The sequence below is a fragment of the Hirundo rustica genome, chromosome 5, assembly GCF_015227805.2.
Source record: "Hirundo rustica isolate bHirRus1 chromosome 5, bHirRus1.pri.v3, whole genome shotgun sequence".
Lineage (NCBI taxonomy): Eukaryota > Metazoa > Chordata > Aves > Passeriformes > Hirundinidae > Hirundo > Hirundo rustica.
This window is the reverse complement of record NC_053454.1, coordinates 23,115,141-23,244,563: the sequence shown is the minus strand read 5'-3', so window position 1 is coordinate 23,244,563 and position 129,423 is coordinate 23,115,141. Positions and strand designations below refer to the sequence as shown.

The window sequence follows — 129,423 nt, the reverse complement described above, 5'->3', positions numbered from 1 at the left end:
AAAAATGTTGTTTGGGTAGACACCCTACTAGCTAACCAAGAAAAGTAGTTTCATGCTGTCGCTTCATAGTTTTTCTTTGCACTTGCACTTTTGCTCTCATGTCATGAGCAGTGCAATGCTAGCATAATCAAAAGTATAGTCATGTCCTTGAAAGCTATTAAAATCACTTATGCATTCCTTAAATCATGACAGACATACATGCATGCACATATGCACACATTCAAGAGGACTTCGCTAGTTTGTAGGAGTCACTGCAATTATGGTTGTTATTAACTAACTATGGTTGTTATTAACTAAAACCTTAAAATAACAGTAATTATCACTACTGGACTTTCAGCTACATTTCTTTGTCCATCATTTGTATTGACGTACCTCTCTTCTTTTTTTTTTTTTTTTTTTTTTTTTTTTTTTTTTTTTTTTTTCCCCACAAAACTAGCAAACCACTCCTTTCTAATGTGAAGAGGAGGTGGAGCATTAATTGTTTGAAAGGAACATGGGCATAACAATTACAGTGATTCCCAGGCCACATTTAGTGATTCTGAAAGCAGAGCATTAAAGCATTTCCCTTGTGTTTCACATTCTCACAAAGCAAATCTATAGAGGTATTGATGAATATAATTCCACCCCCCCCACCCCCCCCACCCCCCCCCCCTTTTCTGCTGCAATGACTGTTCTGGCTGCCTGCTGTTGTCCCTCTTCTCCATTTCTGTCCCCATGCCTGGTGCATGTCTGTGCCATGTCTGTGCCATGTCTGTGCCATGTCTGTGCCACTGATTCCTTTCGTTAGCAGGTCAGGTGTGCTGCATGTTGCCACACAGCTCCTCACCACACAACTCCTCCCCTGCAAAAAAACCCTTTAACTCCACTTTCTCCTCTGATAGCATGACAGCATGCCAGCAGCTCCTTATTTTTCATACTTAAACCACCTATGTTGTGTAAGAGGCACAATATTCGTCGCCACTGCTTTGCAGGGTTCTTTGTGATGACTTTTAATACAGGAGAGCACAGCCTGCATGTGGCAGAAAAAGCAGGAATGAGAGCTGTTTACCAAAGTCATCATTACTAGTCTGACCAGATGCACCAGGTCAATGAGTAAACAGCCCTTTTGTCTCTGTGCCTGTCATGGCAAAAATATACTGTGTGTGCATTTTTGTGTGCTGCTGATCCAACTAGCATTGCTAATTTCACCCAAATTCACGTAGCTTGGGTTTTCACCGTGCATTAATTTTGGAGGTCCCCACTAGTTGTGGCATTACAGGGAGAGACTTCTATAGATGTAAATCCTACCCCAAATTCCTCAGAGGCAGAGAATGCCCAGCTTCCAAATCTCTTCCTGTCCATCTCAAGAGAAGGTGGTTAGAAATGACCCAGAATTTATGAAACTACACCAACTATGACTTCCATCTGCTGAAGAGCAGAGGATTCAGAAAACTGGTGTCAATGGCCAGTGCCACTTAGTGGGAAAAGGTTTGCGAGGGAAGGAAAAAAAAAAAAAAGAAAATAAAAAGAGAGTGATCCCTATTTATCTCCTCCAGAACTGACCAAGCAGCTGTATATCCTCTTTAGGGGTCATGCACAATCAGGATGGCAGGAGCAAGCTCAGCAGTTTCAGAGCTGAAAGCCTCTTGGGCAAGCAGAGTCTTTGCTGGTAGGAGATGTAATGTTTGTGCTTCCTTAGCCTGCTTCAGTGAATCTGTTCTTCACTGCTTGTAACCTTCAAGTATTCTAGATCTTGCTGTTCTGTTCCACCGACCTTTATTCCATGACAAATAAATGAAAGTTGCAGTTCGTGATCTTTTTCTGCCTCTATGCATGCTGAAATTGAAATTACCACTACAGCAGACCCAGGAGCATCCATGTTAGCTCATCCCAAATAGATAATAAATATATCTGCTGGTTCCTGTGCTTGCAGTGGAATATTAGAAAACTGAAGTGTTTTCCTGTGTTTATCCATGGCTGTTTATATTTGGGTATGCTTCCCCTGCATGTCACTATGGTCTTGCTTTGAAGTCTTGGACTAAAACTAGTACTGCACTGATTTCCAAAGCCTTTGTGTACATAAAAAAGTTTCTAATGATGCCAAATACCACTAGTAAATGCTGGATTTCACAATGTAGAAGAGAAGGGCTGGAAGAGGTTTCCAGATTTCCATTCAGATGCATCATTCAGATATCTTCTTAGGAAGCAGGAGAAGCTTTTAATTTGAAAAAAAAAAACACAAGGCAAACCCTTTCCATGAACTTTTACAAGTCAGAGACCAAATGTCTGCACTTCACTTAGCTCTTAGGAATCTTCAGGTTCTGGTGCTTGAGAGGCTGAAGACCTATATTATGTAGCTCTCATGACATTTTTCAACAGATTTCTCTTAATATATGAGCTTCCTTAAATCTCCTAATATCAGACAAAAGAGCCATTGTTCAATAATGTCAGAGAATGAGATGGGGATTAGTATTATTCCACCAGTCGAGTATATGCCTGCATAAGAATTTTATTTCCAGTAAAATTTTGACATTCATTTGCAAGGCAGAATTAACTGAGACAGAGAAAGTTGAACTGTACATTTTCCTACATACTAACTCAACCCTGTGCAGCTCCAGTGTAATAGAAATTTTGAACTGGACCTGTTTTTAATTTCACCTCTTCTTTCTTCATAGATATGCTTAGGTACTCATTCCCACAGCTGTACAGTCCCACCAGTTATGCCTGCAAACCTGAAATTTTTCTATGAGGGTTGGAAATGAGCGCCAAAAATTTAAAAAATGGGACAAAATGCTTATGTTTGCAGTGTTACTGAAAAAATACCCTTGGAACCACAGGTTTACAATGGTACCTGGACAGCTGTGAGACCTTTGTGTGTTTTTTATTGCAAACCCCATGCACCATGGAAGGTGGACAGACAGTGAGGGTTTATCTCTTACAAGGCAAACATTTGGCTACCTCTTCTGTAGGGATTTTTGACTACTTTATATCATCTCAGGAACACAAATATGGAAATTTGAAGCCAAAACAACAACCAGAATTGCTCTATTTCTTGGTACTTTACAGCTCATCAAAATCTGGCCAGTTATTGAAAATAATTAAGCCAATCTAGGTCAAAATTCAGAAATATTCAGTCAGATCTATAGTATGATAAAATTTCACCACACTGGATCACATATCAGCTCTGTGATCAAGGAAAGGCTGTTATGCTGCTATTGAATGTACTGTTATACCAGATGAGGAAACCAGAAGTGTTTCCACACATCAGTCATTTAGCAAAGCTCCCACTAACTGCATGTGACCAGGAGAGATATCTTGAGGTAGGGAAGGATTCTCATGTCTCTGTGCACTTGATTCTCACCTCTCTATGTACATGTGGCATGTCTTCTACAGGTTCTATTTTCTAAAATGGCCTCACCTTCATGTGATCATCTTTTGTGGCTTAGCAAGAGAATCCATGCAGCCTTTGTGATGGGCTGAAATATACAACAGGGGCAATGCTGAGGTTCTGTGTTATTGTGGAAATCCCCCCAGAGCTCAGCTTCATTTAACTTCTGGATGGTGTTCCCTTCTCTGCCAAGACATCTCCCCTAGTAGGCAGCGGTGGCTGAACTGCCAAAGCTGAATGACAACTGCTACCCAAACTAGAATCAAAGCAACAATTTGTTTGATGCAGGAAAAGCATCCTGTTCTGAGCAATCAGATGCCAAATTTTAGGAATTTGGAATTATCTGTGACACCTTCACACTAACACATACGCCAATTTCTGAGTAAAGAACATGGTTTTCTGCCATTCAAGACTTCCAAAACCCTCCATTTTATGGATAACCTAATTTACTAAATATGGGGAGGGAAGGCACAGAATTTCTGAACCTGTGTTTCCTGATGGTGGTAGACTTGACGTGTATTCTTTTTCCATTAAATTATATTGTTAGCTTTATTTATCTTCTCAACTTTTGTATAGGATGTTGTAGGATTTGTTAAAAGGCCTTTGCTACTCACTACAGCTGACTTTGAATAGCTTGCTTGTCTGCATTCACAATCTATCTTTCAAAAAGCAGCACAAAAGAAAAAAAAATCCAAGTAATGCTGCTGTTTAGAAGTTTCCACTGTTATTCATCAAAAATAAGCACACGTTAGCTTAAAGACAGCTGGGAGTTTTGAGGAGAGTGGATAGAGGCTGCAAAGCCCTGGTTAAAAATAAAGGAAAAAAAAGGTTAATAAAAGGTGAAAATATAGTTTTTATAGATGTCAGAAGGAATTTATGAAAGGTGCACTAGGTCTTGTATACTTTGTGTTTTTCTTCCACTGAAGTTTCCCAACATACTTTACAAATTCTTGCTTAAGCTGATGAATTTAAGACTATTATTCAATACCATTATGTGTTTGCAAACACTGGAAGGGAATGTTTTTCTCCAATGAAAAGGGTTCTTTTACATAGCTGTGTTCTGTGTTTCCATTCTTTGATGTGGGTGAGGTAATCTGTACCTAGTTAGTGCTTTGGAGTGTTTGAAAAGTGTTTTCAAAAAAAAAAACAAAAAAAAACAAAAACAAACAAACAAACAAACAAACAAATCACTTTTAGATTTTCTATATATTAGATCCTTTTTATTCCCTTGCAAGATGCCGAGAACCTAAACAAAAACCTATCTATCTATAAAGAGAGCTATCAGACCAAAGAGGGGCTCGCTGAGCTTTTGTTCACCTTTTTGGTTTGTCTAAAGCCTTTCATGTGAGTCGTGTTTCTGAATTCTGTTGTTCATGTTTTATGGGAATGACTAGCTGGTTGTATTGGGTTTGTGAAATGCCTGCAGATAAAAAAACAGGTGATCATTTTAAAGGCTTTTGTAAAGGAGCTACTTTGAAATCTAGCCCCAGTTGACAGCTTCTTTGCATTTGGGGCTTGAGGCTCAGTGTGTCCTGTGCTGTTCCTGCGGTGTTTGGGAAGGCACAAAGGCTGGAGTTCCCTCTGTTCCACCCTTGCTCCCAGGGATTAGCACTTAGCAGCAGTAACTAACCACAGAGGTCTTGCAGAGAAGCCAAACCCTATAAGCACAATTTGCATTCACAGCACAACCCCTGTTATGGCAAAGGAGCGCAACCCTCTTTGTTTCGATTGCCATGTCACTCAAATGAGTTATGTCACTATTATATGATACAACTCATTATAAGGAAGATAAGGTTATTCCCCTGTAACCTGAAGTCTGTGAATTATATTGTTTCTGCAAGCCACTATTAAGTCCAGCTTGATAAACTTGCCTTAAATAGCCATAGGGAGCAGATAGGGATTTTGAACAGTTTTCTGTTGAATACAAAGGGTTCAAATTTGAAGGGTGTTCTCTGGCCTCAGCAATACATTGTCAGAATTCATATTCCTCTAATGAGCTCATATTCAAAGGCAGCTGCTTCTTCTGAGCAGCTCTGCATTGCCATCAAAGTAATACACCAGTGCTGACAATCTCAAAATCATTGACAGGAAAAGAGAGCTTTTAGCTCTGCATCCACTTCTTCCAGTTCTTCCCAGACAGCTTTGTCCAGCTCAGAGCAGGAAAACAGGAGGTCTGTCCTACCGTTTCATACAGACACATGATAGACTTCATGGGATGACACCATGGGGGTTCATCTGGGATAACCCCAGGGCCAAAAGACTGCTGTGTGGCCTGCCAGAGGGTTTGAAGGGGTATCTACACCCTAAATAACAAAAGACCTTCCTTGTCCTAGTGTGAGGAGGCAGAGGGAGACAGCATTATCCTCTAAGGGGTTCCTCATCAGCCTCCTCCTCGCCCTGGTCAGACTAATCTAACATACCAGCAGAAAGCTGTGTAGGCACCTTGGTGGCCTGTATTTACACCAAGTCCTCTTGAATCTCTGTGCAGAGCAACCCAGCGGTGGCCACTGCCTCTCTGGACAGCTTCAAGGAGTGGTGTGCTCTCATGGATGCTCTGCTTGCTGTCTCCCTCCAGTCCTCTACAGATCAATTTTTGAGCTTGTAAACTTTACACCCTTTCCCTTTTTTCCCATTTGCTGTCTCCTGAAAACAGTTTGGTTTGGGGTTTTGTGGGTTTGGGTTTTGGTTTGGGTTTTTCTTTGTATTGGGGTGGGGGGCGGTGGGGGGTGGTTTTAAGGCCTTTTCCCTCTGGGAAGGGCTTGAAGATTTTGTTAGAGCCTGGAGCAGATGAAATGATATGCTGTCCTGGGTGCAGCCAATGGTTACTTGGAGAACCTGGGAGCTTGGCTGTGACCCAAAAGGCCTAACCTGCCTGGAGATAAGGTGCTGGGCTCCTGAGGCTGGCAAGAGACCAGAGCGTGGTAAAAGCTGGATTGCCCAATCAGGCTGAAGGGGTAGGAGCTCTGCTTGCTGCGGTAGAGATGGGAGGAAATGTATTGCTCTTTTGAAACTCAGTAGTTGTGTCAGAAATTTTACATCCCAAGAGAAGTGTGATTTGTGTTTCCTCATAATTGTTTGGTGAACAGTGTGGGAAAGAACATAGGAATTTTCACACAGGCAGCTGTTCTATGGGTTTTCCTGAGGTTGGTAATGGCTGAGATTTGGCAAATGGTTTTGAAACCCCAGGCCAGGACACACGGAAGAAAATCTTAGCAGGTTTTATCAAGAATGATTTTTTCTTTAGTTAACACAAGTAAGGTCAGCTCCCAGACATGAGATTTCCATAAGCAGAAGATAACCATCCCAGCTGAGAGGTTTGCACTGGAGACGTCAAGTTCAGCTGGAAGAGATTTATATCTGGACATTTTCAGTCTTCTGAAACTCAGGAAGACAATTTCCCATGAGAAGCATTTGAGACTTTTCATTTCAGACTATACTGCTGGATCTTGATTTTCTTTGGGACATTTGAAACTATTTGGGTTTGGAAAATATACCTGCAAATCATGCAGGTCATGTTTGACTGTGTGGGAATTTAAGCTCTAGTAGCAGCCACACATATAAGTGGAGTATAACTTGTACCAGTGGTGCGTGCTGGAGTTTGACAGGTGCATGTCTTCTGCCAGACCTCACAGTTAAATGTATCCCTAACTGTTTAAAACACTATGACTGTTTTTAAATATAGGGTGGCATTATAACAACTTTACTCAGCAGTTTTCTGCAAATAATAGCCACTTGATTAAAAAAATTCCAGATCAGCTTACAGCTTAACCCCAGTCATTGACAACCATTTATAATAACAAACCCCTACTTTTCAGGGAATGGGACTAATTCAAATTATTAAAAGATCAAGCTTGTGGCTGACATACTTCTTAAAGATTTTTAAAATAAGATACCTCAGATATCATTGCAGAGTGAATTCAAATAGTAATGGTCTTTTAATGCTTCTGCAGGAGCTGCATTGGCAGGATGACCATGGCTTGGCCAGTCTTGGGAGACTTGTGTCCCCTCTATGCTTCCAAGCCTTGGCTGACTGCCTCTGTGCAGAAGGGTGCAAAGCAGAGGTCCCACAGCCACCACTGGTACAGGTGTTTCTCAGTCACAATGGCAGATGAAGAAAAACCTGAAGATTGCTCTTTGTCCACCTCCCAAGAATTTTTTTGTCAGGCCTGGTTATTTTATCTAGATATTAATAGCTTCGTTTTAACCACTGTCAAAAGTTCTTGTGTATCAAAAAACAGATTTGCTTTAGACCTCTAATTTTAGGTAATCAAAATAAAATAGGAATCATTAAAACTTTTTTTAAAAAGCTTAAAACCTGTGAGCTGAAATAAGCAGGAAATTTATTCATTTTAAAGAAATTACTTCTCCAGTTGATAGGAGTTTAGAAATCTTCTTCAGATAACTACAATCTGTCCATATCTTAATTTCTTCACCAAGAAATGATGTTAATAAATGGAGAAGACATTCATTTCTTCACACACAAAGACTCATGCTGCCATATGGTCTCAACATCAACCGGGGCAAATTTTTCTGGCTCCACAATGCAAAGCCAAACATCCACATTAGCTTAGAAACCTGCCTGCACTCAATGCTCTTTCTTCTCTCCAGCAAAGGCTCATCCCTGAAAACATCTGGTTCTTTGAATAATGGCTGGTTTTGGAAGTTTTTCTTTGATGGTCTTAGGCTCAGCAGGTTGCTACAGCTACTGTGTACCAGGCCTTCCCCAGAAGGACTCGGCAGTAGGTGTATTGCTGGTAACTGCAGCAGTTTGGGTCCATCATTTTCTTCTGAAATTTTCAGAAGCAAAATATATTACTCTTCCCACAATTTTTCCTATTGGAGTCTATGGAAAATTAGAAGTAAATTCACAAATGTAGCTCTTCCATTGTAGACAAAAAAAACCCCAAACTTTTTGAGGAGAACTTGGAACCACATTGACATTGCTGTATTTAATCCCACAAATGACTTTTGCTAACTAATAAGTAATTTAAAGAAAGTTTACATCAAAACTTAGGTACTAGGGTATTACTGTGCCTGCATACTGCAGTTTTATATGCAACAGCGTAAATATATTTTTGATCATGCTCTTTAGCAAGCGTATCAGGCTGGTCATTTAGCATTAAATCTCATGTAACATAAGTCTCCTAAACCTTAGGGACATAATCTTCCATTTTGCTTATAGATCAACAATAATGGTGAGTCTGACTTTTAATTTTCTATAATCTTCTGTTTCAGAAGTAGGACAGCAGATAAATGTACAAGTACCTAAAGGAATCCCAGTTCCATCTCAGACTGTCTCTTTTCATAAAAGATTGCATATGCTGACAAAATACATATCATGACCTTCCTTCTGCATTTCTCATTTATAAGGTTTCTGGAGATGTACTCCAAAGATACATTTCTTATTTAGAAAGAACAATTTTATTCGAAGAGCAAATAATGACTCTGAATGTTTGCTTATTGCAAAAATGTACTTTTTCACATGAGATCACAGGACCAGTCTGCTCCTCTGTAGCAGCAGCAAAGCAACCTTTCTTGCTGTTAAATTATTACATCTTCTCTCTGCACAGTTTGCCATCAGAGAACTGAACAGGGAGTGAAGAGACAGCGACGCAGGCAGGGTGTACCACAGGTAATACACACTCCTTCCCATATAAACAATGCAAAGCATTGCCCAGGAGCAATTCTGATAGTCAGGGACTTAATGGTGCCCTGCACTCCCAGTGCACCCCCCAGATCCCGGCTCTGCTACTCGCAGCCAGCAGTGGCTGCCCCTCTGGTCTGGGCAGCATGGTCTGGGAGACAGGGGTTTCTGATCATGCCAAGGAAGCTAAAACAGAAACGTTTCCAGAATAGCACAGTGGATTGATTCACAGACACACAGCTCCACTACATCATCAACTATCCCAAGTGATGTCTATGTCTCCTACATTTAGTATGGGATTCTGTGCATTTTCTCCCTCTCCAAACAAGGATTAAAAAAATGGCCAGTCCAAGACAAATTAAATCATCTCTCTAATTGCTTCTGGAAAGCCAAACTCCTCCTCTGACACTTTAAAGATTTATCTCCAGCTGTGTCTTGGCCTAGCTCCTCTGTCCTGGTTTGCCTACGCTCTCCTTGGGTATATTCTCACCATTAACTAAAGGTTGTCCCCCAAAACACGCTGGTGCAGCATCCTGTGTGGGAGCTGCAGGTCAACAGCTTCCTGTGTCCCCTCCATTTGCACTTCTGGTCTTTGCCGGGGTTTGCTCCAGTTCTGCTTATCCCGGGGATTCAACACTGTCTGCCGTCTAGTAGCTATGAGTTTCCCGAGATTCCTCCCAGCTGTGGGAATTGTCCCAAAACATCTCTGCTGTTGCGAGTGCCTTAGCCAGCATCTCTTTGAAATGCAGGCTCCAGGTGACTGACTTCCAAGTAAGAAGAGCTGAATGGGTTTAGACAGATTAACATTCTAGCAGTAAGTGGCAGTCATTCCAAGGAGTTAAATCAAATTCTCAAGTGCTCATTAGCAACAGGGGAGAAAGAAAGGAAGAAAAGAAAAGAAAAGGAAAAAAAAAAAAAAAAAAAAGTAAGGGGAAAAAAAAAACCTAGTTTGAGAACGCAAAAAAAAAAAAAAAAAAAAAAAAGAGTACATAATGGAGAGACTTGGTGGAAGCTGTTTTTTCATCAGAGTTTTTCATTGATGGCCATCTCCCTAAAACACCAGGTCATGGGGTGCTGCTGCATGGCATTTCCTTTAACACAAACTGCGAAGGTGCAGTTGACCCAGGGTAGCTCCAAGTTCAGGATCAGCCCGGTAGGTTTGGCTGGCAGGACGTGTTGTTATCCACGCTTCTTCAGGGGCAGGGGGAAAACTACCGCAGCTGCCATTTGCTGTCCAGCCTTGGAAGGACCGCTCTGCACCCTGAAAAACAAAATACAAGTCTGCTGTGATGAGTTCACTCGGGTCATACAGGGCACTTCGTAACAATTTGTCTGTTTGGAGTGTCCTAATCGGACAGAATTGCAGCAGTCGCTGTGAGGGGGAGGTAAGGAGGACGCTCACCCCTTCGCAATCCGGACAAGAGATACCGCTCTGTCTCGGGGCGTGCAGGGACGCCGGCTTCACCGCGGGTCTGAAAGGTGCGCTGGCGCTGGCCATCGCCCGGCCACCCGCTGAGGAGGCCGGCACAAGCGGCCCTGCGGCGCCCGGCCCGGCCCGGCCCGGCCCGGCCCTGCGGCCTGCGCTCGCCCCCTGCGGCAGCGCGGCGCCGCTGCCCTCCGCTGCTCCCCTCCCGGGCACCCACCGCTCCTTCCCTCCTGGCGCTGGCCTCGTCAGCCCCAGGAGCAGCGTGAATCGTGGGTCCGAATCGTACTAGTGAGCGGAGTAGTTTACATTTGTACAAAATATTTACGGTTATTTCTCAAGCTTGTTTTCCTAGAGTTTTGCAAATCATGCAAACAGCTTTTTGCAGTTTAGGCAGTTGCGCTGCAGAACTTCACCTGTTGTCACTAAAAGCGCATGAAAAGGAGTAAATAGGAAAGATCTGGAATTATTTACAACTTGTTCTACAAAACGTAAAGTACCTGAGTGCAGACGGAAGACCCCCTTTAGCTTTTTACATTTCAGAAAAAGCAGAGGCAAATCCTGCCCCAGGTTCTCTTTGCTGCTTGATTTACTCAGAGAAATATTTTCGCTGCTGTTTCACAACAGCACTAATGAGTTTAAAACTCAGTGGGTTCACAGCAGCTGAACGGCAGCGAGAGCGCAACCCTGAACTGTACCCAGCTACAGACTGGCCTGCAGGAAAGGAGGAAAACCCAAAAGCACTGCAGGCTGGCATGCTTGAAGAAAAGCTGTCTAAGGGTTTGGTTTAAATCAGGCACCCACACCTGGCTTTGTACACATCAGAGTTCCTGATGCCAGCCCTCCCAGGTTCTGCTTGGCTGCTGGCTCATGCTGCTCCATTCCCTAGACATTCCACCTGCTCTGCACAATGTGCTTTGCCTAAGTGAGGCTCACCCTTGGCACAGGAGCATGCTGGAAAGTGCCTGGGTGTTCTGGCAACAGAGTCAGCATTAAGACTGGAGACAGCTGAATACATTCCTTTGACCGGCACCCACATTTTTCAATGCCTTTTAGAAAGCGGCTTTCACTGAAAAAAAGAAACAGCAGCGAAGAGATCAAGATGTCAGGAAATGCTTTTGCTGACTTGGTGTGAAGAAAATATTTTTCTTATCCAAAGCAGCAGAAGAAGCTGAATAAGTCACTTGACCTTCCTTCCTTTCCTCTCCTTTTACCCTCTAGGCCTTCTGCCTCTGCAAAGGACATTTCTTCAGCCATTTGCCATCCTGTCTAGCACATTTCTTCATTATTTTTCCCTTAAATAGTCAGGTCCTTGGACTATTCAAAACACTTCTTGACTTGCTCCTACCTTGCACTGATGGGCATGGCAAAGTCTTCTGCTTGGGTCCATCACACATACAGTGGTTATGGAATTTTGCATAAACAGTAGCTGAAATGGTAGCAAGTGAGTTTTCTTTCTGGGAGTCTCTCTGCTATGGTATCAATAGTTTACAAGCTGCAAATTTGTGGATCTAAGCCCATTATGCTTGAAAGTACTGCATACTGCAAAAATTCGTGGAGGAATTTGAGTCATTTTGCTAGGAAGTGTCATGCATAGCTCTCATGATCACTATTACAAAGTATGATCCTAATTAAAAGAAACCCAAACCACAAAAAGCACCTTTGTGTTCAGAATTCTGGTAGTTTGCTAGTGTAAATTATTGTTTCTTTTCCTTCTCCTCTGGATTTCTTTGATTCTCTAAGCCAACACAGGTAAGGAGCAGAAGGTTAGATCTTTTTTCTACTGTACCATGCATTTTACACTGCAAGTACAGCCCCCACTGCAAGAACTGTAGGCACAACATAGTCTCCAGGCTCATAACTAACAGTGATGATTAATGGCAAAGTATCTGTCAGAAACTGTGGGAATAACTGCTCATCCCTTAAAGAAGGAGGATGCACAGGATGACCTCTCAAAATCTCTTCCAGCACCGTGACTCTGTGACAACACAAAGACAAAAGGCCCCTGGCTTGTTTTCCAAGTAGTCAGCTCTTTGCAGGGCTGCAGCTAACAGCTAGGAAAAAAACATCCTTCCTCTGCAAGCAGAGCTCATGGATAGGTATGCAACATTCTCCTGCCACATAAATTTTTTATAAATATTTGTTTATTTTCTTCTAATTATTACCACAATTGTACTATGATGCTAGCTTCTAATGGCAGTCTCTCTGTTCAAAATTATGCTTTTTGTGACAGCTGTAATGTATGGATCTGGAAATGGACCCCCAATTGCAGTAGATGTTCTGCCGTCTTGTTAGTTTAGAGATTTCAACCCAATGAACTATTTTAGAATTCAGTCCAATGATGTGTAGTAAAATTACTGTTTTCTTACCTGTTTCAGTGGTTTATATTAGAGAAGAATGGAAACACCATATCTCAGATATTTAGATTTTTTTAAAGCCATTTTCATCATTACTCTTTTACCTTCTGCAAGAAAACTATGAACAAGAGCACGCAAGTCAATGAAAATTTCAATTTTTAGTAAAGACTCTCCCCTTGAAAGGGGAAAATTATTTCACTTGGTGAAACTTTTCATGATGCTGATGTGAACAGAAGTGTGATGGCATAAAACTGGTGCCACTGCAGTAGCTTGAGGGTGTGAACAGGTTTGTTCCCAGATGGTGGCCGTTCCTTGATAAGGGGATGTTTTCTCACCTGCCGCTGTCAGGAGCACCTCCCTGGTGGCTCAGGGGCTATTCATGCTGAGTAAGATGGCTCTGACCAGAACTACATTCTGGGGGTGCTTACATGATTCCTCTGTCAGCTCAGCTTCAGCTTGTAATAACAAAGTGGTAGCAGATGGGAGGGAATAGGGTCAGAGCACTCTAGGCTTTTGTGTGGTTTCTGTCTGAAATCTCTCTTGTGTCTTGGGTGCTCAAAGCCTCCTAGATTTCTCCACTTGCTCCTGTACACTGAGTGGAACGATTTTGATGAATATTCAAAATCTTTGATTTTTTTTTTTTTTTTTCCTACTTGCAGTTTAAACTGGTGAATTTTGGGAAAAGCTGCAGCTGGGAAAGGAAGGAAGGAAGAAAGAAAGGAAGAAAGATAGTTAAATACAGTAAAGGTTATGGAAGTAGAAGGAAAAAAAACAAAACACAATGCAAATGCTCAAAATCACCTTGGTCATTGTAGTAGAAAGTGCTGCTAAAAACCCAGTCATATCAGCATTGGTTAGAGGGAAGGTGCTTCTGACTCTGTGCACTCTGTTCCTTTCCATCTCTCTTGCTTAAAACAATACCAGTAGATGTTTTGGCTGTGTCAAGGTTATTATTAGCAAACCACTAATTACTAAGCTAATAAAATTAAAAGAACCACCCCACAATTAAGGCCTATAAAATTCATATAATCTCTCTACTTTTGTAGGAGCAGTCTGACAGGGATGGCAGAGCCCCATTACATGGCACAGAGGGTGGCTGGCTTCCAGGCAGTGTAAGTCATCCGCTCTGTGGCAACTTGTACTTCTTACTGCTGTTGTTAAGAGACTATTTTAGGGCACACATATTTATTTGACCTTCACTTACTAAGATCAGACTAAGCCATTAGTTTTTCTTCTGGTGAATCCCATTAATTAACCTGCCAAATATTTCATCAGAGTTCCTAATGGGAACATCTACAGAGGAGCTAATGTTTATTATGGTCACTAATGCCGCTTATCTCACGGTAGATCTGGAGGGACTTGGTCATGGATCAGGATCCTGTTATGCTCAATGCTGCCAAATATGGATCATATCCCATGGTTTTCCTCACAGAACTTATCATCTGAAGAGACTTTGTCAATAGATCTTCCAAAGGGTAGAGTACACCTGGACTGGAAAGGTGAAACAGCCTTTTTGTTGTGAGTAATACTCAAACAATATAAATAAAACTTTTAAATCATACTTATTTAAAAGTCAAACCAACTGTATCTGTGCCCCTGTTTGTGACTCTGTTCCAAATTCTTCCACTTGCCATGTTACGTGTAATCAGAAGTCATAGTTTTATTTTGATCTTGTTCTTATTCATGGATTTATATGTGCAATGTTAAACATTTGCTTCTAGATTAAGTTTTAAAGAATGATGAATTGCTTAAAATGTTGCAACTAAGACTAAAGTAAAGCATGAATTTTAATGTACCATGTCTTTCGTTCAAGTATATACAGTCCACATTTATCACATAGGCTGGGTGAATTTCACCTTTATACTGTACATTTGTAATTAATTTTCAGCTAGGGAGGACTTAATTGCTCTTTTGAACTGACTTGTTTGAACTTTTGGATTAAGCTGAAAAGACGCTGTGAAATATTGAAAAAGAGGAAGAAACAGAAACATACAAATGTTCATCATTAGCTAACTGCAGAACACTGCAAGGAAGGGAATTAAGCTGATAAATATGCCTTCTATATAACACCTCAAATCCATGTTGTACTGTTCATCTTGCAGCTATGAATGTGAAGGGACTGGTAAGAGTAGGGATCTTCTTCAAATATTGCAACAAGACACATTGTGCTTCTGTTATATGATGATCAGTTATAAAATGATAATCATAGAAATTTTCAAAACTGGACTTCAGTGCTACTCAGCATATTCCTGCCTGAGCTGTCATTCTCCCTAGTTTTCAAGTGGACCAAACAGGCAAGCAGAGTGTTTTTAGATTTCCTATATCCAATTTTGAGACTACTCAGTGCAAATCCAACTCTTATAAAGGCTTACAGTTCAATTAGTTTTTCAACATGACATGGGGGTTTTGCATGTTTTGTCTTTCTCCAAAAAAAAAAAAAAAAAAAAAGTGAACAGAGAAAATATTGTGGCCTCAACCATTTTCCTGTTACACAGCCTTGTGTTCCTATTTCCCAGATAGGTGTGTGGATCTTTTATCCTGTTTAATTACTCTTCCTGTCCCCTTTGCTAATGCTTATCTTTCCTAGTAGTCTGCATCCTCTCCTTTCCTTGTGCATCTTCAATTATTAGTTATTGTGTCCTTTTTGGAGGGTAAGACACATGGAGCTGGATGCTGGCACTTGTTGTTTGAGGTTAACTCAGCAGGGGGAAAGGGCGGCTGCTGCCCAAAGCCTGGGATGAGTAATGTTCAATCAAAGGTGGTCAAGGGCTCAATTTTATTTTTTGTTTTGCCCTATCATGGCACCATGGGAATATTTTAAGGAATTATTTCAAAGATTAATTTGATCTCATCAGGTTGGTTTCTGACATCTGTCACTCATTATTGAAGGAGCTCCTGTACCAGAGTGGGTATTAGAAACAAGAACAATCTCTAAATTTGAGTACTGACCCAGAACTTTGATGGAAGTCAAGGCAAATGTAAAGGTAACCATAATTTTCTGCTGAAATTTGTCTTTGGGTATATGTCCTTCCAGGGTTAGACAGTTAAGAGCATGAATACTGAACATTTTTACAAATGCTACTTAAAAGTGTTTAAAAGTTTCAGAAAGAGTTTTAAACTGAGAGAGGGTAGATTTCAACAAGATGTTAGGAAGAAATTCCTCACAATGAGGGTGTTGGGGCATTGGAGCAGGTTGCCCAGAGAAGTTCTGGATGACCCATTCCTGGACCAATCTGGTCTAGTGAAAGTTGTGGCAGGGGGTCGGAATTAGATGGTCTTTAAGGTTCTTTCCAACACAAAACATTCTGTAATGCCATCATTATTCATGGGTGGGTACACTGGAGGAAAATGAGGGCTCAGAAGCTGTGAGCCAATGCACAGAACAGAGGAGAAAAGCAACAGGTTACAGCAGTGTAGGTGAACGGTCCTACCGAAAGCCTGCAGAAGAGCCTTCTGGTTTAGCATCATCTGCTGCTGAAATAAACTATTTCATGATTATTTAATTTCTCCTGCATGCAGAAAACTCCTGGTTTTGTTGAAAATTGCTAATTTAAAAAACAATTAATTTTACCTGGCTATTTAAGTCAAGAAGAGTATTGGTGTTTATTAGCATAAGGCTTATGTGGTGCAGAGATCTTGTGTACCTGGGTGACCTTCCTGTTTGATGGCTTCCTTTTCTGCATTGTAGTCCCACAGCCTGTGTCCCGTGTCCTACTGGAGAATTTCTGTCCATTGGAGCATGGAAGAGGTTCAGCTCTCACCATTATTTTCAAGCCTCTGAGTCATCTGAGCCCTTTTTTTTCTGGTAACCACCCATGACTATTACGGGATGTGTGTGAACACCCCCTCCCTCCCTCCCACAGTCACAAATCTTCCTGGTTGTTCCCCTGACCTCCACTCAAGCTCACACCCAGCTGAGCACACATGTGTCTACATGCACCACAGAGATATCTGATGTTGTCTCGGTGGCCTCTCAGACCTTGCTGCTTATGTGGGCTGAGAAACAGAAGTGAATTGAGGCCATGTCTTTTCTCTCCTCCCTCCCTTTTTTACAAGGATTAATAAATAGCTGAATTCTACTTGACTTGACTTTTGTTCTGTTCTTAGCGCTTGCTTCAGTACATAACGATAATTTCCTGCTGAACTGCTTCTGCTGCACAGTGCCTGTTTCACTTCCCTTCCAAAAGAAGTGACTTCAGTGTAAATACCAGACCAGAACTGTGCGACTCCCAGCCAGGGTTCAATCTGACCACAGAGCCTTGTGATTTTACCCAGCTTCTGATTTCACCAGCAATGGCTTCCAGTTTTGAGCTAAAGTGTGTTTGCTGTGAGGAGAATGCCCAAGTTTTCAGTTGTGAATTCTCAACAACCTTCAAAGAAGAACAAAACTCCAAGATAACCTGTGCAAACTATCTGCTCTTCCAAGCTGCAAAACTGTGAGAGAAGGGTAATACTATGTTCAGAGTGGTTTGCCCTTGCTTTTTCAGGTCCTCATTTTATTACAAGGACTGGAAAACCACTTTGTATGTGTGAGAGAGCTCCACATAATAATAACAGAAATGGCATGTCTGTTATTATTTCTGTGCTGGAGGTGGTGCTGCCTGTGGCTCTCCACAAAAGTGTGGAGCTCTCTTCCCTCCAAAGCTTTAATAAAGTCAAGAGGGAAGAAGAAGAGCAACATCTTGTTGTGGTACTCTGTGAATTGTGGGTTTGGTTGGAGGGTTATGTAAGGGCATGTTTGCATACAGCCAAGGTGTATCATGCAGACAGCCCTGAACTAAAACGCCCCAATATGCGCCTCTGGCCAGAAATCCCCAAAGGCTATTTGCTAGCCAAAGGTGGCAGGAGCACGTGGTTTATATACCAACGTGCCAGCTGCCCTGAGTGAAGGGCTGACATCAAAGAGGAGCAGCCACTGCAATCACAGACGGCGTAGCTGTGACACCCCCAGCCCGGGGCTGGTGGGGACAGAGCCCCTGGCAGCTCACAGGCCCTGGGCAAGGGCAGCAGCTGTGGCTGCCCCTCTGCTGCTGGGGGCTCCTGCACACAGCAGATGCACACCCGGTACTGCTTTGTACCCGGCTCCCACAGGTGTAAACGGCTGCACGGCGTGCACGGCGACCTGGAGATGGGACCTGGAGGGGGGGAGAGTTACTGCAGTGAGATGAAGGGCAAAGAGAAGACAGCAGCTTCAGCACGGCCCGGCAGGCAACGGAACTGCTGCCAGGGCCAGGTGAGGGCACGCCTCCAGGCTTGTCATCCCATCCCAAAACACAGCACTGGGAATCTCACTGCTGTCACAACAGATAGCCTTTAGGGAGACTCAAGGAAAAGGCACCAGTGGTTTCATCTCCTTTTTGTTTGGGGATTGTATTTGGTGTGAGTACAGCATGGAAGAACGCATGAAGTTACTTGTAGAAAAGCAAACATTACCATGACCTCGGCTGGTGCTCCTGGGGCTGTGGAAAGGCAGAGGCAAAGTGCTGAGATGGATGCATGAATGAGAAGGGCTGAGAAATGAAAAGTTTAAATGAAAGCCTGAATCTGAGATGTGTGAGCAGTTGAGAGGCGTAGGATGGTCAAACCGCCAAGCAGGAAAGCAAAAGGTACAAACTGTGAGGAGATGTTGGGGGGGCCACAGTGACAGAGGTTGCAAGCAGACTGCATGGAAGTGTCACAAAGGAAACAAGACCTTTCTGAAGAAAGAAGCTGCTGTGTTACAGACTAAGCATATTGAGATCTTTTACATAGGGGACTACTACCAGAAATTCTTACTCTCCAAACTTCAACTTCAACTGGCAAAAAATCAAATGCTCTATGCTTACAGACTTATTTACAGTCTCTTTGATTACTGAACTATATTCAAATGTTTAACCTGTAGTAGGAAACATTCTGTGTTAGAACACTTAAACAAAATTTAGAGTTGAAGTTGAGGCTTTTTAATTTTTGACAAAAGTAGCACGTGTTCTACTTCTCCAATTACTTTTCTGATAATTAGAAATTCATTCTTGAGTAACATACTCTCACTTTTTCATAGTTTCCCAATTAGAGAGAGAGGGGGGAAAAAGTTTTACCATAATCTCCTTAATGAAATGCAGTCACCAAACCTTCAACATGCAGTTTTGTTGCTGCAGTAAAGTCGGCTATTGGGCAGGAGTGAGAAACTCTACAATAGGTATTTAACATAACTGATAATACAGTAAGCCTTTTTCAGAAGGAAAAATTACAGTCCAGGAGACACAACTCTCCAAAAAACACTCCAAACCCCCTGACATTTTTAATTGCAATTTTAAGATCACTTTTGGAGGACACCTTCCTTAATCAAATACTATTGCCCTTAAAGATTAGTGTTCACAGCCTAATCATGCTGCACTTAGCTTAATTTGCTTTGCTATGGACTCATTAAATTCTTTCTTCTGGTCAGAAACCCTGCCATGGCTTGGCAGAGAAACAAGAAATCTCCTTTCCATGTTGGAGGGTTTTGATTGCTCTTTCATTTTAACACACAGACTGGAGGGTGTTGTAGTAAATTACATGGGAGTCATTCATTCCTGTGTAAGGAGCTCACGACCGCTTAAAACACTTTGTCAGCTGGACGACTGGGACAAGAGGGAGAAAAATAATTATTGTGTCAAAAATGTCTCAGATTGCCATTATATCAGTTAGATCTAATGTTTAATTTTAGGTTACCTGAAACCTCAATGGCAGCAATTCCTACAACTGATTGTTGAGGCTGCTTTCATCCCATCTCAGCCTGTGATAGATTCAGCATTTGATGATCAAGAAGAGACTTTCCTGAATTGCTACTGTCATTTGTGATAAGAAAGTGCACTTAAGGAACAACCTGGCACCACTACCTGTTATTTGATCTGGAATCTGGGAGTCAGAGTAAAGCACAAGTAATAAATAGTAGAGGTTTGGCACTTTTGTTTTGCTGGCAGATGAGAAATGTAAAAATGGCTTTCCTCACCAAAGTGTAGAAGTCTATTAAAAAGTAATGAGCAGATGTGTCATGCTCACCACTACACCTGGACCATGCAGACAGATGTGGTACCTTGCAGTCTCACCTGGGTCCATGCAAAGTGTGTCCTCACACAAACAGTAAGCAATAAGGAGCATTTTAATTGCTGGATGAGCTACTGCCAGGCATTAGCTCTAACTAGACACCCCTAGTGCTGTCATGCACTTCACCTGCAGCTGAACCGAACTAAGAAGAAAGTCAAACTCTTCCCTATCTTTGGTATCTTCCAAGGAAACATGTTTACATCCTGCACCAGAAAGGCATGAACTGGCTTTCAGAGGTAAGCCCCACAAGCACATGTGAAGAGTCATTAGAACAGGCAGAGCTACACTTTTAGCAGCATACTTTAAAATACTTGACTTTACCACACTGGTGCAAATATGGCTTTTTGTGGCACACCTGTGCTCTGGACATGCAGGAGAATGCACTCATGTGTCCTTCTGTTTTCTGTACTATTCATTATATTACAGAGACACTCATCTGTATATGTTGGCAAGGAACTACTTCTGCCAGCAATGCCAATTCACTCCTCTAAATGGAGCAAATGGAGCATAGGCTCTCTCTGCTTGAGATGGATTCCCTGAGAACTTTATTGGCAAACTTATCAGATGAGGACACTATGGGAATGCCTCCCTTTGGGCAAACTGGTCATGATTTTAAAGAAGTGTACTACAGAACACTTAAGACACTAAACTCCTCATTATTTGCTACTCTGGACAATTTTTTTCTTAAAGAATTTAACTACATGAATGTTTGCTGCTAATGTTGAACTCCCACTCTAATTCAAATATTTTACAAAAATTTTCCCCATGATTATTTGCTCATTAATGCAGGTAAGTTCTGAAAGATTTTTTTTATTCTTGATGCATTTGCTAAATCTGGAATCACATGCTTTTATGAACTTTTGAATTGTGATAGTTTGGAGAGAACACACTGTTAACATGAACTTTGCAATATTTGACTGTGAGCTTTACATATTATGCCAACAGTAGTTTTGATTCATTGGTTTCTACCTGCAGCAAAACTCTCTTACAGAGTGAATGTGGGTTTTCTTTACTTGAAAAAGAAAACAATTAGAGAGATTATTGTTTAGAAGAACAAACTGCTTTCAAAAAGCATAAGTAATATCACAGTAAAAAGGCAGCATAGTGGGTACCCAGCTCTGAATAAATCTTTTAAAAATTAAGAAGAATTAAGAAGAATTCTTAATTAAGAATTGCTAAGAATTAGTGAAGAATAAAAATATTTATTTTTAAAATCAGGAAGAAATATGAAAATCAATGTATTTCACTATTTTTGAGCTCCAATATTATTTACTCTTTAAAGATTTAACTTGTGAGACTTCTAATCTACTGTTGGGGGCTTGAACTCTCCAGTTATCCTAGATGAAGATCCTCTGTCTACTCATCAATTACAGATGTTAATTGGGGTGAGGGTCATGATACTAATCAGTTGCACAAATGACCTACATGGGGAAACAAATAGATGAATAATATCTCCAGATCACCACTAGTGGTAAATATTGCTCTGTTAAATATTTGCATATACATGGTGGAACATTGCTTGTTTGTTTTGGGATTTTGTGTGTTTGGTTGGGATTTTGCTGGGGGGGGGGGGTGGGGGTGGTGTGGAAATAAACAAACAACAAAACAAACTCCTGCATTTGAACAAATGCTATTGAAGGGAGGAAAAAAAACTTGTTTTTTTCTTTTTCTTTTTTTTTTTTTTTTTTTTCCGTTTCATGACAATGCTAGCAGGAATTACTACTTTAAAAAAAATCTGCTGGTGTGTGCTTCCTGTTCCAGTTTGTTTAGTCACGAGTCTGAATTAGATTGTCTGTTGGTTGGTTTCATTTACTATAAACAGGTCTTATGCTTTGTTTCAATACATCAAAGCCCATAGCCAGGCACAGACAGGTAACCTAAAAGGGGCTAAGAAAGTTTAGTCTTGCTTCATTGTTTCTTTAAGCGTTCCAGACAACGGTCAGAGGGATCACAGGGAGTTTGAAAGAAGGCTTGGTTGTTGTTTTTTTGTCTATATGAACTGGTTTCTCTTTTGTTCCTTTTCTAGAAACCACATGTAACTTTAGGTCAGAAAACTGTAAAATGTGGCACTTCTTAAACCAGTGTTACAGCTGCCTTGGGGTAACTGGATCAGGCAAAGGTGCAGGCTCCTCTCCCTGCTATATGTTGATGCCTGCTGCTGTCCTTCAGGTGAGTACCAGAGGTTTATTTTCTTTTCAAATATCCATCCACCTGAAGGAGATAGATGGCTAAGAAGTGTATTTTTTCATGACTGACACTGCCAAAAAAAAAAAAAAAAAATCAGCTTCAGCCCTTTAGAGACAAATGCGAATCACTCCCTCCCACAGTATTTTTAGTAAATCTGGTCTAAAAGTTTGCTTCCTTCCAGCCCTTGCATCTCTATTTCTCCAGCTTTTCTTCTGGGTTTGTTCTTTTTTTTCCCCTATCTTTCCCCCCCCCCACCCTGTTGTTATTTTTTGAGGGGTTTTTTGTTGTTGTTTTGTTGGGGGTTTTTGTTGTTGTTTTTTGTTTTGCTTGTGGGTTTTTAAATTATTTTTTGTTGGTTTAGTTTTGGGGGTTATTGTTTTTTGTTTTTATTTTTGTTTCTGTTTTTCTTTTGGGGATTTGAGGTTGGGTTTTTTATTTGTTTGTTGGGGGGGTGGCTGGTGGTGGTTTTGGGGGGTTTTATTGGGTTTTTGTTTGTTTGGGTTTTTTTTTTTTTAATCTGCCCTCTTAAAACAACAGGAATGCTGTCTGGCCCTCAGCCAGCCAGAACTCAGCAAGCAGGGTAAAATTTCAGTTCAGATTTACGGGAAGGTGTTGGGAGTAAAAATCTGGTTTGGTGAGTTTAAGGCAGGGAGTAGTCCAGAGACAACCTTGCTACTGTGAGTGTGGAGAGAAAGAGAGGAGGGGGGGAGGAGGATAATAAAAACCACCCAGGCTGGAGATTAGAGACCAATTTTTCCCCTGTCCGAGTTTCAGTGCGCGTTCCTGAGCTCCGGCAGCCTTACCGAGTTTGTAGGCAGAAAGCCGGGTCTGGGGGTGGAAGAGCTGCGCGGTGCCGGCGAGGAGCTCAGCGCCCCGCTCAGCGCCCTGGAATGTGCGGCTTAGGGCAGGGGCGAGCAGGGGCTTTGGCTTAGCTGGTACTAATTGCAAGTTTTAGCGCTCAAAAACTCTCTCGCGCTCTCTCTCTCTCAAAAAAAAAAAAAAAAAAAAAAAAAGCGCAAAGAAGAGAAGAGCCAAGAGACGGGGTTAAGATTGGGAGAGCTGTTGCTTCAAGCAGCAGCAGTGCAAGGAGTTGCTCAACCCTCGTGTAGCAGCGCGGTGGGAAGGACAATGCACTAAGGTCGCTACCCCCAAACGCTGCCGTTGCTGCGAATGGTGCTGGGCGCTGAGGTGGGCTCCAGGTAGGTACCGCCGCTTTTCGGTTTGCTCTGCACTCCCTCCGTCCTTAGCTGCCGATTGGATTGTACTTACTCTTCTGTGATTGGGTTGGCAATGTAAGCGACCAGAGGTTCTCTCAGAAAATACTTTTTGAAGTGTTTGTACGGGGGAGAGGCAAATGGATCGGACTGCAGAGGTTTTCGGTGGAGTTTTGGTGACTCTTTCCAACTGACAGATTTCTGGTGATTCTGAAGAAAGATGACAGATGAGAGGCAGAGGCAGGTACTAAACAAGGACAGATTAAGAAGAGATTTGCAGATCTGAGAGTTTTAACTTAAAATATAAGTTTCTCCATGTCAAAGAAAAAGCACAGAGTGACCTGCCTAATCTCTTTGGAGTCAATTTCGGAAGGAGTGTTTTGTTTTATGGCTGTTTCTTCGTTTTGAACACTTGAAATGCTGTAGTTTGTACAGACCACAGAGCCGTGGCACGAGTGACAGGGAGGTGACAAGAGGGCTCCGAGTCTGCTGCCTGCTAATCTGTTAGAGACATTAGCATAAGAACGGGATCTTATCTGTGAAAAGTTTCTGAAGACCATTTAAAAGACATGTATCCATCAGGAGGCCAAGCATCTTCTTCATGCTGAGATATGCGTGATTAGATGAGAAATACTAGGGTCTCCTTATTCATGTTAAAAGAAATAGCAGATTTTAAAATTTTTCTAGAGGTAAGGTTACACAGCTCATTTCTTCTTAGGAATTTAAAATAAAACTTTGACCTAAAGCCAATCTATTACAATGGTTAAAGGTGGGCTGGGACCTTACAGGTCACAAAATCCCTGTCGCATTTCGTCCGCTCGGCCGGGCTGACCTGGCGGAAGGCAGGAGCATTAGACGGGGCTGAAACGAGCCGCCTGAGGCTGACGGGAGCCCAGTATCGGACCTTGCAAATGACAATTGGGATTCTCCGCCAGCCTGGCCGGGCCCACAGGCCGCGGAGCCTGGTACACAGCTGGAAAACTGGGAAGCGCCGGCACTCTCAGAGAGGAGGTGGCGATAACGCCGGGAATGGGCCGCTGCTTGGTGTCCGGCAGGCTCGCAGCTGGAGCTAGCAGACCGCTGTCTGCGAGATAAACGAAGAGACAAACGCTCCTTCCGACCACTCGTTCCCTCTGCCGCCACTCCCCTGCACACTGCCGTCCTGAGAGAGGGTGTTCTCCCGGCCTGTTTCAAAGCCGTGCATCCTGCCGGGAGCTGGGGGCAGCCGCTCCCACCTCGCCTCGCAGCCCGCGGAGAGCTCAGCTCCCTCTTCTGCTTTTGGGGTCTGACCTCTTTTGAGACACAGGCTCCGGGCCCCAAGCGTTGTTAGGGAAATATTTGGAACTGACTGGCATGCAAGTAAGGTTGCTAATAATTTCTGAGTGTCCCTGCTGCAGCTGAGGATGCAAAATCTTTGTTTGAAGTTTTAGAAAATAACAGATTGTGCTGCCTTCAATGAAATAGATTTTTTTTAAAGTTGAAAACATTGTAATAAAAATATTTAATATAAGCGGTGGAGATGGTAGAGCCTTCAGGGAACGCTGTTTCTATGTCTGTTTGGTCTGAACCCTTGATCTTGTGTGACCCTCACCTGGCTACCTTCAGCAGAGCTATCCCCAGCACCGGGGTCTGCTTTTGCAGCTTCCCACATCTTGGAGTCTTGGATTCCTCCACGTGGCAGAGCCCCCTCACTTTGCTACCACTCTGTGAAATGCTACACCCTCTTCTGTGAAAGCTGTGAGAACATCCGACAGCGGGAGAAGACCAGGGGTTACCCTGGGGTGGTGTGAAAGTCCCTGTTGGGTTAGCATAGGAGCCCACAGCACTGTCAGGGTCACAAATTCCAGCAGATGTTACACCACATTTATGGGTGAAACAAAAATGTAATCTTGCCTTTTCATTCACTATGTGCGGTTTCCTGAACAAATATTTCTCTGATTTACTGAGAAACTTAGTAGGGGCAATGTGCTCTTCGTGAAGAAACATTGCCAGATCCTGTTCCTGCTAAAAAAGAAATCAATGATAAACATAAAGGTGAACATAAAAATCAGGTTTGCTTTGTAGCAAGGAAGCAGATCTAACAGATTAATTATAAAGAGACTATCTCCGTGCCTGTATATGGCCGTATGGAATTGCCTCTTTTGTCATGAAGTTAAAATCTCCAAATTTGTGATTACTTAAATCCACAAATCCTTCCTTATATTGTAGCCACTTTGAAATTTGTTTCATAAGGGAATTTTTAGGTGCAATTTTCAAGTTTGTAAAATGGATCCCGTGAACATGATATTTTTGTCTGCTCCTTTAGCAGAGGGAAGGACTCTGACCTTTATCTTTCCAGTATGAGGCCTAAAATAATATTTCTTTCTGCTGTATAATTTTTTTTTCAATAAAATGCTTCTGGGTACACCTAGCTCTTGCCAAGATCAGGAACATCTCAGTAGCCCTGCTGAGACAATGCAGGCTTTGTGTAGCTATGGCTGGTAGGGCTTTGGTGACACAGTAAACTCAACAGAGGAAAGCAACTTTTTAGTAACTGCGAAGCTGACTACCTGATACTTGAGGGCATTTTTGTCCTTTCCAGGCTTTCATTTGCCCTGATCTCAAGAAAGAATTTATTTGAAAAGAAGAAAGAGGTTTCTGATATTTTAAAGTGTGTTTTATGAAATATGTTTAAAGTCTGCATGTTATCTTTTGCTTAGGTAGGTCATAATGCTGAGACTGAGTCAGCACAGATGGGCTTATCTGCCGTGAGATGGAACGAAACTACAAAGGCACGAGAATCCTCAACCAATAATAATGTGACAACAGTAACTTCCATGTATTTCCAAAGGGGGAACAGCTTAACCAGCCACTAACAGCTGAGAGGCTTTCTATCCTATTTGCCAATGTGAGAGCCATTGGGAGGTTTACTCTGGAGAAGCAACAACCCAAGTGATGTAGCTCAGAGTTTGCGTTCATGTTTTGGCCTTTTGACAACCCAACGGATGGGCTGGAGCTGTGCCTTAGAAATAATAAGCTGAGATATTGCTCCTGCCTTTTTGTCTTTTATCAGAGAAAGTCAGTAAGCTCCGCCACAAGAGAGGGTGTAAGCTGAGTTCCCAGTAACATTCAAGATGTCATTTATGACCGCTGTGTCACAGACCTGGGGCTCCTGACCTGGGTGTTTCTGCTGTGCAGACCTGCTTGTACAGACGCAGTGGAAGGGCTGTCACCGCCATGTGGGGCTTATGCACAAAATAGCTGGTGAGGGGCAAGAGATGGGATGTATGTGGGTGGAGCACAAGGGAATGGTGAGGGGTCAGCTGGGTACGTAACAAGAACAGCAGATGGGCTGCTGTTGTGCTATCCCAGTGGCATGGGAGAGATTTTAGAAGGAATTTAGGAGAGGTGAGAAAAATTCCTCTGCAGTTGTGACCAGCGAGGTAGTCCCAATGAGGAATTATGATGGAAAACAGAAGAGTATATGATGGGAAGCATAAAGGGGGTGTTCATAAACTGCAAGACACCTGTTTGTGCTGTTCAGCTCTGCCTGCCTGAACAAGTACTGTGTGTAAGGACAGCTTTTATTTTATTTGTTAGAAGATGGAAAGAGGATCAACAGGAGCACAGAAAATGAGTGGCACATTCAAAGCTATGAAAATGACTCTTGAAGAGATATTTGGAAGATGAAGCAGTGGATTAAGATTGTAGGTCAACTGTGGATCAAATTATGAAAGAGCAAAAAGGAATGTGACCATTAATGAGCTAATGTGAGAGTGAGACTCCAGGGAAGTATTTAAGTTTTGAGGGCAGATAGAATAGCCAATGTCTTTGACATACATGCAGAAAGTATCAATGGGTCTTAGCTGTACCTTGAAAGAAAGGCTGCCCAAATAAAAACTGTGCTGTGCCTGCAAACAGAGCAGTGATGGTCACTGTGGAAAGGAGAGAGAAGAGACTTTGGGTATTCCTTGAGAGAGGGGCAGAATTAGAGACTCTGCTTTATGCACATATCGCTGGAAGTTATGGCTGGACTTTCAGAAGACAGTCTTTTAACCTTTCCAGCAGAAGAAACAACTGAGAAGTGTTTGTTGGGCTGGATATTATGGGGAAGAAAATCGAAGGAAATTGAAATGTAGGGAGAATTTTGCTATTTAACTTGGTATAGAGATAAGGGCTAAAAGCAAAAGAGAAGTCATGAGAGTTGATGGAGTGGAAATTGCAGAAAGGCTGGAGGGTGGACATAATGGAAGAGGCTAATGGATGGTGATGAATGGGACCGCTTGTAGTTTAGGGCAGGAAAAGCTCTGCAATAGACAGCCTTTGGAGAGTGCATGCCAAATAAAGCCTTTTTTAATGAGGAAAAGAAAAGGATCGGGGCAGCAGAGGAACGGAATTGGTAAAACGGACCCAGTGTGACAAAGAGGGTGATATGGGTCATCAGCATAAAGCAGCAACAATGAGAAAAATGGGGAATCAAAACCCAAGGAGGAAGGCAATGGACTTGTGAAGCGGAGGCATTTGCAGGGCTGGGAGGAGAAGGGAAGGGAGAACATGAGAAATGAACAATCCTTGAAAAGAGGAGGAGGAGGAAGAGGAGGAGGAAGGAGACAGGGGAGGAAAAGGTCAGCTCACTGAGTCTGAACCCAGTCAGGGAAAAGCTGAGACAGAGATGCTTCATTATGATTTGAAAGCTGTGCTCAAGATTTCAGGACCTGTAAGGGAAATTCTGAAGAGACTGTGGCTAACAGGTCTTTAAAGCCAGAAGTTGTGCTAGGGAGACAGAGGGTATGAGGTCTGAGCAGTATGCAGGGTGCAACTTTGGGAGCTCTTATGGCTGAGGAGGCAGGAAGAGCCTGAGCAGGGAAAAAACATGAAAGGCAAGGAGGGAAGATAGAGTCAAACACGATCATGCACGCAGTGACATGTCCTCTAGATGTTTTTGAACAAAAGAGCACGTTCAACTCACCTCAATTAAATATTAACATTGTTACCATGACTTAAGGCCATGTTTCTGGCAGTAAAATTTCTGTTGACAGTGTATGCTGGAATTTCACCAGAGTTCATACACTACTATCCTCATCCTAATGTGAGTGTTAGTCCCCACAGGAAGCATTTCACTGTCATTAGCATTTTTATTAAAGGTAGCACTAATACGATACCCGAAGCTCACAGGTGAATAGTCACAGGTAAAGCTGCAAGCAGACCTAGACTTAATTGGTGAGTGTATTCAAGCTTCTGGGACTGCAGTATAGTCTGTGGCTCTTGAAGATGGATTCTGCCTTTGGTTTCTTGGCCTCATGAAGCAGGCAAGAAAAGGCACAACTTATCTGAACTTACTGAGTGCACACGTTCGATGAATGTGGAGATGCCTCTGGCTGGATCAAGGAGATCTGAATGTGCTTGCTGTTGCTGCCATTTGTGGTGTCTTAGTCAGTGTTTACAAAGTAAATGGGATGAGTAGATGCTACTGACAAAGTTGTCTGCTCACCCTGAGCACCCGGGCCAAGGGTGGCTGCAGATGTACCCAGCGGCATTGCACAACCCCAGGGCCCAAAAGCAAGCTTCAACCTGGGCAGGGCTCAAAGAGGCCACAATTGTCCCGCACGGAAGGAAAAAAGAGTGATTTTCACAGAGGATAATTGTATTGAGCAACAATAAACAAAAAGGCTTTTACGTGCTTCTTCCACATGTTGAAGTCCCAAGTCTCAACTTACCTATGTGAGTCACAGGTCAGACTGTATGTGTGCAGAATAAATCTTCCTAAGCACCACAGGGGTGGCAAGAGGTATCTGGGATGTCAGCACAGTGCTCTGCCTGCTGCGGTGCGTGATCAATGGGAACAGGGTCTGAGACAGGCAATAGCTCCTGAACACACCTGTGTCTGTGCTGCTCTGCTCCTTCCTGCTTTGCCAGCTGGGAGCCCTCCCTGTTCTCTGGCCTGTGTTTTACCATGGGTGTTTGCAGGTCCTTGCTGTAGGTGCTGGGAAGATATCTTCCCATGGTCCCTCTTATTTCTCTTGGAAAGCTCTGGTTTTCTGCAAGGAGTTGTCTGCAAGCTTACATTTTTGGTAAGCAGCAAGACCAACTGGCAAACACTTTTAGTCTTTAACGTTTGCTAACGTTATGAGTCTAAGAAAATTCCTATGCAAATTCTTGCACAAATTCCTGGCCATTCCCATGGCCACCTGCCTGGGGGAAAGTTTATCAGGTACACTGTCTGGTTGATATACAGGGCACTGTATTTTTATATACAACTACATCCCTACAACTCTGAGGAATGTGGAATGAACTGCCAGAAGCCCTGAGTAAATATATCAGGTATTGCTAAACTGAAGGCACTGGTGGCCTTGTCTGTTGGCTTTCAAATCAGAATGAGAAAAGCCCAGGGCAAGCATTTTGCTTACAGAAGAGTTTCAGGGCTTTTTTGCCCTCCTCTGTCTAGAGCATTATCTAGAGTTTCAACAGCGGCTCTTTGATTCCTGTCATCTCCCAAAGGTGGGTTTGTGGTGGTGTGCCAGTGAGGAGGCACCATTAAGAACATCAGGGATTTGAGAGGTGTTACCAGTGATCCTGCTGGTCCCTGGGCTGTGGGGTTGCTGAGAGCAGGCTGCGGTGTCCATCCCATTGGCCTTTACCAAGGAGGCTGAAATCTGAGTCAAGTCCTAGTATTTCCATCTGTAGATCACTGAGGTTTTGGGTTGGTTTTTTGTTTTTAAAAGGAAAATACATTATTTCTATTTGTGTATTTATACATATATATAAATGGCATGTGCACTATAGGTATCAACACAAATCAATCTCAGTGCTGGATTTTTAATTCCTGAAGCACCATCAGTTACCATCTTTATCTCTGTTTTAGGGAGACGATCTTATGGGATCATTTTACCCACTGTGCTGTTATTTTTTCTCTCCTCCTGTATACCAGAAATACATTCTTGAGGAAAGCCATCAGGAGATGAGCTGTTAAAGAATACAATACATATATAAAAGAGGTGAAGCATGAATTATCTCTGCCTCTGTATTTTCCAACAAATGCAACAGGGTTTTTTCCTAAATAAATAAATTGTGTAAAAAATGCATGTTCTCCACAGGAAATTTAAGCAAAATAGCTGACAATGAGGTCTACTTACCAATGGGCAGTGTAAGAAACTTAATTTTATGGAAAATGCCATGTATCTCTAAGCCTAGAAGGTTAAGTTCTCAATAAAGCTTCATACTGGTAAAAGTGAAAATCAGTTAAAGACCTCAACTCTCAGTGCATGCTGCCAGTACACAAGACATGGACTGAACAGGGGGGTTGTAAGCTGGAGTATAAGTTCATAGTACCTTTGGGCGTGCCTTCATGTTTCCAATACATAGGCAACTGTATGTTCTCTTTTTTGTTTTACTCCAAAGTGATCGAAAAGGATCCTGCTGCAGTTTGGGAGCTGTAATTTCATTACCACAGAGTGGATACTAGGTTATCTGTTCCCTGTGCCTTATGGAATACCCACAAACAAACCCTGGACAAACCCTTTGCAGAGCTGAGGCTTGTGAAAAGAGGATTAGATAAGCTTGCTAGTTGTTGTTGTTACGCAAGTTTCTTTCAGAGTTCTGTGTTCAAAGCTGGCTCATTGCTTCCCCATCTTCAGAGGTTCACCTTTGCCTTCTGTCACTGGTGCTGTGCTCTCCACGTGCTCTCTCTGTGTCAGTCAGTGAGTCTGGCACTGTGGCCAGGGATCCTGGCACAGGATACGTGCTCTGAACTGGCTTGTGTGTGCCCTGGTACTCCACAGACCACCTACTCTGCAACCTTGCAAACACTAGACAGCAGGATATAGGGATGTTGGAACCTTGGAAAAACAGAAGGGGTGAACTCCCTTCTGGCCAACATCAGGAGCTTTGAACGACAGGAAAAGTGGATGAACCAGACTTTCTTTTTCACTGCATTTCTACACTGTTTGAATGTTGGTTTCAGCCACAGTACCAAGACACAGAAGGGGCTTAGCTTCTGCCTGAGCTCTGATGAGGGGACACTGCTTTTGTGTCTTCTTAATCAAGCACTGTAACATAAAGAGTTTGAGATGAACATAATTTTGTTGGTCCTTCTGTAGATACAAACCACTTATATCACATTTCCTCTTCATCTAATCTTATCTGTTTTGTGTTGCAATCCTTGCTGTTCTTCCCTATTTCTAAACGAAAGCAAAATCTTTCTGAAAAAAATCTGAAAGCTGGTGCCATTTTGAAACGTGGCCTTTTGCAAACAAAGAACATCAGGTGGTGGTTAACACATTGGTTTGTTAATCCTTACCTGGAAAGTAACAGGTGCCAAAATCATTGCGTTCTTAAATCTCCTGCAAATGTCAATCACTATTAAATAAAGGTTTCTTCTGAGTTCACACGTACTATTGTATGCATATGTGCAACAGGGTGTAGAACAAGCCAGGCAAGAAGCAAAAAGTATACAAATGACTGGTTTTGCAGGAAAAGCACCAGTATAAAACTTAGGAAACCTGGGTTCATGCCCCTGCCTTGCCACAGAAAACGACATGCATGAGTTAACAATGATACAGTCAAGTGGTTTTTGTGGATATCTGTTTTGTTGTTACTGGTCTCTGCTGGTATAGCTGAACATCCCACCAGGTTATGAGGTCTACTATGGCCAATCTGTGAGGAACTTCAGCAAATCTCAGGGATTTTTCTGTGTTTGGCTTATGCCTCCATTTGGGTAGGGTTGGGCCATTGTGCTGTGAGGGTCCTGGGGAAAGATGAGGGAAGGTGCCAACCACAGCTGGACACCTAACCGGAACTTCTGGCAGCCCCTGGGCTCCTTGCCTCAGCTCCCCTTCTTTCAGTCCCACAGCTCTGGGGTGAGGGGAACTCTGTGACACACTGCAATGGCACAAGCTGTCAAGGGATGGGGAGGGGGCATTGCCAGCAGGCTGCATTTCATGATCCAGCTGTGTCCCTGTGAAGTGAGAACAAGGTCCTGCTGACAGAGCAGTGAGCAGCACTTGCTGTGAAACTCTAGGGACAGGGGAGAGCCAGGAGTCCCCAGGATGCTGGTGGGACAAGTCCCAGATTTCTGCTTCAGATCACTGGGTTTGGAAAAGCGGTTTGAAATGTACTGCTAAAGTGCCTGTAGCTTTAGTGTTGAGATATATATATAACTGTTGTAGGCTACTCCAGAAAAAAAGTGTCCACACAACATAACCTGCAGAGATCTGGGACTGTAATTGCTCCAAGTGCATGACATTTTGCATCCAAAAATTTCCATTTTACAAGCAGATGTAAAAGGAAGAAAACAGAGCAACTCTGGGTAATAAGGATCTCCTGCATTTTCTATTAGGAGACTATTTTTATCAGCTCTGCATGGCAAGATGCCTGAGGCCTGTGAATTGTTCTGCATTTACCTGTACGGAGGTCTAAGAGCTACTTAGCCTAAAAGTATTTGACAATTTCTGAAAATCAAAGCTAGAGAATTTGCTTTTTTTCAAACTTTTGCAATTTCTTCCCGAGGTTTCCTAAGTACTTGACCTCAAGCAGGGAAGTGGCTCTTGTGCAGGGGTCAAAGCAGGATATAAACCTTTGAAAACAGTTTCCATGTGTTTAGTGGAAACTTCAACTTTTAACTTCCAAGTCCTCAAACCCACTGCTGACACTCTCTATGCCCTGAGAAAAACCTGAGTCAAAGTTCTAGCATGAGCTTGCTGGGCTCTCTGCCCTGAGTTCAAGAGGAGCCTAGAGGGCATCTAAAGATAAAGAAAGCAAAGAAACAGGTCCTGGGGCAGGGGGCTCCTGAAGGATAGGTAGAACCTAGTGGGATGGGAAGAGAGGGAAGAGAGACAAAGAGGAAAGAGAGGAAACACCACTGTCTGCGTTGAAAAGCTGATGAAGAGTCAGAAGGCTGATGGAAAAGGGGATTTGATAACTCAGAAGTTATTGAGAAGTGGTGGCTGGGCAGGGAGGCACATTTTGGGGCAAGGTCTGACCAGGGAGCTGCACTCAGAGCCAGCCAGGGGTTCTCAGAGCTAGAGACTGACAGGAGGATGCAAATGTGGGAGTTTGAGGCACTGCTATTGGACAAGGGCAGGAGCAGAAGAAAGGGCAAGTCATCCAAGGAGACTGGACCAGCCCAAGCCAGAGTACTTTGGGATGTGAAACCAAGGGTTTTCACCACCCCAACTTTCCCTCAAGAAGCTGTAAGGAATCCCCCTTTCCTACCTCTTCTCTCTTCCTCTGCTGCTGCCCTGCCTTTGTCATTCACTGTTCCTTTGTGAAACAGTAAATATCATGTGCTACCCCTCTGGTGACACACACACCAGTAGGAAGCCTCATGCGGAATTTGGGGTTGGGTTTCAGTTTACATTAAAAAAACAAAACAAAACAAACCAAAACAAAACAAAACGGGAAGCTTAAGAAACCATGCACAGATATATCCTACTCAAAAAATATGAAGTGCCAGATTTATAGTCTACACAATCCTACTTTGCCTTCTGTTATATATATTATTATAGCATGATCCCTTTTTTTGACACATTCAGTGCTGATGAGGTTTTTTGAAGGAGCCTTGCCATATGCCATCCATAAAAATGAGGGTGGACAATGAACTTTAAATATTTAAATATTTTTTCTCCTGCTGTTCAGAATGTAAATGGTTCATACTCTGGAATTCCTTTGCTCTGGAAAGAGATTTATTACTCTTTGGCTTTTTAGTGGTGCCCAATGCTATAACATCTAAATACTTACAAACAGTAATGAGATAATCTGCATAACAATAATTTGATATTTATTTACGAAAAACTAGGGACACTAAGAATTTTGCCATAGTTTTGATTATACAATTTAGGACGCCAGGGCCAGGCACTGGTGAATTTGCTTAGTTAAAGGTAATTTTCACTGAACAGTGTACTTAAGGGTAAACAAGTTCTAGCTATAGGCTTATGTCAAGCTAAGAGGTTATTTTGGGTGATCAGAAATACATGTACACAAATAAGTTGAAGTGTTATTTCCATGTTTTCAAAATTATGCAATCAGGTGTTTTTTTGCTTTAGAGTGAAATTCATTTAGAAAATGTCACCAAATTCAACAATAGAAATGGGGTAAAGAATTCAGAAATTAAATGTTTGCCTTGAGGCAAAACAAGTTGTCTCCTTTTCTTGTTTTATTTGCACTTCAGCTACTAGTATAAGTCAGTCACACTGCTCGCCCCATGACTCTACTTCCCAGAAAACTTAGTTTTGCTTAAGATCCACATTTTCAAAATGCATTTCCCGCAGTTCCCTTGCAGCTAGCTCTAAGTGCTCATTGCTCCTGCAAGCGAATTGCAGTCCAGAAAATGTCCCCATCTGAAAACAAGGAACATGCCACTGGTCACCATTTGTACAAAGCTTGGTTTAAAGACTTGGCCAGTGATACACAGGACACGTGCAGACCAAAGGCTTATACCTGTAATCAAGAGCCTCTTGCTTTGCTTTGCTGTGGGTTCCCCTTTTCTGTAGTGCATCAAGCGCTGTCACCTCCATTGTCTCTGGCAGAATGGTGAGGACAGCAGCCACTGCTGGTGTCTGAGCCCAGCTTCTCTTTAGGAGCAAGGCCACCTTCTCTACTGCATGGCAAGCAAAGGAGGCCACTGTCTCCCATGAGGGTCCAAAGTAGTGTGAGATCAAATTTGCAGCACCCACATTCCAAATATGAGGTGCTCTAGGGGAGCAGCACGTTGCACCACTCTCTTCCCCATGCACATGTCTGCAAGATCCGCCCAGACCCAGCCTGGCACCTTCACCCGGTGAAACGTGGGAGTGAGGGCAATGGTACCACTTGCCAGGCTGGAGGGTACCCAAGGAAAGCCCTGTGATGCTTTTTTCCCTCCTGGCCTGTAGAGCTGTGTTGGGATACAACAGAAGTGGCTGGGTTGGGGAGACACCAGCCCCCTACCACTGCATAGTCAGGGATCTGTGGGGCCAGGAGGAGAGCTCACAAGCAGAGGAATCCTCATCACCAACTGCTGATTAGATATCGGGCTGGGAAGGGGGATCCTGGGTGTGCCATGGCCCCTTTCTGTGTTCTATCCCCATCCCTGCACATTCTTGGAGTAAAAGAGGGAGGAATGAACCGTGGCTTCTCATGGATGGGAGTCACTCACAGTTTGAACTGTGCTGGCTCAGGGGCCGGTTTGAGGATGCAGTGGTCCCACACACATCCCTGCTGGTCAGCTGGAGATCTGTGAGACTGGCCAAGCAGGACAGGTGACCAAAACCTTGCAGGGGGAGCCTCTTTCACTGACAGCATTGCAACTGAAAAAGCAGCTGAAAACATAAGTGAGGCTGGTGTCCTTTGCATGGTAAGAGAAGATAGAGCAGTAAAGAAGGAAGACATTGTGGAAGACAAATAGTGAGGAGTGTGTTGAGGACTGGGATATTACTCATGCTAGGTGTACTAGGGTTGGACATTTCCTTGCTTAGGGAATATGTTCAACATGGCTCTGGCCACCACAGTGCACCTCTTCTAGAGATCTGTTTATTAGTGATCTGTAAAGTGGCAGAAGACAAATGTAGCAATTCACCCTGTGTTGTTGGGTGTTTTACTCTCTTTTTCCCGATGGATGACGCTTACAAGTGATAGCTACCTGAAGTTAAGCTGTTTTCAGATGACAAACAGGAGATTGGCCAGAGACTGAGATGATGGGACTGTGGTCTCAGGGTTGCCCACCGTACAGGGCTGTGTTTCTACTTTGCAATTCACCTTCAGGCAGCCTAGGGCTGAGGCACAGCTGTACAGTGGAGCTGCTTTCCCTGCCATCAAACCATCCCAAAAGCAACTGTGACTCAAGAAAGGTGCAGGATCAGAGCATGAATGCACTACATTTCCTAGTCAGTGTGTACTGGTAAAGCTTTGGCTCTTTTTAAAGCAGAAATGGACAACTTAGAAACTCTGCATTGGGTACCACAGATACCAGAGGGAAGGCATCCCCTGGTCAACCAGCTTGAAATCCAGAGTCAGAAGTGAAGCATGCAGGGCAACCTCCCTCATTCACAGCAAATGACTGAAGATGAGGACAAAAACATCTGTCCTGGGTGGGCTGCAACACAGCAGATCATGCTACAGCCTTCATTGAGCAAACCTGAGATGTGAACATGTTTGTGGAAACTAATGGGTGCATGATTCACAAAGACAGAAAAGGACCTCCTAAAAAATAGAAGAGTATGCACCTCTAATATGGGACAAAGCAATTAAACTCTTCTCCTAACCCATGGTGGTAGCAGCACGTTCCCTTTCATGCACCTGTGCTTGTACTCATCTGCACTTTCTCTGTTCTTCTGCAAGGCCACAGGCTCTAAGGAGGACCTGCAATACCTGGTGGTTGCTTTGTAACACAATAGTAACTTTTCAAAAGATGCAGGACTGACATTATCATTTAATATCTGTCCATTCCTCTGTTCATTTAATAGAACAATCATAGAGAATAAAACCCACCCTCTTTTCTATCAGGTCTGTAGGCTGGCCCAGCTGCGCTGGTCCCATCACGTTTAGTTCTTCCTTTAGTTCCTTCTGTGCTTCACCCCTGCTTTCTCACACTGACAATACTAGGGGCCATACCTGACCACAATACTAGGAAACATTCTTCATCTACTGCCAGATCTCACCTGTCTAGGCTGTATGTGAAGTGTGCCGATACAACGAACAGGGAAAAAACAGTCTGAGTTTTGTGTGAGCCAGGGCAGCTTGCAGCAGTGACCATCAAGCAGCAGCTCACAGACACCTGGGCAGTCTAAAGCTAGCAAGGAGAGCCTGTGCTTGCACAGGTTATGCCCACTTACTTGAAACTGGTGAAAATCAGCATGTGGTTTTCTGGTTTTCAAAGCTGAATTGGTGTCAACCCCCCTGGAGGCAACATGCATTATTACTGTGCTACTTGAGCGGGGTGGGTTGGGCTTTTTTGGTTTTGTTTTTTTTTTTTTTTTTTCCTCAGTATTCCCTCTCTATTCAGATTTTGATTTAATATTCCTTCTCTCCCCCTGTTTCGGTTACTTTGTGTCTTAGAGCTTAGAGATTTCCTGCCCATATATTGAAAGTTTTTAATGAAGAATTTCAGCAACTCTCAGAGTTACCAGTAAAAACCTTCTGCAGATTTTGACAGAAGGAGTTATATGAAATTACTTCTAATCTCTTTATCCTTGTCACACCACTCTGCTATGCAGTAATACACCAAAGAATTTCCAGAAAGTGAAGGTTGGCGACTTACAATACCTACCCACTTGGTTGAAAAAATAATTAAAGGAATTGGGAGGTGAATTCAATCTGCTGCTTTGTTAGCTGGGGGACAAAGGAGGGGAAAACGGGGGAGAGAAGACTGGAAAAAGTAAAGGTTTTCACAGTTTAATTTTTTTTTTTTTCCAAATAAAAACTTGAGGCCAAACAAACCATTTCTCTCAAAAGTTTAGATCACGGTCTGAAAGTTTAAAAATGAAGTGTTTTGGTTGACTCTATCACGGCAGCTATCAACGGCACGTGGTTAATCCCTGTTAGAGTGGCAAACCTGCAAAACAAATAACAGTATGTCCTTGAGTGCACCAGTTCTGTGCCTGACAGGTTTTCATTTTTCACCCCGTTGCATAATGCTGGCACGCACATCCGACACGCAGCCTATGAAACTGTCTGAGTAGGGCTTGGTCCTGCTTCCATTCAAGTCAAGGCCAATACTCTTCCAGCTCTCAACAGAGGCAAGGTCGCGGCGTGTGCTGGAGCTGACTGCAGCCCGATGGGGGAGCCAGGCAGGAATATTTTGTAACAGGTCAGCTGCCTCCTACTCTAGTCCAGTCTTACCTGTACTTGTGTTAGGGCTTTGCCTTTGAAATCCCATGGTAACTAATGACTTTTGTCACTTGTTTTCTCAGAATTATTTCCTTGAAAATACAAACAAGGAAAAAAGCCCCAGATATTATTTCCTACGGAAATACACATGTACAGAAAACAACATATTGATTTTCTTGTAGTCTGCGTTTGTCAATCTTAGCCAAGCATTATGTGTAGGTGTAATGTGATTTTAAAAAAATAAGATGAAATGTGGGCGGGACTGAAAATGCAGTTGCTGTTATTCATCTGTTTATGCCATCACACACATGTGATCGGGCTGTGATCTTGTGCAGCAGCCTAGGAACCTATGGATTGCTTGAATCATCTTCTGCAAAAGAGCCAGGAGATTTGTTATTTAATACTTCTGCTAGATCAGCAAGATCTGCCTATACTACATTTGTATTTCACAGCTAGAGCCAGCTTCAGCCCACACGTGTGGTGAAACATCAGCATAGAAATCCATACCCATACTTTTTTTTCCTTACAATATGCAAGCTCATCAGGAATACAGCTAGGATAAAAATATGTGTAAACAGCTTACATACTTACCAAAAGTGAAAATTCTGTAAAAATAAAACTATTTGTAAGTTTGGGTCAAGTTTGCAAAACAGACTGATCTGTATAAAAATTAAAATTCCAAGGAAAATATTTCCAGCTTTCAATTGTGAGCACTTTAAGTGGAAATTGAAGAAACCTCTAAAGTGTTGGGGAGAAAAATTAAACTGAAATTGATTTTTTATTTGGTTGAGAAAAACAAGTAAAAAGGATTTTTCTTATTGCTGTTTCTGGGGTTAACTTGTGATATTAAAAAACACAAGGTTGTTTCTACACCTTTAGTTTTGATACACCTCCTCAGAAGCAGTGAAAATGCAGCACTGGCATTGGCTTGCCAAGCCATCCTCAGCTGGGTAGAGTCAGGAGTTTTTCCATGGGAGTCCAGTCCTGAATGCTCCTTCAGCTCTGTGGAAACTTACCTGTGACGTATGCTGACCATCCAAAAATCTTAGGTACAGATCCCTTATCACGTTTTTTTCAGGCTCAACCACATTCCTGCTTCCACGGAGAGCAGTTCTTCTAGCTGCAGGCGGTACAAACTTGCAGTGCTAATTATTTGATCATCTGCCTCAGTATTTCCAGATGTAAAAGATTTCTTTATTTTGTTTGTTAAACAAGGAGTTTGGTTTTCTATCTCTGTTCCCCATTAGCTACATCTCTGCTAGTAAATCGAACGCGCCCAGAATCGCTCTCTGGCACAGAGGCTGGCTGCCTCCAGAGGAGGATGCTGTGTCACCTGCCAAAACCAAATGACTGCACCCACACTGTGCGTAAGGTACGATCCAGAGCTCACCCTAACCCTCCGTCTGTGCCTGGGAGAGTGACGATCTGCCCTCTGGCCTGGGCAACTGGTATTTAAATGACATGGGTCCAAAGGGTGTCAGCTGTTCTGGACCTTTAAAGGTGCAATTGGTTTCCATTCCAGCACCCAGGAATGCTCACTGACGTGGTTTGGCTTCACTCACTCCTGTGGAAGTAGTTCTCACATCTCTCTTTATTGGCTCTGATCAGCTCAACAGCCTTCTTTCAGAGGCTCCAAAATCAGGTGTATACTTATTATGTCCCCAAGCAAAGTATTTACATTCAAATAAAAGTATAATTAGTGCTAGCAGCTTTAGCAGGTGTTCTATAATGAGGCTGGTAGGGGAGAATGAAGCCATCAAGATAAAAACCTGGGATCCGCGGGATGTCTGCCCAGGAAGGAGTGAAACAAGGCAAAATGACAGGTAGCAGCAGATGCTGAAGAGGGCTGCTGGCTGCTGCTGAACTGAACAGTATCGCTGGGAATAAAGTCAAGAATTTCTAAGCAAGCATAAGACATGTCTGTTCACAGAGGGGGAGAAGGAGGAGCCTGGAGGTTCTAATAGCCTGGGTTTGGTGGAGGTTTTTTTGTAGGGAGGAAACATTTGTTCAGCACAGATATGCTGTTAATCCAAGTTCAATTTTCCCTAAACTATCTTACTGGGGATGCAATTGCAAGCAGTTCCCTACTCGAAGAAGAAAACAGTTCACTTCTAATTCGTGTGAAAATGTGAATGAAGCTGATCCTTTTTAACTGAGACCCCCCTGAAAGGACAGGGTAGAAAGCCTTTGAGAGGCACTGACTGGCTGGTCAGTACAATGAGACTCATCCAGTTCCTCAGCGTAGTAGCAGACAATCTTTCTGATCAAAGTGTGGAGTTGTGCTGTGCTTAGCCAGCTTCTGGGGCTATTTGTATATACCTGTTTAGTCGATGGGCTATAGTAGTAAACCTATAGAATAATAGAAAATACCTACATGTCCTTTGCAAGAATAGTACAGGAGATCAAGATCAATTTTTACTAAGGCGGGTTTTGCCATCTGTATGTAGAATAAATACATTCCCCTGTTACATTGCAATATTGAATTCAAGGAAGCACTTTTTCTGATGGGATATACGTGTCATCTGAGACTTTTGTTTCCCCTATTAATTTTGTTTTCCACTCCTTTCCCCCACACACGGTGGGGTAGGGTTTTTAAGAATTAACAGCAGCAACTTTGTTTTCTCAGTTATGTCTAGTTTAACTAACATCTAATCTTCTTAGCTCTTATACCCTCACAAACAGGGATTTGTTTGGCTAAAAACTTTTAATTATCCCAGTCACATGGAGCAGGTATTTAACAACCCCAAGGCAAACCCATTTCAGACATCAGAGGTGTCTCACCACCAGATTGGGAGAGTTAATTCCAGGAGCCTTTTGCTGCAGGCTGCAGAACTTGAATAACAGGGTTGGTGAGCGGCTGGCACCCAGTTTTTCTACATAAGTGGGCAGCATTCTTTAATGGCAATTTGCTGGCTCCAAACAGCATTTCATGATCCTTCACTAACCCCTGGTCTCTGCTCACCCTCCAAAGCAGCCCCTCAGCTTGTGCTTGCACAAGTAAAGCCAGCTCTGAAGAAAGGCAAGGATCTTCTCACGGGATTGTTAAGACCTGTGAAGACCTGACAGGTTACTGGGACAAATAAACACATAAACAGACTGACCGAGGATAGAACCTGCTGAACTTTTGATCCTAGTAATTTGAATCCAGGAGAAACGTGGCTTGAGCAGTACACAGGTCCTAACCCAGGAAGCACAGGGTCACTGCTGCAGGGCAGGCAAAGCTGGGGGAAGAATGCTGATGCCAGTGAGACCTGTGCTCCTGTGGTGTGTGAAATCAGTGACAAAAGGAGTGGCTATCACAAAGTGGAACAATGGATATTAAACATGCATTTACTTGAGACTAGCTCTGCCACAGAACCAGGGCCCTGGCTGTGCAAAGCCCACCCCTGAGCCCATCCCCAAGTGATTCTCAGATCCAAGCTGTTTCTCCAGCAGTCCCTCTCTGAGGGATCCTGGGGGTCTATGTGAAGTGCTCCTCCAGCAGGTCCCTGGGGAAACCAGAGCAATATTGACATCGGCTGAGAATGGAGGGAAATGCCATGAGTGGTGACTCACAGAGGTATCAATCACTTCGCTGCACTTTTACAGCAGTATTATCTTCCTCTGCTGTGCCTGCTGCCACTGTGGTGTTTTTGAAACACCTATGTCAGTAGAAGTGATGCTGATCAAGTCACCCCTATGGAGTGTGCTGCCATGGAGTTATTTCTGGTCTATACTATCACCTTAAATTTGCTTTGGAAAATCGCTAACCACAGTAAACAGAACTAAGTAAGTAAGTGAGAAATAATATCAGCATCTTCTATTTAAAGCTGCAGAGATGAAAGCCCTTTATGTCTACCACTTTCAGCCCTGAGTTTGCAATATTATGAAAACTCTCCTAGGCATTAGCTTTAATTGATTGTCAATTATCCTGAGGTATTTGATGCATTTGTCCCGCCATGCTCCACGTATTCGTTCCTGGCTCCAGCTGCTCCTCTTCAGGATGCCAGTAACTACTCTCAGGACTGGGTGGCCTTGCCTCAGCAGGGAAGAAGACACCTGGAAGGTCTGCATGGTGAGTAGGGCAGGATATGCTTTTGGGATGCTTCACAGACCTGTCAGGAATATGACTGGCTAAGCTGATTTTTATGGATGTGGTTATGATGAGCTGCCCCTGCTGTAAATAATTAAAAATGCCCTCCTGTCCCAGTATGGGAGGTAAACTGGGTAGCCATATGGTGCACATATAAACACTGTTTAAACATATTTGCTTGTGGTCTAGCAAAACAGAAAATCAGTTTTAAAAGCTAATTATTCTGATGGACGGATGTAAAATCAATTGAAGGTATGTTGCCTGAACAAGATCTGCTTGATCAGGCAGGATTTCCATTCCAGCCCACTTACTGAGAGAAGCTAAAATAGCAAAAACATGGAGCATTAGAAATCGCTCCTTAGGAAGGCAGTTTTTTTAAAAGTCTGCTGAATGAGCTCATCCTGAATTTTTGCCTTTCAGAGGGCAACTGAAAAACTTAGTCACTAGCATCACATGCAGATATTTGCAGGTAGCAACAAATATATGAAGGCTTGCAGTGCTGATGACCATAAAAAGTTCTGTTTTCTGACTTACTTACGGCTAACTGAAAGCAAGCCATAAGGCAAATTAAAATGCAGCAGAATGATGTGATGGAAGGCAGACATGATGTCAGGTAATATAATTAAAAGCTACAGAGTGCACCTAAGTAATGAGGGGATCTTAGCTTTAATATCCCAAACGTAATACATCAGGTAAAGCAAAATCTTTGGTACTTTGCAGAGTACCATGAAGAGAGCAATTTAGCACTCACACTCTGGCAATTAAATATTTGAGACCAGCGGCCCACACCAAGCTTTGCCGTGGCTGTTGTGCTTGGCGGGCTCAATGTCCAGCCAGTGGACGAGGGCTGAAGTTTTGCCACAAGGATGTGCAGAGACCCTGAGCAGCAAGAACATTTTAGTAAATTCCCTAATCCCTTGGAAAAAAACAGCCAAAACACATGTGATAGTTAGCCTCTGGCTGAGTAGGTTCAGGTTCAGGAAGAGACCACCATGGGAGTGGTGTGAAGTGAGTGGTTTGGGGTGGGCTGTTCACAGTCTCTCCCAATGCAAGAGGTAGTGACTGTTAGACAAAGATTTAGGAGCCATTGTCTGAATAAAAGGAGATATTTCTTCATGCAGCAAATGCTGGATTTGTGGAACTGTCGAAGGGTATTGACAGTTGAAGCAATTTTTTTCAGACACTCAAGGGAAGACTGGCAAGGACTTGGAAGAGAGGTCTGCCACTGGGCAGTCTAGATCAGACTGGAAGAACCCCTGAGCTGAAAGTGGTTGGGGGCTGGGAGACAACTAGCAGAAAAGATCAATTATGTTCATCCTATTGTTGCTATTCTTCAGGGATCAGTTTTTTGTCACTGTTGCAAGCAGGTTACTGGGCTACATGAGCCCCAAAAATCAGAAATAATAACACTGTTCTTATATTTTTATTTGAATTGTGAGCCAATTGTATATCAGTTTTCTGATGTGTAGGTGAGTTTAAGGTGCTCCATCTTCCCATCTGTGCCTGAGCTGGAGGGGAGAGCACTGCAGGGAGCAGTGGTGCCACAGTACCCCTGGGGAGCAGGTGGCTCTGTCAGCTACACCATGGCTATAGGTACCAGATGCACGGGGAGATACAGGAGTAGGGTTGAGTGTCAAGGGTATCATTGCATGATAGTGTATTTTGTCTGGGGTCCAGTAAGTTGCAGGCTGTCCTTTGTGAAGCCATGAGCTATAGTGCTCCCATTTGCTTCCACTAGGATGGTTTTTTAACCCTGTTAAACTAGCCTGACAAGATTGCCCTAGCCAAGAGGACCTTCTTCTCTGTCTCCTCTGTCCCACTTTGTCCCTCTTTTTGTGCATAGGAAGAACCAAGATCTGTGCTTTTATGAAACCAAAATAATTTATGAAAAGTTTGTGGATTAACAAATGATCCCAAGTTCTTCCTTTGTCCTCTAAATAAGTAAAACAGACATCACAGTAATACAACAAAACTTGGATTGCCCTTGTGCTTGAGAACATACAGCAAGAAACATTATATTCAGTAGTTTAAATTAACTTGCTTATCTTCAGACTACTGGAAAAGAAAGTGTTATTTATCCCCCTCTCTTATACTGCAGCAAAGATAAGTACTTTGTTAAAAACATCAGTGTAATTCCATTTCCTTAAAGTCTGAAGCTGTGAGGAGGGGAAGCTCTGACAAGCTGTTTCTGGCCCACTGTGTTTTGTGGGTTTATCCTCTGAGTGCCAGTGGGGCAAAGTACAAGCAATGTGTGTTATGAGGAAAAAAAAGCACTCTGATATTCCTATGACTTAGTAATTGTAAAAAAATATTTAAATAAACATTCTAAAATTTTAAAACTGTAATAAATATTTTTATTTACAAATACTTTTAAAAAAGGATACTGCAGTTTTTGTGCACATATATACAAAAAAATCATGAGAATTATGTCTAAAGTGTGCACAGATGCATGTCATTACAAGATGAGAGCTTTTCTGTGGCTGCAGGGAGCTAAGGCATGTTTTCACACAGGCTTTTTTTGAGATATGTACATATCTGTGCTGCCTGGAATACGGGCTTTCATAAAACTTTTATAAATGGTATATGCATTATTTAAGGTTTTATATGTGCATTAACTGCTATAGCACTTCTAGGTTTTGTTTCAGAGGGGATAAAGCAATTTATTCCTGATATTAGTCACATTGCTGAAAACTCTGTTGTGAAGCTGTCGGAAACAGTACCACTACCTTGACTCTAGTGGAACTGTGCTAATCTGTTTTAATGAAGAATGCAGACACATTAGGTTAAAAGAAGTTGTGTCAACCCATGATCTGATATCCCAGGGATGTCAGTGGATTCTGACTGACACATTAATTTGCATGACTGAAGATGGTATTTTTCTTTAGGTTAGAAATGCAGACATTTAGCTTGCGTATTCCTTCAGCATCTTATTCACAAGGCAAAAAGAATCTTGGAGACACAAGTTTCTAAAAGAATGTCACCAAAATATGATAGGGCTGAAACTTCTTTTTGAATGACTGCCATAGTCCCACCTTTTCCTTCTTCACTCAACTGGAATGAAATCAATAGAAAATTTAGTTTCTAGAAATCAGCTTCCCAGGAATGTATTTTTAATGAGGCGATGAGAATTCCTCTCCCCTTCTCTGGAACATCATTTGTCTTCTTTCCTTCCTTGCATATACTGCTTCACATAGGCCTTTGGGGGGCAAGGGAGGGATCTGAGCAGAACTAAGACAATACAACCCGCTTGCCTCCATTTCCAGTTACCATACAGAAGGAACAGAGCTCTAGGACTGAACAGACATGGATTCTCTGTGTTAGCTTATCCCATACAACACTCAAGGCATGCTAACCCAGGGCATGGAACATGTTAGACTGTTTGTTCACTAGAAATTAATTCCTTCAGAATACCCACCAGCACCTCTAATGGCTGCAGAAGTCCAGAAGCTTGCAGTAGAGTGTAGTCAACACCATCATGAGTAGTGCAGGGATGGAGTGAACTTTGTTTTAACAGTGGCAATTCCTTGGTGCAGCTCTGAGGTTATCAATCCATCTCTCCTTTGCTTCACCTTCAGCGATACAACACCACAGGTGAAAGATCTGCACACCAAAGGAGCTGCACACTACCATTTTATTTACTGTTCCTTAACAAAGAAAGCAATCAGCAAGATGCTAACACCCAAAACATTGACTAAGACACTGATGAGAATGAAGTTTCGGCAAGACTTACTCCATTTTTGTGCAAAGGATCACTGAAGGCTCTGCAACACAGTCCACAGACTGATTCACAGTCTGGAATTTCAGGCTCATACACAGTGTGTTCCCACAAGCTTATGTTCATTGATGCTCTGCCTTGTTCTTGTTTTTAGTGGGTTTAGCACTGCAAGAAAATAAAGATTTTCACTGGTGATTTACTTAACCACAAGTAAATGAAATTATGTTCAATCTTATCAATAAAATGACATCAGTGAAGAACAAGAAATGGGCTCAGTAACTTGGATTCAATCAAGAACTGAACCACGGCACCCATTGTAATAACATCTAAGCGTCAAATGTGCACGTGAAGAACAGCAGCCAATGCAAAAGGTGTGATTTTCCCTCCCTCTGCGCTTCTATTTGTTTATTTATGTTGGCTGGGTTGCCCTCACTTGTTTGTATTGAGGAGTGACGGTGTTCCAACATGCCATTGCCTTCGCTCCTGAGAGAGGCCTCTCGTGAGGAAACAGCTTACCTTTCCCCTGGATGTGCTGGGGTTACACCTCAGCCCAGGCGGGGTGCCGGGCACTCCCCAGCTCTGGCTGCTCTCCTGGCGGCCTCGTGGCCGTGCTGGGAGCGAATGCCGGGGCGGATGGAGGATCACAGGAGATCTGCCTGATGGCAGGCTCTCAGGTCCAGCTCCTGAGCCAGTGCCCCAGCCTAGAAGTGAGCCTGCCGAGAGGAGTGAGGCTGGTCAGAGCTGGTGCCAGCTGGAGGGCAGGCTCATGCTGGCTACACGCCATATTTCTGCAAAAGATGCTGCAACGGCAATTCGTACCTTGGCTCAAGCAGGCTCAGTGTCTAGCAGGAGATAATCTGTTTCTTCTAATGAAGCAAATGTAAGTGGCAAATAGGAAAATTTTAGCAGCCTTGGCTGGCCCCAAACAAAACTCAGCAGAGACATTGCTCCTCATTATGTTGGACCTCTTCTTGTCCTCTGCTGTTCTTCACTTTTGAGAAGTTTGGTGTCCCCACTGCCAGCCCAAGCAACGGGTGAAGCTATGGAAACACTTTTTATGATCTGGAGCCACTTTCAATTTTAATAATTAAATAGATGAAAGCATTCTGACTTTTCCTATGATGAATAGTGTTTGCTGCTGGTACTTTTTGGATGTCGACAATATTGTCCTCTAGTAAGAAGAAAATATTTAGAAGTGGCCAAGACATTCAGTTTCCCATCCCTATATTTTTAACCAGTATCTGACTAATGTGTGAGATCAGAAAAATGGCTATCCTATCACTCAAAATGGTCACGGTAAGCTTAGTGAAACCAAGCATTATTTTTTAATTTCTGACTTTAATCATTTCAGTGTCCACCTTCAGATCTGACTGTATATCAAAGGAGGAGAAAGCATCATGTGAAAAACAAGTGAGCTGGGATTCCTTCAAGGGAAAGGCTAAGGAAATGTACACTGTTAAGAGGATTTGAAAGCCCACAAATATGTAGCTGTAATGTGAAATACCGACTTATCACTGCAGAATACTTCAGGATTATTCCAAATTACCAATCAAGTTTCAGTCTAGATTTAGGTGATAAATTGAAACGAGAAGGAAAAAAAAAAAGTGTACAATCAATCATGAAAAAAACTGCTAACAGGCTTGTAGCAGTGTTCTTGCACTTGGGGAATGGACACTAACAGTTTGGGTTCAGAATTTGATATTTTGATGGTGTTAAATTGAATGACTTAGACTCTGCCTAGCAATCTTTACTAAAGCATCTTCTAAGACCTTTCTCATAACCTGGTGATGATTGGCGTCTTGGTAATCATTAAAATATGACTCGTCATCTCACTTCACTGTGGTCTATAACATCCATTTAGGACTCTACGTATGTTATTTCTGAGCATCTGTTTTCATACATCTATTCTGTTGTTCAAAAAAACAGAAAAAAATGTAGATTTTCATGACTGATGTGCAGTACCATAAAAATGGCCCAGCAAGGAGTCCACAACACAGGAAAATTTCGGTGCTGTTCAATATCCTCAATATCCTCGTGGAACAAATGGAGTTGTGTTGAATCAAATTGAATAATTTCAGGTGTTTAAATCCTCATTGCTTAAGGGACTGTTTTGAAAGCAAAAAGCCAAAGAGTGCACTCTCAGCAATTTTGCAGATTGTGCCAAGCTGAGTCATGCAGTTCATACGCCTGAGGGATGGGATGCCATCCCGAGGGACGAGGATGAGTTTGAGAAGTGGGCCCATGGGAACCTCATGAGGTTAAGTGCAAGTGATGCACCTGGGTAAGGGAAGCCCCTGGTATCAAGAAAGGCTGCAGGATGAAGGAATGGAGAAAAGCTCTGTGGAGAAGGATTTGGGAGTGCTGGTGGATGTGAGGCTGGACACAAGCTGGCAATGTCCTCTCAAAGACCGATAAACCAACCACAGGCTGGGCTGCATCAAGAGAAATGCGGCCAACAGACCAAGGGAGGTGATTCTCCCTCTCTACTCCACTCCTCTGGACGTCTCAGCACAGGAAGGACATGAGCCTGTTGGAGCAAGTCCAGAGGAAGGCCATGAAGGTGACCAGAGGTCTGGATCACCTCTCCTATGAGGAAAACCTGGGAGTTCAGGTTGTTCAGCCAGAAGAAGAAAAGGCTCTGAGGAAGTCTTATAGCACCTTCCAGTATCTAAAGGGAGAAAGATGGTGACAGATTTTTAGCAGGGCATGTCGCAATAGGACAAAGGTAATGGTTTTAAAGCAGGAGGGTAAATAGATATATCTATATCTATAGATATAATATGCAGATTAGATATAAGGAAGAAACTTTTTATGATGATGGCGGCAAAATGCTGGAACATGTCACCCACAGGGAAGTGAGATGCTTCATGCCTGCAAGTGTTCAAGTTCAGGTGGGTCAGGGGTCTGACTAACCTGATCAAGTTGATGTATCTGTTTACTGAAGGGCTGGACTAGGTGTCCTTTAAAGGTCCCTTCCAACTCAAATTATTCTATAGTTCTATAACTGTAGTACTATAAGATCTTGCCCAAGTACTGTTAAAGCTAAACTCAAATGCAAACAGTTGTCCTCTGAGAAGGTTTGTTCTAAGCAGAAGACTTGCAAGAACAAGCTGGTCCTGAGAGTCCCTCCGTCTTGTGCAAAGATTATTGAGAGCACAGTGTGTAGTTCCAGTTCTAATATAAATTAAGTCTAAGCCTCAAATCTGAATCGTAGCCTGCAGCTAAGCCAGACTGAGACCTAGCCAACCACAAATATCTGTGACTGTGTGTATAAGTAGACAGCACTTTTTTCACTGAAATACATGCACAGAACAGCTCCTGATTTCATAGTAGTGAGTAGAGCAGGGTTCTGTATGTCAGCTCTCAAAATACATCGTCTAATTTGAAACATTATAAAGTGAATTCTGCATATTCTGGTGAAAGGTTTTTAAATTATAAAATCTTAAGCAGGAGCAAGATGAAATTTGTAACTTAGGAGTTTGAATCATGTTTTTGTCTCTAGCTGTGCTGCTTGCCTCAGGACAGCCAGATTGAAGATCAATTTGCCACCGAGCTCAGAAAATGCATCAGTGTGCCAGAGCAGACATTACAGATTGCTCTTAAATATTTTCTTTGCATGGAAAGACAAATCCACTTTCACTGTTACTAGAAGGTTTAAAAAAATGGAAATACCATAATATTACTCTGGGGAACTGATAGACTGGCTAAACACTGCAGTTTTCTGGTACAGAACATTGTGTTACTCAGCTCTCCAGCTTTCATACAATAGATGGGAACTCTATAAGCATAAATTATTACTGGTTGTGTGTGCATTGTCATAAATGATATCTGGTTTTAGTCCTTATATAGAAAAAAAAAAAAAAAAACCAAACAAGTGTAACAACATATTTTGTTCGCACATGTGATGTAGTTATTGTAGAGAGGGTATTGCTGGTTCTCCTAAACAACTTTTATATGAATATTTTTAATTAGTATGAATATCTGCTCGAGGGTATTTTTATCACAAACAGGAAAAAGGTTCATTTTCCATTTTTCTTCCTCAGCCGTTACCCTCCAGTTGCGGCTCCTCCTTTCACCCTGGCAGCAGCCGGACCTGCCCTCCCCAGCCCTCCCTGCTGCCTTGGCACTGCCCATCCCCATCCCCAGCAGCAGCCGCCGCAGCCGCAGTGCCCGCCCATTTCTGACACTGCACTGGTTGTCAACAAGGGTTAACAAACTCAAATCCCTGCAGTTCACACCCAGCACTGCCTCTCTTTCCTCCCCCTGGTCAACTACCTGCAGACACGCTGCTCCCCATCGTTCTCCTCCGGTAATTTTGCACCTCAGGCTCTCTCCAGCTGCCCCGAAAATCTCCCATTTCCCAGCACAGTGACTGTCATTCAATGTCCCACATCCCTGTTACCTTTCTACTTTCTTAGCCTCACTGCTTTTCTTGACTTCATGAAAGTGAAGCAGGACTTCACCCTGGTCACAAAAATGCTCCCAAACTGATCAGATCCCCATAGGCAGTTTATTTTCTGATCTTTAAATCTCTGAGCGCCCATCACTTTGGTTTTCCCACCAGTCCCTCTTAAATAGTTTGCATCCTTCCAGCTTCACCACACAAGTAATTTTGTCCCTAATATCCCTGTTTTAATGTGGTCGGGCTCCATTGCACTGTCCTCTCTGATCCTTTTCCATTTCTCTCTCTAGATGGACTCCATTTCTTCAGCTTTTGGGCAGTGTGGCTTCCAGCACCCAGTACATTGGTGCCAGATGCATAGCTTGAAAGCACACTACCCACTAATTCTTCCTTCACCCAGGGACTAGATGTCCTTTTGGTTATGTTCTTCCAGTACACTATTATTTCACCTGACTCATAGGCACTCCTTCAGAGCCATCATCTGCACATCCTGTATTTACTGCTTCCTCTTTCCAATTCAACCCTCATTTTCTCCCTTCTCGCAAGCGTTACTGTGTCTTGTCAGCTGTCCCTCCAAAACAACTTACTTCACTCCAGAAGCTGGGTTGCCCCATCCTATTATTTTCCCTTCAGAAATGGTGGATTTCCTCTTATCTCTTCTACCCACAAGATGCGTTACAGTTCTATCTCGCCTTCTTCTGCATCTATCACTCGCCCTGTAAGCGTTCCCAATATCCTGTTCTTCCTGAACCATGTCTGTAAATCTCCATGATTTTCTCTTCACTTCCTTTCAGACCATTATCAAGTCACTCACTCTATCCTTGGCATCCTCAATTAACTCGTGTTTTTGTGGTAACCCAGCTACCTCCAGCTGTGTCTCAGCCATTCTGCTATTTCTAGGCAGGAACTCTTCATTGGGTTCCACCAAAAGAGAGAACTGGGAGGCAGCCAGGCACCTCTTACAGGCAGATGATAGGAAAACCACAAAGCAAGAGGTCCACTGTGTGGCTCCAATCTTCAGATCTCTACCCCCCTCATCTACAAATGTTTTTTCTTGTGTCTTGAATTTGGTGATGAGGTGGATGTGCTGTAAAAGGCATCTGTGTACTGAAGCTTTGGGATGTTTGGGGCTGCATGGAGATAATTAAGTAAATAATAGCTTCCAAATACGTAAGTACAATCCTCAGGAACTGGCCTCACAGAGATCTGTATCAATATCTCCTCTGCGATTTTGAGTAAAGCAAATAAGAATAAAAATATTTCATTCATCATCTTGGCAGTATGTTCTGGAAAGGCTGATTCAGGCTCATTCTTTTCCATTCAGCTATAAGATCTCTGTATGTAGTATCTTCTTAAGTGTTATTTTAAATTAGAAACATTATTTGTCTCCTGGGGTTCATTCAAGAAAACTAGCTATACTTGTGGAGTCTCATGAAGGTGCTTCATGTTCATCAAATGTTAGGAACTGAATTTGAGAGCAAATATTTGCCCAAATTTAACATAAGGTGCTAAGGACAGTGTAAGAAGAAGGCTCAATGCTAAAATGGCTACAGGCTAATTTCAGTTCCAATGTTAATGCCCAAGAAAGTCGAATTAAGGTATCGTTAGCAACACATGTAATCTCCTCTATTAGATATTCTAACTTTTTAGAGCTCCACATGCCCAGCCAGCCCTTACAAAGCATTTTAAAACCTGATGTATCTTGACATAAGGATAAATAATAGATAATAAATAAATTAATGTCGTGGTCCCTACACACCAATGCCCCACAGACACTGCTACCTGCAGCCAGTCTGCCAGGGCAGGTGTGCCTGCCAGGTGCCACAGGTGCTCCTGAAGGCATCTCCTCCCAGACCTGTCCATTTGCTCCTCTGCACCTGCTCTCCAAAACTGGATACAAGGGCCCAGGGATTAGATGAGGACATTGTTAAAGCATCCAGACCACAAATACTCCTCCCAGCTGTCCAGTGAGGATCCTGAATAAATCAGCACCAGCAAAGCCAGAGCCTGAGATTCTCCCTGGTTACATAAAATTGTCCCATCGGCAAATCCCAGAGGCAGCTTAGCTGAGAGGTTTTTGTGTTAAAATCAAACCCAGGGGTATGTACAGCCCTGAGTTTAAAACATCGAGTTTCCCAGATCCTTTCCTAAGAGTGACTGTGGGTGGCATCACAAAATGCAGCAATACATGTAAAAGTGGCTTAACAGCTGTGTGTTCAGAAGAAAGGAATATTTTGAAATATTTGTCTGCAGTGTGAAGTTGCCAAATCACTAGTGTAGTGTGGTCTTACAAAACAAGATAGAGTAAAAATAGGCAATACTCCCTGAAAGCTTTGGATGATAACGTTTTGTAATATTACTTTTGAAAAAAAAAGCTGCAAATAAGGGAGAGAACAAGAAAGGTGGGATATGTTGGTTTGTTTTTTTGAAAAAATTACTCTTTTTGTGGGGTGTTTTCTAGCCTGACTTATGATTTTGTATCAATGTTGCCCATTCTTTGAAGGCAGCTCTACAGAATCTGCTTGCAATGTTCTTTCCCATCGACATTTGGTTTCTCTGTGAATCATGAGCAAGCTTTCTTACATATCTTGTGTATTTTGCAAGGTCTGCTCCCTCTAAGGGAATAGTGATGACTGAAACTCCTATGCAGTGAAACCACAAGCCAAACAGCTCTGGGGTCAGGTAGCAGCAATGTTTCAGTTTCCTTACCATCTCTTTTATCATCCAGAGGAGTACTTTGTCAAGTGCTGAGGACTCATTCTCCAATAGATTAATATCTACAGGGCATTTTGCTCTGAAAGCTCAGCACAAGATACTAAATTATGGACCAAAAGGATGAGCAGGTATGGCAGGACTGTAGATCTTGCACTGCTGGCATGTCCAGGTAGGATTTCCAAGAGCCCAGACACCCAGTCAAACCCACAGGAGAGGTGTCCTCATGTATGCAACATTCAGGCCACTGTTGAAAGAGTGCTCTCAATTCGTACTTCAGGTCTCTGCTGTTTCACTGTGATAAAGATCTTCCACAGCTCACAGTGATTATTTTTTCCCTCCCACCTGTTTTTTAGCAGCAGGCAGTTGCTAGTCCTTCTGCTCCAGAGAAGGGGATGTAGCTCCTGTCGGAGGAGATCAGTGCTGTACCAGTAGTTCCTGGGGAGGTGGTTTCGACACAGTGCTTAGGGATGGGTCTAAACATATTCCTAATAGCCCCATGAGCTCAGATGCAGGTTCTTTACTGGGAATGGAAAGTTTTCAAAGCCTCCACAGTAGCCCCTCTGGATCTGCCTGTACTCTTTTCCAAAGCAAGTGTTGCCCTGCAGGATGAAATACAAATGCATCTGTTGAAAGAGAAGTGGAACAAAATTAAACCCTATTTAAGATTCACAGAAATTTCCCCTCTGTTACCTGATACCCATGTTTTGGTTTTGTTGTTGGCCTCTGCGTTGTTAAAGTTGTTAACAATTTGTAATTAAATTGGTGTGTCATTGAAAGAGCTTTGTGAATTTTAGGTGCTTTCTCACTTTTAATATCTCTATGTATTAGTTGCTCCCAAGCCAGTATGAAGTTATACGATGTCTGTATTAAATTAATGTTTGACTTTACAGTCTGTATGCTGTCCAACCCGGCACCTCCTCCATTGGCAGTAAGTAAATATGCAAGTGTTACATTGCCCTTGAAACCTGTGCTCTGTGGCAAAGGTTGCATGCTGAAAGGAGACTATGCCAAGTCTCCAGGGGCCCCAGTCCCGTCTGTGAGCTGAGCGTTAATCAGAAGCCCCTCACAGTGATCTGCAGAAGCGTGGTGCGGCACGCTTCGGACCAGCTGACACCAGGGCAGACTTGACCTCCTAGAAGGATCCACCTCTCTCTGAGTCCTGTGGAAACCTCACCTCTGAGGGAGGAAAATGTGTGAATAACAGACCGAGTTTTCTCAAGGTGATGGCTATCCAGGGAAGGCTTTTTTAGTTCTTGTGCAACAATGAAAAAAAGGTCTGGTTTCTGTTTCTTTATATGAGCTAATCTACAAGGCCAGATTTTGGGGGAGGACACATCAAATTTTCCACTGCTCTATTTGCCCAGGGGGACATGATAAAACTTTAGATGTGCTGTAGTAGAGCCATCTTTTTTCTGTGGTAGCTATACCTGGCAGCTACAACTGATAACTGAGTTTCTTTGAGGTCCTCTGGCTTCAGAGGGTCAATACTACACCTTCTCTCTTAGGCTTGTACCAGGCTAACATGATTTGTAGAAGTGGAAAATTGTGTATTTGTACAACCTTCCCATAACATGCAGTAACCTTGCCTGTGCTGCCAGGCAAACTAAATTTGAGCTGTCTCCATAACCTAAGAACCAGTGCGCTGCTCTTCTACTCCCAAATCTCACCACTGCAGCCTCAGTTTTCAACTTGCCAAAGACCAGACCAAGACATGGAACACAGCAGTGACAAAATCTCTATCTGATGAAGATGTGTGGCCAGGTCTCCTCCAGAGCCTTCTGCTGAAATGGTACTGCAACCAGGAAACATCAAACTGGCAACAGAAAATCTTTTCACAGAAACATGGTCTTTTCCAGCCAGCTGTTGAGAAAATCTGAGAGATCTTGAATGGGCTCAGTATCCGAACTGAAAAGAGAAACAGTTTGGACCTCCTCCCTTGCCTATCTAGTGCACCTCTCTGAGACCAGCATTCATTACCAGGTAAAGCAAGACTGCCATGAGAAGTTCCTGCTCCCTAAATCTGGTTAGACAGGGTCTTAAGCCCAGATAAGCTCTTTCAGATACGCTCTTTCAGATAAATCCCCTCCTTCTGCCTGGGGGTCTCGGAGGTGATAGCCACAGCTGAGACTCCAAGTATCTCCGTGGAATAGCAGGGTGTTCTTACTTCTACTGGGGTATCAGCAAGGCACAAAGAAGCTAACATGATGTGGCTTACAAGTCTGAGAAACTGGCAGAAGAAGATGGGTCTCTCCCTCCCCTGCACAATTATCACACTTTTCCTCACAAGTTGGGAGCAGATGCTGTAAGGCAGCTGTGGCGGTTTTCATCCCTAGGGTATACAAATTGATGTTGGGAATTCATGAGATTTATGCAAAAGATACTGATCAGTCTTGCAGGTTGTCCTACAGCAGCAAGCAGGTTGTCCCCTAGCAGCTGTAGGGAAGTCCATAAGCCTTTTCTAACCATGCCAGCATCCTGCCCATTCCCAGTAATTACCATCCTAGCAGGCAGTCGGCTGCTGCCATGGTGGCATAGTACCAAATGCTGCCTCTCCTCTTCCAGGTGAAAGGGAAGGGGACATGAATGCAGACCGGCAGAAGGGAGCAACACACCTGAAAACACACCGAGTAAATGGGCCTTGGAGACCCGAGCAGACCTTGGTGTGCTGGGCACACTGGGCATGTGGTATTGGCTGTTGCCACAGGGCTTGTGTTGCTGCAGCAAGTGGCCATGCATCAGGCCCTGCAGGTGTGCCCCGGGCCCTGAGGAGTCCTGGCTCAGGGAAGGCACTCCTGATTCCAGTGACACATTTGCTGGAGTCAAGCCACAGCCCATTGCTGAAGCAACGGTGTCGCATTTGCGTGCAAGCTGTCACACTGGATGGAGCTGTGCTGCTGGCCATCTGTGAATACACACACAGCAGTGTCCCCAGCAGGCAGAGAGTGCCTCTCCAACCTGACTGGACTCAGCTGGTGCCCCTCAGCCCAGCATCACTGGGTGCAGACATCCCCAGCCCTGTGCAAGGCTGTACAAGAGCCAGATCACAGCAACGCCATCATAATGGACCCTATTACAGTGATCATTGTTTGCACCACGTGGCAAGTCTTAGAAGCTAATCTGACTAGCTGGAGCAGCCGTGGTGTAGATTTTCTCCTTAAACATGTACATTAAAATATGTAGTGTTTAAGTCTGGGATCCAAATTAGACAAAATTAATTGCTCTTCCCCAAACCAGGGTTGAAATCCCATGACAGACAAAGCAGTATCACAAAACCAGAACACACAACGTAGCCTAGATTTTCCCATTGTTCCTCCATGAGCAAACATCTGTGCACCAGGGCCAGAAAATGTCTCCTACGTTGGGAGCAGCCACTCCATGTTGAGTCCCAGCCTCTGGGTGCTTCCCAAATTCAGCAGCTACCCTTTCCTCCTCAGGGAGCAGCAGTGTCACCTTATCAGTGTTGTGCTCAGTCACCAGCCCATTTCGTCTGCCCTCTGCATGTAATTGTTAACTTCCTGAGAACAGGAAATCTCTGTTTACCACAGGTAGAGCTTTAACACTGAGGGACTCCTGAAAAGCCAAGGCGCAGGAGTAGAGCAGGGTGTTGCAGGCTGCTTTGGCCATTTCTTTCCCGTCTTCGTGTTCAGGCTCCTTTTGCATTATTTCATCATGTGGTTCAGGTCTCTTTGTTATGCTTTTGGAGTTTTAGCTGTCATTTGAATGAGCGCTCTCTTATGCCAAAGATTTACTTGGAAATTTATGTGCTCCCACAAATTAAGTGTTCCCTCTCAGCTCTCAGCAAGGCACGCCTAGGCTTGCCTCCAACCTTAGAACAATACAGAGGAAAGTTATCATGACTTACCTGCCACAGATTATCTATTAATAGCACCACTTATGTACCTTTTTTTTACCCTTCATGACACGCTTTCCCTAGATCCCCCTCTTAGGAGTTTTCCCTTTTCTTGAGCGGTTCGTTTTCCCTGTGGAGAACAGGGCAGGTAGCAGAGCAGCGACCTTTCCAGCGCTGGCTCTGCCCCCGTGGGCCCGGCACTGCCTTCTCCCACAGGTGTTTGCCGGGAGGGTGGGACACGGGCTGTGCACAGCCCGGTAAAACATTGACCAGCGCAGGCAGACGAGGCACTGGAAGAGCAGGGCTGCCCGGGCAGGCAGGCAGGCAGGCGGCGAGAGCCCAGCGGCAGCCAGCGCCCACGGGAACGCACCAGCTTCTCCCCAGGTACCGTTTTCCACTTTCATTTTCCCAGCCTTGAAAGGCAGAAGGGCCATGGTGCTGGGTTAGAGGCTTTGCCAAAGCTCATCTCCCTGGAAGTGGGAAGAGGAGTTAGCCGAGTTATTTTGCAGTTTGCTTTTCATCAGCTGTAGTTGGCTGAATGGTGTCGTCTAGAGCATGGGTTGATTAACTCACGCTTGATTAGCTGGTTGTTCGGATTTTGTTGTATCTTCAAATAAACAAAATTAGTGCGTAATTGCATTTGAAAGCTTCATTGTCTTCCAATAAAATTAAAACCTGGCTTCTGCTCATCTTCTAACTGAAGAGTAGGAACAAGAGTTAGAGATTTTAATGAAAATGTGTGATCTATTGCAACAGGGATGTGGGTAGTGACTCATGCTGAAAAATACTTGCTGATTTTTGACTGAGCTTTGCAAAAATAGGCAAAGTGACTAATTTTTTCAAGATTTCCATGTTCCTTGGAACATGGACAGTAGACACAGAAAAAATACCAGGATTTAAGTTCCTAGTATGCGTATGCTGCTCAGAGAGGTGAAGATGAATAGGTTCAAATAATTGTTTCAGTTTTGCTCAGTGACTGAAAGTTTCTGCCAACCAGTGGAAACTGACTCATTCATGCAGGAACCATCTTCCATGTGTGCTTTGCTGAACTGGATGTGTCTTTATAGAAGTACCTATCGTGACTTCTTAAAAATTGCTTTTTACACCTCAGGCAATTGTCAAATAATCCTGAAGAGGGCTCAGTGTGAAGTGAATGACATGTTGACTGTAATCACGATTTAACATCAGTATGTTTTGTGTGCTAAACAAAATGCAAGAGATTTTTTTTAGAAAAGAACCTGTTGCTTCCAGTTTATCAATGTCTGGCCCTAGCTGTGCTTGCTTCATGTCTAAACCCTCCATGATGTGACAGAGATTTTTCTGATGTGTTTGCTAACTGCACTTGCACACGACATGATATCTATGCTCAGTATATGCTCCGTGGTGTTAAGTTGCAGTGAAGTGTGGTAACACATTTATTTTAATAAAAGTAGTCTAAACGTGGCTCCAACTCTTAGCAGTACTAAAACTCCTAGAGCAAAGTGCAAGGAAAGGTTGCTGGAGAACAAAGCAACTGGGTTCCCACAAATGGCTGCTTTAAAGGATTGAAATATGATTTAATAAAAATTTTGGTAAAGGCTGCATCATAGTTTCAGTTTGTTGGTGAATTTGTAGACATAAAACATGACTATGATTAAAACCTGTGATTTTCATTTGTGTCACAGTGTTGTGGGATTCTTGCCCTCTCCTCCCAGGAACAGTATAAGACAGTAAATCGTATATTCCAGTATCTGACAGTAAGTAAATCAGACTGATGTAAAGGTTTCTTTTTCAGTAACAACAACAACAAAAAAAAAAGTGGTAAAATCTTATCTGAGAGTTCACAGAGGCTGAGAGACTGGATTTTAAAAAATAAATATCTAAAACAAAAGACAGTGATGACAAAATTATCTTGTCTGTTTTCACACAAAGATAGGGTTCTAGCTGGTGACTATAAGGGAGATTACTTGGCTTAAATAGAGGGAATAAAGTTGTTAACAAAATCTGTCCAGTCTTTAAGTCCTGTTTGAGACAGCTTTCAGGATAAGGGAGACATAATAATCTGTAAATTATGAACAATTTAAATTGTTTCAGTAAACGCTACCATATCATTGCCAGCAAAAATGAAGCAAACCCGTTTCATCCTCTGTGGCTGGTTTTCAGCACAGCTGTTTACCAAGTTTCAGTTGGTTAAACCTGTGTACATAGAGTAAAAAGAGCAGGGCTGTGCAGGGATCAAGAGGACAATCTGGTCTGCAAAATCTTTTTCTGGATATACAAGGCAAAAAGGACTGAGACTAGTGTTTAGACCATGCTAGTTATAGAGTTGCTTGTTAAAAACTAGTCTCTCTCCACCCTGAAAGGCAGTTCTTGTGACACAGGCATTAATGCTAAACATGTATGAAATAAAATGTCCTGAATCCCACAAAGTTCACCTAGTGATGCTATTTTAAATTTCCAATTTATATTTAAACCAGAAATTACCATGTTGAAGGGGTATATTAAATGGGCATGATCCCTTCAGATACTTTGGGGGTGATGCTCTCAGTGTAAGGGCCAGATATTCGAATGGCAACAAAAGAAACCCTGCCAAACAAAAACCCTCATGCAACCAGGATTGCAGAACGGGCATTGCAAAACTCTGCTGTCTCCTCCCCGGAAAGTGTCAGGATTTCCCAGCTTGCCCATGCTGGCCAGGGCCCCACAAGGTGAGCAGCACCCTTTTGGGAGCTGGAATAGCCTCAGTCCTGCTCTCTGTGGGTGAGTGACAGGGCTGTCACTGGGAGGGTGCCAAGAGGAGCATTTGGGCCCTGTTTCCAGTGACCTCCTGCGCTGGAGCGCTCGTTCCAGTGGCTTCCATTTGCTTACTGTACTTGTTTGTGTAGCAGCTACCACACCACTGGTGAGATTCCCAATTACAAAGATGTTGACAACAAATCACCTGGATCAGATGGGTAACTTGTGTCTTGCTGTGCTGGACCTCTTTGAGAGCCTGTCCCAAATGCAAATTTTGTAGTCACTCTTTTTCCCCTGACAGCCACGTGGCAGCTGATTACAGCCATTGCAAATGCTTTGGGCTTGAGGCAGAAAAGCAGGAGATCTGCAGTCTCTGGCAGAAGACTCATTCCTTCTATGAAGAAAAGCTACTGGCTTTTCTTTCCAAGTATTGGACAATCTTTTCTATAGAACTCTACTTGTACACAACCCACATGACCAGAAGAACTCTTTGTGTCACTTTGGGAGCAATTTGAAACACTGGCATTTCAGTAGTTTAGTTCTCAAGGCGGAAGTGTAAATCTTACTGGGGGACACCCTCTTTTCCAGTAGTAGGAGTTTTCTAAGGGAAGCTATTTACTTTTTCAGAGCCAATTGAGGAAGCGTATTTTTGAGACAATAAGCTGACTTTCTTCTTTCTGTTGCAGGGAATGAAATTATCAGGTAAAATGCAAACATTAGAAGACAGTGATTAGAGACAAGCAAACATACCTTTGCACATTTCTAGCTGAGCAGAAGTGATGCATTGAAAACCCAGCTTTCCAATTTTGCTAAAATAATACAAAGTTAACCAATGAATTGCAGCTGAATGTGAAATATAATTTCCACAAAAGGAAGTAACTTTAATTGTTTTAGTTACAAAAATTATTTTCTGCTGCATGCATGTATGTGTGGTTCCCAATGGTGACAAAAGAGAAACAAGTGCTTAGATCTTGATTTCGTTTTTCCTTCTTTGCAATGTGCACTTTCACTGTTAATGTTTCTTTATGCAATTTGTGCTTCCTGTAATAACTTTCAGAACTTTTATTTCTGCAGAAATCAGATGTTGCACAGATCAGAGTGCAGTATATAGTTGATGATTAAGCATTTCTGTCCAGATGAATGGCAGTTCTGCTTTCCCCTCCCTGGTGCTTGGTCACAATGTTTCCCTTTAATTCCAGCATTAAACAACTGTCAATATCGAACACCATTTGCTTGCACATTTAGAAGGCAGAAGTGGAAGTAATAACAAATAATTGTGCATAGTCCTATGGCTGAAGGACATGAGACTTTTCTAATGGCTGAACTAAACAAAGGCTCACTTCTCATACCACAGTATTCTGACTCACAGATTTACAGCTCTTCTTCCCTGCAGCTCCCAGGCTATAAGAGTGAAAAGCAAAAAGACACTGAGCAATAGTGCCATAGTGCCATTGAACCTTTGCATTTTGAAAGAAACAAGTTTGAGAGGTCATCAGATTGTATCTCTTGCATCGAATGAGTATTTGGATTAAAAATGAAAATGCATTGTTTAAACCAAATCTTTTTGGGTTTTGAGTGAAGAGTCAGCCTCTACCAACTTCTCATCCCTTTTGAAGAACCACAAAAAACAGTCATTATTCCATTCCTTCCTACCTCCTGCAAAGATATTATCAGACAAAATGCTGTGGTACTATAGCAGCAATGTTGTTTTTAATGGTCTCCAGAAAAAATGCACATCTTGCTCTTATCTTCTTTCCTCTGGGAAGTCTCTGTTACTGCAGCTGGAAGCAGCCCCCACAACAGCCCTTAAAGCTGTTAGCTGGGATCATGCTAAGCTTTACTGAACAGAATACTTTCACCTAAAAAATTTGGGATGCTTTAAAAGGAACATTGCTATGTAAATATTCTGTAGTGCACAGAAACAGCTTTTGCCACCCTGGTTTATGGCACTTTTGTTAATGTTTCTCCAAGTCATGGCCGCTCTACCATGAAGCTCTTCTTGAATGGTTCCCAGAGATGATCAAACCACACCTGCAGTTAGCTCTTTGTGGGCAGACAACTTTATAAACCTGAAGCTAAGGATTTGGCAATAGAAAATAAGTGAATAGGTACCTTCTGGATGAATTTAACAGGATTACTTGGTCCATTGGTGCTAATCAATAGGAATAATAGATAAAGTCTTGATTCTGCAAAATCTTGATTCTTGATTCCTCTGTGTGGTAGCAGGTTTATACCTGCTAACTTTTTCTTGGGGACCTACATTACAATTACATCATACATACTGAAGCAACTTACTGAGTTTATGAGTAAATTTGAAAGGACGATGCCTGCCTGGGTCATTATATGGACACATATAATGACACATTATATGGACACAACATCAAGGATAGATCTGAGTGGATTTCCAGGGCAAAACAGGCTTAGTGCCACAAGCTTTGTAGGATGTGCCTATGGACCCCATTCCATATATTCCTATATTTTCATCTGCACAACATTTTTATTAAAACTTCTTGTCAATCATGTATAGATTGTATAGAAGCACAAAGCTTAGCTCTGCGTCAGCAGCCAGGTGGGAATCTCTCAGAAGAGGAAACACTTTGAAACTGATGTGAAAATACTGAAATAATGGTGTCATTATCATACCACAGTGCCTGCAAAACCAGTATCATAGGGGAGAGTGGGATATGATCAAGTACATCTATCCAAATGAGCACCACCAGTCCCAGAGATTTCTGTGGAGGACTTGATATGGTGGTGGGCATGGGGGAACCCTGCTGCTCTTGGTTGAGAGACAGCTGAAAGGCAGGAAAAGGACTCTGAACACCTGGTGTGTCAGGACAACAGTGAGAAAAAATTCCATGGAAGGGAGCATTGTCACAGAAACAAACAGGGGGAGCGGTGTAAGAAGGGAGTCGGGAGCAGTAAGATGGGCTGATGACCAGCTGCCTGGACTTCAGAAGAACTGCTTGTTTGAGGGGTGTATCACAGAATGGTGTCATTTAGCTGGAAATCCAGGACTAGAGTGCTGAGGAGCAATATAAAGGGCCTTAAAAAAGCTGTCTTCTTGACAACAGGCAACAGACTCCTCCTTTTCATAATCGAGAGAAAAGGGTCAGGACATCCAGTGGAATTCTATTTTGCCAGGTTCAACAAGCTACAGTCCTCTTCCTCAAAGCTCTGATCCCTGATGGTGTTTCACCCTGAACTAAAGTCAACAAAGATCCTCCTGATCCACTTTGTGTTGTGCAGTTGCTCCAATGAGGCTGAAGAACATTTCTTTCTGATCAGCCAGAGTGAAAACCACCACTGTGATTCTGTACTACCACCATAATTAGACAGCCCACACTAAAGCTAGATTCATGCACAGCTCTTGAATATGCTACTGTTCTATATGTCAAGTTTTTCACTCTAGTGGTACTCTGTCTTGTGCTGCAGAATATTTTGATGTAAATGGAAAGTTAGTGTTGATGTTGGATACAAATGCTATGACTTTCACTAACTGGAATAATGTGCATGTCTGCAACTGAGCATTTTTCAAAGTGACTGCTTTGTGCACAGGTGTAAAGGATATGTTTCAATGAAGAATGTGTTTCTTTTTAGTTGGTCTTAAAAATGGCAAATGGAAAGGTGAGCAGCCCTCTGTAAATAGAAACAGGATACATAGAGAGATTTCTTTCAAACTTCACGATGACACATCTTCCCAACAGAAGAGGGAAGGCATGGAAATTAAATCCGGTTAAGGCATTTCAATTTATGTTCATTCAACACTGTAGGCTCCGCTCTGCTCTTCATTTGCATTTAAACAAGGAAGTTTCAATAAAGGAATTGTTGAATTACTTGGGAGTGTCTTTAGGGCAGTGTGAAAAGACAGTGAAAACTGTTCTGTTCATTAACCACAGTGGTAGGAAGTTTACTGAGGCTTCTGGCTACATTTTGAGAGGGAAGGTCCACCCCTAACAGCGCATGTGTAGTTTTAGACTTGATGATTGTGTTAATGTGATGAGGTTTAAACTGTTTTCACTTGCTTAGCTTGCTGCATCAGGAGTCTAGTTAAAGCTTTGTTTTGTGGAAAACTAAAGAACTAGGTTAAAAACAGGTCAAGAAGGAATTATCTCAAAAGACACATAATAATCATTCTTAGTCAAATTTTAGAATTTCTGATGGACAATGGCAAAACTGGTAAACTCATGCTTTCATGAATTCTTCCCTCTCTTTCCTTATGGTGAGGAGCAGCCCTCTTAAACTCCTACCTGATGAAATGAAGGGACCCTGTGCTGGCGCCACATAACAGAACTTCATGGTGCAGTTCTCCATTAGCCCTGGGTATGTAGGACACCCCAGTGACCTCGCTAGACTTTGTGTCCAGAGTCCATGATTGCTCTCCTTGGCAAGTTATTAACTGGTGCTTAATTTTATAATGGTGCTGAACTTTGAGGCCTGATTGTTTTATTCTTGAATATATCATAAAGTTACGTTTAAAAAAAAAAGGGGGGGAAGGTTATTTTCAAGAAGTCAGATTTTTACACAGGTGGTTTAGGAAGTAAATTATTGGAATAGAATTGTGCTAACAGATCAGGCTATGGGAGATAGGATCTGTGTCTTCTCTTTCATTATTTTTTATCTGCTTGTCCAATCCAGTTCCGGGGATTTTGCTGTTTTGTTTAAACTCCAGAGCTGTAATTATGTAAATTGCTTAAAGTTACTGTTATGTTTTTGTGAATGAACTGCAAACAATTCAAAAAAGGGTTATTCTCTCTTGGACATTAGTTTCTGTGTCAAGACAGCAGGCGCTGGAAGCATCTCTGGTTTGTGTCCTTCAAGCTGTTAGCAAGCAAGATCTGCAAGACTCTGTGAGGGGACCATACACAAGGATCTGACAAAGAGACGTGCAAGCAAGTCCCTCTGCTCTTCCTCGTTAATCCCTCTGATCACCTTGACTCTGGAAGGCAGTTAATATTCAATACTTCTGTATCTGCAGGTGGAGTTCTGGTATTAGAGATGATGGCAAATCCTGACAGAAAAGCGATTGCACAGAGCTCAGCAACTGACCATTCCAGATCTAACTTTCATCTGATCAAAAAAAGCAAAATAATGCCTTTTTTTTTTTTTTTTTTTTTAGTTAAGCAACTTTACTAATGTTAAATATTTTTAGCTGTGAGGGCAGCTTTTTGAGACCTCAGATTAGCATATTGACTTGGTGGTTTTCTTACATGCAATAAATTTTCCTGTTTACTTATAAAAATTTCTGGTACTGGCAGTTTTTAGTCATATAGTTAATTCATAGTGTCTATAAATCTCCTGTCAGTTCTATCAGTAAGAGATCAATAGGGTCAAATATTTGGGTTTTGCTGAGGGTTTTTTTGAAAATTATTGTGAGATTGAGTTAAGAGGCTGGGAGGTGTTTTTTTATGAAAACCATCACCAGAACAAGAGTACTCATCTGGATCATCTCTTCGGCTTTCAAATAGGATTTATTTCTGATTCCTGAACATGTTCTATTTCTCATTTATTCCTCTGGCTGCTCATGTGAAAAAGAACAGATACAAATACCAGGAAGATGGGACCCCTTCCCCAGCCATAAAAGCAAGAAAACTTCACAGGAAAGGACAGGAGACCTGCAGCCCCGGTCACAGTCCCAGCTGTCTGGAGGGCATGTGCATGGTGACTCCATACCCTGGTGCATGACCAGACAGATCCAGCGGAGAGAGAAAAGTTTTGCCTTGCTGAGGAGGACACAATGCACAATCATGATGGATGTTGACCGGGCAGGTAGTGAGGTGGGAAGCGTTCAATACTTTGCAGCTTCTCAGATTATTAAACAGCAATTAAAATAGCTCCCCCCATGTAAAAACATGCCATCAGATAACAGGACACTCTGGCTCATTAAATGGACCCTTGCCAAAATTGGTTCTGGAGTGTTCCTGTTCCTTGCTTGGGCCATGATGTTAAATCATTACTTGCACTCAAGTTCCAAGAGCCAGCTACTCGCTGGTTGAATAGACCCATAAACACAGCTGTGCTGGCGGCTACCATTTAGAAGGTTTTCTCCAAGCATTGGGCTTGACTTTTAAAAATAGCCTGTTCCTTTTGCACAGCCTCTCATCTTCAAAGCATGACCCCTTTGCTGAAATCTGGTTGTGAAATATGACTTTCCCATTCACCTGCTAGCAGTGGGATACCTTCTTGCAAGTTGGGTGTAATGGCACAGTATTTCATTCCTGTTTGGTGATTTAAGGCTCTCAGCAGTGGGCTGTGCCATGATGTGCCTTTCTCTCCTCTGCTTGCCTGTCTCTTCCCAGAGGAAGATGCCATTTCCATTTGTGTAGGGGTTTTTTTTAACCACTTGTACTGCAAATGCCTATGAGAGGGGGGCAGACACAGGGACCTTTGCAGCATCCCCAAAGTCATCCAATTCTAGATGCAAATTTCTGCACATTTGTAAATTAAATAACCTTTCATTTACACACCCACATTTCCTACAACTACTCCACTTCTGAGAAACCAGAAGGAAAATAAATTTTGCCTCACCTGACCCCAGGGTAGGTTTTTCCAGGCAGGTTTCAATAGAATCACAGAGTCTTTTGGAAGTATGACACCAAGCATGTGCAGCTTGCACTTCAGACTTCCAAATTTATTTTGCCTACTAGATATTGTTTTTGTTTAGAGTAATTTCTGTAACCAGCAGTTTTCACTTATATTTACTGACTATGCTGTGTTGCTTAAGGAAAATAAAAGTGGGTAGCAGACAGTTTATTAATTTAAATTAATATCAATTTATTATTTGTATCAGAAGCTGAGAGTGGCCTGCTAACCTCTCTGGAGCAGGCTGGCTCATCCATATAACACGTGTCCCATGTCTTCTCTAGGACTTGTGATAACCCTCCTAGTTCTGAGGCATAATTATTATTTCTCATATGCTTTTTGTTTGCTCTCTGCTCCTGAAGTATAGCAGAGGGGCGTCATGAAACTGAGGGTGTGCATTTGACCAGAGCATAGGGTCACACAGGGTCACCTGGGAGTGCAACAATCCTCTTAGAGAATTCTGCTGCATCAGCCCAGGCAACCATGCCTGGCACTAGCTGATCCAATTTGTCTGGAACCTGGAACCACATTTGGACTTTGGTCAGGAAGAACTGGCTGATTCTCTCTAAAAGAGGACCCAAAAGAGAGCAGAGGGTTTCATTGGCTGGGAATGGACAGGACACATCCCCTGCTGTCCCACAGATCAAATGGAGGTGCAGCACAGGCAGTGGGCCAGTCCTTCCTCCACCAGGAATCTCCTGCTATGACTAAAAGGGATCCTTGTTCAGAAGGGAGTTTCTGCAGCTCCTCCTCAAGAGATGAGAGCTAAGTCCAGGTGATGATATGTTATGCTATGCTATGTTTTGTTATGTTATGGCCTGTTGAGAATTCTTTTTAAGCAAAACACTGTTTTGGTGCAGAGCATACATGAATGCATATATGTAAATGAACCAAAAATGTTCTTTTAAGAACTCAGTTTCAATTGAACTTTCATGTCCAGAATGTAATTTATGGGCCAAACCAAGAGGAAAAACTGCTGCAAAGCAGGGCAGAGAATCTATCTGAGTTGTGAGACCCCAGCAGTAACCTCTATCCCAGCTAAAAAAGTTGGGGCTCATGTGCCACTCTGCACCGAAATGCAACATATTCCTCTTTCCCATGGCACATCTCCAGCTGTTGGTTCTTTTTGCTGTGCTAAGAACTGACACTGAGTTTTATAAAACGCTGTGCTCCCAGCTTGACAGGCGCTTAGAGAAACTCCTAGCAGGTTTTGCTGCTATCATAAATTTGCCCTGCTTTCACACTGTTCCTTATTTTCTTTGATAATCCCAGTCTAAACATATAATTATATTAATTCTGGCTGTACAGCTGAGGAAGAATTGACTTCCCTGTTCTGATGAGAAACAAGAGTATTGTTTGATATTAAACAGTATGTTGTTTGGGTGCTTTTGCTGCTTTTGAGTGAAAGGACATCAGAAACAAAGCCCTATAATGGGATAATAAATAAACTGTGTTTTCCCTTTGCTGAAATAAAGGCACAGTAGCGTGCAGTACATTAGCTGTCATGGGTTTCCAAACCAACAGGCAGACAAGCAGTGGGATTGGTCCCTTATATATCCTTATCAAAGATATCCTCTACTCTTCAGATTTCTACCTGTTCTCGTGTTTCTTCCTTGTTTCATTATAAGGTCAGCTCTTCCAGAATATGTTTCTTAAAATCTAGGTTAATTTAAAAATGTTATATGCTTAATGAAATAAAGAGCAGCATAGTTTCAAAAAACTGATTTTTACTCAGGGTTAGAATGTAACTGTGTACTTTTTTTGATAAAGTTAGTGACCTGGACACTATAGTGATTAAAGTTTGTGTTTGAAAGACAGAACTGGTTTTTTATATGTTGTTGCTTTGAGACATGAGTAATTAAAGCCAGACCTCCCAAGCCCAGTATCTAGGCACCCATACAGTCTTCAAAGGCTCTTGAGCATGCTTAGTTCCTACTTATCTCAGTGTGAATTTGACAGACAAGGACTGGAGGATTTAAAATCATTATAGCAGGCTGATCTATGACTAACACAACTTATTAAGTCTGCTTTTCTACAATACCACTGTAGGAATGCAGAGCAATTCCAGCTTTAGTCCAGGTTCCCAGCAACACCCATCCTCCCAACCTTTGTCCCTCTCTCGTGCTCCTCTCTGCACCCTGTCCTGCAGGCTGTGTGGCTGCTGAGGGCCGTGGGTGCCATTACCTGCATGTTGTACAGCCCTGCTGGCCACTGCGTCCCCAAACAGCACTGGGGAAAAGCTCACCTCTGACTGCTTTCCCTCAGCTTCATATAAACATAAGCTTGGAGTTAATCCTGGTTTTCTCAAGGCTGCGTGAACTCTCTGAGACCTCTCTCCACCCATGAGAGGTTTGGCTGCACCTGGTGCAGAGATCCACAAGTGGGAATGTGGAGATGAAAGACTGGTAGATATGTCACGAGTTTGTAGGCCCTGCAGGGGCAGGGTGTGGGACCATTTTTAGGAAACCAGGATGGGAACACCACACATTCAGAAAAAAGGAAGAGCATGCAAGTGTTAGGATGTGCAAACAGGGAAATTAACTCAGGCAAAGACAATGCCTCTATTATTGCTTGTTTGCTCAGTTACAGCAGCAAACGTCGTTTGTCTTCTGTGCCAAAATGCACTCTCTCCTCTTCCAAATTTTACGGTAGTTTCTATGCGTGTGCTTTCAGTGTCACAGCAGCTTTACTGCCGGAGCACCTGCCATAAGCCAGAGTGGCTTTAGTCTTTTAACCACGAACTACTGCTGGACTTTGTTCGTTTTGGCGTGCTAACCTTTGGCCAGCTGAAGTAGGAGAGAAACTGGCTGCTCTTGGCGAAACACGGTCACAGTGTACCCAGGGAGGAACCTTTTGTAAAGTGCCCTTTAATCAGCTCGTCATCATTAGGGGTTGTAATGATTTAGGTTTCGTCGATAGTTTCAGTAAAAGAGCATCTGAGAGCACGAGGTGTGTCCTGCTGCTTCTCTGTGACCTCCAAAGTCCCTGGCAGAGGACAGCTGGGTGCTGGGGACACAACATTGACAGAGGCACCGGGTGCGTGACAGCTTAGCAGGGCACGAAGCTCCTTCTGCCAGCCAGCCAAGGAACGACCAGTAGGTTAGTAACCATAGCCTATGGCAATATTGCGGTCGTGGTTATATGTCCTATGGTATTTCGAAGGGGTTCAGGCTGTGTCAAAGGGAGCCTGGACAGCGAGGGACCTGTTTCTGTCTCTTGGGAAGTAGTAGATGCCCCAAAACGCAATGTACACTGAGGAGGTGGTTATGGAAAACCTTGTTTTACAAATCTGTCTTCTTAGTGTTCACTAAATGCAAGAGACTGTCTTATGCTTTAGATAGGAAAGTTGATCCTTTTGGGAAGCTGACTATGCTCTGAGCATGACTGAGAATCCCTGTTAGAAACAGGCAGTCACAGCGGAGGCTCCTCTTCTTCCAGGTCTCCAGTGTCCTATGACATAGCATGGACAGCAACCCTCATGCTGTGCTCTCCAAGTGCTCTTTTAATGTTATGTTTCATCTTCTAAGGTGATTAATAACTGACCAAAAGTAACCTTTTCAAGAGTATAAAATGCTTTTTTTCCTGAGTAAATCACAAAGACAAAATATTACATTTTTTCCTCTCCAAAATGATGTACCTCAGTAACTGAGTACAGAAATTACTTTTCCTTTGTTGGAATCATCAAGGCAATTTTAATCCACTTAGATTTCATTTCTAGCAATAATTGTTCCCAAAAGAATTGAGAGTTTCCAAAGAAAAGCAGTTTAAAGCCTCAGGATAACATTGCTACTCTTCATCGATCTTGCAGTACATCTTCAGGAAATAACTTTGCTTTACTTTTCAAAGGCCAGAGATTACAACAAGGCAAAACTCACCACCTGATAGCTTTATTTGCATTTTCTGGAATGTGCTCTCTTGTACATACCACAAGGTTCACACCATGAAACATATGAGAAGTCAAATTAAAGCACTGATGTGACATAGTTCATGTCAGGCACGATGATGTGGCACCCAGAGGGTATTGGCTCCATTCAAATAAACTTACACACTGACAAAATTTCAACCACCTCTTCACATGCTCCTCTGAATATAAAGAGAACAAATACTTTCCTCTACAGATAGAAAATTCAGCCCTCAGAGGTGACGTGAAAGTCTAAGTATTTGGACAGATGGCAATCTGGTGGTTGCCACATTAATCTATGTGCTAGATAACAATATTTATATTCAGGCATTCTGTGCTAATCTTTTGGAATACTCACCAATGAGATAGCAGGAAGGACAATGTCCTCATGCATACGTCTCTGCCTACCTCCTTGGGTTCTCTGAAGACAGCACACAGCCCTACAAAGGTCACATTTCCACCATTTTAACATGCATAGAGACTGTTGCAGCTCTTTCTCTGGATATTTGGTAAAATGCTTACTTTGAAGATGTAATCTATACATATTCCCACCAACTAAATGTGCTTCCTTTAGGAGTGAGTTTACCTTGCTTATTTTTAAGAAAGGCCAAGTCACTAACCTTTTAAAGTTCCTGAGAAGTTTGGTTTTTTGGGTTTTTTTTGCCAAGAAAAGGAGTATCTCTGCCTACTTAGTGCCATTTGTCACTCATTTAAAACACTGACAAGCAGCAATTTCCTGTTTAATTGTAGATGCATTATTGCAAATAGCTTACATCTCAGGTGCATGGTGAGCCTTATTTCTGCCCCATAGCTGAGAACAGTTGATCACACGGATCGTATCTCTTCTAACAAATAAAACATGCTGGGATGTTTCCCCTGAACCCAAAGACAGCACAGCAGACAACTTTTTAGACGAAGCCTTCTCCTTCCCCCCGCCCCCCCAAAACAAAGTGGCCTCAACCACAGGGCCTAGCTTAGGCAGTCTTAGTGTATACATCTCAGATTTCCTCTCTTCCCTGCAGAAGAGAAGTCTGAGAGAGAAACACAGCAGAGCTGAGTATTGCTCAGAAGAACTCATTTTGTGCCTCCAGCCCCTCCTTTAGCCAAAGTAAAAGTGTCTCCCTGTCTCAGGACCATTTCAATGTAGCTTCCAAGTCTGAACTTAAGGATTTAGTTACTGACAGTTTGGAAATGTCCTCTTGAAAATACAAACCTTCTCTTAGAGATAGAAAGTGTGGGGCTTAGCTTCTTCCGGAATGAGACATACCTCCTGCTTAGGTGTTGTCAATGGCTCAAGAGTGGCAGAGCCTGGATCATTGTAGAGATATTTTCTTTACCAAGAAAAGAAAAGAGCAATTTGGCTAGTGGATTTAATAATTACAGCCATTCAGACCATTCTTTTCACTCCTAAATATTTTAAGCTATTACGGTCCTTGAAATCACAGACACTGCCTGGTTTATCTTGTCAAATATCTATTGAGGTAAGTTATGCCAACAGCACTCAGATTTTTCTTTGAGAAAGAAGAGTTTTATAGCAGAAGTGTAGCTCTGTAAAAAAATCACCTCACTGCGATTATTGAGAGCTGCCCATTAACACAGCCTTTGAGCATTTTCAAGGTTAATTAGACTGGCTCTACGCCACAGGGTGACCTGGGCAGCTCAGTCAGTCAGGGGGAGAGCCCCTGAGAGCATGAGAGCCTCACACCAGCAGTGGGCCCCTGCCCAGGTGCAGCTGCAGAGGTGAAAGTGCCCTTTTACTATCTGAGCATGTTTGGTTAAGGCGGGCATTTTTACCACAAGGTTGCAAAGTTTCTTTCAAGAGTTGCTAATGTTACACTTCTGTTTGTGTGCTGGGCAAGTGGCTTGGTAGAGATGTAGCTCTAGGACTAGCCTGTGCTGTAGATACGTTGGATGGAATAGCAGGCAAATCCATCCTGTTTCCTACACTGCAGGACATCTTAGACTGGCAACATAGCCCAACTCACCCCAAAAGAGTGGCTCAAGAGCAGCATGCCTGCAGCTTGTTTCTGGTGCCATGCTGGCTGCTGAGAAGAAAGCTCAGCTGGAGGCAGGTTTGCAGCCCCGGCCTTGCCTGCCCAGAGGGGAGAGGAGCAGTGGAGAGGAGCGGACAGGATGCAGATGCTGGCAGAGTGCTGGGCTGAGGTTAAGCAAGGCAAGGGCACGTGACAGAATGAATAAATCTGTGCTGGACCACATGGACAAAATCTGCCATGCGATGAGCCAAGAGGTGTGACCCCACTCCTGCCTCATGGCAGCACCCACCACTGATGAATCAGTCACAGCACATTCCTTCCTTGTGAAGTCCCATCACAGGTGCTCTAATAAGCATGGGGCTGGTATAAAGGTCAGTCTGCTTAATGCAGACTCCTCTGGTAAGGATGTCTTTGCTGTGCATGCCAGTTCAGACTCTGCCAACATCATCAAAAGCTGCTTTTTCAAATCCTGATAGTAAATAAATTTCTGAGAAATGGAAGTTGTGGACAAGTAATAAAATATAAGAGACATTGGAGTTAATGGATATTGTAAATTCCCCAGCAGATCACTCAGTCTCTTGTAGTTTAAAATTTTTCTTCTATTTCCTGGGAGGCAGAAAAATAAATTTGCCTTCCTAAAGGAAACTGTGTCAGTTTTCTTATTGGATAACCTCTTTTTACACACAATTTCCGTGTGATGCTTATTGTTTCATTTTCAATAATACATTAAGAATGAAAATGGAAAGGATTATGCCCTGATCAAAGATGATATCTCTTGACTGGAGGAAGACTTTTTCCTTTAATATACTTATATTCTACTGTGAGCTGTAAAAAAGCAGAACAATTACTGGAAGAGACTCTGTGTGCTAACCACATTCTTTTTCATACCCTGATTCTGAAAGCCACATGTAAATATGTGTTTGGAGGTCTTTATTTTCCTTCTTGTGAACATGTATTACAAATCCCCGTGGTTTTCATTGCAAAAAGGCCCTGGAAGGAACCAGCAAAAATGTGGTTTGCCAGTAACCTTTTAATTATCAAAATTGGTTAGTACATGGATGGCTTGTGCTGGTTGGATATCCCTGCTAGCCACAGGAGGTGGCCATTGGGAACCTTTCTGTGACCTATTGAGCTCACACTACTGTGAGCCCTCCTTCCTTGTTTCCTCCAGGACCTTCAGCCCCTCAATAGCTGCAGTGCTAAAATTTATCAGCTGCGTACAAACTTACAAAGAGTTGCAATTGCTCTTCTACTCTCTGGTCTCCCTGGATGATTCAGTGAGTTCCTTGGTGTTATAGGAAGGCTGTAATTTCCCCACTGTGGAATCTAATTGGCCTCCTCAGAGGAGGAGCTGTGATGTGAAACTAGATTCAGCAGGTTTTAAAAGAATTCCTTCCCCTCTTTTCCCATGAATTTGCTCAATGCTGGTGACCTGACAAATGCTTTAAGCAGCAATGCTGGCAGAGGGACAGGTCCCACCCTCTTTTACCCCTCTGCCAGCACAGGTGCTCAGGTGGTGTGGGTGGGTGCATGGTGCAGCAGCACAAACGCTTGTGGCGGCACATGCAGAGGCTGCAGTAAGGATGGAGTGGTACCCTGTGTAGTGCCAGTTCAACCTGTTGGTGAAGCTGTGGTGTGAAGGAGTGGTCTGGAGCAGCCACATCGGGCTAGCGAGGGCAAACCCTTTTTCCTGTGGAGTGTTTGATTTATGCTGCATCTGAAAGAAAATTATTGAATTAACCTCCCTTGTAGATATGTCTATCCTGTATTAAGAACCCACCCTGTATTTATTTTAATGGAAAGCAAACATACCACAGAAATGTAATGGCTATAGCTATATAAAAACCCCCAACTTTTGTTTTGCTGGTTTCTTTCTTTTTTGTGTGCTAATTAAAATCTATTACACTCCATGGGTTTATTCATTATCTGTCTTCTTATATTTTGGAACCTAAAGCCTGCTTTCAGTTTAAATTAAAAAAAATTCTACATGGTGAAACTGAGCCGGACTGTTACAGTGATCCTCTGTGCTGACTTTCATTGCAGAATGACAATAAAATAGATTTTTGCTAAAAATAGAACAAATCCTTTACCTAGTGACCGTAAAGGTTATCACAGCAAATACCACTGCCCATGAACCAGAGAAGCCTGAGACTAAGAAACAAAACTGGAAAGCCCAAGGTGTCCTTGGCCACATTTCCCTCAGCTGGTACTCCACCTTCAGGTCTGTGACTTTGTCATCTCCCTGGTGGGACTAAGGCATGTGGCTGGCCCGCAGAGCAGATGGGAAGTCCATCTTTATAAAGGCAGTTCTCTGTGATGTGGCAAGGTAAAGATCAAAATATTGACATTGGTTATGCGTAGAAGCAGCTTGGGTGTGAGAGGACTTGGAGAGCTGTACTCGTTCCTGTGGGCCTGACATTTCTAAGTCTGAAGAGCTTTTAGCCTGCTAGCAGCGCTAACTGCTTCCCAAGGGAAAAGTTCTCGAGAAAGCTTCTTCTCAAGACAATCTTGGCAAAACAACTCTCCTTTCCCAAAACAGTCTTTTTCCAAGCGGTGTGTTGCTGTTTCTCCAGTTTAACCAATAGAATAGAGATGTGTCATTCCTATTCACCAATCATGTTAAGTCTGTATCAGAACACCTTATAAAAGGTGGTAAGAATTAGACAATAAAGCCTTCTATACTCTTTGCCTTCTGAAATACTTGGAGTCTTTCATTTTTCTTTCGTGTTCTACAGCAACAGATTCCAGATTTTATGTTCTCTGAACGATATCCCCACGTTTTGGTCTGCAATAGTTTAGGAAAGTCAGGAAATTACAAAGTCTGGTGTATTAACTTACACTGTATAAGAACAGGTGTAAAATATCATGTTATTAATTTAAATAAAGTGGTGTTGTCCCTTTAAACACTCAAATAGGCAATAAAATTGTTCTATAAACATGTGGGAACCTGTTCCACCAGAGTGGCTTTGTTAAAAAGAGAAGGAAATTATAGAAAAGGGAAAAGAAAATACTGTTTGTTGCATTATGAGATTCCAATTTTTGTGGCTGTATTGTGACTGATACTGGGTTTATGTGTGAATATACTGATCAAGACTTTCTGAGACTGAGATCAGAGACCTTGTCGGTCACTCTTAGATTCATGTGTCCTTTCAGTGAAATATTTGGCGCATTCCATTCTCATTCTACTGCAGTCTCTCAGTTGTTTTTGAAGACCAAACAGAACCATAAAGACCAACCATAGCTCACTCCTTACTCTTCCTTCTCATTTCACTAATTCACATGTCTGTACTGTCACATAATGCTAAGTTTCTATCATGAAATATCTCCTGGAAACCTATTTACTACCATGATCACAAAAATACTCACTCTTATCCAGACAACGACATCTCGCCAATAAAATGAGCCTGTGGTCAGCCTATGGATCTCCCAAAGCATTTGGATTTGATCTTTTTAAGAATCTTAGAAGGCAGATCCAATGCTTCATGAGTGCTAGTCATCACAGTGAGGAGCCTGGTGCACTCCATCTGTAAAGGCCATTTGACATGTCTGCTTATAGAAGAGAGACAGCTGAGGGGAAGCTGTCTCTCCTTGGAAGAGTCTGCACCAGCTCCTTGGAAGTCTCTTCTGCATCAGGGAGAAGGTCCCCATTCACAGGCATTATCATATTCCAATGAATGTCACTTCTTTCTTCTAATTTCCAGCCTTTTCTATCACTGTATTCAGGGGAATAATTATTTAGGAAAAAATCCTTCACCTGCAATCCCACTACAGGAAAGAATAAAAGGCAATGGAAGGTTTAAGTGAAACAGGGGCATGGACTGGTCTGGACTGTTCCCTTTCACATCTCTTAGGATTTAGTCCCTGCTTCACTGTCAATAATTAAAATGACAAAACAACTAAATATATATGCTGTTATTGTAACAGTGGGTGTGTTTTATCCATTGTAGTCAGATGTACATTAGGAAAGGAGTGCTTGTATTTTTACCCTAGAGCAATGGCTGCTGTATGAAGAGAAGAACATGTTGTGTATATACAGTGCATCCTCCCTGCTGCTTACATGGCTCTGCTCTTAACACTTTTCCACTCTTCCTTACACACCATCATAAAATGGTATATAAAGAGTCATGCAATTATGACATGTAATTATGAACACACTGGTTTTGAAGTCAAAGGAAACCAGGTGTTTAATGTCAGGGAAAGCTGGGAGACACACTACAGAATTCTGCCCAGACTTCTAAAGTACCTTATAAAAGCACAGTCTGCAGGAAAAATTAATATATATTTTTTAATTCTGACACTGGGAATAATAACAATTCAGAATACCCAGCAACAGACGATCCATTGATGATCCTTGCTTTAAGCAATAATGGGAAAATAACTTTGAAACTAACAACAGGATGCAGCTAAAAGTGAACATATGAAATTAAAGCCAAGAATTCAAGAGGCCTCCCTACATGATCCTAATTGACACAGCATTTGAACAGCCTTCTAAAAATGAGTCCATCAGCTCACTAGCATCAGTGCTTTTTCACTTACACCAGAATAGTCTTCTCTGGGAGTTCAAGTACACACACAACTGCAGCTGACAGGATTCACTTTACAATACTCTTAGCTATAAGTTTGGTTGGTTTGCCAACAGAAAAATATGAAGTAAGAGAAAGACACTGAATTTTAAAAATCAATTAATTTGATGAAGTTTTGCAAATTCATAACTGCTGATGTTTTATACTCACTTTCTTATAGAAATCAGTGGGATTGAGGCATGGATGTTGTTTTGGCAGAATCTCCTAGGTTTTATCCCCAGGTTTGATACTGATTTTTCCCATAGTCTTGGGTAAACCATTTACATTTCCATGCTGCAGCTTCCCTGCCTGCAGGGCAGTACCTGCGTCTCTGCAGCTCTTGTAGCTAATGGGTTAACATTTGCAGGGATGAATTCTGAAGATGAAAGACTTGCACAGTAGACTTGGGCTGCCAGTGCTCAGGGACCAGGATCCAGGCTCCAGGTGTGTTTGTACAGTGGCTAACACACCACAGCCCCAGTACAGTGGATAAACAAGTGTAAAAATCCAGAGCAGAGTGATTGCAATCACTCAGTGTATTGCAGTGTAAGTAGAACAGCTCTCCTTCCTGTTTGCTTTCAGAAACCGCCACAAAGATGCTTCTTTTGCCAGCCTTTGCCATCCTCCACATTTTTGTCTCTTAGAGCCTTCTAATATTAGAGCACTTATCTCTACACCCACTGACTCCCCTACCCCTCTTCTCTATTGACCAGCCTCTGCCTTGGCAATATAAGGTTGTTTGTTAAGTTTTACGTGCCCAGACTAAAGGACTCAGAGGACAAGAATAAATTATTATGTGGGACCATCTCAAACAAACCGATAGTGCTTCCTCTGCAGAATATACTTGTATTTATGGTTTGTCACTGAGAGGTTACGACACTTTTCTTTGTATATGTGGATGCCCTGAGATTGTTGCTTGTGTGCTGTTTGGATGCAAGTTTGGACCAAGCTTTCTTTTAGGGGTGGGAAAAAAACAGTAGAAAAGGAGAGAAAAAAGAAAAGAATGGTTATGCTGGTAAAAAGCATCTGGGAAAGGACTGAAAACTGTAGTTGTTTTGCTACTGCGATATGCTGCTTACTTTTCGCCTTCTTCAGGCTGTCTCCTTTCCCAGAAATTCGCCATCTCCCAAGGTATGCCCTGCTCCCTCTTCTCCTGCCGGCTGGTTGTGCGCACTGCTTGCCAACTGGGCAAATCTATCATCCAGAGAGTGTTTCGGAGCGGTTCCTCCTCTTGGCTGCTTGAGAAGGTGTGTTGTTTGCTTTGCCTAAGTGCTCCCAGGGCCTAATGCTCCGTTGTTATGTACAGACCATTTCTACTGTCATGAATCATGTTTTACCACCCCTGTGCTTTTACTTCTGCACCAGGTGCTTTTTTTCCTTTTGAGCAAACACGTTGGAGTTTCCGTGTTTACTGCTGACACAGTGCATGTCGGGTACACGGCATAGGCTGAGTTATTCCTGCCGTCCCACCGCCGACATGATCAGTAAATCTGCTTCTCACTCCAGGAGCCACAGACCCTTTGTTTTTCGTACAACCAAAGGTAAATTGATTCAGTACAGCCTGAAATAGTTTTGCCAGACGCACATAAAGCAAAAAAAAAAAGAAAATTTCACTGAAAAAGCCTCATGCAGTCAAGCAAAATATGCCCTTTTCTTATCTTATCTGTTGTGAGTAACCCAAGCTATTTGCACAACGCCTTGTGCTAGGAAGGAGTTGTTTGTACATGTTTCACTCTTTTTTTTCCCAAGTTTTGAATTTTGAATGAAATCTTCCTCTTCAAATTCTTTTTACTTGCAAAAAATGTTGCAGTTTTTCTTTCCTAGGCTTCCTTGAAGGTTGGACCCAGCCCTCCCTCCAAAGATCCCTTCGTTGCAGATAGTTTTCTATTAATCTTCAAACCACTGTGGAGAGCTCTCTGTGTCTGGCAGCACTAACATCCCCTCTCCCTCCCGTCCCACCCACTTAGCCTCAGCCTAAGAGCCCTTAACAAATGACTCCCAAGGAATTTAAATGGCTAACGCTCGCTGGCCAATAAAGAGATGCATAAACTCTATAACCAGGTTGCACAGCTCTTGCCATTAGGAAGAAAGGTTGCTCGGGCAAAGGCGTGAGTCCCCTTAACCTGTTGCACTTCGATCGCAGGAGCGGCGAGGTAAGGGACATCTTGTTTGCTCTGCAGAGCTTTTTATCAGGTTTTCATTTATCAGGGAGTTGAGACCAAAAGCATGTCATCACCAAGGTATGGGCTCAGGGGTTTGCCTTCCTTTAGAGGGTCCTAAGGGGTTGTTTGAGAATTAAGCAACTGCTTGTAAAATTAAACTGTGAGATCAACGTGTGAATATCTAAAAGAATTTGTATAGCAAATACCAAAACGAATGTCAGAACAATGAATGCTAAACCACTGATATTTTAGACAGAAGAAAACAAAATCATGTTTAAGATATCATGTTAAGATATCTTTTCTGCTATCTTAAATTAATGAAGTAAAAGCCAATTGCAACTGCTTGACATTGTGTTTTCAATCAGTCTGTCTCTGCCATTGTTTGTGCCAGCCGGTATTTTGTTCTGCTTTTTCAAGAGATTGACGTAAAAAATCAAACTTTAAATGTGGATTAGCAGCTTTTGTGCAGAATTTGAGGCTTGTAAATTGAAGGTGGCTAGGAAGGTTTAAGGAAACACGGTGTATATTCAAGTATTATTAATATAAATGAATCTCTTTAGTGCATACTGAAATCTGTGTACTTAAAATTTGATAGCATTTAAAGAAAGTCAGCTTTGATATTATTCTATTCATATTCTACTTGAGCAGCATGTGAAATGGATAAAACTTGTATATGACATTGGACACGTGACATTAATCTGTTCGCCCTTATTTATTTAATTATTAATTTATAGCTTTATTGGGGTCAGTGCTGATAACACTAGTGAAGTTTGAACTTAAACCAGGAAAAAAAATAAATGTAGTTGTTGAAAGCAAGGTTGAATCAAAACAAGTTACAAAAATGCTAATTTACATGTGGACCAGATGCAGAAGCTGCATATAATGGTGTCCTGTCCTGAGCCAGGTGTGATTGAAACCGTGATTCAAAATGTTTCTGTAAAGCACTCACTCTCCCTTTGCACGTCTGAGGTTGCCATGGATGACAGCCTGTGCTCAGAACTATTGAGGGATGTCACGACAAATGTTGCTGCCATCCCCTGAAGTGCTCCATGGCCTGGCAGACTGGGTTGCAGAAAGGACATCTTTTTCAATTGTATTATCACAGCTGATCTCTGAAGGCCTTCACACCCAGTGCAGTCTGCAGATGGTGTTAGCTGATGGTGTTGCACCAAAGACCTTGCCAGTGTGTATAAGAATTGAGAGAGGTTTTTAATTAAATTGACACAGTTAATCCAACAGCATTTCAAAACATGTCCTTTATGTTTGTCAAGACAAGACCACATGACTGTTTGTCAAGAACTTGTAATGTTGTTGATTATTTTTCCATGGATTTCTCATATAGCACTATATAACCAAGATTAGATAATATGTTGCATAAAATAAAGTTAACAAAGGAGTCACCATTTTGCTACTCTTTTTAATAGTTTTCATTCATTTCTGCATTTCAGTTCCAGTCTTTGCTGAAGAAATTATATTGAATCAAATGATCCTTGTCTTCTTTCTTCAGCTTCTAATTAAAAAAAGAAATAATCTCACTTAAGGTCAACAAAAGGTGAATTTCAAATTATATGTCTCAAACCCCTCTCCTTTTCTGGAGTGAACAGAAGTTTCATTTCAAAACCACAGGTATTTCCAAGTGAGGTGTAATTTCAGTAGACTTAAATTGTCTTAAATTAACCCAGCACAGTATAGTTGCCCCCTGAGAGAGTTCTTGCCTTGTTAAACATTTTTTTTAATTTATAATATTAACACTGGGCACAGGTAACAAGTGCTGAAAATCTCTTCCTTGTACTTGTAAACCTTGTTTCTCAATTCTCCGACCCAAGGTTCAAAGGTCTGTACAAACTTCTTAAACCGGAGGTCAGGTACAAATTGCTGCCCTTTGCAGCTCCTTTCTGCCGATATGACAGAATTTCACAGGAAAGACGATTGGCTTCCAGCCCCCACTCCTCTGTGCACAGGCAGCACCAGGCAGTTAAAATGGTGATATGTACAAGTCAGCCATTGGTACCTGAGTTTAATTAATAACTAACTGGGTTTCAGTGGTACAAGGTGCATATTATAAAAAGGGTCAAATGTCAGTGCACAAAGGAAAAAAAAAAAAAAAAAGGACAAAACCCCAGCTACTGACTAAGCCAAATACTTTGAGTTTAATGTACTTTCAGCAGCGAACATTCACATCCCAACTGTGGTTTGCTTTATGCTGATTTTCATTTCAGTGACCTGGAGGGGAGGGAACACGCTGAGCCACTTTCAGCTTTCCCTGGAATCTCTGCCTCCTGCTGAAAGCAGGGTTGCAGGTTGGGCCCCCTGTTGTTGCAGTACTCACGTGGTTTACACAAGCTTAGAATGTTGCAATAAAAGTAGTGCATGGGATTAGGGTAAACTGAAAATCTGACGCTATTTTTATTGTAATAAATTTTACTGAGCAAGGAGCCTTTATATGAACGGGCAGGATGTGTTATATTTCACCTTGAGATCTCCAGGAGAGTTAGAAGAAAAATTTTGATCAGAAAAGCTGAAAAGACAGCTGTAAGTTATGAACTTTTTAAGATACTATTGGTTGCACTGCAGAGTGGAACATATTACTGTAATGTTTATGTAGACAGACAGATAGATAGTGTCCTGTGTTATAAAAACAAAGAAGCACGTGCACACATATCCCTGCACCACACAGTTCAGCAAAGCCTTTGACAGACATTTTCAATGATTGAATTAAATCACCATGTTCATATATAAGATTTTTCTTCAGAGGGACAAGAAGTGAAATAAGTGAATATGTTATCTTTCCTGTGTAATGATTAACAGATGAGTCTAGTTCTGGTTTTGTTTTTCAGTTGCAGAACATTGTTTCTCCTGTCGTTCTTAAGGCAAAAGCTTGTGAGCTTTTAGTCCATCCTGAATGAAACTCTTCTCCCTTTCCAAGCAGAATGCTCTCTAAAGCAGACAGTTAATGAGGAGTACACACTTACCTGTATCAGCATCTCTGCAGAGAACAGTGTTTAATTGCATTTTTGGTAAAGAAACACTGCAAAAACTTTCCTATCCAGTACAGTTCATCCAGAATAGGGAAGACTACACTGAAATTTATATATCTTGTGTATTTCTGCCTGATCATGGTAATGATAAATTTTATTGAAAGACTAGATTGAAATATGGGAATTTGGGGAGAAAGGAATGGTTGTGCTGTTTCCTGATTTAGACAGCTGATAATAGTGATTACACAAACCAAGTCTCATCTTCTCAGTTTTCCTCAACATGTTCCTCAATATATTGCAGGGTAATAACTTCAGCCTCAGCCCATAACAAGTCCTATCAAAACAGGTGAGCTATGAATCAACTGAGGTGGGTAAAAGATGGAGCTGGGGCAAACAGGATAACACAGGGGTTACACAACTTGTTGGACGAAGTTCTGAATGACTTGCAGAAAAGCGCATTATAAAATAAGGGAGGAGACTGGGTTTTGCTTACCTAAACTTCCCTCAGAAGTAGTTTAAGTTGAGGTGGCTGGTTTGGCACTGCAGTAGCATATAAACACTCAAGAAACACACATTGCATTGGCAGGATTCACACTGCAGAAGCAGGGTCATGTCAGTAGGATGCTGTAGGTGTTGGTGCTGTGATAGAGCAATAACTTTTTCATCAGTATGGGTTCATTCTTGCCATGGTTTAAAACCATACATTCATGAACACATTTTGACTTGTGATCATCAAAAAGCCATGGCAGGAAACAAAGCTATGCTCAGAACAATTTTCTTGCTTTATTATTTGAAATATCATTACTCACATCTCATTGAATATAATTTTTGCAATTTTTAAGCAGGAGATCAGGTCATTGAGGGACCTTCCTCCTGGGAATGTTCACAATTAGGCATGGATAGTGCTTACATATAATGCAAGTGGACCACACACAAGATTAAATAAACCGTAGAAAGATGCAGAGAGGGTTGATAACAAAATAGCCAGGACTTTTGCACAATGCAAGGTGACTTTATTTTGTATGGGAATCATAATTTTAGCTTAGTTTTTAAAATTGTACATAAAATTGCTGTGAGGTAAGATTGATAGGCTAAGGGAACAGGTATAATATAGTTAAAGAAAGTAGATCCGTGATTGTTATTTTTCTAATGATAATGGTGATAGTAAGAAGTTTAACCTTCAAATCCTAGTTTGAAGCTGTAGCCAGTTGTTGACTGTACAAATTCCTTGCTGAGTTATCTGATTAGCATTGAAGTTTTAACCTGGGAAATTCCAGGATGTTAATTTACAGAATAATTTCAGGTGTTTTCCTCCTAAAAAGAAGCAAGAAGCAAATAACAGGTTTCTAGTAATTTTGTTACCATTTTTTAAGCCAAATGTGTTGCTTTTGATTGGTGCCTGGGGAACATAACCTGTCCCTGCTAGAACTTTAAAGCAGGATTTTCTGCAGGGCTCCTCCCTATCTTAAATACATCCCTCTTGCAACCATTAGAGTCTCATAACTGATGTCAGGGGAGTAGTGCTAGGTATGAGTACTGTTAGAAACATCACACTTTATTTTCTGTTTCTTTCTTTGAACCCGATACAATCAAAAGTCAAAGTCAACAGATTTTGGTGAGTTTTAAATGGAACCAACAATTTTTAATGTGTTTAGCCCCTTAAGACAAACTAAAGCAACTGAAAGCCATGCACAGACCCACTCTGCAGTAAATCCACCCTGAAAACTGCTTTTCAGGCCCTGAACATTAACTTGCCCCCTATGAAGTGAACATAACTAACTGACCAGAATAAAATTGAAGTTTAAGCATTAAATATGAATTTTTGCAATGAAATCAATGCTCAGAACTCTGATGATAGTGTCTAGATTAGAATGCCAATTGTCACCATAGCAGAAGAAGAAATTTCGTAAAATCAGAGAATCTTTAGTTTGGAAAACACCTCTAAGATCATTGAGTCCAACCATTAGCTGAACACTGCCAATTCCGCCGCTAAACCACGTCCCTAAGTGCCACATCTACGTGTCTTTTAAATACCTCTGGAGATGGTGACTCCACCACAACCCTGAGCAGCCTGCTCCAGTGCTTGACAGCCCTTTTGATGAAGAAATCATTCTTTCCCTGGTGCAACTTGAGGCTGTTTCCTTTTGTCCTAATTTCAGCAGCTAGCCTCAGGATTTAGTAGGCTGGTTTTATCCTACCTCTCAGGCAGTGTTGCTCTCTATATTTAAGTATAGCATTTCTAGCAGGCAGAGAGCATCTGCTTGTACATGTTCTTGTCTGAACATATGTGGGAAATATGCAGTGCAGCAAGTGCTGCTCCTTGCACATCTCATTGTGTTCCATGCAGCACCTGAGCCAAAATGTTCCAGACCCTGGCTGGAGAGGGACGAGTTTGATGACCCAATTGAGGAATGCAGCTGATGAGGAGAATGAGCAGTCCTTTAGCTGGCAGCAGGCTAAATTGCACAGCAGACAGACTTGTCATTGTCAATGATCTCTGAGGTTACTTTCTTCCAAGCTGCTCATCACAAGCTACTCATCAAGTCCCTTGCCAGTCGTTGCTCCTGCCCCTTCAGGTCTGCTGACAGTTCGCCGCTTTTTCCACAGTTTTGCCAAAATGGTCCAGATTAAGAAAATTCACCTTTTCAAAACGTTTCGCCTAGCCTGGGAGAACTTCTTCACTTAGTTTAGCAGCAGGTAAAGAAATTGTCATGGCCTGTTGGCCTCAGGTACTGCTTTTTGTACAAAGGTGAAGGCATCATCCATCCCAAGTAACCTTCCCTTTCCTGCCTGGAAGACCTTCAGCAAAGGGCCTTGGCCAAAACTGTATTGAAATGCTGCACTCTCTTGCACTGACCCAGCACAAGTTTCAGATTTGGACACCTGCAATTCATTAGTGGCAGAATGTAGGAAATCAAGTGTGATGCAATTCCTGTGGATCCCCACAGTGGCCCTGGATCCTGCAGTTGAGCATGCCATGGATAAACTTTGGCAACATTCTCAAAGACACCTGCTTTGTTCAGCTCATTTATGAAAATAATGAGGAGGAAAAGAGTGACAGTCTTGGCAAGAAAGAGCAAAGTGATGTATAATGATACTGTAATTATCTTTAAACAGGGAGGTAACTTGCATATGACACTTGAAGCAGTGCACGAGTCACTACCTTATTTAGAGTTGATAAGGCCATTGAATTTTTCTGTTCAGCCAATAGATCTCTAAACAGGCAAACTGTGTTTCAGCAGGAGCATTTCAGGAGTGTCTGATGTTTGTGATAAAATTACACAGTTTTTCTTAATAAGCCATTGTTTTTATATGCATTTTATGAATATAAAGTTGGCATGAGAAAAGAGTCAGGATTTGAAAATAAAGAACTTTAATGACAGCTATGCTTTTAGAACTGCTGCCTATCATCATCATCATCAGTATCAACATTTTCCCTCATTATTTCAAGTGAAATACTAGGAAAGTCACATTTAAACCAGTAGCTGTTATCTCCCTCTGCCAGCAGGGCGTATTTGAAATTTCAGCAACCATCTTTCCCTCTGTGGTTTAAAATGCAAAACTGTGGCAGTTTCTTGAAGGAAGCAGTAACTGTGTGGTGTCTGTGAGGACACACCCTGTCCTCTCAGTGGAGTTTGTACAGTACAGGGTCTGCAGGTGGGGCGCATGTGTCCCCATCCCTCCCCTGGACACTTATCACAGGGACAGCACATTTCCCTGGCCTCTCCTGTTGCCTGTGGTGGTGCTGGCACCTGCTCCCGGGCTTTGTGACTGCTGGCAGTTGTGTCACCCACAGAAGGACACGTGATGTCACTAAATCTATGTAACACAAAACTGGAGGGGTGAATTAAGTCCAAACATAAACAACCTAACTTTTTACGAGCACGTGAGCTAAGTGGACACACCGTTACTGCCACAAGGACATTGGCTGTGTCTCTGTGTTTGTAAAAGCCTATTTGACCACACTAGGATCAACAGAGGAGAACGTGTCTGCCTAACTTCACAGGGCACTGCCCAGTGCTGGACTAACCCAGGACTAGTTGATATGTGGACTTTGGGCATTGCTTTCTTGCTGGGGCCCCAAGCTGCCTTTGCCCTGGGACAAGGGACATCACCACTTGGCCTTGTATTGTTGTTGATCAAGGTGTGGTATTCCTACTTAATAAAATACCTGCCTCAGTTAATCAGCCTGCTCACAGTATACTTTAGGTCAGCCACTGCCCACACAGTAAGTTTGCCATTTAATATTCTGGGATGTGGGAATAAAAGTGCCTTTAAGAAGAAGGTAATTAATGTTTAGGGCAAGAACTATTTACACCCTTCCTTCTGGCAGCAGAAGGGTTTCATAAGCAAGGTGAAGTGAAATTTGCATGGTTTCAGTGAAACATATATGGCTGAGAGTTCACCTGTGCAAGGAAGAGTCCTTGGAACAGAGATGCTGAACTGAGGGGCTCATAAACCTCATTCCTAGTAGGCTGGCAGATGCATCCATCCAACATGGTGTTTAACAATCAAGCAGGATTTACCTTCTTCTAAAAAGAAGCCAAATACTTCTTTCAGTCCTGATAATGAGTCATTTAAAACTTAGCTGTCTCCAAAACACAACATTTCTTGTTAAAAATATTTTTGTCTGTCTCTGTTTTTTGAATCTATGTTATCAAAATCAGGTGTACTTTCCTCTCAGAGTCTAGAAACCAAGCACTTATATTTCACAAGACACTCCATTTTAATGGAGATTAAATTTTTGCCTTTTCTAGCATTAATCTCACATATTGGATGTTGGAAATCAGCTTGGCTTTATTGAGGCCACTAGACTCATAGTACCAGCCCATAATTTTGTGTAGAGCTACAACATGTGGTAGCAAGTTTTCATGACCAGTTTACTGTTGACTTTAAAAAAATGCACAAGCAGGTTTGAACACTTTGGAAACTGCTATTCTCAAAAACTGTTTTCTTGAGAGGGATTGCGTTTCAGCCTGAAAATGGTTAGATTGTGTTGGTAGCCCATTTTGAAAGGCAGTAACAGCAGGAGAGAAGAGCTCTCAGACCAGACTGCCTGTGCATTTTCTCATCAAGCTACAGATGATCACTGATGGTAAACGTTCAGGTAAATGATACCTGAACGTAGTCAAGGTGTTGATTGTATAATGTGGCAATGAACAAGTTGTTAAGTCTGTATTTAGTAACAACAATTAGGGCTATATGGGCTCTGTAACTTCCTTAAGTAGTACCTATTTGTGAAACCCAGATCTATGTAGTTGCACAGGAAAAAAAAAAACCAAACCACATTTGATTATGGATCTTTATTCCAAATAAATTCCATAGGCATAAATGCGTTTTAGGTTACCAAGAAATTTTGAATTATGCACTATCACAAACGGTGTATGGCAATGTCTGCAGCAAGTGTCTGGCCAGCAGCACTTAGAGGCAGCTTCGTGTACAGCTTGCAATACGAGAAATCATCCTACTGGTGCAATGCAAAGTGCTGAAGTACATGCAGTCTCCTGCACGGCCATCGAATTACCAACTGGTTTCTGGGGGGTCAGTGGAGATTCTGTTTCATCTCCCTTCACTCCACAAACCCGGTGATCATCTGTAGCTTTCCAGACTATAGCCCCAGACACAGAGCTCTGCAGATTACAGAGATACAGAGATTTCTTTTGTAAATTGACCTAAAACAGGTGGTTTGAGTGGAATTGCTAATTTTTAAACTTTGCCAAACTTGGGGTGATAAGTACTTGACCTGTCAACAGGTGGCCCATGTAAAGGTGATAATTATTTCCCACCAAAGTGTTTGTATGACTAGCTTTGCTTTTATTCCAAGAAAAGTGAAGTTACACTTCTAGGAGCAAATTATTGAGTGAAAAAAATGAAGCTGTTTCACTCTGCCTTAATTTTCTTAATTATTTCACATAAATCCCAGGAAAAAAATTATAATGTCTGACTGTTAAAAGGTAATATTTGAATCTGAGAGAAACGTGTATCAGCAGCAGTTCAAGAAGCTATCCATGACAGACCTGGCTTCAAAGGAATTGTGTTTACTAAAGTATTGCCTGAGCATCAGCATCATTTATTACTGCCCTCTACTTTCTTTATTTTCTCCTCTGCTCCCTGTATTTTTAAATTAAAATGGCTCAGAAGCATCATCATGCAACACTTATGGCCCAAAAACACATGCAGGACCAGGTCCTACCACAGACCAAAGTTCAGAGGTCTGGTTTCCCAATCCCAAATGCTTTTAGGAGACAAACCAGGCTCAGTGGTGTTTGCCCCAGCTCATGCAGAGGCATCTCTGGGTATAGACCAGCACAATTCTGGGCAGTTCAGGAGCTTTACTGGAAAAATCTGAGGTGGTGAGGTAACTAGGATTTAAATGGATTTTGTGAACCATATGAATCAGAATTTGGTGCCTAAAATTTGTGCCGATATTTTTATGGACTTGGGCTTTCTGTACTAATGAAAGATCCTTGGTGGTAAAAAATGTAATCATTGTTTGGCCAGATCATTCAGATGAAGGATATATATTTGAGTCCTTATGGGACAGAAAGAAACCTGTGTCTCACTGAATAAGATAACTCTGTAGAATAAGTAAATCTCTCTGAGGCTTCATCCTTTAAAAGAAAATAACCGTGCCAAACCCATATATTGGGAGCATTTCTTATGGTGGTTTGCAGTGTCCTTCAAGGGTCAGGGTATTTTGACAGTTCTATCAACAAACTGGTGATGAATGAAAATCATGACAAATCAATCAGTGAAGGAGAGACTGATGGAGTTGTAAAACACAATGGGGAGGAGCCAGTTGTCAATATTCAATAGGTGGGATCTACTCAAAAGGCAGCTGGGACAGGGCTGAATGCAGTGTTGTGGCATTTAGAAGTAATAAACACAAGTTGTGCCTGCTACATTGGACATAACCAGAGCAAGTAGTGCTTCTATAAAGGACTTGAGGTTACAATTGAAAAAACCCACCCAACTCCATGTGACTTGCTAGTGAGAAGGTGTGAAGAAACAGGCTTTGGCAAGACAGAGACATGAGGAGAAGAAAGAGGGATGATCTTCATCCCTATATATAGCAAAGGTGAAAAAGGCTGAAGTTTTAGAGAACTGTCCTAAGAGCAACAAACAAGAATTTCAGGTGAAAAAAATGACAAATTGTGAGCTCAACATGCAAGTTTTATTCAAAAAACAGAGTTGTGTCTTGATTAAATAATTTAAATATCACTACAAGGCATAAGCAGAGGTCCTGAAAGACTCTTTAGTCTATCTAATCCTATCTGGAAGTAAAAGCCAGACAAATTCTCATGAGAAATACTACACACATGCTTATATGATGGAGTGGTTAGCAAACAAGCCATACAGAGACATGGCAGCGTCCTCAGCTCTCTGATTCTTCAAAGCCAAGGTCCTTGTGTAAGACACAATTTACTCAGATAAATGCACCTAATGTGCAAATAACACTAAAACATAATGGCCCATGTCATATACAATCACTTGTATTAAATTGTCTGATGGACCCTTGCAACTTTAAAAGTCAATGAACAAACTTCTCTCAGAGTCCCAAGGTGTCTTGCTGAATTGTTCTCAGAAAGAAAGCCCATTGTCTTGCAGCTTTGGTTATTAGCATGGTCACTTCCTGTATGTCTGCATTTCTTGCTCTCTGCCTGTGCTCAAGTGCAGGAGTTTTCTGAGATTTGCATTCCTCTTTCTGGCTTTCAGTGCTGTGCTGTCTGCTTGGTCTAAAGCAAGCTGCCTCTCATAAAGGAGTGATTCTCATCAGCTTTTGTCAATTCCTGCTGTAATAATGGAAGAGACAAACATGTCAGACATCATAACACAAGCAGTAGGCAACTCAGAAGCTTGTCAGATCACTCTTTGCACAAAAGAACAAGAATTGCCCCCCATCCCTGCTGCTGAAGTGTATTTATTATTTCCTACTTGACAGTTACAGCAGAGGTCTAGAGAAGCAAGGAGTTGGTATCACATGGAAACTGTCTGGTGCTTCTCATGCATTTGCCACCTTTCACCGTGGAATATGCCACCTGGTGCTTGTGCTGTTCAGGAGTAAATGGATTAACTGATGAGTGAGAGGGAGAAGAAGGCTCTGTAGGTGGGTACCTCTGGCTTCCTGTCAGTATCTGCTCTCTCCTAATTCTGTGTAATCTCCTTCCTAACATTTCAAAGAGATGACAAGGGTCTCAAAGGTCTTGAGATTTTGAGGTACTTGGTGGCATCAATTCATGTACCTTTGGTGTCCTGCGACAGCACCTCTTGATGCCTGGGAGGTGTGAGTAGGTGATCCTTGACCATTGCCTCAAAGAGGAGCTTTGCCTATGTCCAGGATACACTGTCCCTGCAGAATCACTCTTCAGGCTGTTGTGGCTAGTTCCTCTGTTCTTCTGCAGCCTTAGTCCCAGTTTGAAAAACAAACCTGCAGAACAACTATAGGAAAATGAAAGAGAGGTGGAATTCTGATGGTAGCTAATAGCTTGTAATGAGTGTCCTTCTTCTTCATTTGCCCAGGTTTTATCACGCTGTGAATGAGTTTGACATCATGACCGCTGAGGATTCCACTGCAAGGATGAGCAATGATTCCACGAATGTGGCCGCCACAAAAGTCCCTGAAGGTGTTGCTGGCGCACCCAACGAGGCAGCTCTGCTGGCCCTCATGGCCCGCACTGGATACAGTATGATCCAGGAGAACGGGCAACGCAAGTATGGGGGCCCTCCTCCGGGCTGGGAGGGCCTGCACCCCCCTCGTGGCTGCGAAGTCTTTGTGGGCAAAATCCCCCGCGATGTCTACGAAGATGAGCTCGTCCCCGTCTTCGAGTCTGTCGGCCGCATCTACGAAATGCGCTTGATGATGGACTTTGACGGGAAGAACCGTGGCTACGCTTTCGTGATGTACACACAGAAGCATGAGGCGAAGCGTGCTGTCAGGGAGCTGAACAACTATGAAATCCGCCCCGGCAGGCTGCTGGGCGTGTGCTGCAGTGTGGATAACTGCCGGCTCTTCATCGGAGGCATTCCCAAAATGAAGAAGAGAGAGGAGATCCTGGAAGAGATCGCCAAGGTGACAGAAGGCGTGCTGGATGTCATCGTGTATGCCAGTGCTGCAGACAAGATGAAGAACAGAGGCTTTGCCTTTGTGGAATATGAGAGCCATCGAGCAGCAGCCATGGCCAGGAGAAAACTCATGCCAGGAAGGATCCAGTTGTGGGGACATCAAATTGCTGTTGACTGGGCAGAACCGGAGATAGATGTGGATGAAGATGTCATGGAGACTGTCAAAATCCTGTATGTGAGGAATTTAATGATTGAGACCACGGAGGACACCATTAAAAAGGTGTTTGGTCAGTTTAACCCTGGCTGTGTAGAGAGAGTGAAAAAAATACGTGATTACGCCTTTGTGCACTTTACAACCAGGGAAGATGCCATTCATGCCATGAACAACCTTAATGGTGTTGAGCTAGAAGGCTCATGTCTGGAGGTTACTTTGGCCAAGCCGGTGGACAAAGAGCAATACACTCGCTACCAGAAAGCAGCAAAAGGAGGAGCTGCAGCAACCTCAGAAGTAACTCAGCAACCTAACTATGTTTACTCTTGTGATCCATACACACTAGCATACTATGGATATCCATATAATGCCTTGATTGGGCCCAACAGAGATTACTTTGTGAAAGGTTAGTAAGCATAATAAGGGGATGTGATGGGCAGGTTTGATCTTAGGCTGATGCGAGAGGTCTGCCTCAGCCAAAGGACACCTAGTGCCATGCAATTTTTTTCTTAATACTCTGTTACAGGCCTTTTTGTCATATTTCTGTTTGGTCTTACTTTAGTTTAGGGCTACACAAAGTGTATTTATCTATAAATAATTGCTAATGTACAAGATTCTATGAGAGAGATATCAAATGTATGGTTAAGAAGAGGTAAAAACCAAGCATGGGGTGGGGAACGGAGGGATCTGGGTTTTATGAGGGTCGTAGAAAGTCTGAGCAAGTCTAAGGAGTCCAGCTTCTGATGTCTCCTTTCAAAGAGCTGGATCCTATGACAGAGTGCTCTGGAGGTGTGGATATGGTGACATATCCAAAGGGAGGGAGGTAAGGAAAAGCCTTAGTTAGGAACTTTCTAGTACCTAACTAGTTCAATACCTTCCACATTAAAATGACAGTAATGCTGTCCTTCATAAAGTCATTTGAGAACTGCAAGCAGAAGGAATCACGTGAGTGAAAAATAATTATTTTATTATGTCTACCTTAAATTGTTATCAGTTACAGTCATTAAAAATTAACCAAAAATCACTTATTCATTAAAAAACCTAACAGCTATAACTGATATTATAATTACAATTGTCCTGTACTTACAGGAATTAGAGTTTCCTGAAATTTGATGCGTATTTCCATAAAAGAAGCAATTTAGCATATATACATTCTTAAAGCACCCACATAAACCAAGAAGTATTTTTAACCCTAGTTGTCCAAAAATTTCAGCTTCCTCTCAATTTCCAGATTTGTACTTGGAATGAACTATGACAGAGTTGAGTAACAAACAGTCTAAATATTCAATTAGACCATCATAAAGTACGTCAATACTGCAGTGTTCAAAGTACTGTCATAACACATGTGGAGTCATCTAGATGAATAAAGGCAATATTTTTGGAAATGGGTTATGTGTACTTAATAAAATAGCAGAGAAAACAATTAAACAACCTAAGTAAAAATATATGCAGTGGTAGGACTAAGTTGATTAAAGGGCAGGTATGATGTTATGCCATCTCAGCAGGGTCCCACTGCAGCCAGTTGAGAAGTTAGGTCTCCTCTGGAGATCAGCAGACAGCAGAAGCTGTTCCTAATGCACAGAAATCACCCTGAGGATCCCCTTGCTCTCTACTGACTGCATTGAACCTGTAACATTTGCCACAAGAGTTCCACTAATATAAATGAGCAATTATTATAAATGTTCACAAGCATCAAAAGCTAAAAAAGCATAGGCTTACTGGATGCTTCTTAGTCACTTCTGTTTTCCAAGGTGGGGTCACTAAGACTCAATCATTTTGACTTCAGTAGCCACATTTCTAAGCACAAGCCTCCAGATTTCAACCTGGGGTCACTCGTGCTCCCCACAGGGCTGTCACTCCCCATTATTCACCATCTTCCGTGTTGTTATCATAAGCAGGCAGCATACGAGGCAGAGGCCGAGGTGCAGCTGGCAACAGAGCTCCGGGTCCCAGGGGTTCCTACCTGGGGGGATACTCCGCCGGCCGTGGAATCTACAGCAGGTACCATGAAGGCAAAGGAAAACAGCAAGAAAAAGGCTATGAACTGGTTCCCAGCTTGGAGTTACCTGCAGTCAATCCAGTGGCCATTAAGCCCGGTGCAGGTTAGTATGTGTAAGGAGGGGAGGAAAGCAGGGGTGGTGGGCAGGATCTCACCCCAAGCCCTGTCTCAAGCATGTGAGGACCCCTTCAGGGCCAGTCCACGACTACAACTGTAGCAATGGGAACCGCCCCAGGGCTGGGGCTCAGTGCTCCCTTGTGCTGAGTGGCTCCCGGCCCTGGTCAGACTTTCTTCACACAAGGGGCACACCACGGGATAGGAGACACAAATATCTGGGAGCCCTTCAGGCCAAAGAAAAAAGGCCTAAAGCAATGCCCACTCCTCCTGTCTCCTTTTGCATTTGCTTAGAGGGGAGCAGACTTTCCTCTCCTTCTAGTCATGTACACCAGAACATGGTGACTAAGAGAAATATTCTTCTCTTTTAATGTCTTAAATGCTGATTTCATCCTGGCAGATTTCTATCCTAGAGTTCCAGCAAGGCTGGAGCCCTCCCCTTAGTCCATATTCCTCTAGTGGTATGAGGCTGAGAAAAGGATCTGAGGCTTTCCCATTGTAGGAAAGTCCCTGGATGAGGCAAGCTCCTCCATCTCCATCAGTGGCATGGGGAAGGAGCAAGGCAGGGAGTCCTCAGGGTCCATCTTTGCAGCAGTGCAGTGCCTATAGGAGTGCTCTCATCTCTGCTGGGCTCTGAGGGGACAGTCCAAGGGCTGGGACAGGGATTGCCCCCTTCTGCCGCTTTGTCAGCTGAGTACCTAGCCCTTGCCATTCCCAGGTGAACAAGAGGAAAGCTGAAGTTCTGCAGTTCCTCAAGTTACTGTTTGGAAAGATTTTTATTTGAAAAAGTAACCTGAGTTAGAAGGTCCTTGAAGGTGATAGGGACCAGCTCTCTTGCAGAAGTTCAGATGTTTTCTCTCCATTTCTGTTTCCAAGTAAACTGTGATGGTAGGATGTAAGCATTGCTTAATAATAGAGCTACTGTGGTTTCCTCAAACCAGTTTCATTTATGTCAGTGAAAATTGCAACTTACATCTAATGAAGTCTGTGAAGAGTTCTTCATAACAGCTGGATGAGACAATGTCAGAAGAAGTCTAGAGACAAAGAAAGGCTGAGAATTGGAGAATGATTAGACTTCCTGGGAAAACTACCCACTCACCACCAGAGAATATTACCACTATGTGTGTTTGCAAAGATACTTTAGGAATTCCAGGTATTACTAAAGGATGCTTGAAAAGTGAGCTTGGAAATGTATGCAGACTAGTGGTGTTTATATTTTATTCAGCTGCCAAGCAGAAGTTTGCATCTCAAGTCAAAATGTTTCTACACTTGAAGCATGTTGAGATTCAGGGGATTTTATCAGACCTTCCCCTGTCATATGGTTCCAGCACAGCTTCTGAACACAGAAGTACCTGGTCTGTTTTCCCCAGTCGGATTAGCTGATCTAACGAGAGGTACCACACACAAGATTTACCTCTGTTAAGAGGAGGGTGTGACTTTGAAAGCACATTACCAGAATAGAGGCGTGGAAATGTACTGACTGCAAAGTTTCCTGCCTGCTGTTTACATCAACCTTAAAGCTCATTTCTTTGCAAATAGCTGGAATACTCCTGTGAGGTCACCCCAATACCCTAGATGCCTGCTACCGTTTTTCTGAGAGAAGTTATTGCAGAATGCAGCATGTGAGCTCTTTGCCTTGGTGAGAAATGATCCAGAATACTTAAACCAGAGATAAAATTAGTTTGATCTGACCAGGTGGACCTGATGTAAAAAGAGTTGGAGGTCTCTGCTTGAGGAAACACTGGTGAAGGACACATCTCTGCTGAAAGATACCTGTTCAGCTTCCTTGTTGCAGTCTCCAGGATCAAAGCAAGAGTACTGCTTTCTGTCACCTCCTTCCACCAGGCATGATTGCACACTTTTACATTGCAAAGTTTCATTGCACGGAAAGAAACCTATGTATGTATTAGGCTTCATTTCTAGCTTGGTGCTGCATCCCCCATAAATGCCAATATCACTTCTTAGTCCATCATCATTATTTATCAACTACTTTGTTTCCCTTGTGAATAACCTTACTGCTAAAAAGCTCTCAAGCTGAATGCTGGAATACGCAGTATGAGGCAATGATGAAAATCATCGTGTAATCAAATGGAAGGCATCTTAAAGATCATCTAATCCAATTCCCCTGTCATGGGCAGAGATGTTTTTAACTAGATCAGGTTGCTCAAAGGCCCATCCAACCTGAACTTTTACACTTTCAATAATGAGGCACACAAAACTTCTCTGGACAACCAGTCCAGTGTCCCATCACCTTCATTATAGAGTATTCCTTTCTTATGCCCAACTCTTTTTCAGTTTAAAACTGTTACTCCTTGTCCTATTACTACAGGCCTTACCATAAAGTATTTCTTATAGCCCCCCTTAAAGTACTGAAAAGCTCCAGTAGAGGTCTTTATCCCAGAGGCATCTTTTCTTCAGGTTGAACAACCCCAGCTCTCTCAGTCTGACTTAACAGGTGCTCCATCTCATTTAACGTCCTCTGAACCTGCTCAAACAGATTCACATCCTTCTTATATTGGGTGCCCCAGAACTGGACACTGCACTCCAGGTGGAGTCTCACCTGAGCAGAATAGAGGAGCAGAATCACCTCTCTCAACCTGCTGGTCACACTGCTTTTGATACAGCCCAAAACACAGTTGGTTTTTCTGGGCTACAAGTGCACATTGCTAGGCCAGGGGCAATTATTGTGATTATTGGGAATGTTCAGCAAAGAATGTTTTTTCCGTAAGCAAGCCATGAAACTCCACTTTGGACCATGTACAAACTCACTATCCTGAACAATATTATACTGACCAGAGTGTTCTCCCTTTGTCTGAAAGACCATGGCTCTAATTATATCTTGTTGCCCAATTCTGGCATGAGGGAGAATTCCCTAAAAAGAAGTTGGTTTTTTTTAATGTCTTTAAGTAGATTGATCCCATAGCAGACAGATGGGATAAAACCTATTTAGCCAAGCTAGTCCTGGGAAATGCTAGTAAAAGACCTGATATTTCACAGGGTTGGCCAAAGGATGGCATGTAAATTAGACTGGCTGCTGCTTGTCACTTCTGCCGTACAAACCACAACTTTCTTGTCCTATGGCAGCTACATACTCCTTGATATCAACAGCAGGAGCAGGGACCTCACTGGGACATTACATACTCTTACCCCTTGTGCTCAGGCCACCCGCTCGGCCAGTGGGAAGGACAGCAGTGGTCTGAAGGGGTTATGTAAATCTGGGTCACAGCTCCCAGTCTCCAGGAGGACTCTGACCCTAGGACAGTCATGGCAGGAGCATGGGGGAAAGTGCTGGACCGAACGGCACTGAGTCTGTCGCAGTGCATCAGCTATGGTTCTCCCGTACATGGGGAGGGCAGAAGCGCCCCGGGTGCCCTGCCTGCACACAAGGCTACCTCCCCTGATAAGAGCAGCACAGGATCACTGCTGGAGAGCTGGCACAGCTGGGAGGGAGAGCTCTTTGACAAGGGGTCCTGGAAACTCTCTCCCAGTATATCTGATATGTCTGGTCTCTCCTAGTGGCCATCCCTGCCATTGGCGCCCAGTACTCCATGTTTCAGGCCGCACCGCCAGCCAAGATGATGGAAGATGGCAAAATCCACACTGTTGAGCACATCATCAACCCTATAGCTGTCCAGCAGGACCCAGCTAGTGCAGCAGCTGCTGCAGCAGCTGCAGCCGCAGCTGTAATACCAGCTGTATCAACACCTCCTCCCTTCCAGGTGAGTTCAGCGCAGAAATCCTGCTTCCCATACTTCCAGCTTCCCATACATCCTGCTATGCATACCCAGTGTAGGGGGAAAGCCTAGTTTCTTGCCTTGCTTCCATTCAGGACATGCCCTTGAGCACATCACGGTGCCCAAGGGCCCTGAAGTTCATCTGACCTGTCTTAGACATCTGCACAATGGACCGTTGCATTCCCCAATATGGGGGACTCAAACCGTGAGGGGGGAGCAGCCTCCCATGATATCATAACTCTCAATCAACAGGGCACGTGCTGCCTACCCTCCCCATTACCTCCTTCTCTTCTAGGGGGTTTGCCATTCAGGGCGTGGAAGCGGGATGTTACAACAAAGTACTTTTTTTGAGGTCTGAACCCTTTCCTTCCAGGGTCGCCCCATCACACCGGTGTACGCCATGGCTCCCAATGTGCAGCGGATCCCTGCCGCCGGGATTTACGGGACAAGTTACGTGCCATTTGCGGCGCCTGCTGCAGCCACAGCAACAATAGCCACGCTACAGAAGAACGCCGCCGCTGCCGCTGCTGCCTACGGAGGATACGCTGGCTACATCCCCCCGGCGTTCCCAGCCGCCACCATCCAGGTGCCCATCCACGACGTCTACCAGACGTACTGAAACTGTCGGCAGAGGAGGGCGGTGGAGAAACACACACACTGAAGGAACACTTTACTATTTATGAAGAAAGAACTGTCTGCGAAACAGTAAACATTTGGGCTTGGTAAAACAATGCAGAAAGTGAAGAATGTCATAGAAAAACGTGTTTGAAATATTTTCTATGCTTGAAGTTTTCACTAACTTTTTTAGGCTATTTTTAAAAATTTAACATGCCTGTATTCATACATTTCCAAAGGACCTCGGTGCATTCAGCCCACCACTGACGTGCATTTATATGCATTGTAGTGGGGATGCATAGGGTCTTTGTTTTTTTAGCAGTTATATTTTCAATATATTTGTGGTATGAAGGTTATTTTTTAGTAATTTCTGCACTCCAGAGATGTCTATTTTGTAGTGCCTTTAATAATATATCAGCTATATATTAAAAAGCACATCTGAGCAGCTAGGGAAAGTTTTAACAATATATTTTGAAGAGTATATTCAATATTTAAAGAATACATACCTTAGTTTTTTGTTTTGTTTTGTTTTTTTTAAGAGGAAAACAACAAGTATCTTATTTAAAATTTATACTGGAAAGTGCAATTTGAAAAATGTGCAAGACCTCTGCATTTTTGTGCTGGCATTAATACAGTCTGCTCATTCTCATTTGAAATCACAAGTAACTAATATTGCCTGTTTGGAAGAAAGAGACGAGAAAAAAAAGCCTCCTCACACATACCTCTTCACAGTGGGATTTGGAGGCTTGTTTTTAGCTGAAGAAAGGCTGCAAGTTTTCCTTAGCAACTGGATTTTCTATTTATTGAAACTACTTGTAGTTGGAGCACGTACAGAAACGAGTGGCTGATGTTTCACGCGAGGTGTCTTGACTTAGATCTTCATCCAGTATAAAGCCAAGGCTTTTTTTCAATGTTCTTCATTTTATTCTTTGAAGTATATGTTGTAGTGACTGAGAACGTATGCTGCTGCTGGCAAGAGTAGCCACAGTCTTGCCAAGAGGATGTGCAGCATTACTTACCCATTGCTCCATCGCGTTCCATGAGAAATTTCAAAGGTACTAGGGGTGGTAGTGATACTGGAATTAGTGAAACAGGACTAGCCTCCCTCCCAGCCTCCCTTCTACTCTTAATTCCTCTTCTCCACAACTGGAGTTGTACATGCACATCAGGGATGGGAGTGATTAGACCCAATGATTTTAAGACATAGAGCTTGTAAATATCTTTTAATATACATTTTAAAAGTCATTTTATGTTGCAAATTTACATGGTATGTGGTTTGCCACAAAACAAAAACCTTTTATTGCAATATTATAAAAAAGTTTGTTTTATTAAGAAGTAAATATGTTATTGCAGTGTTTTGTGGCCTGTTTAAAGGCTTTTATTTAGTAGTGCAGTGAATGTAAACTAGAGTAAAATGGTAAAAAATATCTTGCCCTTTGTATGAAGTGCATCAGCTCTGCAAACACAAGTCTGGTGACAATAGGTGAGAAGCAGGGAGTCAGTAAAAAATGTTTCTTTACATTTTGTGATATAAGTACATACCAAAGGAGTTTCACACTGGTCATATTTTGACAACCGAACCACGTCCAGACCGCATCGAGCTCAGTTAAGTGACCTTTTTAATACATTTCTTTTGCTTGCCTCAAAACTGAGCGGTTGTATTTTAGGTGCTCTTGCTCAGACTAGCTGAGCTCCCCTTGACCTTGTCGACCCATTAGCAAAAGCACTGTGAGATTACCCATTAGGTTGGACTCTGCCCCTCCACGCCCCTTCCCAGGAAACTTTTATTGTCTCTACCTGCACATCTGAAAGCACACCCAGACCTCAGGCTCAAGGTCCTGCCCTTGTGTAGGGAGAGAGAGGAGATTTGAGAAAGCCCCCAGCTGGAGTACAGCACTGCCTCCTCCAGTCCTCCAGTCTAAGGCCTTACACGGCTCAACACTAAACACCAGCGTGGGTCCTTGGGCCATGCACAGACGCCCCTGGGGCCAGGAAAAGGCAGTCCAGTGCTCTGGGCCTCTGCTGGCCCACTTCCAGCCCCACGCCATGGCTGACCCCCAGAAGAGGGAAGAAGGGTGATAGCTCCTTTCCCACTAACCCTCTCCCTGCCAACAGGACAAGGTACCTGCCACTCACAGGCATGGCAGGAAGAGAAAGGAGCCGATGAGGGAAAACGGTGAGGTGCCCCAGGCCAACAGCGGATACTGCCTGTGCCAGGGTAGTAGCAGGCAGTACCCAGGGCGGGAGGCAGGACCCAGGCATGCAGGCAGCCAGGTCATGGCTGAGCCTCCTGCCCATGCCTGTCTTGACACTTGCTTCTAAACCATTTCATGTACACTACTACTGAGGTAAGTCTAATAACTTGAAATGTGAACATCTTTAGGTTAAGAACAAACTATCTAAGAAAAAAAAGTATAAATTTAAAAAAAAAAAAAAAAACAGAAAACAAAAAAACAAAGCTAGTGTGCCTTATTCTCAAAAGAGCTGATATTTTAGATATTTTATTGTATCTCATTTCTCTGTATTGTCAGAAGCCTGTGAGTTTATTTAGTTCTTGCTCCATTTACGGTACATTTCTAGGATGTAGTGAATAAAGCATTCTTTAAAAACAGAGACTGTTACTTCATTGCAACATCCCACTCTACCAAGGCTGTGCTCCCCTCCAAGCCGGGAAGAGGGTGTTCAGGGCAGGAGGGGAGCAGGGCACTGCAGCCAGCGTCTCTGCAGGCTCCAGCAAGGAGGGAAGATGAACTGTCCCGCTGACTCATCTCACCACCTGCAGAAGACAGTGACCTTCCCCGCACACATATTGGGCACCTCTCCATTCTTCCAGCATCCTCTGAGCAACCTAAATCTCTCTTTGCATGTGGTGTGGAGTCAGTGCCTAGATGTGGATAGAGCAGGAGCTAACAACCCTCTGTGCTTTCCTTCCAACCTGTGCACAAATTCCTGTATTTCTGTTGTATGTCCTCACTGCCAGGCAGGAGCACTGGGAACTGGTTCATCCTTTTCATTTCAGCATGCTCCATGCTTCAACCACAAAAGATAAGCCACACCTCATTTGCAGTGCTCTAGATTCCCTGCCTGTTTCCTTGGTGTAAATACACCTGGAGCAAATTTGTTACAAATACCAAGTTTGTGGAGAAGAGCAGTCTGAGGGAGTAGTCCTGGCTAACCAGAGAGGTGCCAGTTGCTGGAAGATATCAAATCTGACAACTATGGAAACTATCAGGAGTGACCCACTTAGCTGGTGAGGGAAAGGCTATGAAAGTTGTCTAACTTTATCTTAGTAAAGCCTTTGATGATGTCTCTCACAATATTCTCCTGGAGAAACTGGCTTCCCATGACATGAAAGAGCATACCATTCACTGGGTAAAAAACTGTCTGAATGACCCAGAGTTACATCCATGGGTGCGGTTACATCCAGCTGACAGCCAGTCGAGAGCAGGGTTCTCTCGGGCTCAGTATTGGGGCCTGTCCTGTTAAATGTCTTTGTTGATGACCTGAACAAGGGGACTGAGTGCCCCTCAGTCAGTTCACAGATGACACCTAGTTGATCTGCTGGAGGGCAGGAAGGCTCTGCAGAAGGACCTGGACAGGGTGGATCAGTGGGCCAAGGCCAATCACATGGGGTTCCACATGGCAAAGTGCCAGGTCACAACAACCCCATGCAGTGCTAGAGGCTTGGGCAGAGTGGCTGGAAAACCGCCTGGTGGAAAAGGACCTGGGGGTGCTGGCTGTGTGCCCTGTGTGCCCAGGTGGCCAAGAAGGCCAATGGCATCCTGGCCTGTGTCAGCAATGGTGTGGCCAGCAGGAGCAGGGCAGTGACTGTCCCCCTGTACCTGGCACTGGTGAGGCTGCACCTCCAGTCCTGTATCCAGTTCTGGACCCCTCACCACAGGAAGGACATTGAGGGGCTGGAGCATGACCAGAGAAGGGCAACAGAGCTGGGGAAGGGTCTGGAGTACAAGGCTTGTGAGGGGCAGCTGAGGAAGCTGGGGGTGTTTAACCTGAAGAAAAGGAGACTCACAGGAGACCTGATCAATCTCTACGGCTGCCTGAAAGGAGATTGTAGCCAGGTGGGGGTTGGTCTCTCCTCCCAAGTAACAAGTGACAGTACAAGAGGAAATGGCCTGAAGATGTGCCAGGTGAGATTTAGATTGGATGTAAGGAAAAATTTCCTCACTGAAAGGATGGTCAAGGCATTGGAAAGATTGCCCAAGGAAGTGGTGGAATCACCATTCCCTGGTCGTGTTAAGCAAGCATATGGGTGTGGTGCCTGGGGACATGGTTTACTAGTGAACGTGGCAGTGCTAGGTTAGCAGGATCCGATGATTTCAAAGGTATTTTCCAACCTTAATTATTCTATAATTCACTTGGATGAGAAAGAAACCTCCAGCAAACCACGACCCTTTATAAATGTTTAAACATGAGGCATGACCTTCACAAAAAGCAATGTTTTCCAAATGAGATGAACTGTGACACACTGAAATGTGTTCTGCTCTTTCTTTTTTCCCTTTATCCAAGTTACCCAAGATTAAAATTAATCTACACAACTTTTTCTAAACATAAGCTTTACAAGATAATTTCCTTATTTTTCTAGACTGCTGATTTCTGTCTTCAGTTTTGTAAGATCTTAATTAATGATTAACTCGTAGTAAGGTTGAAATATGCAAGTCATTCTCAGGATATTAACATAAACAATGCCAGAGAAATGCAATTGTGCTTTCAAGATGACCTTGCTGCATTGGGAATGTCAGGAGTTCTGCTGAGGCCTTGGGCACTGTGACAACTCAAAATGCTGCCAAGGTGATCCCATTCCCTTTTTGAATGTCTTTCTTCATGGTCTTGAAGAGCAGACGTGCTCTTCCCTGGCTGGTATCATCCTAAAAATCATGCTAAAAATCAGCTTTAGCTTTCTTTAGGAAACACCATCCAGTAGCATAACTGTGATACAACTATTATATTAACAGATTGAGAAAAAACTCAAGTGCACGACTCTGATGTGGCAACATCTCATTTATAAAACCCTCAGAGTATATGTAAAATATATGCATTTTTCATGCGTACAAAAAGGTAGATGCAGTATTTCATCTCCTTCTCTGTGACTGTGGTTACTTACACCCCTAACACTTCTGGTCTGAATGAGTCCTGAGCACTTACAGAAATCTCTGCTACCTGGAAGCCAATCAAAAACTGGCCCATCATGCTGACCTGTAAAATAAATAAACCCGAGACCTACATTGTAACAAGAGAAGCTATCTCTGCTGTGCCTCTAAAAGCCAGCAAAAGTCAGGTTTTATGTTCCAGTGTGTCAATTAAATGCTGAATCACATTTGACTGAGTTTCAGAGCCAAGTCCTGCCTGGCAGCGAAATGGCCGGAGCAGTGTGGCAGGGAGAAGCTGCAAGCTAGGGAATAAAAGAAGTCAGTTTTGTGGTACCAAGTCCTTCCCTTTCGGCACAAAGACAGGCTGTGCCATGCAATTATGATTGTTCGAGTTTCCAAACAGGAAAGAGACTACGGAAAGTTTTAGAAATTTGGTACCATAGAAGTACTTCCACATGAAATATTTTCTGTCAAGTAGATCAATTAGATCAGATTTTTTTCCTCTAGCCAGAAGACAAGAATTGGAGTTCACTTGGTTCCTAGTGAAAGAGGATAGAAGTTCTGTCTCACAGTCCTCACCCAGGCAAAACTGCAAACCCTGGGTGTGGGAGGTGACCAGTCAAGGACTGTCTGCGCCAGAAAACCTTAGAGGGAAAAATGCTCGGGTGTGCTCCGCTTTGTCCCCGACATGTACCAAATGCCTGTGTCTTCCCAACATAGTGTCAAATGTCTCTGTCTCTTTGTCCAAACAGGCTCTGTCAGTTGTCAGATACCTCCACCTAACAGACTGTGAAAGTTAAAACTCTGTCCCACAGTGGGCCCTGGGGCTTCACCTCCTCTGACCAGGGCTCCCCACAGCCACCTTCCCCAGGGCTTTTGGAGACATACGATCACAAACCTGGGCTGTGGGCCACTGCCCACCCTGTCTGTTCCTGCGCTTCTGCATGCAACTGGTTTGTGGTGGCTGCACTGGAGGAAGCTGGGTCACTTTTCATGTTTTGGCTGACACCACTATACTTTTACTGTGAAGAAAAATATGCTTTTGCTCTTTTTTTCCCCCCTCTTTCCAAACACGCACACGTAATTTTTGCCATCCAGGTTGCGATTTGAGCCCATCCTTGCATGTTTTTGCAATGTCACAGAAGCTCATAATTAGCTCAGCCACTGCCTGCAGTCTGTGCACTGGTGGGAAGCAGGAAGCCACAGGTAAGCCCAAAGATTTTCATGAAGCATGAAATAAACCCCTACAAACAGCCTACACAACCCACAGAAGTGACCTCGAGCTAACCAGCAGAGAGAAAAAGGCACTTAAGTCAGTCAGAGGCAAAACAGCCTACCCTTAGAGCAGGTCCTTTGTTCCAAAACTTTGGAGCAATAACTACAATAAGCAATTCTCACTCCCGTAACAAATCCCTAAGTTAAGGACCAAGGTGTCTCACAGTCACTCCAAAGGGCGTGCAATGACAAGGGATTACTTATTAAACTTGTTATGCATGCACTGCCTGCTTGCTTTCTCAAGTCTCTGACTTTTCAGATGCTGTCCCTTGCAGGAGGCTTTCTGGCCACATGGATAAGCTAAGTATTCCCTTAAAGCTCGGCTTCACTCCAGAAGATGGATCCCTTGGCTCCCCAGCCCTTGTGCAGGACACAGAGGGAGGCAATCCTAGTCAGCAGCTGCAGCGCTGGAATCCAAGCTGCAATGGGGCAGCTAACAAGAGTTTGGCAGAGCACTAAAGCACTGAAGCTGCTTCCCCCACAGCAAACATAAGCTGCTGCTGGTGGAAAAAGAAATCGTGGAAGTCTGCTATAATTTGTAGCTAGGAAGAAAAATCAAGTCTTGTATGGCACTGTACTGTCTCTGAGTTCCAAACTCTATCACCCTAAAGAACCAAATTCCCAAATAATGATTCAAACCACCAATCTCCTCAGCGTCCCCCCAGGCAGGTGTTCACCAGGTTCAGCCACCTTGCCTTTGCCTGAGCCCCCTGCCTGAGTGTGTAGACACCCCAAAACCACAGGGACTTGCAGTGCTCTTCTCACAAAAGGCTACATGGTGCACAAGGGTCTCACCTTGCATTTCTGAACCCACTCCTTGCAGCTCATGTGGGGTTTTGAGACACTCTCAGATTAAGTGACTTTGTTACACACTTTGGCTTTTGTACAAGTTTTTTTTAGGCTGTTCCTTTCAGATTTGGGACTAGGAGAGCACCAAAGTTTAATAAGATTAGATTTAAGGATAATAAATGGTACTTTAAATTTAGACACTAAACAAAAAAATCTACCTCCTAAGAAAACTGACTTCCTTGTCTTTCTGTGACATCTTTGTGAGCAATAGGAGGGGAGGGAGAACACGGAAGTGTACAACACTTGGCACTGGCTACACCTCAAACTAGTATTTCAACATTTTACAATCAACTTTGGCCATGTGACCTATGTGGAAAGATAAACGGAGATATTTAATCCTATTTTTCTTGTCCTTTTTTTTTTTTTTCCTGACATAAGGAAGTGAATTTCACGTGGTTTTGATCATGAAATTACAGTAAATGATTTGCCCACGAGAGAGAAAAAAGAATTACAGAGTTGTTTAACATAGGTAAGGCTGGGACTGGGCAGCTGTTTGTGACCAAATACTCTTTCCTACCTTGGGAATTCTCAGTGAGCTTCACTATTTCTCCCTGGTTGTAGCATTTAGGGACATGTCAGCTCATCACAGGTGAGGATTGCCCACCATTTGCTTTTGCAATCAGAGTATGAATAACAACTTCCCAAAAGCCAATCGCATTTTGAGATAAAGCATCAGCAACTACTATAATTTCTGCTTCATGTCCAGAATATCATAAACTGTTGAAATGACAGCTGAGTGTTTGGTGAGCTACACACTCTGCTGTGATAGAGAAAGCCAGTTCAGACCAACCAGAGGCACAGGTCTACCACCACCCTGGAACAGGAGATGCATGCTCCAAGAATGCGTGGAGATGCCAGGGTACACTCAGCAACTCCCTCCTGTTGGAGCATCCCCAGGGACCAGCACGTAGCCATGAAGTGACAAGGGCAGTCTTGGCCCCTTAGACACAGTAGGTGAGGCTATGAGTAAGGGACCATTGGCAAGGTAATGTTTAGTCAGCATTGTCAGCTGAGATGAGGACACAGGCAGGGAAAATCTAAATGGGGACAGAAGATATTCAAGAAACTGCAGACTGTGCCCGTGACTTGCTCTGGTGCAGTCCAGAGGGTACACTCTGAATTTCCTGTTAGCACAGAGAACTGACCTCAGATGTCTGAGGGGTGCAGTTGCAGTTGTCAGAGTGCCAGGCACCGGAGATTGTCTTCTTCAGCACCAAGGGTGTCGTGCCTGCTGATTTCTGAGAACTGTGGCTTTTTCTTTTGGTTTGTTTTGTTTGGCTTCACTCCCAGATGCTAACACATACCAATATCTTCTTTAGGGCAACATTAGTCTCATTATATTATTTAAAGAGCTTTTTGTTGCAGTCCACTCAATCCATGGAAATGTTGGTCTAAGCGTGATAACAGCTAAAGAGGAAAAGTAAAGGCACTGCTGCCATCTCCTAGAACCTTCGAGCTAGACATCTGTACAGGCTAAGCAGGGCTTTTCACCTCAGGTGTTACGAGAGAACGACATCCAGGTTTCCAGACTGGACCTGGCCCAGCTTTGACCAGCCCAGAGCAGTGGCAGGTGAGGCACACACCCTAAGTACCTGTAACCAAGCCTGGAGAACGCTGCTGCCAGCCCAGTCTGGCTCCACCAGCCCCCACCGGCCAGGAGGGGACGGAGCAGAGAGGAGGAGCGGGGCAGGTGTTGAACCGGGCTCAGCTCCCCGGTGCTGCCCGCCACACGCCCACAGGAGCCGCTGCACTGGCACAGGGGAGAGCTGAGCAGCCCAGGGCAGCTCTGCAGGATCAGCCCAGCATCTGCTCCCATCTCAGCCTGCCTGCATCCACAGGGCGATGGTGAGGGCATGGCAGCAGAGGCATGCCTAGCAATGCCCTGGCAGTAAGCATGGCATGGCAGAGCAATGTGAAAGCCCCCCTTTGGCACAGAAAACATCTTGTACGTGAAATTGGGCAATGCCACAATGAACGGCGACTCTGCCTGTCAGGCTACTTCTGATGCTCAGCCCCAATATTTTCTGCTATGAGCCTTTTTTATTAACTGGCAGCTCTCCTGCTCCCATTTATTCTTGTGGGTAGGTTTATTACTAAGATAATTCTTGGGCCCAACACAGCCCCTTATTCCCTGACAACTTACTCCGCCAGCCTCATCTCGTCTCCTGACTCTCCCGCTGCTTGCACAATGGCACAACACATCTCCTCAGGGCTTAGGAGGGGCCAGCAGCAAGAGCCATCAGTGAGAGAAGCACCAATAGCTTCTCCACACTCAGCTGAGAAATGGATTTTCATGTCTGCAAACAGGGAAAGCTGTGAGGAGACCTGACCTGGCTGTTGTGATCCACAGAGACTACACTGCCTGTCATAGGTAACGACAAAAATATTAGTGAAAAACAAAGGATGAACGGGCTTCCTTGGCATCACTCCTCTGTGGGTCTGATTTGACTGGCATACCAGACTGCACCTGTGCAGAGGTATATTCTTCTCATCTTACCACAACTGTGGAAAATTCCTACCAAGAAGCATTTCAGGATTTGACTTTGGCAGAACTTAGGAACACTTTGGAACAGACTGTGTAAGATAAGGGATCACATGTAACACACACATCTCAATGACTTTGTACATTTCATGTCAGGTCTTTAAGAGGCTACTGAGACATCCTAGCATCACATGTTATGCTGGGGAAAAAAAGAGATTATGTCTGCTAAAAAGATATTCCAGGACAGCTTTCTTGATACTTCAATTATAAACTTAGAGGCATTATTATAAATTAAGCGTGACAGACTTTCTAAGAGTCTCTCCATGTTTGCCCATTGTTGATTCTAGTCTTACCAGTACAGTAATCTTTTTCTTTTCTTTTTCTTTTTCTTTTTCTTTTTCTTTTTCTTTTTCTTTTTCTTTTTCTTTTTCTTGTTCTTTTTCTGTTTCTTTTTCTTTTTCGTTTTTCTTTTTCTTTCTTTTTCTTTTTCTTTTTCTTTTTCTTTTTCTTTTTCTTTTTCTTTTTCTTTTTCTTTTTCTTTTTCTTTTTCTTTTTCTTTTTCATTAGTTGTTTCCTGGCTATTTATTAATTGGCCAGTCAATAAGCCCCAAAATGAGTAGAAGGGGTGGAAGTATAGTCATCATCTGACAAAATTCTATCTATATGCTCTTCCAGAATGCTTTTCCTTGCAGTCTGACATTACAACCTGGGTGTAATGAGCAGAACAATGCCACAGGGTTGGATGGGGCTTAGAGGTCTCAGGTCTTGTTCCTTGTAAGTTTTCTGCTTTTCTTGAGTTTGACGTGAAAGCAACACAAAAGGGCCGGCACATGAGTGCACATGGAAACACACACCTCCCAAAACAAAAGATGAAAGCTACTCTTCTAATGAAATCAGAAGGGGGAAGAAAAAAAGTGAAGGCAGAGTGGAAAAACCTGAAAGAGGTCAACAAGGAAAACAAAGGGCAGCTTTATGCGAGGAGCTATTTCACTCCAGAAATGGCAGGGCAGGCTAAGGACCTGGTACCTGGTGTTTTTAATATAGAAATTCAATGTAATTAGGGATTTGCTTGTTCCAAGAAGATAATGGCAACCCAAAACGTAAGATTTAATAGTAGATAAAGCTTAAGAGGGTGGAGAAGAGAGAAATTAGACAAGGAATGAGGCTCTTCTCAAAATGCAAAGGAATGCTAAGGGAAATGGAGGGGATTCTCTAGATTTTACTTTTCCACTTTGATCAGAAGGAACAAAAGCTTTTGATGACTGTTATAGGATCAATTGTTCAAAGACAAAAACAGGTCCAAATGAGCTAATATTTCTGATTGAAGGGTAAATATAGCAGAACACAATTCTCGAGTAAGAAAGCAACTTTTGGACACCTAGCAGATGGCATAAGAGGCTCAAACTGAGGAAAGCTAGAAATAGATACATTTAAATTGACATAAAAGGCTCAATAACAAGGATGAGCTGATGCAGGAACTATGACACAAATGATAAAGCTGGGCAAATCATGGTAAACTTTCTGCCAAAAAGCTGTTCAGAGGCATCCACTTGAGCTGCATTCCAAACAGGACAGACACATTGAGTGAGCAGTGCTGCACTGGGCAGCCGTAGCGTCAGCCCCCGTGCTGCAGCCCTGACCCATCACTTCTGCTCCCACGGGTTTAAGCTGCCAACACCTCCCCACTTGGTAAAGAGTTACCCTGGCAGCTTGCTAGATGACAGCTTGCTAGCAGGCTGTTGCCAAAGTGACTGCTTGTGTGAAATTTTGATTTTTGGTTGGACATTCCCACTATAAGGAGCCTCATGCAATGGCTGTTCTGGTCCAGTACACTATGAGTGCTCTCTGCCAGAACAGAGACAACTGTGACTATTTTAAACTCTTATTTCTACATTTGCTCAGCCCAAACTGCAAAGCAGTTTGAATGTACTCAACTTGTTTGCTGCTAAAAGGAATGCTAAGAGAGAAGATGGTATTTCATAGTAGCCCAGGATGAATGGTGGAGAAGCACAGTGATGGATTTGCTTCCACGCCTTTTACAACCTAGGAGGAATTACATTAACTCCCCAGGAAGATCTTTCTATCTCTTTAGCAGCTGCACAGATAGAATTTATGGGTATCTGGGCTGTCTGATGCAGGATCCATTTAGCCCAAGATTTAGTGTCCACCACTGTCAGAAGTCAGTAACTAGAGAAATAACTTAGTCAATAACTTAGTCAATAACTAAGAGAAAGAACGGGACAAGTTCATCTACTGTTTCCCAGCATCCCTTCAGCCTCCAGGCAGTTCCAGCTTGGGGGATTTCTGCAGATGAACACGTTTTCTGTTTATCTAGTAACTGTCAATGTACAAGTACTCTCCCTCTCAAATAAAATGGAAGCTCAACCAAGACATCATTCCTTTTTATTTTGTATAGGTACTTTGTACACTCCCTTTACCTTCCTGTCATTACTTCCATTTAAACTATACATGACTTTCCTGGGCTTGAAATACAGAAGGAGAAAAATGTCTCATTGTGGGGCAGGTGGGAAGAAAAATTAGCTTTTGGTGACTGTGGTAGTTACCCTTACATGCTTATCCGTCTAGCAACATTTTTCTCTGCAATTCTGAAGATTCAGCTCTCATTCTGTCTTGGTTTTTGAGACACTAAACTCAGTTCAGAGCAATGTGCCCTTGAAAAAATCTCATCTTGAGCATTTCTGAAAATGTTGGTATTTGCTATCATTGATTTTAAGGAAGGAGTTGCGGACAAAAGAGCTACTTTCCACCAGGCAATTCAAAGATAAGCACATTGAGAAATAGCAGACACCCTCTGTCCACAGGAACAAATAAAGCTTACAACAGCCCCAATATTGCAGAAAGCAATTTGTGTTGGCAGGTATGTGGCAACTTCAGTGCCAGGGGTTGCCATAGGTGTTCAGGCTATTCGGATCATGCCCAAACACCGTACTGGTTGGGAATATAGCCTGACATCCGGCAGAAATGCAGCAGATGTAATGGATACAGTACTGCCAGATGCAATGGATATAGTACTGCTAATGTATCAAGTAGGTCCTGTGCACAAGGGGCAACAAAGTCTGGCTCCATCTGGGAATCTCATGTATCCAAGATCAAGTAGAAGGACATGCTGCAAATGATTTCCAAGTTGGAAAGTGATAGAGTAGAGGAGCTATGAAGTTGGGCTTTGGAAAAATGAAGTGCAGTGACTAAGTAAAAAGGAGGAGACGTGAGGACTGGATGTTCTGGAAAGAGAAAGCAAATGCATCTTAAGAATAATTTTGAATGTTGCCTTTAGATCTTGCTTGGAGGGCCTTTTTTTCTAAAGCTGCCCTTACTACGGTGAAGTACCAGAAAAGCTGCTTCAAAAGTACATTTAATTATCGCATTCACAAATTCTGTGCTAAAACATAACGCTGCAAAGGCACTGAAAACAGCTGAAATCAGTTTTTCCCTGGTACAACAGGACACAGATGTTATAGTGTACATTTCTTCTCTAGATGCTCTGCAAAGCCCCCAAAGGCTTGGACTTGCATGGAGAAGAGCAGCCAGGGGTGGTCAGGCAGCTGCAGCACCCTGGCCCCAGCCCTCTGCCTGAGCTGGGATTCAGCACTGGGAATTGGACGAGCTAGAGAGCTGGAGAGGGACTTTTCACAAGGGCACGTAGTGACAGGAAAAGGAGGAATGGCCTTGAACTGAGAAAGGGTAAATTTAAATTAGGTATTAGGAAGAAATTCTTCACTGTGAGGGTGGTGAGACATTGAAACAGGTTGTCCAGAGAAACTGTAAATGACTCATCCCTGGAAATGTTTAAGGCCAGGTTGGATAGGAACTTGGGCAGTTTGGTCTGGTGGAAGGTACCTCTACCTGTGGCAAGGGCTTGGAATTAGATGATTTTTTATGTCCTTTCCAACCCAAACAATTCTATAATTCTATAAATGCAATGATTATATCTTGCCTTGTGAGATATATATATATATATATATATATATATATATAATATATATATATAGCCATACGTATACTTTATTGCCTATTTTCAAACTTATAATCTATATTTTAGAGGTACCACAGTGGCTGTGCTGGAACTGCCTTGGACTTGATGTTGGTAGGAAAGGCAAGGTGCAATGCTAGACCATAGGGACCACAACAAGGAGATATTTGAGGCGTCCCTGGGTTGATTACCTCGCACGTAGTGGCCTTCTCTGCAGTGGCTATGGGGAGCTTTCTAAGCTTCTGTAAGTGTCAGCACATCACCACAATCAGCTATACTCCAGCAACTCTACAAGAGCTGCAATGCCATCTTTACCGCTATACCCAGTGATAAAACACAGTACGGACCACCTCGGCAAAGAAAAGCAGGGGGGGACAACACGCAGAAGGGACAGGGGCATTTGCTCTTACACATCCTCCCCAACAGCTCACATAAAGGGCTATTGTGCACGATGTGGTACTAACCCAGCTGTCCCCTCCCTGCTGGATTCTGGCAGCGTGACTGTCAGGAACAGCAGCGGAGACAGCCCTGTGCATTTGAGTGCAAGAGAGCAAAGGCTAACCAGGAGCGCTGGATGTACAGAACAGCGAGACACCAGCTGTCTGGGACAACATCGTGGGGCTAGCTTGCTCCTGGTTCCCTCAAAGAGGAATAGGTTAGTTTAGGGCACCAGATCCCCTATTTGCCCTCAGGCATAGCTTTGGAAAGTGTATCTTGCACTCAAAAGCACCCACTTTCATGAGTGAGTTTTCTGCAGGGGCTAGAGTGAACCTTGAGTGCTCGTTTGTGTGGCTTTAGACACCAAAACACCGTTGCTTTATTCTCATACTTTGTTCCAGTTTCATCAGCCCAGAGGTGTTCCTAGCAAAGGCAGAAAGTTTAGAGGGAAAGCAAAATCAGCAGCCTTCCAAGCCTTATGAAGCAGAGGAAAGCATCTGTGCAACACACAGTTCAGGATCACGTTTATGTTTGACAAACATAAACTCCTTCTACCATCTGATTGTGCTCCAGTAAAATTAGAAGTTCCTAACCCAGCTCTGAGATATGATGCAAAAAAATTGGATGGAAGTGAACTACAAAGGCAAAAGAGCTTTTCTTTATGATGAAACCTCAGAGGAATAATTAATTTAATCAGCAGACTTCAACACCGCCTTTCATAACCTGAAATGTGCCAAGAGGTTAAGCTATGGAAGCCAAGTTATCTTTGTGACCTTTACCACCAGGAAAATTTACAAATGGCAATTAGTAGATTCAGAGGCCAAAAAAATTAACCCAGACAGAGAGCATGTAATAAACCTCTGGCATTTAACTCAGCAAGGTTGAAAGCAAAAAAGCCAAGACAGAAGCTAGGCTGTGCAACATCCACAACAGCAGCAACAGGAATTAGCATGGATCTCAGAAGAAGTATGCAAAACATCAGTTGTTATATACCGAGGTCACAAAAGTAAACCCACTTATTTCCCATGGGATCCAGGGTTGTTGGACAGTATTTAAGAGAACAAAAGTAAACTACAAGTGATTGTATAGATCTTTGATAAGACACTTTTTCTCTTAGTTTTGCCGTGAACCTTGGAACTGCTAGCTACCTACCAGAGTAAAACCCTTTTCTTTCAATAGCATGCAATTAGGTGAATTACATGGTATAGATAAAGCTGCTCTTTGCAGAGATCTTGCTTACAGTAAGACAGCATGATCCATAGGAGCAATAAAAAGAGGGGAGGCTCACGTACCAGGTAAAGAGTCAGAAAACTCTAACAAAGCTGTGTTTTGTTCAGCACATGCTCCCCACCACAGCTCTCCCTGGACTAAATGAAGTCTCTATTCCCTTTCCCTACAGATTTAATCCATTTCAAGAGAAATCTTTATCTCTGTAATAGAAGTTGCATATGCTTGTTTATTCAGCAATAATGCCTGGGTGCCCCCGAAGAGTGGACACTGAGGACTGCAGAGCTGTAGGAAAGCCTGCCACACACCTGTGGGAGAATTCCAAAGTGGTGGTGCTGCTACCAGGGCATGAAGCACCTCAGCAGGACCCAGAGCTTAACCAAAGCAGCTATTCTAGCACAATACTCTACTTCTGCAAATGCCATCTCTAAATTTGTCAAGAGATCCTTAATTTTGAAAGAACAAGAGCTACAGTCATTAAGTAAAAAGAACTGGGAATCACTATCGATACACAGTGTCCTAGCTAAGCACCCCCACTAAACACAGTGAAGCAGGCAATGAAAAAAAAATTATCATTCTGTTCTGTCTTGTATTCACCCCCATCTAGAGCAATTTATTCGTATATCCTGCTAAAGAAAAAAACATAGGTTGCTTGCTGCTATACAAGCCACAGGAGCAGGCCTCAGTCACAGCAAGACAAGCAGCAGCAGCAGGACCATGGCCCCGAGCTATAATAATACTTTGCTGCCTCATCTTTAAATAAGCATCTCATTAAAACTAGATGCCACACCACTGCAGGTCTGCCCATTAGTTCTCTCCAGTCTGTGACAAAAACTCATCATCTATGTGCAAAACCTGCAATTTTGGGTCCCACTGCACCCCACACAAATTTTTTTTTTTTTTTTTTTAGTTAGTTTTTTGTAACTTTTCTGAAGTCCGGTATGGACAGGAATTTCTGAAATCAGTAATTGTGCCATGTTCCTTCTCTATAGGCAGGGCTTTGTGTATTTAATGGATTTAAGGTAAAATTGATACAAGTCTGATTAACATTTACCTTCTTGTTCCAGCTATTTTTTCTGCTTGTGGGTATTTTAAAGAAAGTACAATTTACAAAAGAGCAGTGTAACGGTCACAGCGGCAGCACAGTGCAAGCCAACAGCGACTGAAGTTTTGCTGCTGCACAGGATGAAGTCCTTCCCCTCAGGCTGGTCATATCACCATTCCAGCAAACCAGCTAGACTGATGACAGTCTGGTGGTGCCTGCAGGCAGCACTGCCTCCTCCCCTCTGCCATGTGCACGGAGAGCTTCAGGTCTGAGTCCTTCTGGGATGGAGAGGGGAGGGAAGGAGTCACCTGCCTGGCTGGGCTCAGGAGCATCACTGACAAAGCACGTAAGCAGGCACAATGGAAACAGTGTCATGGGGGAAGGTTAGAGTATAAGCCAGGTCCAGGGAGCAGTTAAAGAGTTCTGGGTCTCTTGAACTGGACCAAATGACCTCCAACACAGTCATGTTACATCTATTCCCTCACAGGAGCAGTTGCAAGAGTCTCTACAATCCAGGAATCCTCCAGAGGATGGTAATATGAGGCAACAGTGAAAGTTTAAGATGGTATGGTGGGTTAACCCTCACTGGACACCAGGTGCCCACTAAGTCACTCTTATCATTCCCCTCCTCAGTAGAAGAGGGACAGAGAAAATAAGACGGAAAAAACCCTCATGGATCAAGATAAAGGCAGTTTAATAAAGCAGAAGCAAAGGCTGTGAATGGAAGCAAAGGGAACAAAAAAATTTATTCTCTACTTCCCATCAGGAGATGATGTCCAGCTTCTTCCTGGGAAGCAGGGCTTCAGTATGCATAGCAGTTGCTATGGAAGAAAAATTCCCCACTCTGTCCCTTCCTGCTTTTTCATAGCTTTTATAGACGAGCAGATGTCTTCTGTTACGGAATACCCGTTGACCTGTAGGTCAGCTCTCCTGGCTGTGTCCTTTCCCAAAGTCATGCCCAGCTCCAGCCTCCTTGGCAAGGGGAATGCTGGAGAGACAGATTTGATGCGGTGAAGCTCTGCTCAGCAGCAGCCAAAGCTCTGGGGTGTTAGCCACACTTTCCTAGCTACCAATGCAAAGCACAGCTTTGTGAGGGCTCTTACGGAGAAAATTACCTCCACAACCTGGCCAAGGGCTCAGGTTCCACCTGTCATAGCTCCCAATGCCTCCAGCAGGCATTTTCTCTCAGTCTCAGCAGTATATTGAACTATCCTGACCAAGTGTTAAGGACCAACATCCACTGCTCATGAAACCTCCAACCTGCAGTACTTCAAGGTCTAACAGCCTACTTCAAATCAGACCCATTTGCAAGACTGTTAGCCCCTGAATCACGCTATAAATTGAAGCATGGTTTCTTAGGAAGTAATGGAGCAGCCTTTCAGAGTAGCAATCTTAGCACTTACCCATAGGATAGAATTGTTCGTTTACTTGGTCCATAATAAAGGATTAACAGCAACAGCTGTGCTAACAAGGCTGCATCTCTTGTTGCATCTTGGAGAAAACAGCATATTTAGGGTTAAGAACAGCTCTTTTTCTTTAAAAATTACCTGCAAGCATGGCCTTGAAGCACCCCAGCAACTGGAACAGCACTTGTATGACCCCTAGAGGTCTCGGGATTTAGGTGAGGAACTAACTCCTCGGAAGAAAGTTTTGCAAGGTGCTTTCACAGCAGAGACACTTGGGCCTTGACTTCTTCTTTCCAACACCCTTCACCTCTCTACCATTCCCCTAAGGGCAGGACGCCCGGACTGGTTTGGGCTGCTGCTCATGCCTCAGGAATCTAGGGTCCCAGTATAACGCTCCTAGAGGCAGAAACCTTGCTGGCTTGAAGCACTGCTGGGAATTCATGCAGCTCAGGGCTGCTGTCCCAAACAACACGCTTATCCAGTCCACTTTGAATCATGGAGTTGAGAATGCTTCTTGTTGCAGGTGAAACAACCTCTGCAAGGTAGTGAATATGGCATTCCAAAGCAGAACTGAGGCACTGCACCTGAAGGTGACTAAGATTTGCCCATACCTGAGCAGCATACCCCTGAAGTAATTTGCACTCCACTACCATTTCAGAGCAAGGGAGTAAGAAGCCAGTTCACCTTTGGGTTTAGGATGTTAGTGTTAAGCCTTTTTCATAAAGGTTTTCATAAACTCTCATCCTTTAACTAGGGGAAAAAGAGATTATCTTGTGACCACCATTCTGTTTACAGCTCTGCTAAAAACACCAGATAAAAGCAACAGAAGTTTCATTCACCAGAGATATCTTGCTGACATTCACCTAGAATATTAAAATGGTAATCAAAAATAAGCGCAACCTGCAGGACAAGAAAATACACCTATAACAGCTATGAACCCTGTCAGGCCTCCTGTGGAGGAAGCTACCGACTTTATGTGAGAAAGTGGGTGAGCTGGACAGAAAATTACTTGAATAATCATGGTGCCAGAAGGAACTTAGTGCTATGAAGTAGCTCAGAGAAAGCCAGCCTTCCAGACTGTAAAGGTGATAAGTGAAGGCCACCAGACACTTATTTCTGGGAACTGAGCAGGGAGATGAAGTGGAACTTTGCCAGGAGGTGATGCCAGTGGGTCCTCAAGGCCCCCCAGTCCATCATGCTGGTGAAGGCTTGGACACATCACCATGATTCAGGGTAAGCTGGCACCCTTGTCCTTGACTGGGACAGTGAGCCCCTACCCCAGAACAGACCCACTGCGGCGATGCAGCCCCAGGGTTGCTCGCAGTCCCCCCGGACACGGGCTGGCCAGGGAATGGGACATGTGAAATGAAAGCAGCTATCCCACAGCTCGAATGTGCTCTAGTGAACCCACAGGTGCTGAACAACAGTCTCAGTAATTTTACACTTTTCACTTCATGTTAATTAGCTTTTCCCACGTCTTTCCTCTTCTTCATTTTGCTAACATTATGTAGCATTATTTTGCAACACAGCTGTGTCTGCTACCATCCTCTAACCAATTGTGGTCCTATGCAAGTCAAACCAAAACTTTCACTCCCACTGAACATGGACTCCACATTCTAGCCAAATGCTTTCTCTGTAAAGGTCTTTTCTAACTTCTGGAGACTGCTCCAGATGACTTCACCATCTATTTAACTTTATTGTTAGGGTACATTTTTGCCACAGTGAAACATTAACAAAAGGCACTCTTGTCACTGAATGTCATGAGCAGCTTGGTAGTGTCAGCTAGAACTGAAAATACAGAACGAATAAAAAAGACAGATCTATTACTTATCTATGGCACACTAACAACAGAAGCATGTACATGTGTGCATTAAGGATAGTATCATTCTTTGTTTGTTCATATGATATTGTCTCAAAATTTTCCTGCTAACTTGTTGTTAAGCATGCTAATGGAAAATTCAAAAGCAAAAAAACCCAAGAATATGATGTGATTATACAGTATTTAAGACTGCAATTAATCATGTTGTCTGTTAGTGGAGACAGACACATAGCAAGCAATACCCCGTGAATCCAGTTTAATAATTTTATTCACTGAAACATTCTGTCTACAATAAGCCGGGTTAGGTTTAAGTATTTTTTTTTAAGCGTCTGATTTTTTGCTCCATTCTTTTGCCATCTCTGTCACTGAATCTAAATAAAACTAGTGCATTCTTCAAACCAAAGTGAAATGTAGAAAAAAACCTGAAGTGTGCAATCTCCCCAGTACTCTCAACACCATAGATAAAATCTTGTTCCGTGAAGAGTGATATGAATAAAAATGATGACGTATGAAAATCTGCTTCAAGTTCTTTTAAAATAGAGATAAAGATTTATTGTGAGTAGCTGTGTGAATTCAAGACACAGAACATGATAATGGCAGAGGAGAAAAACAGTACCTGCTCCCCAGAAAAATCCATAACCATAAATGGGTTACTTAAAAGGTAGTACTGGACTATTTTAAAATAAATAGCTCCAGAAAGTAGAACAAAAATGCTGCTTGAAATTGCAGATGCCCTTTTTTAATCTCACTTTGCATTTTCTGGGTGTGCACTAGATGGACTTGTACTCTGAAGCAGGAGTACCCAAGAAGAGACCTCGGCAGTTCCAGATGCCAGCTTTTCACAGAGAGTATTTTCCACCCTGCTCTGCTCCCCATAAGCTTACACCCCACCCTCTACAGTTAGATTTGTATTTCATCCTGATGCTAAGGTGCCTCTGGACTGCCTTCTCAACCACAATGAACTACACCTAGAACACACAGTACTGTCATGGCCAGACAAGGCACCTCATGTGACTTAGGCATGACTTAGTTCACTACCAAGGTCCATCCAGGTGTCCCAGGTAACCAGAAGGCTCCACCTGAGCCACTCACCTTTGTGGTGCAGTGTATTCCTGCTGGCCTTGCAGATCTTCAGTGGTCTGTGGCCTGCAGACTAGGAACCAAACGTACAGAAGTATTTAGAAAGACAGACATAAGAACAAACCCAAGCTAGGCACTTGCTATCTCTGTTATTCCTTACTGCACAGATAAAAAGGAGTTCTTAAAAAGTGGCTGGAGACAATGAAGGCCTAATTTGCACAGCACAAACTAGATACAAACACCTCCACTACCTTCTGGTCCCTTCCACAGAGTTGTCTCTAACAAAGAAGAAAGATTTCTTCTTTCTAGTGGACTTCAGAAAACAGTGTGAAAAGAGATGTTCAGCTAGCTCCCCTCCTTTAATTGAGCTCTAGGTCACTCACTCTGCCTGCAAGTTCAAAGGAGGTGGCTGCACACAAACTACAGAGGTCACCTTTAGTCCTATACACTGTCACTGATGAAACGATTTTAAGAAAGAAAACAAGAGTCAATACATTATTTTCTTCAACAAATAACAGAATTTTTTAAGAAAAGATGGTCTCCTCACATTTTTATAGACAGAATGAGAGGAGTTGCCTTTCACTTCACAGTCTCAATTTCTTGTCTCCAAAACAATCGCACTCAGATCTTCAGCTTCTCAAACTGGGACTGGGGCACAATCAGGAATTCTTGCTACACTCCTGCATTTCTTGAGAAATGCCTGTGAGACGCTTTTCATACTCCTGGCAGTGTCAGAGAGCCAAGCTTTGCTAACTGGCGGACAAAAGATGCAGATGTTTAGAATGTGATGTCTAAATCCCTGAAACACGGGGAAAACCTCTACTCTCACAAAATGTCATTTATTGCTCAGGATGATCCTTTTTGGTTTAGCCTGGGCCCTCTTGCTTCCATTTCCGTGAAAATAAAGAGATTCCTAGGTTAGGAAAGGCCATCTTTCTGTTGAAAATTCAACACCCCAACATCCCATTACAGTTCCGCTCTGTAATTCTGCTTGTGAAAAGAGCAGTGAAGTCATCACAGGAGACAGTTTGTATTTTTCCTCATTTCAACACTGCAGTGACTCAGTACAAGAAGGGAGAGTTGATCTCTCTGCCAAGAGATGGTACAACAAAAGAATCTGTCAGTTCATCCCTCCAAGGCTGCATTCCTGCACACTGATCTAAAACAGTATTTCTTCATTGTCTTCCTCAGTAAATATAAAGTCACCTTGCTGCCTTCATGGCAAGCAGAGTTACTTAGTGCATAAATAACTAGTTTTCCATTACTGTAATCATAGTTATTAATAATTTCTGGATTTCATCTTCCTCAAAGATTACTGGATCTAAGCACAAGGCACACAAAGGAAAGAGGCAGAGACCAAGACAGATAGAATTAGAATAAACAGTCCTGTCTCACTCAGCACTACAGCTGTCATGTACAGCTCTGCCTGCTAACACACAAGGCTGATTTAGAACAAGCTTCTTCTTGATGAAATTTCTACATGGAAGGGGTTGTCAAGCACTGGCATGAACTGCCCAGAGATGTGGTGCAGTCATGATTTCTGGAGGTGTTCAAAAAGCAACTGGACATTACACTTGATGCCATGGTCTAGTTGACAAGGTTGGTGTTCAGTCAAAGGTTGGGCTCGATGATCTCAGAGGTCTTTTCCAGCCTAAATGATTCTGCGATTCTGCAAACATTAAGACCTAAGCTACTGTGCCTACAGTTCAGTCAGAAACTCCTGAGCCAGCATTAAACCAGGTAGCCCTTGCATGGCAGTAGCATGGGCCTTGGGGCAGCCTTGTCACCAGAACCATGGCCACGCAGCGTCACATCATGTTTTTTACCCTGAACAATGATCTAGTCCAAAGACGTGACTCAAGGGTCCTAGCATGACAAAAATTCAGGAACCAGCTTCTACTGGCACTTATCATCTGCTGCTCACAATCTTTATCAAATCCAGGGCTCTTATGAACTAAAAATTGAAAAGTCTTTCTTACAAGATCAAGAAAAATCGCCATTTGTAAATAAAAGGTGAAAAAAAACCACTTGAGAATGTCTGATGATCCAAAGAAAAGGATAACAATTTGTTGGGGGTTAAGTTTTCCTGTGGATTTTTCCCCCCCATAAGTTGCTAGGAGACTAAATACTGATGCTTAAAGGGTGCTTAACCCGTACAAAAGAAGGGGATCACTTAGTTTAGTGGGGGAGGAAAATGCTCCCGGGAGCTGAGTCAATCAGCTCTCGGCTTCCTGGGGAGGACGGTCGAGTGACGGCTGGCTGCGTGGAGTCCACGGTTAACGGAGGAGTCCGCTCCTGGGAATTCTATCAACTGCTGGAGCGCCCGGGATTTCAGAGCTCTTCGCCCGCCCTGCTGGATCTGGGTCAGCCCGGGTCCAGCCGCTGCGGCTTCTTCAGCGCTTCGCACTTTGCCTGCGAGGGCACCCCCTGCCTGCTGGGGACACCCCACCATTTCCAGCCATCAGCCCGGAGTTTCCACCGTTTTGGCTTCTCTCGGGGTCCCAAGAGATCAGACTGCCCGGGACTTGTGAGACAAAGCCCCTCAGGGTTCTTGGTTCTGTTTATTATTATTATAATTGCTGTTGTTTTTTGTCTGTCCTGTTATATTTACTAGTAAAGGACTGTTATTCCTTTCCTCATAGCTCTGACTGAAAAGTTTTTTTTTAATCTTCCAAATCATAATAACACGGAGGGAAGGATTGGAATTCCCCATTCCTAGAGAGGCCCTGCCTCTCCTTAGCAGATACCTGTCTTTTCAAACCAAGACACTTTTTAAAAGCAAATTTAATAGTTAATAGGTTCAAGTCATTAGAACTGTTTTTCAAAATATTTTCATACTCCTGCAAGGGACGTGTTTCTTATACATTCACATCTTCACATAAATAGTACTAGGGAATTGCAAAGCATGATTTCAACATCATCATTCAAGCATGCAGAGTACTGAAAAATCACCAGCATGATAGAGGCCCACAATCCACCTATGACTGCAAACTTTCCCTTACACATGGAAAGCCTACAACTGCAGGAGTTTGTTTTGAACAGAGTGACGCGGACAAAATCTGAATTTCTAAGAAAGACATCCTGAGTCAGACTAAAGAGTTGTCTAAATCTTGAAGCTGCCTCCAGTGGGTGCCACCAGTGGGATGAAGAGCACTGAAGAACATGTCATGAAGTCATGAATCCCTAAAATATTGCTCCTCCTTTAAATTCTTGATGACTGTATTTAGAAGTATGCCAATAGAGTCTTTTTTTTTTTCCTTAAGTCTTGATAGCCTTATAATCTTTTGGCATTCACCAACCCTGTTGCAGAGAGTTCCTCAGCATTTTCATATGTTGTACAGACTCCTCCACTGCCACACACTGTGTACACTTCATGTACCCTGTTCCTATATTGGAAGAGACTGTGAACAGTAGCTCTTTATGCCGCCCATAAGCCTTAAGTAAACCCTTGGTCATCTGTTTTCCATCCTGAAGACTCATGTTCTGAATATTTTACCCTTATCTTTAAATACCTTACTCCCTCAGCTTTAAAGACAATAATTTTTTCCACAACAAAGAGCAAACCAGTTCCCTCAAGCAGGCAGTGTAAGTGCCAAACCTTGAACTACGTGGCAAACGGATGCAATCATTTTTCTGCACAGTGAATGAAAATGAACAGCTTGTCTTCTAAAGGAGCTACTCAAAGTTACCCTGGCTGAGTGGGAACTGATAATACACAGGGAACACACTTGAGACTTTTTCCACATACTGAGTCTATTCTTGGCTAGACACCCAGTTTAGCTTTACATTAAAACCTGGAGTTTAAGGCTTGCATTATGTATGAGAATCCAGATAAGTTTACAGTGTTAATTATTCCACACAAAAGAAAACCTGCCATTAGCAATTCAATGCATCATTTACATCATCAAAATAAAAAGAAATATTCCCTTTCTTCTAATAAATTTGGGCAGAACAACTGCATCACTTTACCAGTTTAACTCCTTGCTCTTAAGTTACTGATTCATAGGTATGCTCCCATTAACTGTGACAATTATGAAAATGAGTTTTATCACATGAACTTTTGACTGGGATCCATTACAATGCCATTCTGCCTCTCCCACTGCATCTAGAATATCATGGTTTCAAAGTTCAGGGTGCTTTGCAAAAGCAATTTATTTGCCATGGGCATGCCCGGGGTACTGGTTTCTTACTTCACCATAAGAGACATCCTCCAGAGCTCTATCAGTCTGAGAGGGTTAAGAGAAATTAATAGATAGAAGAGGGGTTTTTGATGCTGTCAGCAACAAACATTTTCCCACACATGTAAGTACTAAGGTGCTGAGCAAATAGTGTTCATTATGGCACTACTTTAATGAGTCTGTAAGATCATGATTTTGTGCTAAGTAATGCAACAGAGCAACCTTGGCATTCCTGTAAACTGTTTAAAAATTAAGTATTAAAGAGCTTGTAAGAGCAAACAAGGGACACAAAGGGTGAACACTGGTAGGTAAATACAGTGAGAGAAGACAGAAGTCGCAGCCTCCTATTTTCAGAAGTCTCAAGTCGCATTTAAAGGCACATCTTGCACGAGTGCCCAGGGCAATGAGACACAGGAAGGACAGGAGAAGTCCTTCCTATTATTAGGCTCAAGAGAAAGAATTGAAGACACCCTCAGTGAGGAAGAAATCCTGGGAATCTGGCGTACTGGAGTCATGGTGACAATACGGTAACATTCAGCAACAGAAATGACAAAGAGGAAGATCATAGTCAGTAAGGTCAATCATATTAGAGGCTAAAGGCACAGCAGGTAGACATGTAGAGCCTATGAAATGATAGGAAAAGTGATCAGTGAGCTGTAACAAGAAAACGTACATTTTCAAGTCAAGTGAAAATAAAAGGAAAAAAGGCAATACCATGAAGGGATGATCTCCAGAAAATGTCACCATGTCACAAATACACTTTTTTTCTCCCCCTGGAAGAGAGAAAGGACTGCTCAAATTACAAGCTGCAGAGCATCCCTGTGGTTATACAACTCCCTGCAAGGCTGTCTGTTCCACTGCTGCTCTGGCCCAGACAGCCTGAAGTCATGGCCAGCACCCACCAAGGTGGAACACTGACTGCTTATCCTGCTGCCTCATCAGCACACCATACTAAAAGGCAAGAACAGTCACCAGCAAAGTCCTCAGTTATGAAATGTCTCAACTCGCTGTCACAGCCTACAGCATCAATTTATTTATTGTTACAGAATTCAAGACAAAGATCTCGAAAGCACCCCTATCACTGAATTCCTCCTAAACAAACTAATGAAGAATATTCAGATCTACAGAAGGAACATATTCATTTTCAGTTAAGCAGCTTTCCCAATGATCAGCACACTCATAAAAAACACCATGATAAAAAAAATCCACATGAAAAACCTGTCCATCACTTTTGCAACTTTTTTCCACTCAATTCCTTTGGCCTTGTTTGCTTTATGGTCTCTAACACAATTAGCAATATACTCAATATTTTTAATCAGCATTTTGTAACAAGAACAGCAATTAACAGTCTCCCTAACATTTTCACCATGAACTCCATAGCTTTTATTCCAATTTCCATTGAGCTTCTCCTTCAGATTGCAGTCATCATTCCTAGTGGAAAGAGGACTCCTTGCCTCTTTGTGCCTCCTCTGACACGCATCATCCCCCTCTAACCTATGTTCTTCCTCCTTTTCTCTTTTTGGACTTGTGCAATTTTCACCCACATCATAAACAAAAAAGATTTTTGACATATAGTCCAAAATAACCACCTTAGCCCACTGTGGAACAGGCTTTGCTTCTGAGCCACAATGATGGAGATTCATGATAATGATGGTCAATGCAGTAGAAGCTGTGATCATGGTCATGGTTGCTATGTAGTACTTTCCTAGAACACAAAATAAAATCATATTAAAGATGTTACTCTAATAAAAAACTTCAATGAGAAGTAACAGTGTGACATCATAGTGTTAAATGCAAGTGAAACAAAGTTTTGATCACCATAATTCTCTTAGATCATGATTTGCCATTTAAAATAAAAATAAAAGCCATTAAAATAAAATCTCATACTAATTACCGGCATGTCTTTATCAGATGAGTATGTGACTACTGTATTAGCATGATAAATATTTGCAGGCTAAAACCTCTGATTACTTGAAACACATCCATTCAGAAAGCAGCTCAAGAATGTTTCTCAAGAGTTGCTCTGTTCCTAGTGTCTGCAAAATCTCCATGCCAATGGCACCTTGGAAGTCCCCCTTCCTCATGTATGAACAACGGTTATGATCATAACACCTTGTCTGAGATATTGGTGCACCCCACACCAGCAGATCCAGATGCTTTCACACTCAAACACGTCAGTGAATATGCAGACTTTGCTGGTATCCACAACCGGAGTGCTGCCAGCTCAGAGGTCAGAGCACAGAGCTGAAGAGAACACAAGCTGTGCTCCTCTGCCCTTGCTCCTGGCAACTCAAGTACACAGCTGACCACCCAACCAACCTATGCAGAGTGGCAGCTCCCAGCCCTGCTCTGCAGCCTCTGCAGGAAAAGCAAGGGCTGATGGCAATGGCACAGGACATGCCACAGACAAGAGTGACATGAGCCCAGCTTCAAAGGGAATAGTAAGGACGGCAAGGGAGAGTGTGGGAATAGAGAAAACAGACTAAGCTAGGTTCCTCTCATTGCACACAAACTTTTCTGAACTCACAGACATAAATTAAATTTCAGCATAATGGATTCCCAGGAACTATAACCCAAAGTGGCAATTGTCAGATATTAAGGCAATTGGGAGTATACTAGCCAGGCCATCCAACCATCTGGATCTGACAGAAACATATCTTGAAACAAGTCTGACCTTGTGCTTATAGCTCTTCATTATACTTCATGTGTTTGTTCTAAAATTGTTTTCCTTTACTAGCTTTATTTCAAGATGTGATACCATAATTCTAAATATCTAACTATATTTAATAAATACAAAGTAGTTAGCTAATGTATAATTTAAAATAAACACAAAATAACTTCTAAATACTGCAACACACATATACCACACACATTTCAAGTACTTCACTACATTTCAAAAATGTAGCAATTTTTTCTTCCCAGAAACCACAAATTACATAAAGATTCCCTGACATACAGCCCTGTTATTAATAAGTCATGCTTAAAGACAAAGTGTGTAAAGCTCACCTATCAAAGGTACATTTTCAGATGGGGGCATGATCTCTGCAACCATCAGCTGGAACACAGTCAGAGCAAGAAGAACTGTAACACCCAGAGACACTTTCTCACCAGAGTCTGCAGGGAGATAGAATCCCAGTGGGGCCAGGAAAGAGATCAAAATGCAAGGAAGCAACAGATTAAATATGTAGAAAGAGGACTTCCTTTTCAAAATCAGTGTGAAGGTGACATCTGGATAAGGCTCAGAGCAGCAGCCATAAGTGATAACATTTTTAACTGCTGGCATACCATGAATCTCCCATTCCACATCTTCTATGAAGTCGGAGAGGTCACCGCTATCAAGAGAATTGATGATGTCTACCTGATTACCATTATAGGTCCAGGACCCAAAGGTAAGGTTGCACTGCTGGCTGTCAAAAGGAAAATAAGACACATCCACTACACAAGAGCTCTTTGTGATAGCAGGCGCATCCCAAGTGATTTTTCCATCATATCTCAGCACTACATTAGTATTAACTGGTTCCGAAAAGTCATCATCAGCCCTAAAAGACAGAAAAATGGCAATCAGGATTGACAAACAAAAACTTAAGGGTATGGGCCAGAGAAAGTGGTCAATGGGGAAGAGCCTCCTTTCACACCATTAAAAGCATGCTTCTGAAATCATATTTACACTGAAATTTAGTAGAACTTACTATTAACCATTATTTACAGGTAGGAATGCCCAAGAATGCCAAACATCAGTGCTGCTAACTTATGTTGTATTTGTTGGCCATAGTTTCTTCAAACTTGACCTCAAGCAGGACACAGTAGGATAAGAGTCCATTAAAAATGAAAACAATCTGCTGGTAGGTCATTATTGGCCTGGGAGACCAGACAAGGAGTGCAGCCTTTATGTATCATCTTTTGGTGGACAATCCTCCAGAGCTCTCTAGGAGTGTCAGCAGAAAGCCCCTCAGACAGCCAGAGTATTCAATTCCCAGCGCAGAAGAATTCAGAAAAGCTTTGTTGTGTAGCATAATTTTCAGATCTTGTCTATAGCTTTATTGCAAAATATTTAGATGATCAACAACAAATGTTAAGACAACAAACTTACCCCTCGCTAAGGTAAGGTAGAGATGAAAGATCACATTCTGTAGGCTAGTTACTCCTTTAACCCCCTCCCTCCCTCCCTCAAATACGCAAGCTGATTTTCTCCAGCCACACTCACTTGTTATATAGGACAATATCTGGTCTCCAAACCAAATTGCTTGGAATCCTGATAGAATCCAACCCATCATATTTATCTTTGTCCCATCTGAGGTATGCGTCGTACCAGCTTTGGCGAATCCATAAGTAAGCTGACAAAATTTGGTTCCTTTCATCCTGCATAAAAATGTAGTAATATTTCTAGCTGAAGGTGACAAAATCACATCTTAGACACAGACAGCGTTTGTGATATGGCTTTGATGTAGTGCTCAAAACAGGCTGGAATTTTAACAGACCACAAAATAATTCCCCGACAGGCATCTAGGCCCATACACTGTACAGGGAAATCACTGGCTTGGACTTCGGCTTGGGCAAAATTTCTTCTCTCAGCACCCTCCCTAGTTTTAATCACAGTGTCTAATACACCCAGTTCTTCCTAATTTCCTATTTCAAGTTTCAAAATAGTAAATAGCTAATAGATTCAGGCTAAGAAATTCTTTGAGGGCTTGGCGAGGCCTTGAAATTATAATTAAGAAGTCACAAAAATAATCTTCCCTTCTCCTTCCAGATACATTTTCTTTTGCCTTAAATGCATATCTAAAAAAACATATTTATAAAAATTACTGAAGGCTAATTTTAGCGATTTTATGTAGAAATTAATTGCATCTTAGAAAAAGCATTTGCTGTATTTAAAGCTCAGCAGAAGTTGCCTGGAGGGCGTGATACCAATACCTAACTACAAAAGAAGTCTTAAAAATTCAGCAGCTCTAAGTTTCCAGACTCATAATGGAAGCCTTAAGTGCTGCAACCAGAGAGGAATGTGCAAAAAACTGGAGAGGAGGACACCCCCCCACTCCCTCAGGCCACCCCCTCTCCCCCTCCTGTGAGGAAGCATTTCTGAAGCTGTCACAACAAAGTGAAGGCTGCTTCTCCTGCTCCAAACAAGAGGCTTACATCCAAACAGAATGCTTACGTCTAATATACCCCTGCATATTTTTAGGAGAACAGGACTATACTTTCACTCACCATGTCTTTAATTTGGGACAGTGTGATCTGAAGGGTGACATTCAGTACTTTATCTGTGTCTTCCACTGGTCTTAGAGCGTTGGAGTAGTCTTCAAACAGCTCGTTAAACAGCATGTGGGCATATTTTCCTTTGGCTGATTCTACAGCTAGATAACATGGACTTGTTCAGTACATTGGATTAAGCACTGAGCAGCATCAGAAAACACCTTCTTTCTACTGCTTCAAGCAGTATTCGCTAAAACCATATTTGTCATTCATATATGGCAGAATATCAGTTCAGATACAGAAGTGTACCTGATGAAGTCATTCAAATAAAGACAGCATTCACCTGGAGCAAATGAATAGCTAACTTAAGCTTTTCACACCCACTGAAAAACACTCTGTATACAGCAATTCCTACATTTTTTGAAAGTAAATATAATTCCTTTTATTTTACCAGTGACTTTCACAGGCAGATATTACTGACTTCCAGTCAGCAAGATCTGAAATCACATTTACTCACAGGCTAATGGCTTTTAGTATGCTCCCAAATGCAGCACTGGTAAGATTCCTGCTACTTCCAGAATTTAGTCTTTTTCTTTTTGAACTACCTCCTGTAAAATGTCTGAGTTGTTTTTCTTCACAAAGCTGGCAATTGCATAACATGTGAATACATCTGTGCACCAACATCTTTTCCAAACCATGTATTTGGAGATGCTTCTTGCTATCCAGCCTTAGATACTAATGATAATTGACTGAAACTTGAGGTTTTAAAAGACACTCTTGCTGTTTCATACTGTTCTGTACATCACAGTTTCTCTAGGCAGCCCCTGTATCATTTTTACATAAATTCACAAATTTCTGCAAGCAAAGGGCAAGGACAACAGAACCACTCTCTTACAACCCACCCCTGAAGGTGAGGTAACTGAAGTTCTTCTTAATGGATCTTTTGGGATTCGTAAGAGTGAAACAACACTGAATGACTGGTTATGTATAAATACATATATTTATGCATGGCAGGTTTATTTTACAACAATTTGGTTGCAATGGTGACTCTGAAAGTACAGGAAAAAAACAGAAACTCTCCAACAACTTTTCAGTATTGGAGAATTAGGCATTACTTTATTCTGGGCAGGATGTTATTCTCACCAGGACATGCAATAGGAATTATTTCATCCACACGTTCTCGGGCTGTGCAATGAAAATCATCCCATCATACTTGGTTCTTTACTAGACTTTTCACCTATTTATACATAAAACCCCCAAAAAAATTCACATTCGCTGGCCTTAAATTATACAATACTTAGCGTTCAATCTTCTATTGATTATTGGTCCCTTTGACTTCGATATTAATTCGGCCCTCACTCCTCACTCCCACATTCTCTTGAAGCAAGAGAACCTCACTTGTTCCTCTTATCAATCTTTCCCCAGACCAGGTGTCTCCGGGAGAGGAATGCCCGTATCTGATGTTCGCTTATTTCCTGGGTACCGGCTGGCTGCTCCCCATCTGGAGATGTTAAACTCATCAGACCTCACCCGGTGAACAGTCTTTTGAAGAGAAACTTCTATTCCCCTCCCCCTGGGCAAAGGGGACAACAAACTCCTGGCTAAAGTTACAAAAAAATGTTTTAAAAGTTGCAAAAACCAACAATGGGAAAGAGGTACGTAGTGGTATCGGTTATTATCTATAAAAACGAAACAATACAACAGCATAAAGATTACACTAAGAAAATACAGACGGAAAAGAAAGAAAAAGAAAGGATAAGAGCAGATAAAGGAGAGGACCGATATCACCATACACGATAAAAAGTATTAACCCATCTCACAGGATCTGCTTCTTATCGTTCTTCTCCCTTATCTGGTTCAAAACAGCCCAGCTTGCTGCTAAACAAACGTTAATTTGTCGTGGTGATCTCTGG

At 42.8% G+C, this 129,423-nt stretch overlaps 2 protein-coding genes across 8 annotated transcripts in view; one reads left to right on the top strand and one right to left on the bottom strand.

Moving 5' to 3' along the window:
- The first annotated feature begins 21,959 nt into the window (after window positions 1–21,959).
- On the top strand, window positions 21,960–99,842 carry RBM47 (RNA binding motif protein 47). 4 transcript variants are annotated; one of them, XM_058420655.1, is made up of 6 exons: window positions 21,960–22,025; window positions 23,058–23,242; window positions 90,204–91,363; window positions 92,856–93,059; window positions 96,587–96,789; window positions 97,178–99,842. In XM_058420655.1, the coding sequence occupies exons 2-6, from the start codon at window positions 23,214–23,216 to the stop codon at window positions 97,421–97,423; spliced, it is 1,842 nt and encodes a 613-aa protein (XP_058276638.1). In that variant the 5' UTR covers window positions 21,960–22,025; window positions 23,058–23,213; the 3' UTR covers window positions 97,424–99,842. The 4 variants fall into 4 exon arrangements, with proteins under 4 accessions (XP_058276638.1, XP_058276637.1, XP_039920431.1 ...); XM_058420654.1 differs by having other exon boundaries at window positions 92,853–93,059; XM_040064497.2 differs by lacking the exons at window positions 21,960–22,025; window positions 23,058–23,242 and adding an exon at window positions 78,649–78,696 and having other exon boundaries at window positions 92,853–93,059.
- A 22,030-nt stretch (window positions 99,843–121,872) lies between these two features.
- The window catches only part of CHRNA9 (cholinergic receptor nicotinic alpha 9 subunit), a 7,604-nt gene continuing 53 nt past the window's right edge, over window positions 121,873–129,423 (bottom strand). The window contains exons 1-8 of one of the 4 annotated variants that reach the window (XM_040064773.2): window positions 129,331–129,423; window positions 127,526–127,671; window positions 126,522–126,676; window positions 125,603–125,856; window positions 125,324–125,431; window positions 123,907–124,022; window positions 123,032–123,090; window positions 121,873–122,940 (exon numbers count right to left, since the gene is read on the bottom strand). The exon at window positions 129,331–129,423 is cut by the window's right edge and continues 53 nt beyond it. In XM_040064773.2, the coding sequence (XP_039920707.1) occupies window positions 123,058–123,090; window positions 123,907–124,022; window positions 125,324–125,431; window positions 125,603–125,856; window positions 126,522–126,676; window positions 127,526–127,639 (780 nt within the window). In that variant the 5' untranslated portion in view covers window positions 127,640–127,671; window positions 129,331–129,423 and the 3' untranslated portion in view covers window positions 121,873–122,940; window positions 123,032–123,057. Of the gene's footprint in view, window positions 124,023–125,323; window positions 125,857–126,521; window positions 126,677–127,525; window positions 127,672–129,330 lie in introns of all 4 variants that reach the window. The other 3 variants (XM_040064772.2, XM_040064771.2, XM_040064770.2) reach the window with 3 other exon arrangements.

Coding starts and splice junctions, on each gene's coding strand:
- RBM47 (XM_058420654.1), top strand. CDS start 23,214: ATGGTGCTGGGCGCTGAGGTGGGCTCCAG. Junction 91,364..92,852: donor CAGAGATTACTTTGTGAAAG/GTTAGTAAGCAT, acceptor TGTTATCATAAG/CAGGCAGCATACGAGGCAGA. Junction 96,790..97,177: donor CAACACCTCCTCCCTTCCAG/GTGAGTTCAGCG, acceptor CTTTCCTTCCAG/GGTCGCCCCATCACACCGGT.